Raw genomic sequence first — 144,179 nt, 5'->3', positions numbered from 1 at the left:
CTGTGCGAAGTTGAAAGAACCAGTCCCAGGAAACAAAAGGCAAGAAATGACTAAAGGATGCACACTGAAAAGAGGAAGCCAACAGGAATGGGGCTCACAGGGAAGGGCTCTGAGGCACGAGCCTGAAGTATGTTGTATGTGTTGCTACCGCAGCACCTTGCCCTTTATTCATAGCCCTGTAGATTTAGCACCCCCCTGGAGGATACAGTATTTTTCCGTACAACTCATTTGTTTTAAGACTTCATACTCCCCCCATTAGTGTGGGATGCAATGGGTGGAACTATTGTATAGGATTACTGTGCCCAGTAAAACAGTTCTTGGTTTTCAGCTTACTGAGTGTTCTTCAGAGAGGGGTAAAGAGGTACCTCTGTATTAGATTCTGCAAAGCCCTTTGGTTGATATTATATAAACGCAAAATATCATATCATTTTAAAGCATGCTAACACTGGAACCCAGAGGGATGAATACATTTTTGTTTTTTATTTTCAGTGGAAAAGAAACTGAAGCTGAAAATAAAATATGGTTCCTGGATAGTCAGCCTACTGTATACAGAGGATGGGGAAACTAAATGAAACCCTTTCACAGTAGGTTAAAGTTGGCCACAGGAGCAGCTGACATTGGAACATTACTAGAGAGACCATGTTGTTGCGAGTTTATTGACAGCTTCATGAACAGCAGAAATAAACAGAGCACTGGGTTTTAATTTTAGGGTATATTTGTACCCTACTAAACTAAAGACCCCAATGACGTCTGTGTCAAGTAACTGGCACCACCTCTGTTTTTTTAACAGATGCTGATAAAAGATGATTCAGCACGGCAGAGGTGCACTGTACAGCATGTGTGTTGTCTTCATCTGAGTTATCAATAAGCACTTCTTTCAAGGGCAGATATAATCTTATTTTTACCTACTTTCATTGCATGTAAAATAATTAGGCTTTTAAAAGTGAGAGGTACTCTGCTGCGATGACATTCTGAAGAAACTGCCTGCATTCCTCAGCTCCCTCAGCATCGTACCCCTCCCAGCGAAGGGATAGCACAGCTCTGGTGAGAACTAGCTGCACCGTAAAAGAATTTTGTGCCAATAAAAAAGCAGAGGGTGAGTGTGGAGGGCATACAACCTGTGTCGGATGGATACCTGTAATCAAGCAATGGCAATTTTCTTTTTTTTTTTCTTTTTTGATTTTCGGAAAGTGCTGCCTTTCCTGGGATACTCCAAGGAGGCAGGATCAGGACTTGAGAAGCAAACGCCTAGCAGCATTCAAGACACTCAAGAAAATCTCCTTTGCAGGTGTTTGCACACTCCAAATGTATTTAAACCTTTCTTTGGAAAAGTATTTCTTAAGCAGTCACTCGCATGTAGTTTCTCTTATGTTATTTAACTCCAAACTTGACGCTTTTGGGCAGCTAAGTAAGTCTAAGTGATCTGCCTGATCCAGATACATCTAACAGGAGTCTGTCTCATGCAAATTCTTTGTGGATTTGTTTTCTTCTACAGACTAAATCGCAAGACACAAATGTTTCATGGTGTGGTCTTAACCCTGCCCTGGTCATATAACCTGGAATACAGATCATTCAAGCAGTGCTTGGATGCCTGGTAAACATATACGCTAGTAACGACGCTTCCATGAGGGCAACAGCTGATGATCCCTCCCACTCATTCAACATCACTGTTTTTCTTCAGCCACAAACATAGTCCTAGAAAGCAGATTTCCATGCCTCAAAGAAAATATATGTCTGCCTAAACCCACAATGACTGACCTTGTCTTGACTCATACAGTACAACTGCACGAGTGGTAAGGCATTTTATTGCTTGAGAAGAGCTGAATCTTACTTTTAAGTAAAACTTCTGGGTAGCAGATTCAGGCTACTTGGTTTAATTGTTTTTTGTAACTCAAAAGAGTGCTGAAAATACTTATAAGCTGTTTATAACTGTAAATAAGCAGTGCATAGTTAGCAGGAGTCAGTACCAATTATGTTCACAAACTGGTGCTAATAACATGAGCAAAAATTCTCTTCCATTATGAATTCTTAGTGCTACAAACTCCTAAGTAAAATAAGCAATTGCTGGCCAGAGGAATGACCTAAAGCCCAAGTGGCCTATTTTTGAATGTGGGAACCACATGAACTTCTCAGAGAAGTGGAGGTTCACTTTTTTTGTTGCGATCTTGATAGGAGAACATTTAGACAAACAGAAATGTAAGGAACTCAATATATGCAAAACGACAAAGTATTATTGCTGTATGCGGTTTCTTTTCTGCCACAGACTGTCTGAAAATACTAGCTTGCTATTCCACAGTTGCCACCTTCTCCAAGCACAAGAGAATATCTTGTATCTATCGTACCAGATCTTCTAACAGGAAAAGAGTATTTTAGTCTCAAATTGCCAAAATTACAGTTGTTCGCATAACAGATCTCCTCTCCATAACTCATTCAAAGATTTGCCATTAAAAGAATACGGTCAGACTAAATATAGATAATAAACCTTATTAGATAGAAGAGAGGATAAATGTCTTGAAAATTATTTTAAAGAAGGGATGAGATAAATTACTGCTTTAGAGAGGAGGTCTCTAACAAGGCCCAGGCGGGATAGTGTTTGTGTTTAGAAATATTCAGACACCCTTAGACATCCATTTTGCCAAATGAATTATTTTCTGTCTCACATACTGAACATATTTTTCTGTTCAGCTAGTGTTCATTAGTTAAGTGTAATTTCCTTGACTTATTCATTGTTCAACTATACTTCACACTTATTTGATGAGAATTTCCCCACCAGGGATTGATCATTCATTCAGTATTTCGGTTTTAGATAATCCAAATTAAATCTGTGTTGGTTAATTGCAATTATTGTTGTATGTCACATGCTATTTTTCCTGAATGAATGAATTTAGTGATTATAATCTGAACAAAGGCTTAAGGAGGTCAGTAGTGTTTAAGTTTCCCAGGAACAGGCATTCATTTAATGAGCAGTTAAAGATAAAAACTGTGTCCTGAGGATGCTGACAGCACTGACTTAAAAGTCCATGTGGGCGAAGACAGGTCTGTTTCATTCTGGCACCTTGAAGGAAAAGAATAACTTATACACTAGTCACATTATGGTGTCTATGGGCCTCAAAACAGATAGGCTAAAGAACACAATTTTTTTTCCCAAAACAAGGACAAATTTCTCACTGAAGCGAAGCAAATAACTGTATAAGGCTGTTTTGAAACATTATATCACAGAGTCAACATTACAAAACAATTGAGTTTCCTAATTTTATGTCTTTTAATTGTTTAACTTAAAGCTTAACTTCTGAATTGCATGTGATAACTTTTATATAACTTGATTACAGTTATATGGTAAAAAAATTTTACTTGTAGCCATATCTGAGGTGGTTTTTTTTCCGACAGGTTATCTCTTTTTCTGAATGCGAAACAAGATGTTCAGAGCCTTGTGAAAGCAACCACAATTATCATATGGTAGCTGCTACTGTACCAGTTATAACACTTTTAGTAGCCTATAAATTGCAGGACTGAAAAAACATGCAAAAGTGACCACATACTCAACACCATCCTTTTCTAGGCACTTTTAGAATCTTAGTCATATTGGCAGGTGATCTTTTTTAAATGTTTAGCAGAGAAAAGAATATTTCAATTTCTTCTCTCTTTCATTACTAATAAAAAAGTGCAGACCTCTGAACAGTTTGCACAGTTGTTTTTAAGCTTATGGCTGAAGTCCCCTTTACATCCGCAACAACCCAGTCTTAACTTTCCCCACACACATAATTTTAATTAATAAAAAATTAGAAAAGTAGTCGACATGCTGGAGAGGAGGGATTGCCATCCAGAGGGACTTGGACAGGCTTTAGAGGTGTGGCTGTGCGAACCTCATGAGGTTCAACAAGGCCAAGTGCAAGGTCCTGCACGTTGGTTGGGGCAATCCCAAACACAAATACAGGTTAGAGGGAGAATGGATGGATAGCAGCTCTGAGGAGAAGGACCTGGGAGTCTTGGTTGATGAGAAGCTCAACATGACTCAGCATTAGCCTGGAGAAGAAAACACTGAGAGGGGATCCCAGCAATGCTGATAAATATCTAAAGGGTGGGTGTCAAGAGGATGGGGCCAGACTCTTCTCACAGGTGCCCAGTGACAGGACAAGGGGCAACAAGCACAAACTAGAACACAGGAAATTCCATCTCAATATGAGGAAAAACTTCTTTACTTTGAGGGTGACAGAGGACTGGAACAGGCTGCCCAGAGAGATTGGGTGTCTCCTTCTCTGCAGATGTTCAAAACCTGCCTGGATGCATTCCTGTCCAGCCTGTTCTAGGTGAACCTGCTTTAGCAGGTGGGTTCAACTAAATGATCTCTGAAGGTCCCTTCCAACCCCTACAATTTTGTGATTCTGTGAATGTGCACTTGCAGCCCAGAAAATCAACCATGTCCTGGGCTCCATCAAAAGAAGCATGGCCAGCAGGTCAAGGGAGGTGATTCTTCCCCTGTACTCTGCTCTTGTGAGACCCCACCTGGAGTACTGCATCCAACTCTGGAGCCCTTAACACAAGAAGGATATGGACCTGTTGGAGCAAGTCCAGAGGAGGGCCACAAAGATGACTGGAGGGCTGGAGCACCTCTCCTAAGAGGACAGGCTGAGAGAGTTGGGGTTGTTCAGCCTGGAGAAGAGAAGGCTCGGGAGACCTTGTAGTAGCCTTCCAGTACCTGAAGGGGACCTACAGTAAAGATGGGGAGGAACTCTTTATCAGGGAGTGTAGTGATAGGACAAGGGGTACGGTTTTAAACTGAAAGGGGGTAGATTTAGATCAGATATTAGGAAGGAATTTTTTCCTGTGAGGGTGGTGAGACACTGGAACAGGTTGCCCAGAGAGGCGGTAAATGCCCTGACCCTGGAAACATTCAAGGCCAGGTTGGATGAGGCTTTGAGCAACCTGCTCTAGCGGGAGGTGTCCCTGCCCGTGGAAGGTGTCCCTGACCATGGCAGGGGGGTTGGAACTAGATGATCTTTAAGAATCCTACCAATTCTAACCATTCTATGGTTCTATGATTCTATGATAAAAATTCTTTAATTAAACTGTATGCTGTCTTCCCCAAAACCAACACTTAACCTCTCCAGGAGTGAGAATGAACTCCTGGAAGTAGAGATCCTCCTAGTTATGCTGGATTTGTTTCTTTCTTTAGCTGTGTTTCAACACAGAAAGAAGGATTATTTGAGCATATAACTTACTTATTTTTTTACAGATCTTCCAGGATACTTTCTCAAAGTACAGTCTGTGAACAATTTCTGGTTATCTATATGACAGAAGGTTGTCTGGGAAATGACAAAGAAATCACATGTTTACGTTCAGGGGGCAAGCAATTAAACGAATAGAATCATGTAAAGAAATAAATAAACACTCAAAATTTAACTTAATTTTTAGCTGTAAAAGGAAAAGCCTCATCTCTGCAGAAGTTGATACATGGAGTTTTATGGAAAAGTTAGATAATCGTTCAAACAAAAAAATTTAAAAAACTCAGCTCTGGGCTGTACTGAGCATTAGAAGAAATCTGCTAGTCACTCATACTTTTCTCTAGACCAACTGACTGAATCTGCTGAAGACATTCAGTTACCTTCCAAAAGTCTCTTTTTCCTTTGCAAAGCTCTCATCTCTGAATTTTCCCACAGAGAACTCATTCATCCACAGGGTTCACAAAATTTTGCTGTTTCCAAAATCTCTGTGAGTTATCTATTTTAGAGCTAGTAACATTTTGTAATTCTATTTCCAGAAAACTTTGATGAATTTTTTTTACTAATTAAAGAAAGAACAGAACTCATCTTTTCTGTTCTATGTTGTTGTCTATTCCAAGACCTATAATGATTATACACAGTAAAAGCTGGATGAACAGTGAAAATGAGATGTTAAATTATTGGCCTGAAGTCTAGATGTGTGATTTTTTTTCCCATTTGTATGTGTTTTTTTTCCTGGAACTTCAGTTGTTTTCTACTTTTCAGATTCCAAAATTTAACACATTTTCCATGTTCTTCTGTCTTTCAAGTTACATTTTCTTTTTGTCTGGTCAAAGAAGGCAGAATTATTCTACAGTTTAAGAAATAAAACAACTAATAATATTTCTAAAGATAAATCGTCAGCGCTCAATCCCAGTCACATAATAAAAGTTTAATGGTGATGTGGTGTTACATATTTTTGTGCACAACAGACAATATTTCCAGACAGTGCTGTCCTTCCTCCTCTTTCTTGCTAAGGAAAGGTAAGATGCTCTTTCACCAGAAAACTAATACCATCCTCTCAAAGCCTTCTTTTAAAGTTCTTGAGGGGCACAACCTCTCAGCTTCTAAAAGCAGCGGTTTTCAAACTGTAGCCTAGGGTCCCTGGGGAAATCCCCTAGATCACAAGTGGCTCACAAAAGGTAACTGAGAAAACTATGCCTACTGAAAGCTTACATTCACTATGCCCAGACCTGCTCCCTCAGTGGAAAAAAAGGGTGTGCTTCTTGGAAAAGTCAAAATCCACATCTAGTCAATCTAAATTGCTTGTAAACAAACTCTTATGACACAAACGATTTATGTTTGTTGTATATTTTACAAAGTATTCATGTAACAATCATTATTTAAAGTACATGATTAGCAAGAAAAACACACGTATTAGAACAAACTGAACAGACTGTGAAGAAACAATACATTAAATTTTTGGTTAAAAGTGGAATGAGCCTCACAGGTCAATGCTTATAATGCTGATCTATGGAGATAACGAATTGTAAAACCATCCTTGGAGAATACCTTGTCTGACTAAGTGCAAAGCTTAAGGTCATTTGATGACTATCTGGCTATGCATAAATGAAAGTTTCAATCTGTGAGAAAGAGTCCATATCCAGGAATTAAAATGCATATGGTTTCATAAATTAAAGCTACATGACAGAATTCTAAATTACAGGAAAAAAAAATCAATCACATTTTATAGCCAGTACTATTAAGAAGTCCACTGCCTACCCTCTGTGTTTCAGTAGTTATGATTCCTCCAGAAGTTCATCTGAGTGCCTCCAGAAACTCAGTGTTCAAAACTAGCTGAATCTTAATCATAGATGACTTAACTTTTCTCATCCCTTGGCATGGATCTGTTACCACAGAGACAATCAATTCATCTGAATCAATGCAGTCTGAACAATGGAGTAACTGGAAACTCCTCACAGCAAGAAACACTCAATTTCATTCCTGAGCGAAGACAACTCAGATTGTCTATTCTGCCTGCCAAGCAAGACAATTCCATTGTTCAGGACTTAACAGGCATTGTAGCAAAGGACGTGAAAACTCTTTTTGTTTCCAGCAATGTTAGGCCACAGGACTCTGAATCATAAATCTTGATAACTATTTTACATTAGATTTTGTCAAACTTGGGGCATAATATTTGCCATCATGACCTGGTCACATCTCTTCACTCCTATTGTCACAAACCATGTATCCGTATTTTTGGTATTTCTGTGCCAAACAGCAAAGTGAACAGAGGTAAGGTATTAATGACCTTGAATAAAAAAACAATAATAATTTTCTTTATAATCACTAGTGGAACTTAGAGCCTGCTCAATATTCTTCCTCCAATAGATATGAAATCTCTGTTTTTTCAGTGTCTTTCCCCTTCTAATTTCGTCCTTTCATCTGCTTCCAGAAGTAACCATAGTTAGATAAGCCACTATTTGCTCCATCGTTGTCGGGGTTTTGGCCGGATTGCCCAAGCAGAACGACAGGTGGCCCTTCTCCCCGTCTCTCCTCAGAGGGGAGAGGAAGAGATAAGGAGATTTACGAGTTCAGAAAAAGAACTAAACTACTTTAATGAAAATAATAAGAAGTAAGAAAATACTAAATAATAATAGAATAATAAAAATTAAAGGGGAAAAAAAAGTATACAATATATACAAAACCATATCCAGCTCCCAGGATGGCTATCGCGTCACAAGCAGACACAGAAGAAGTCTCAGACTGGAGTCAGCGACGGACAGGAGCTGAATTCCGAAACTAGAGTCAGGAGTGCTTGGATCGGGATCAAAGGCAGATGAACAGACAGGGTCCTCCTCAGACGTTGGCCATTGAAGAAAAAGCGAGCCAGAGCCCCCTTTGCCCCTTTGATCCCTCAGCTTTTATACAGAGCATGATGCATATGGGATGGAATACCCTGTTGGTCAGTTTTGGGTCACCTGCCCCATCTGCTTCTCCTTGCAGGTGGGACGCCTCTTCGCTTTTCTGCTTCCGACCCTCTAACGGGGCAAATAATGAAATTAGCTGACCTTGGTTGTTATAGCAATAAGTATAAGCAAGAGCCTTTGCGCATACCATTCCTTGGTATAAGCAGGTCTTATCACTCTGAGAGCAAACAGTGTCTGAAAAAATATGCTGTTAATTTCAGACTTTAGTCAGTTAGAAGAGGCCCAGCTAAAAAGTAAAATTACAGATCAGAAAATTGTTTCTGTTTTACCTCAAACCAAGACAATGATTAACCGCATTTAAGTAACAATTTTACTTAATAAAGAAAATACACATCGATAAGCAAAGATTGCAATTTTTTCTCAATAAGCATGAGTTTATAAAACACATGACAGTCGTCCATTTATCATCAATAACTCAAAGGCTTAGACTCTATCACTTAAATTTTACTAGCCTGGCTTCTCTTCAACAGTGAATTTTTTTTCAATTTCATAGTCAATAGATGAAATAAAATGACTTCGGAGTATTAAAGATAATCACTGTGAAAGCCCCTTTGTTTTATGGTGTTTAGGTCTTGAAAAAAGATCCTGCTGAAAACATACAGCAGTTTATTCTTTTTCTTTTTTGAAAGCAATGGACTGTAGTTTCTGTAGAAATCTAAGTCTACCAGTTAAACTCCATTCCGCAGTTTTTGCTCAAAGTTTTGAAGGAAGATTTTCATAAGGAAAGGCTGCTACTAGGCTTGTGTGATTACACAGGTGTCTGAAACATATTTTGGTGGCTTTAATTTTTTGAAAGACACTCGCATGATTCCAATACATTTTAACCAGGGGGAGCTTCATGGTACAATATTCACCATAGTTATTAAAAGCATAAAGTACTGAAAGATGTGAACTTTACCAGAGTGACATTTTTGTGGGGAGTAAATCTTTTACTTCTGAAAAATAAATATTTCTTTAATCACATATTACAGACGTTTTAACCACGGATTTCTGAAGAGCACATCTGTTCCTATGTCCACAGTGACGCATCGTGTGGTGACATGTCCCATCTATTTATGTCAAGTAGGCCACGTTACATCAGTAGGACACCATGTTTAAGAGAATAGGGAATTCTTATACATATAATACAGGGGGAATATACACATAACTGGGAATACGCATGTTAGTACGTGTGTGCCAAAAAGACACTAATGCCTTCGTATTAAAAAGAATGGTCTTGGATACAGTTTTGATTTCAGTAGTGGCTTTGGCCTGTTAAGCTCAGGATGTGGACTCGTGGAGGAAAAAATGTGTGTATGTGGTATGAATCCAGGGGCTTACTCTATTTTTTTAATGGAAATACAGCAAGTAAAATATCTAAATATGGAAGGGTATTGATGTCTTCCTGTCTACATTTAATACTACTGCCCCATTATATATTTGATTCTGATATCCAAATCCTTGTAGTTTTTCCAAGGGAACAGCAGTTTCTGAGATGTTTTTAAATGTGATCTACTGTTACTTGTTTCCTATTTGACATACTAGAATTTTAAGTGTCTGGTATTTCTGATTTCTTGGAATGTTTCCAAAATCTTTTCTGGCTCAAAACCAAATAACTCAGACTAAAAATATCACATTCTTTTGAGTTCAGTCAACAGTATTGCCTGTTAGTATCATCGGTTTTTAGCAATGTGCTGGTTTGTTCACTGAAAGCTAGATAGCGAAATATTCAAAATTCGGACTAAAATCACAGAAGCAGACAGAAACTTTAACAATACAGAAGAGAGAAATTAGTTAGCTATGCAGCTAATCCTATAATATTAACTATGCACTGCTCAAAATGAAAAATGAATTATACAAATCTAAAGTAAGCCAGAAATTTCTCAACCTATAAATGAATGATCAAGAAAAGAGAAAAAGCTTTATAATCTCTTAAAAATTCACCATTCAGTGTTTTGTACATGGCTTAAATGACTGCTTGAAATAATGCTGTGAATGTTTTCAGACAGACATGGCAGAGGTAGCCCGAAAGTGAAGTAATACAAGGCTTTGTTATGTGCCACTCTCCAATCTTCCTTCCAAACCGGAGGCTTGAAACACTGTTTACAGCTCTATATTATAAAGAGATCAGACATGGAAGACAATCCATGAGCCAGCAATGTGCCCTTGTGGCCAAGAAGGCCAATGTTATCCTGGCATACATTAAAAAGACCGTGTCCAGCAGGTGGAGGGAGGTCATCCTCCCTCCCTACTCTGCCCTGGTGAGGCCGCACCTGGAGTACCGTGTCCAGTTCTGGGCTCCCCGGTTCAAGAAGGACGGGGAACTGCTGGAGAGAGTTCAGCAGAGGGCTACAAACATGATCAAGGGACTGGAGCACCTCTCTTATGAGGAAAGGCTGAGGCATCTGTCTCTGTTTAGCCTGGAGGAGAGAAGACTCAGAGGGGATCCCATCAATGCTTATAAATATCGAAAGGGCGGGTGTCAAAAGGATGGGCCAGACTCCTCTCAGGGCTGCCCAGTGACAGAACAAGGGGTAATAGGCGCAAGCTGGAATACAGGAAATTCCATCTCAATATGAGGAAAAACTTCTTACTTTGAGGGTGGCAGAGCCCTGGAACAGGCTGCCCAGAGAGGTGGTGGAGTCTCCTTCTCTGGAGATATTCAAAACCCGCCTGGATGCATTCCTGTGCAACCTGCTCTAGGTGAAACTGGTTTGGCAGTGGGGTTGGACTAGATGATCTCCAAAGGTCCCTTCCAACCCCTACCATTCTGTGATTCTTTGATTCTGTGAAACTAGGTATAGAAAAGGTAACAGAACAAATTTTTGGCACACTTGAGATTAAGATCAGGACATCTACTTACTATTCTACTTGCTATGTTTATGCATGTTTACCTACAAAATGACTTGACTGTAAACACACCTATCCCTTCCAGAGTTCATAAGCAGATTTTGCAAGTATGCATAAAGTAATTTAAGAACATAAAATTTGCCCTGTTTAAGACCCTAAAAATAAACAAAAATATTTTGAGTTTATATGCAAGCTTGCCAGCATAAACAAAATAGGCTAGGCTTAGCAAATTCCCTCTCTTCTTTTCCATAAACTTCATTCCCTGCAGCATACTGCCTTTTGACACTCATTTACTTCATTGCAAAATGATGATAAAATGCTACTTTTCTGATAGTAATATAAATGTACTTTGTGTAAAGCAGATACAAGGCTACTTGGATTACTTTAAGATTGTATTTCTGGATTTGCAACCTTTTTCTTCCCAAAGTACAAATTCATTTGTTAAAGTAAGATACAATGCTCTATTATAGCACTTTCTTGAGAGGTACTGACGTGTTAAGTTCAAATTCCAACTTCACTAAATCTTTTATTTTATAACTTACCTGGAAGTCGGCAAGTAGTGCTATATTTGGAGTGTTTCATTTTGTCATAAACAGCTTGACAGATCTCAAAAGAAAATCTTCTACTCTCTCATTTCCTAACTTCTCAAGCTGTCTTTTGAATGCTCTATTATTTTCAAAATTTTAAACAGGTGTAAAGCTGGCCTTTGTGATTATGCAGCCAGCAAGAAAGGATGCATTTCCAGCCATAATCACAAGGATCTGTAGTATACCACAAAAGACTGAAAGTTAAATATTTGCTTCAAAATTTTAAGACTTGGCATCTATTCCACAACAGGGACCCAGTTATTTCTGCTTTTACCAAATAATCCTCAAGCTTTATTTAAATATTCTTCAGCATTTGCTTCTTTCCTCCATCAACTAATGTTAATGTTAAATGAAACCAGCTGAGTTAGCAGTGGCCTGTCTGAATATATTGTCAATGAACTATGAAAAATCTGTTTTCTAAGGAAAATACCAACCCATATGAAAATTTGCCACATGTATTCAAAAGGTATATCAGAATTATTTTCTTATGTGATACAATGGCACGGAGGAAAAACCAAAGGAACTTGAGAGATGACAGTCCGCTGCTGTTCATTAAATCAGAAAATAAAATAAGCAGGACTCATTTATATAGCAGAGTCATCCAAAGCACAGGCCTTTGTGGCAATGAGGAATGCAGCTAAGTTCACATCTACTGGGCAGAGGCTGTCCCATTTGGGGACATTCTGAACAATATCTAGAATAGCAAGTAAAGAAAGGAATTATTGGATAGAAAGAAGCATTATTTCAGGAAATGAAACTCAATAAAAGCCCTACAAACTGTAAATTGGGACTAACAGCTGAGAATGAATATTACATGAGTACAACATGAGCAGTAATGTAAACAACTAATTGGAATAAGTTTGTTGGTAGTTTATTATCAAACTAGATGGATACATTCAGTATCATTCCATAGCTGCCTGTCCTGGGTGCGGTCTGTTTTTCATTAGGGAAATAGATGATGAAATAGAGACCATATTTGCTCAATTTACAAAAAATGCCATGCAGTGACAACCCACAAATATTTGGCAAGGCAGGGTCAGAATTCGAAGTTGCCTCAACAGAACTGGCTTGACAAAACCAGGATTCAGTTCAGTGAGAGAACCAAATGCTACCTCTATGTCGGAATAATCAGCTGAATAAACATACAATGAGAAACAAGTAGGTAAACAGTGATCAGGAGGAGTTTTAGAGGATTACACACTGAATTTGAGACATTCCTACTGTATCTATTGTGAAAAAAAAATCTAAATTCTATAACAAATAACGTATTTTAGACATTAAATCTACACCACTAAATTTAAGAAGTTGTCACCAGAGATAAGAGCCTCAAAGTGGAGTCATGTTTGGAGCACCAGTAGAAAAGCTCTAGAAGAATGTTCAATTGCCTAGAAAATATGTTAAATCAGCAAAGACAGAGCTAAAGAGCAAAAGGCATAGGATAGAGATGAGAAATATCTTCATATAAAAATGTGGTCATCACAGAACAGAAAGAGATTAATTGTTTTCCATGTTAATCGGAAACAAAAGGTAATAGATTTAAACTAACAGGGGAGATTGCACAATGCAAACATAACCCTTAAATTTATGGGAAAGCTGAGCACAGGCAGAGACAGTTACAATGTGTACTTATGGTTTAGATATAATCTATCCTGCCTTAGGGAAGGAATATGGACTAGACAGGGACTCACGCTACGGTTGGGGGTTTGTGCTTGTTTTCAAAATACTTGCCCCAGAGTTGGTGGAAACTTGTGAATAATATTACGAGTATCACATTCATAGAATCATAGAATCATAGAATTGTTCGGGTTGGAAGGGACCTTAAAGACCATCTAATTCCAATCCCCCTGCCATGGGCAGGGACACCTCCCACTAGACCAGGTTGCTCAAAGCCCCATCCAGCCTGGCCTTGAATGCTTCCAGGGATGGGGCATCCACAACTTCTCTGGGAAACCTGTTCCAGTGTTTTGCCACCCTCACAGGAAATAATTCCTTCCTAATATCTAATCTAAATCTATCCTCTTTCAGTTTAAAACCATTACCCCTTGTCCTATCGCTGATAGGACTGATAAAGAGTCCCTCCCCATCTTTCCTGTAGGTCCCCTTTATGTACTGAAAGGCTGCTATAAGGTCTCCCCAGAGCCTTCTCTTCTCCAGGCTGAGAAGAATGGTAGAAATAAGAACAGTAATAATACGGTAGAAATAAGACATAATAACAATGGTAGAGATAAGACACTACAAGCAATCTTAAAACAACTGCTGCACTGTGGTCAAAAATCTAGCAAAAGTATCTTTCAAGCTTTTTTCAGATAAAAAAAATCAGAGTCTGGATTTTAGTCTAACCAACAGTGCTGGCGCATTTGTTGTACAAGGGAAAGATGGTTAGGGGATCAATAGCAAAACCCTATCATAAGCACAATACAGTTTTGGAAAAAACAACCAAGTGCACGGTGTAGAATTCATGTTTTTCAAGTCTTTGATGGTTGCATCTGAGCCTGACTATGCAACAGGCAGCATCTAAATTCCATATTCTACTTAGATCAGCTATGTTTAAAACAGGGGTTACATTGCAATTCTTTAAGGATCCTGAAAGGTCTAACTAAAATAATTAACTATCTATTGGAGTGGGTCCAGAGGAGGGCCACAAAAATGATCAGAGGGCTGGAATACCTATCCTATGAGGACAGGTTGAGAGACTTGGGGTTATTCAGCCTGGAGAAGTGAAGACTCCAGGAAGAACTTGTGACCTTTCAATACTTGAAGGGGGCTTATAAGAAAGATGGGGACAAACTTTTTAGTAGGGCCTATTGTGAAAGGACAAGGGGTAATGGTTTTAAACTGAAAGAGGGTGGCTCCAGATTAGGTATAAGGAATAAATTTTTTATAATGAGGGTGATGCAACACTGGCACAGGTTGCCCAGAGAAGTGGTAGATGCCCCATCCCTGGAAACATTCAAGGTCAGATTGGACAGGTCTCTGAGCAACCTGATCTGGTTAAAGATGTCCCTGCTCACTGCAGGGGGGTTTGGGCTAGATGACCTTTAAAGGTTCCTTCCAACACAAACTACTATATGATGCTATGATTCTATGATGATTCTACGATTCTATGATGATTCTATGATTCTATGAATCTATGAAACAGGATAATATAGTTCAAAACTGGAAAAAAAGAAAGTCATACTACAGATTGGAAACATGTCCTGTGAACAAGAACAAATGGATATGTCATAGGTAGAGATACATAAATACTTTTATCAAAATGTGGCAGTATTTACACGATTTCAGACAGAAGAAATACATCCTTGATACTGCTTTCTTTTTGAAATGTCTTTTCCATTTTTGTTCACTAACACTAGCTGTAAGCATGTTTTCACTTTCTCTTCAAAATTTTGTGTCACCAAAATTGTAAATCCATAGCTAACATATTTTTATCCCCATCTAAAATTTAATAAATCTTCTCATGCACACAATAGTTGAAAAAACTGGGAAGAGAAACATACACTCAAAATATCCTGTAACTGTGTTCTCAACAACTATTTATTTATTTGTGCTAAACCATACCAGTGTTTACTTTAATATAAATGAACATAAAAACTTCTAACTTTAAGTATTTTTTTCCATTATAATTTGATATTTTAAAGCTTTTATAATCAGAGTCCCACTTAACTTTTTGTATGGAAATTACATTCAAAATAGTCCACAGTCACACAATTAAAGTGTTTTATCTAACCATGGTAGCTAAGCAGTCAAACACAGATTTAGTTAGTAAACGGATCAAAAGCTTCAGGGGATGCTGAGCGCTATTCGAGCAACCCAAGAAGTGTTGGTCGGACACTTGGTAAATATTTAAGCCACAGAAACTGGATGGGTTAAATGATTTTTCCTTCAGGCCTGTTTTTACTGCTAAACTGAAAGATGAAAACAAAAAACAGCAATAGCAACAGGCAGGAATCCTATTCAGTGCCATTCAAATAATCCCCCTAAGGAAGAAATAACAAAAAGTTATCATCTTTAACATGTTATTACTGCATTGTCCTAAGCAAGTAAGTACCGCTTAGATAAATAGAACTTCCCTATTATTCCCCCCAAATCATTGCGTTTATAGACCTTTTTTAAGCAAACAAGTTACTGCCAATTTTTGGCACAAATTATTCTCTACATTATGGTTCTCATCTCTTTCCATTTCTTTGATTAGGAATTGTTTACACAAGAAATAAAGAATCAAGAACCAAGGTTATGAAACAGATTAATCCACAATATTTCAAAAGTAAGACAATAGATAAAGAAGCAACATCAAAAGTCTCTGCCTATCTTTTTAGCTTTTTTGGTTGTTTTCATTAATTGCACACAATATGAAAATATTTGGAGGATCTGTACTTTTAACCTTTACTACTTAAAATTTGTTTAGTACTTAATTCCTGTCACCATTATAGCAATGTGGCCCTTACTGAGGTAGAAACTGACAATGCACTTAGGGAAAGATAGTTCCTAAATGAAGACCACTCTACCTAAGAGTTAATCATAGGCTCATTTGAATGATATATAGAGCCCAAAATGCATTAGAATCTCAGAAAACTTGTCAGTTTACTTTTTCTTTTCGCTGTTCATTTCTTCCCAACTAGCAACTGCTGTTTCCATGCTTTTGGCCAAAGCCGGTGAGCAAGCATATGTGCTAACAGAGATTCTAGGAATAAAGTGTGGCTTACTCTAAAACATTAACTTAAATACTCTCAATTTTCTCTAATGGGGCTTTTAAATCTTGCTTCATTTTAGGTGCCATTTTGCATGATGAATAACTGGAGGTTTAAGTTTCTTTTCTGAATTTTGGAGAATTTATAATTATTGTAAAATGCCCATAACAATTAAGCAGATGATTTTCCAGAGTAAATTATTATTTATCATCCATCAGTTGATGAACCCATCAAAAAAGTATTTTCAGAGAAGTTTCCAGTATATAATAACTTTGGGAAAGTCTGCATTATGTGTGCTATCATGAGAAAGTAATCAGACAGAAATCACAAATTTCCGTGTTACGGTTCCCAAAGCAGCTGTAACTAATCCAAGATGTTCTTCAGGACCTCTTCAGGACATGCTTCAGGACTTCTAATTTTAAATAAGTCATCATCTTGTTTATACATAGCACTTTATATCTCTGTAAACTGTACCTTCTTTTATTTATCTCCCACATATATCATAATATGCTAACTTAATGTTCCTGTGGGAATCATAATTTGGTTGATAAATTTCTGACTTGTGCTGTTTAAGTTCTTAACACATCTCATGACTAATGTTGCATTAACATATTATTTGCACAAAATTCTCTCTTAAAAACTGCGGTGAGTAATTGCACATAAAATGGAAAAGCATTCTACGTCTCTTTTGAGTGTGTGCAATATTATAATGTTAAAATAGAGGTAAAGCCAACAAGATAAAAAAAAGAAAAAGCTTGATTGATTGCAAATTGATATAAATGCATGGAGTCATTTGTTTCAATGTGCAATGTGAGATTCAAATGTAATAATATGCATACCTCTGACATTCTGCAGAATGCTTTCTGAAACGGCAACACACAAAAATAAACATGATGAATTTCAGCCCAAAGAATAACATTTCCAAAAAGTTATGAGAGCTTGAAAATTGCTGTTTAGAAAGAATATACCTCCTGAACCATAACAATAGACTAGTTCATCTAAAGCTTCTGAGTTTTTTTCAGATCAGTCAAGGGCTACAAAGGAAAATCAGGTTTTAAGGGATTTTTAAACAATAAATTATTTAAGTTTTTTATAGTTTGAGCCATATATATATAGTTGATCTATATATAGATATAGATATATAGTTTGTATATTCTATAATATAGAAGGAAAGAAGCAAACAAAAATTCTGAAATTCTAAAACAGGTCTTGGGAAGTTATTTGAAATACCTCGGGATTTCAAGTAATTAAGTTGCAAATTTCTTCCAAAAATATTTCAGAATTGATAGCAAATGTTATTTTCCAACCGCCAAGATCTTTTCTTCACTGCAGTGATCTTGCCAGAGCTGTCAGTCCAGAGTAAAAAAGTCCAAAATTGGGTCCTAAAAGAAAATTACAAGATTGTCTTCGAGTTTTTGTAACATGTATGTAGTTGTCTTTACAGGTCTGATCTTGCCTTTAAATCTCTGTCATTGTAGATCTCCTACTTCAAACCTCTTTTATCACAAGGAAGCCCAACACTGAAACATTCATGATTTGAAACTAGAGTCAGTTTGAATCTCTTTGCAGAGTTACATTTTACTTGTTAACTGGGTACAAACACAGACAGGAATTCTGAACACTGATGTTCTTTACTTAAGAAAGAAAGCATAAGCAGGCCCATAGCGTACTCACATCACCATCCACCTTATGCTATAGACTTTGCAGAATTCCAGAAAATAACTTCCCCTTGCAGAATCCTGGGTGACTCCATCATAGCACTTTTCACTCCACTGGCATCAGGTGTGGTGCTTTTCTCTCACGGTCTTTTGAAGTAGTATTTTCCAAAGGAAGTCCTCCTAGTTGCTTCACTCTTAAATGCTAGATAAGCCTTCTCTATTTCCCAGTACAACGTTGCAAACTTCTCTATCGATAGAACAAATGCAAGGATAGTTTCATATGGGAGAAAAAAAAAAAAAGAAGGAAAGGGAAAAAAAGAGAGACTATATCTCACTAAGATCAGCTTCCTATCAAACCTAGTAGATCATATGCATGCCACGAACACACTAACTGAGTGAACAAAGCTATTCTAAAGGCTTTATGTTTACATTTTTGTTTCAATAGATCTTCTCTGAAGCAGAATGTCTTTATTGAAATTCAGCAGAAGAAAACCTCATTAACGTTCTTTGTGGCACCTGCTCAGCAAAGTACCTTTGAGCCTAAAGTCCGGTGTCATAAAAGTAAAGTACATGCTTAAATGGATTACGAAATGAAATGTATTTATGCCCTTGCTTGAAGGCAAGTATGTGCATAAACACTGCTGAACTGATAATTTTATGATTGCTCATTGTCTAGAATAATTGCTCTCTCAGAGTGTAAGATTCTTATGTAACTCCCATTTACTTCAGTGAGAGCCTTTTATTAGCTTCAAGGAAAATGGGAAAGAATTTGGTATTTGTATGCCGAGTTAGTTGCCGCCACTTCCCTCATCACCTGACACTCAATGTATGCTGGAACAGTGTTCTTAATGAGGAGAGGAGGTAGGATGGAGGGGGAGAAGGGGCTAAAGCCCATTAGCTTCCCTGTTAAATCCATGCCTGGGACTTTATGAAAGGACTCAAAGAAATTGTAATGCAATAGTATCCGGTCCTCACAGCTATTTGCTCAACAACCAGTGACAAGTTCAGATGATGTAATGCTTCTAGCATGTACATTGTTACTTAAGTGAGTTGCTAATTAACACCATGCTGAAAGAGCTTTGGTTGGGTGTCAAGCTACGCAGAGTTGCTCTCTGCAGCTTAGGGAATGTTTCTGCTTCAGCTCCCTCTTTTCTTACTGTGTGCACAAAGTCCTTCTAAGCAAGTCTTTTTTTTTGCTTTTCAGGGTTGTGTTGGGTTTTTTTTTCCCCCTCAGTTGCCTCTGGGCTCTTAATTGCTACATACACAGCACATTACAAATGCTGCTCCTAAATGATTCTCGCAAAATGAAATTTCTCATGTGTCCTGGCAAATTATCATTAAATTTTTGACACCAGAAAATCATTCTGGCAGTACTTTTCTGGGACAGGACCTGGGCTGCAAGAATATTTTTGAAATGGAATGGAAAACCTATTTGAGAATGATCCTCTCAAAATATCCGTGAGAAAGCGTGGTGTACACATCACATGCTTTAGGGATACACATGATTTATTTTTTTTTCATGCAGCTGTTTTTCAATATTTGGTGTGTAAAGCAGTTCTACTGTTTGATTCATGTGCTAGAAATAAAATACATGTCCGGGGTCTGCAACGAGTCTGCTAGAGAAATTGGAAAGGGCCTTCATCCTCAGTAACATTTAGAGGTCTAATACCTGCACACAGTGCCTATTTCCAACTGAAGCAATAAAAGTTAACCACTTACCTAAGAACTAGTCATACAAATACTTACAAAAAACTAGTCCTTAGCAGCTCCTTCAAGTAGTAAAACGTAATTTCTTAGTGATGTTTCCTGATATGTAATGAATATTAATTAATATTTAGAGTAAATGAACCGGAAATAGAATATGTAATGCATATTAATAGAATCTGATAATTAATAGAAATTAATTAGATTCTAGAATCTGATAATTAATAGAAAGACAATGATTATTCTCCGAAGGGATATAAACCAAAATGTGACACTCAGCCTTAGATCGTTCATGTGTTTCTCTCATATAGTTTACCTTTTTATTTACAAACCAGAGCAAACTATATTTATATCTGCCTGCTTTAGGTAGAAGATTTATAAACTTCAGCAAACTTTGGTTTTGGGTTTTTTAATTGAAATAAAGACAAAGCAATCAAGAATGAACACTCATACTTCTCATCTCTGAAGTCACTGACCAGAGTTAATATGAAACAAACCCCTATTAAAATGTATTCACAGAGTTAGAGCTGTGTCTGTCTGGGACTATCTGCTCTCATAGGTATATAAACACATCAGCATGCCTGCATCAGGATCACACTTCCGTGCCAAGGCCTGGCATTACATCACAGGTTATCAAACAAAGCTTCCATCAAACAGACAAACTTTTTTCACAGATCAGCTCCGGACAGTAATACACCTAATTCAGCCGTCGAATTAATAACTAGATGTGATCTATTTGTAACACTGGAATTTCATTCAGGATGTCTACTTTTTTTTTTGGACAGTTCAGAAGAACTGGCTAAAACTGTATCTCTTGCAGCTGAATTCCCATTGTCTTGCAAAATTACCTAGACCCGGGACACTTTTCAATTAATTACTAGGAAGTGTAATATTTCATTATAGCTACTTATATGTGATTGGCAAATATACCATTCCATTTATTGGGAGAGAGTATTATCTTTTCAAAAAGAGTTTATTATAGGTTTGCTGAACAACAGCTTCTCTGAAAAAACTATGCAATATTCCGAATTGCCCACTGGATTTTCTCCTGGAAGTACAGCAGACCACCCTGAATGCCATGCCTACAAAATGGTAACAGAAAAGCTGCTTCATATGGTTAATCTATATGGTTAATCTATGAAAGCTCTGAACGTTAATCCAAGGCAATATGACACAAGTCAACTACTAAAGGACTGATACACAATACATTTATATTATTTTTAGTTAAAATTTTCATTGTATGAAAACTCATGAGAAACAGAGTGTGAAGGGTGGAGCAAGGATTGGTAGAAGTCCTTGGTCAAAATGCCTGAACGTCTTAGCTGTTTACAAACAGTAAGACTAAAGTGATTTCAGGGAAAAAGTACGCTAGTGCTCCTAGCCAGATTTCTTGTTTAGAAAAATTATAATCCAGTGTTTGTTTATTGTTAATATTAATCCTAGACCGTCTTCAGAGGGCCCTGGATGCATTAGCAGCAGGGGTCAGTCCTCAGAGCCCAGTAGCCCAGCCTTCAGAGAAATAGCTAAGTGGCAGAATATCTGAAATAAAACACACATGTCATTGCATCATGTCTTGACCAGGTTAACGTCAGGATGATTTGTTAAATTCAGATTCAACAGGGACTGTGTACAGTTATATGTTGGCAAAAGCTCTAGGTAAATTCTTTGTGTTATATATAGTAATGACTCAATCAGTGAAAAAAAGCATAAGGAAGGATTAGATGAAATTTTCTTACATTCAAGGTTTCAAAACTGGTAGACAGCAAACTGCGATATCAACATACTATTTTTCTGATATCTAAAAAAAAAAAATATCTTCAGGTACATAAGCTAGAAACTTACCCTATTATCTTTGTTTAGGCCAGTTCTGAAAGCCTAAAGCACTTAAAAGCTCCAGGCAGGTTTTCCTATGGAAGCTGACAATAGCACAGAATAGTATAGAATCTTCTTTAAGGACATTAATGGTTTTCAATACATTATGGCTAGATTTTTATTCCAAAATCCTCTAGTAGGTGACTGGCCCTTCCTCTGGGCAGCGATATAGATACGCTGAGACATTACAAGTAACCTGCCCTTACAAACATGTTTTTCCTCCATGTCAATTCAACGTTTTTCATTTAATAACCTGAAACAGCTAGAAGATGACATGGTAAGGTTAGATCACCCTCAAAGAACATCTAAATCTGACTTCAAAGAGATGAGACACAAATGCAACATTTTTATTAGTAAACTAAACATGGACCCAGGGTGAAGTCTCTAGCACTGAGGGCGTGTTGTGTAAAACAGCCTGAGTACAAATAGCTTCATATGTTTTCTAAATCTATACGTCTTTCCTCTCAAAAGATTGGGTATACTTATTCTCAATGCTTGTTGGGAACAACCTCTGGCCAATGTTATTCCCAAAATTCTGTCAAGGTAGTATCTAGAAAAGTCCTACCAACTGTTAGGAACAGCAGTGCCAGAGCCCATGACTTGGCCCCACAGTAGCTCCACTAGTAAAAATAGTATAGACTTTTAGTAGTGTATAATATAGACTTTTAGTAGTGTATACCATTTGGTACATAATAGCATATTTTATAGTTTACATAGTATGAAATAATAGGATAGTGGTCATAGTGGTAGATTAGACACAGGAGTTATAGGAAACCCTCTACCTCCTCAGCAGGATGCCCAGGAAGCCCAAGGCACCATAAGTGTCACAAAAAGTGAATTATTAGACTCCTTGGGAACAGGCCAGGAGGTGCGCACTTGCCGTGAACTAAATTGCTCTTTTGTTGGTTCATTAAGCTTATTGATGAGTTCTGTGTTGACTGTAATGGGACTTGGCATGTATATAGAAGCCTACATATAGACAGCTAAGTTTGGGTCAGTTTAATTTCATCCGATACATAATTATTATTAGGATTATCTGGTTTGTGTCTAAGACATCAGACATGAAGTAGTTCTTCACGACGTAAGGACAAACAGAATGATAGAGACTCCAATTGCTGTTTCATGGTTTTCTTAATGAAGATAGTGAATGCTCTGCTTCTTCCAGCTCCTCAAATCCAGCTGGAAAGGTCTGGGTATGAAATGAATCTGCTGTCATCAGACACAACAAATATTTTTCTCAAGAAAGCATCTGTACTTTTTTCAACAACTGTCATTCAGTTCCTAACTTTGGCTTAATTAGTTCCTAACTCTGGGATTTTTTTGATTAATATTTACTTGAAAGTTATTTGAAACCTGAGTCCAGCACCTTGTATAATATTTTGATCCCAGGTTAGTAAAACTAGGGGCTCGATATTGTAGGAAGCAACACTGATTTCTAGACACGTCCTGATCCTTCTAATGAGACAAATTAGGCAACATATTCAGAGAGTGTAAACTATCATAACTATTCACTTTTGAAATTTCTTTAAATTGTACATGTGGTGTGTTTGACTCTGTTCTCCTAAATTGGAGGTGCTAAACACTAAGCGTAACTGCAAAATCCTTGGTGGTGCAATGCATCATTCCTACCTAAACCTGATGCAGTACGCTGTTTTAATCCAGCATTTTGTGTACTGTTAAACACTTTCAGGTGTATGGCTGGATAAAGTGATCAAGACATTAAGCAGTTAAAGCCTTTGTTAGTCTTCTGGTCTAAAAAGCAAGTTTTTACTATTGATGATTATTCCCTGAATGGTAATAGAATGACTAATGGAAGGCATCTAGTTGTGTAGAGATAACAGCACACAGATTGCATAAGACCTTGTGTACAGTTGGCAGCACACAATAAGATTATTGTTCATAATAGAGACTGATTATTAAATGGTGTCATTATTTAGAGGAGATCCTGAATGGAAAAACACAGACAATGGGATAGACTGAAGCCACCGTATCGACTCAGTTCAGAAGGAGATTTGCCAGATAACTGAAGACAAACAGCAGCTTCAAATGGCACATCCACTTATTGTCCCTGCATATACAGATGTGAAAAGCAGAGGAAGATTGCAGGTGTATTAAGTTGGCTAATCACCAAACCCAATCAGCTGAGAGTAAAGCCCTTCTGAAAATAGTAAAAGTTCTAATTATTTTAAATATCATTCAGCCTAACTCTCCTTCTATCAGTGAAGACCTTATTGAATAGAAGGTCAAAGGACAGTTTTTAAATGCTCCACTGGATGACAAAGGTCCTTGATTTACTGATGAAGCCCTTTTCCATTTTACTGGCTTTTGATTCTGCTGTTGCTTATGAAAAGGCTGTCATTACAATGAGTAAAAATATATAAGAAAGAACTAACAGATACACCTATTTTGGTTTTGAAATTCAGGAAATAATACTGAGTGTTCTAATCCTGAAAGGTACTGAATTCTCATACAGAGTACTTCTTATCATGGCCTAGTAACTGAGACCTCTGTTAGTGTGAGAATCAATGTACGAGGTTAAGGCTTATACCTGAACATTCCTGAGTAATTCTAGGTGGAATTACAGTCTGTCTTTGACAGTGATGTGTCAGCGTTGGGAAGTTTTTGTCCCTGTCCTATCTGCCTCTCAAATCTGTTTGATTCCAGTTCCTGCCACCAGAATTAAATGCAACCCTCCTTTCCACCAGAAAAACCTGTTCGTGGGACTGGGGCATAAGTAGAATCTCTCTAATGAGCTAGATTTTAAAAAGACAGTATTCTGGAGGAAGGGAGCTGGAAGGCAGACTGAGGAAAATGTAGTATATAACTATTCTCTGAAAGCATAGTAAAATCCAGAAAGAAATCTTCTCAGTCACAAACTGGGTAGAGTGTAGAGCACTGTTTTAGAGGACACGCCAATTCCCTTTTCATGAAAAATGGGAGATATTTCCATGAAGTAAAAAAAAGCAGGAACGTATTTGTATAGAGTAAGCCAAGACTTGCCAACACATTCTTCTGAAGAGGGGAAATATTTGGCAGATCACCCATCCAGGAAAATTGCTGCCTGAACTATTCTGCTGCTGGATCAAGCAAGGAAGTGGGAGGAATTTGTACCTCTTTCTATCATGTACCTTTGCCACACCTTCTTGGGGGGATTAAATAGGCATATCCATATGAAAATGATCAGCTATGTTCCTTTAACTTGACAGCAACAAAGGCATCCAAGGGTCTGGAGACCAGGTCATATGAGGAGAGGCTGAGGGAGCTGGGCATGTTTAGCTTGGAGAAGAGGAGGCTGAGGGGAGACCTCATTGCCCTCTACAACTACCTGAAAGGAGGCTGGAGAGAGGTGAGTGTTGGCCTCTTCTCCCAGGTGAATAATGACAGGACCAGAGGAAATGGTCTGAAGTTGCAGCAGGGGAGGTTTAGATTAGATATTAGGAAGAATGACTTTACAGAAAGAGTGGTCATAGAATCATAGAATCATAGAATTGTTGAGGTTGGAAGGGACCTTTAAGATCATCGAGTCCAACCTTTAGCCTACCCTGACAAGAGCCACTTCTAAACCATGTCCCTCAGTGCCCCATCTACCCTTTTTTTAAACACCTCCAGAGATGGTGAATCCACCACCTCCCTGGGCAGCCTATTCCAATGTTTAATAACCCTTTCAGTGTAAAAATGTCTCCTAATATCTAATCTAAACCTCCCCTGACGTAACTTGAACCCGTTTCCCCTCGTCCTATCACTTGTCACCAGGGAGAAGAGGTCAGCCCCCATCTCTCTACAACCTCCTTTCAGGTAGTTGTAGAGGGTGATAAGGTCTCCCCTCAGCCTCCTCTTCTCCAGGCTAAACAACCCCAGCTCCCTCAGTCGTTCCTCATAAGGTTTGTCCTCCAGGCCCCTCACCAGCTTTGTAGCCCTTCTCTGGACACGCTCCAACACCTCAATGTCCCTCCTGTAGCGAGGGGCCCAAAACTGAACGCAGTACTCGAGGTGGGGCCTCACCAGTGCCGAGTACAGGGGGATGATCACTTCCCTAGTCCGGCTCACCACACTATTCCTGATACAGGCTAGGATGCTGTTGGCCTTCTTGGCCACCTGGGCACACTGCTGGCTCATATTCAGCCGGCTGTCAACCAACACTCCCAAGTCCTTTTCTGTCGAGCTGCTTTCAAGCCACTCTGCCCCAATCCTGTAGCACTGCATGGGGTTGTTGTGACCCAAGTGCAGGACCCGGCACTTGGCCTTGTTGAACCTCATACCATTGGTCACAGCCCATCGGTCCAGCCTGTCCAGATCCCTCTGCAGAGCTAACCTACCCTCAAGCAGATCAACACGCCCGCCCAGTTTAGTGTCATCTGCGAACTTACTGAGGGTGCATTCAATCCCTTCATCCAGATCATTGATAAAGATATTAAAGAGAACCGGCCCCAGCACCGAACCCTGGGGGACACCACTTGTGACTGGACACCAACTGGATTTAACTCCATTTACCACCACTCTCTGGGCACGGCCATCCAGCCAGTTTTTTACCCAGCGCAGAGTACAGGCACTCTACAGGTCAGGCACTGGAACAGCCTGCCCAGGGAGGTGGTTGAGTCACCATCCCTAGAGGTGTTTAAGAAACGTCTAGATTTGGCACTTCAGGGCATGCTCTAGTGGCAGAGATTGTAGGTTGTTTGTTTATGGGTTTTTTTGTGGTTTTTTGGGTTTTTTTGGTGTGTGTATGGTTGGACTCTATGATCTCAAAGATCCTTTCCAACCATGAAGATTCTATGATTCTATGATTCTATGATTAAAAAAGTGAAAGAAGGTAATTTATGCTTGAAAATATAAACAGTTTTTAAAATAATAAATTGGAAAAAAATCTTTTAAAAATGTTAACAAAATGCTTTGGCATTATTAGCTAAAAAGAAAGAATTAGACAGAATTTCATATATATTCAGAATATTGAAAAAGGATGGGTTGAAAGGAAACCTTTCACTACCGTGCCACTTTTCTGGTCCTTGAAATTGCTAAATGGGCAATATGACAATCAAATGTGACTAGCAAGAGGTATCAAGTCTCACACTAGCGTGTAAAACTAGCCAAACTTTGGAGAATAGCATAATAGACTGGGACTCAGGAAAGGTGGTTCTAGTCCAAATTGCAGTACTTTCTTCCTGTGCCACATTTTAATATGGACACTTTGCTAATAATCTAATTTGCGGAACATTTTGAGGTCTCTTAATCTCAGAGTTGTCACAGAAAAAGATAGGTAGCATTACTAATATTCTCAGGTATGATTATTAAAATACTTAAGTGAAGTATGCTTGTTAAATATTTTTAAAAGTATTACATACAAAGCAATATGTGGGACATTTTGAGGAAATTCAGATTTGGGAACATCAAGTAATTTTTCATGTGTGAAGTTACTAATCAGTTCCTCCTTTTTTGCTGCCTGTTGTGTCTTTCCACACTAAGGACAAACATACAGCTGCATCAACTCCTAAAGCTAAGTCTCATTTAATAAAAAAAAAAAAAAAGGAAATTATTGGGTTTTTTTGAATTTTTGAAGTTATTGATTCTATGAGATATGTTTCCTATATATACAATGAGCAGTACATGGACATTGTGTTCTGCCAAGTGAAGAAAAGAAGAAAAGAAAGAAAAAGAGGAAAAATATCCAAAAAACCAGTTCTCCTTCTAAAGGAGACTGTTCAAGGTATGGGCTAAGTATACTGGAAAACATATACAAATGACTGAGACTGATCTCTGCTTTAGTCTCAGCTGTGTGTCCAAATTGTATTGTGTCTGGAGTCAGTTCAGATAACAGATGATATTTTGTAACAATTAATTATGAATTAAGTGTATTTTAATTTATACAAAGGTATTTTGAAATATGCAGTGTTAGGTTATATGAGTAAAGGCCCACCTCTGCACACACAGAGGAGCCCAGAGGCACGTTGGCAGGCAGAGAAGCCCCAGGAACCAGCTCAGAGAAAGTGTCCCCCCACCTGATCCCCCTCAGGGCTGTCCCAGGGGACCCTCAGCCCCACAAGCCGGGGGGACACCCAGCAGCAGCTGTCAAATGAAAGGTCTCCAAAGCACCTTATGACTGCAAGGGGTTCTGAGATGCCTAGGGAGTGTGGGACACCTTATGAGATGCCCAGAAGCAAATTTTGGGGTTGCACAAGGCTTATTATGGAAAGGTTAAAGGAGGAACCAAAGGTGGGGAAAGAGAGAGACCAAGGTGTTTTGGGCCCATGTGTCTGGGGTGCCAGTAACCAGAGAGCAGTGCGTGCATTGTGGGGTACATATGCCAGTGTATGGTCACTAGCGAGACACGCTGGACTAGCTGGTGAGTAGGAAAGGAGGCTGGGAGCCAGGTTGAAACACTACTGGAGGGACCAGGAGGCCCAAGGCAGCTGCTGGGGAGACTGTGGGTCTGGGACTCAGCTGAGAGACCCGTGTGTGCATGTGGACGAGGCAACTGAAGACCAGAGGATCTAAGGCTGGCTACTGGGTAGACTGGGTGTCTAAGGCCAGTTAAATGGAGAAATCCATGGCATGCATGAGGGGGTGTGTGTGTTTAAGCATGAGGAGTTCTGAGTACCAGCAACTGGAGATGGACTGCAGCCTTAGGGACTTGTATCACCAGGTGCTAGCAACTGGGGCATCCAGTTGCTGGTATCCAGGGGCAGCTACTAGGTTTCTACATAACTTCTAGAAAATTAAATTTAGAGTAGCAGATACACTATGAACAATGCATAAATCTGTTACTTGACTATCAAAACCAGGAAAGACAGCCTCTCCGCCTGTGAACTCTGGAGATTCATATTCTTCTGCCCTCCCTCAAGGAATTTTTCTCCTGAATTTGCCAATAGCAGTTAGGGACACTGGAGATACCCATCTTCCTATTCTAGAGAAAATTAATTGGATAGTTGATTAATCATTAATTAATAATTTGGATTGTCTTCTGTGGGTGGAAAATTAGTGGAGCTGTTTCAGGACTTTGATACTCATCTATGTTACTATGAGTTATATTATATTAATCTTATTTTGATGTCTTAAATATAACTGCTTAGAAAGGTAAAATCCAAATCTCATATTTGCTTCTACTTGAACAAATAGATCTTTTGGATCTATTTCAGTATTTCTCCGCTCTTTCGTGCTCTGGCTCATCACAACTTTAATATAGATGTCCCAAAGCATTCATCTGCCACAGATTGGCTCAGTGCACAAGGAAGGAGAGGATTTGCTTGGCATAATGATTGCCTTGCCCTGGCAGCCAGACAACAAGGTCTGAGTTTGGAAACAAATGTGTGGGAAAAGGTGCAGGGGAAATTGTCTGTATTTTGTCAGGGGAAATTGGTAATAGGCAATTTTAAAGGAGACTTTGAACAGCAGATAAACCTGTTAAACCTTTTTGCTTACATGTCTATTGCATTTCAGATGTAGTTCTGCATCTTAACTACACGTAACTGAGCTAGCTCTATCTATCTTGTTCGGATACTGAGAGAAAAGGAGCCTCAGACCCTGGGTATTTTGACCGAAACAACCTTCCAATAAAGTCACAAACTATATGAGTAGTATATATACGTAAGACAGACTTTCAAAGGGAGCATCTCACATTGCTCTTGTAAAGTTTCATACTGATATGTTGGTACAGGCATTCCAAGAAAGTGCATGTGTAGTTGGTACTGCTTTGCCTGTTTGGTGGGTTACATGGATGTACAGCGTTCTTGAATGCACCTAGATTTTGCCACACGAAGTTTTTTTCACGTTCTTGTTCTGAGTATCTAAAGAAATAAAATGGTACATTCCAATACATCTTTTTAGACAATGGAAATTGCATACTTTTGGAATTGTAATGCTAAATCAAATGAATACAACTAGATAAGGATGAATAAATTGCCATTTGTCTAACTGACTGCAGAAGTCTTAACAGACAAAAGTATTTCTCTTACTGGGGTTACTGAGCATGTTTTCAAACATGAAATGTATGGCTTGGTATGTGTTAGGTTTTGAAATTATTTTATGCCCAAAATTATCAAAAACTATTTTGAGGAAATTAAAAGAGAAACCAGAACTTGTACAAAAATTTCAGAATGAACTGCAGTTCTCTAAATGATTTCTCCATTACGTGTATGTGGAGACTGTTCTAATATGCAAATAACAACATCTACATTATACATCAGATTTTTAAACACATTCTTTTTAATTGCAGTACATAGTATAATACTTTTCTTACATGATCAAAACTGTGAACAGTTTGTAATATAAATATTCCTCACATAAAATTAGTTAACAATGAAATTTAAGTCAATGTTATTTTCTATCTATTTAGAGAATTTGTATGAGGGTGTAGATATACAAAAGGAATTGGTTGTTCAGAATTACGTCAACATTCATCACTGTGCCAAATTAGTCTAAGACGAAAGAAATATTTAAGCCCCACCTAAGAACAGATAATACAATGTAAGTGGCCTTGGACACTCACACCCATGTAGATAAGGGTGAATTTCATGCAAAAATATAAAGATAAATTGATTTTGCAACACACACATTTGAAATATACAATAATTCTTCCTAAGAGAGTACAGAAAAAAAAACAACTGCTGTGGTATAAGAACAGAACTTATCAGTCTTTACCAGCAGTACAAAATAAGATGCAAAGGCACTCTCTCAAGGAACAGATGGTATAAAAATGTCAGAAACAGGGAGAGGAAATAGTGACAGAAGCCGAAGGATTCCTTCCCCTGTCTCCCACCCACAAATAAGAAAAAATGTTTTGAAATAAATACCTGGTTTAGCTTTTGTTGTTGTTATTCTTGTTGTTGTTTATATAAAAGCATATAAACAGGCATGCAAGAAGTCACTAGGTAAGGATTTATGCTGAGACAGATGGAGAGTAGTATAAGTAAGTCTCACAGATGGCACTTAAATAAATAGGGGTTTAAAAATATATTTCTCATAACTTTTCTCTCCTATCCTAGAATCTGTTAGCTCACAGTCAAAGAAATGCATAAAATGATGTGGAAGATTGCTTTTATAAAATTGTCAGTGTTGGGCATTGAATCATAATATTTGTTATATCTTTTAACCTCAGCCGCAGCATGTGAAGGGGCAAAGTAGTTTCATGAGGGGAGTTTTGTGTAAGAGTCCTTTCATTCCTCTTATGGAATGAATAAGATTCCAATGATGTTTTAGTATATATTTCACTATTATAAAAAGGGCAAGAGGCAAAGGCAAAGTTTTACAATTTGATTGTCCTCTCCAATCAAAATGTTCAATAACTGCAATGAAGTGAATTCTGCTAACGCTGCTCACCTTTGTTCAATGGACAATAAAAGGACTGCAGATGATCGTATTGCTATTGCTTATTAAGCCCAGTAGTGCAAGCAATACAGTCTTTACGCTTGGTGTCTAAACAGGGATGAATTTCACCTGGAGGCATCTTTGGCCTTTTGTACTAGCAATTATATTGTTATAAAATATGAGTTTCACAGATGAACTAATTCCCATCTAGAATCTTCTCCCAGAAAAAAACGGCACTGCTGTGCCTTGTTCAGAATTTTTCTATTCCAGAGCTGGCATCCAGGTGTGTACTTGAAAAACATCTTTGATTTTACATCTACAATAAGCATAACACAATTTGAAAGCATAGATGCCACGGAGCTTAATTTAGAAACCGCTGCTTTTATTAAATTTAGCTACTTTTCCCCTGCAGCTTTACATCAATATTGACTTCAAAGTGCTAGTAGCTTTCATTAAATTGAATTACTTTCTCCTGTAATTTGAAAAGTAATGAGGCAGCTACTAAATGAAGCTGTTGACAAAACAAGAGCAGAGGCTATTAAAAATTACATGGCAAAGTGTGAGTCATAAACAACGATGGTTAGTGTTCAAGGCTGCATTCTGAACAAAATTGCACAAAACCCACAAAATAATTCTCCTCAGTCCTCTCCTGTGTGCATCTAAGAAATGTGAATTCTACCTGATTAATTCTTTTATTTCTGTTCTGTTTCAAACAGATTCTATAATGATGCCCTGCCCACTGTACCTGAACATCTTCCAGTTGTGTATGAAGTGATACAATCAGCATCTGCTATGATTAACATCTGGTTTGTGTCTTTTGTTCTCTCGTTTTCCCCAGAGAGAAGTGGAGCTTCTTGTTACAGCAGCATTTTTGCTTTGGTGTGCTTTGAAAGTGCCTTTCCAGGGGAAAGTTGTCTTGGATTTATAGATAAACATATACACATGAGGCTCTATAAACCTGCAACCAGTATTGGAAGCAGAGGATGAGTACGGTGTGCTTTCTGTATTCTTCATTACTTCACATGTAGCGGCATTCACGATAGCTGGAGTTTTCCAAATTCTAAAGCCTTTATAACTGGATTTCTGTAATCCTTTGCAAAGACGCACAGCTTTTGCTTTACCTATTAAACTGTCTTTATCTCAACCCACAAGTTTCCTCACTTTTAACCTTCCGATTCTCTCCCCCGTCCCACTGGAGGGGAGCAAGCAAGGGGCTGGGTGGTGCTCAGCTGCCTACTGAAGTTAAACCGCAGCAAATATAAAACAAAAATAAATTGCAAAAATCAAAGAAAAATTAAAGTTTATTTAGAGTGACTTACTCTTTGTTCATGTTCTCATCAACATTAAAACTCACAAAGAACCCCCAGTGCTCAAAAGCTGTGCCTGTTGAGTTAATCATTCAGTTGCCCGATTATGGATGCAAGTACCTCATTTTAGACATTTCCTTCAGAAAATGTAAGATTTTATATCTTTTCTTAGGACTTTAAATTGATGTCAGTGTCTGGATCAAAAGCAAGGATCAGTTTCTCAGCTGGTGTATTTCCGTTAACTGGTGCTAATTCACTACTAAAATCTTCAGGGGAATCAACTCCCCACAACTGCCCCCACCCCAAGTATTCACATCAGTATTTAAAGGGCCAATTTAGTAATATGACAGTCACCCTGGACCACTCAAAAATATTTGAACTAAATGCAGTAACGGTTGTACTATTAACTAACTCCCAAAGACCTTGTACATTAAATAAGAAGCCGGTTCATGACTTCCAAATAAACTTGTATCACAAACAGGTCTTACTAACATGTATTGCATACTTGGAATTTGTCTCTAAAAGTTCTCTGAAACAGGCACCAAACACCCTAATCAGTAAGTATGCTTCTTATGTGCTAGACTGCAATGAGTTTTACTCATGAGAAATCGTTCTTAATTCCGTGTTTCATGGGTGATAGCCAACCCTACTATAATAAAATGAATGTATGTGACAATATTATTGACTCTTCTTTCCAGAAGACTGTGTTAAATGCTTAGTGCACAGCCCCATGTCTGTAGAGGCCTATGGATTTGACAGGAAATTCAATGATTTTTCCGTAGCTGGCTTGTTAGGAAGTGCAGAGCAATAAAGCTGAACACAACTGCATGCCTGCTTAATGCACGCTCTCCAACCTTAGATCTATATAGGGTATGTTATAGATAAAGTACCAAAGAGAGGAAAAGAAAAACTATCAGTTAAGTGTCTAATTTGTCTCCCATTTGTCTCACTGTCATTTGATAGCTCCTTCTATGTAAGTTTCATCAGGATTAGAGGGGTTTGTTTTATTTTCTTTTAAAGACCAAAACATAAAGGATAAAATAATTTTTTGAGTACCTTTACCAAGAAGAAAAACTTTACATTGAGGGAGGAATCAATGAGCACTTTAAAAAAAAAAGAACCACTGCTGCCAGCTGAACATGACATTGGCAGTAATTGGTTCTCCTGAAGAACAACCCGGTGTAATACTTAATATTTTTATATTAAATTAAGCAATTGCATCTCTCACGGCATAATGCATTCTGCAAAACAGGACTACCAAATTTTTGCCATGATATGTATCCTCCTTGTTTTTACTGTCATAAGTCATATGAGGCTAGAGTGTAGATAGAAGAGACAAAGGAAGGAAAGAACTGGAACTATGGATATATGGAACTATTTTCTTAGTCTTATGTGAAGAATATATAAGTTTTAATAACATAATTGGTTCTGTTTAAGAACAAAAAGACTTTTCAAGGGACTTTGTTGTAAAATGACATTCTGTAGAAGCCATAGCAGGCGGAATGGGAAAAGTCAGTCTCCAAAGGCACAGACTTCTTTTTCACTGAGTAACCTTTATTAGAAACTTTCTTGTGGCAGAAAAAAAATTAATTCAGATTTAAAAGTGATGCATTTTGAAACTTTTGCTGCTACCTATCAGCTTGTTCCTTTTTCTTAGTCCTCCATCTTATGATAGCCTTTAGGCCACCATCGCGTAGCTGTGATGTTTTTTGTAGACAGCTTGGAGATTGTTGCACCTGTGCTCTGATCAGGTAGGATAAAAGCTGGCATGGGGCAATAAGCTTTGTAACTACACCATCGCTATGTCCAACCTGATAACGCCTCATGAGAAGTCACATAGTGGGGCCAATCTCCAGGTCCACACAGCCCTGACCTGCCTGTTCGTGAGCCCACCTACAGGACCATGTCCCAGCCTGGCGTCAGGGAAGTGTCCTGTCCTGTCCTTTCCCTGTGCCCGCCAGCTGCTCTGCTCCTGGCTGGGTTTCCAGGCCCCAACCTGCCACCCCAGGGAGCCCCCGCTGCCCCCAGTCCCCTGGCCCAAGAGTGGAACATGACCTGCAGGGTGCCCAACAGTCTGAAAGACAAGATGTTGATAAACACCAACTGAAGACCTTAAAGCAGCCTTCCAGTACTTAAAGGGGGCCTGCAGGAAAGATGGGAAGGGACTCTTTATCAGGGAGTGTAGTGATAGGATGAGAGGTAATGGTTTTAAACTGAAAAAGGATAAATTTAGATAAGAAATTAGGAAGGAATTATTTCCTGTGAGGGTGGTGAGACACTGGAACTGGCTTCCCAGAGAAGCTGTGGATGCCCCATCCCTGGAAGTGTTTAAGGCCAGGTTGGATGGGGCTTTGAGCAACCTGGTCTAGTGGAAGCTGTCCCTGGCCATGGCAGGGGGGTTGGACCTAGATGATTCTTAAGGTGCCTTCCAACCCGAACCGTTCTATGATTCTATGATTCATTCTATGATACTATAAGTGATCAAAGGGACCAGTGAATACCTGTGACAGCCTTTTTATCCACCACCAATGTAGGATGTGTTTTCTAACTGAATGCTAATACAAGAGAAGATGTGTCTTCAAATGGCACACCTGATGGGAACACTTATTCCCGTCCAAACATCTTTAAAAGTATTGCTTTTAAAATTATTGAAGGTAATTTGAATTAAGGTAAAAACATGAACCTCTCGGGTAGGAGTGGGAGAATTATATTGAGATCGTAGTCATTCAAATACATCAATATAATAATATTGTTGTAGCCCATAAAACTTTGCTCAGTCAAGTTCCAATCAAACTGCTATTTTGATTTCAATAACTTTTTTTTTTTTCAATAGCAACTGGTAGTTCATACAGCAACTGCAGATTTCTTTTCATTCTCTATAAAATTTAAGATTTTTATAGAGTTTATTATAAGGCAACCATACTTTTTTATTTCCTCAAACATTATTAGAGATTCATCTTGCTGCATTGACAAACGATTTTGCCTACATTCAAATATGCTTATTTGCTTTTACCTCTCAAATTAATAAGGCTAGTTTTGCTGTGTATACAAACTTTGTAATTTTGATTCTATTTTCACTGAGCCTGATAACAACAAAATCAAAATTAAATTGGATTGCTTATACATCCGAATAAAAAGGTAACACAGCCTACAGGGATAGAAATAATCATATGGAATTTAAACTACCCCTTCAGGAGCCTCCAAATATCAAGGGTATAAACTCTAAGATGTGGACAAAAGACTCTGTAGTGATGGTGTTTTAGAAAAAGCAAATGTTGGCATGGGAATACAGTCAGTAATGAAAGGGAAAAGAAGTAAATTCTATTTCAAAATTGATCATGAGCTCCTACTTGTTTCTGAAACAGGACAATTTTTGTCTCTAAGGGAAGAACGATTATTCAAATGTATACTTGCATAAAAATGTTACAAATGTTCACATAGCTCTACATTAAAAGCAAATTGAAAGTGATTCTTAAAAGGGACCCTAAGAGCTATTAGAAAGCTCCATACCTATTTGTTGGGGGGTTTTTTTATATGTTTACTTTATTTTTAAATCCTAGATTTTGAGCTTTCTGTGGGTTGTCCAGTTGCTCAAAATGTGTGGAGTGCACTACAGCTTTGCTCCATCTAAGGTTCCATAAGGCTTCTCTCACTAATGGGAAATGTAGGGTTTTCTCCTATACTTATTTTCATCACCAATATGAAGAAGACAAGGCAACCCAATAAACCATAATAGTCATATTCTGAGTAATGAATACAAACATTTGTGGTAAAGGAGGAATCTCTAGTTGAATTTCTAGGACCTAATTTACCCTGCTCACTCCTGTGAAAATTAGTTCTCTGTGGAAACTGTGTAAGAAAAGTGTAAGAAAAGAAAAATTAGATCCTCAGTGGGCATCTGTTAGATTTTTTTCCTTTATACATATCCAAAAGGGCAGGTCTTTATTGCAATGTCTTCTTGTCACATTTTTTTTCATTAAATGAACTCTGAATTTTTTCAAATTCACATGACTCCAGGAAGCAAAATTTTAAGGCAATTGCCAGATGTCAGAAATCAAAGGATAAAATTTGCAAGAAGCAACAAATGAAAACTACCAGTTTCAAGTATTGCTTGTAAGAATAGGATCAGCATCATGATCCAAACTAAACTTCCAATCTGAAGTAATGTTGGGCAAGAGTATGGACAACCGGCAAATTTCATCACAAGCCTTCTCTGACTCAGCCACAAGAAATTCAGTGTAAATATAGCATAAGATTTTCTGCTTTAAATTCCTAGCATGTTGGAGGAGACTTCTAACTCACTGAGTCCATCATTTGACTTAAAACACTGCAACCCTTTCAAGAAAACTGTTTCAATTAGTTCATTCCTCCAAGTTCCTCCTGCTAAAAAAAGAAAAAAAAGAAAAAAACCTAAACAAACAAACAAAGCTAAGCAAAAGAAAGGCACAAAAAGATAGACATTTTGGATATTTTGCAGTCTTTCCACTGATTTCTATTTTTCTTTTCAGTAGTCAGTAAAAAAGGTAACTATTTCACCACTTTTCACATCCAGTAAGGGAAAGGCAGTCAGAAAAAGAAAACATGATATCCTGCTCCATATGTCCACTGAGAGACTTCAGCAGCAGCAAATCAATTCATGGGAAATTGAAACTATACAGTTTACTAAATTTTGGAAGGAAGAATCCTGAGAATTATTTAAAAGGATGTGCTGGAAAGCATCTGAGGGAAAACCAAGACAAAACAAACAAAGAAAACAAAATCAAAACCAACAAAGGAAACAATAACGGAAATCCAAATCAGTTTAATTACATTTTTTTAAGGGTGTGGAGGCCATAGCTAGGGAACATGAGACAATTTCCTGGAGAATTTACCACTGGTAGAGTCAGGAAAGTTCAGTGGGTTAATGTATATGTATATTTTTGGTATTAAATAAGGTCTTTCATATCATTATGGCAGCATTGGGAAAGTTTGAAGAATAAACGAAGCAAGAAATAAAATATTAGGCAAAGTGGGGGAGGAAACAATGTTAAAAGCAAAGGACAATATGAAAAAATACAGGATTATTTTTCAAGATAAAAAATATATGAGTTAAATTTTTGGTCATACCCCAAATACAGAGAAAGTGAGTTATAAATTGGGTAACAGTAACATAAATGTCATCTTTGTTTTGCCTTCAGATTTGAAAGTTTTGTTTTCACCTTGCTTTATGTCAACTGCATGGCATCCTTGGATTGGTGCAGCCTACTTTGGTACAGTTAGGAAAAAAAGAAAGATTTTGTAACTGGGGTGGTTCAGAAGAAACCAACCAGCACCTCAGAATGTTTTGTAATGTTTTTTTCCTCTTGATAGTGGTGGTGTCCTGTGTACATTAGTTTCCATTGTTTCCCATAATATGTTTGCATTAAATGATTAAAGCACTGGCACAGGTTGCCCACCGAGGTTGTGGAGTCTCCATCCTCGGAGATATTCAAAAGTCATCTCAGCGTGGTCCTGTTTGAGCATCTAGAGGTCCATCTCTAGATGGCCCTGTTTGAGCACTGGGGGTAGACCACATTGCCTCCAGGTGGCCCTTCCCACCTTGACCATTCTGTGATTCTGTGAAATGTGATGGCTAATAGTGCTTACCTGAATTATAGTATTCCGTGTACAAAGTTATTCCTGAGATTTGAAAACCACCTCGGCAGATGACCGTATTTTTTTTTACAGTGGTCAAATGCTTTGATTCCAAAGAAGTAAATGCCAGGCCAATTCTTAGCATATTTTATTTATTGTCCAATTAGAAAATGGTTCTGCTCATCCGTTCCCAAGCATCAGCAGTATTTCTGAAGTTACATGAGGAAAATCAATAATCCTTAAGAAAAGTGTTAAGCTGCTTCAAGTATTAGGCTCCATGAATCTCTGTGAGAGAAGGAAAGGAATAAGAAAAAATCAAAAGACAATGAGAAAGGGGAGGCAGGTTCCCAGCTGCAGGCTGCACTCAGGAAAAGCAATGCTCAGAGGTAAAATTTTGCATAAAAACCATCTGTGAGAGCCACAGGAAAAGGATGAGAGTCTTTTAGCTTCATGAAATTAACAGACAGCCTCCTGGAACTGATCAAAAGTATAGAGAACTATATATTTTTTTTTCTATTTTTGCATATTTTTTTCTCAATACGTCAACTACTTTGTTCATCTTTGGATTGTAGCATTCATATTTCCTTGTACCATCGTTTCTGCCTGGGGTTAAGGGTGACTGGCATAACCATAGACATTCCTGGCTGAGAAGGGTCCTATGAAGTTGGCCTACTGGCTACGTGGCCCTGTCCCACATACGAGTTCTTGGGGAGATGTGAAATGCTCTTTTTTCCTAAGCCACACATGTAAGGTGTTACAATGCAGTGTGAGATAACTCCTGATGACAAGTGTTAGCCTAAGTTTCGCTGGCATGCTGCATTTTCCTGACTTTTGTAATCTTAATAAATAAAAATTCACCAAAAGTATCAATCAGATCAATCTTCTGTGAAGTTTATTCACGTATGTACAGCGATATTCAGGACTGCTCACTATTCTCCTTTGTCATCTCTTTGAAAGGTAGTTGCAGAGTAAAAGTACAGTAAAGGGTTGGAAAAACCAAAGTTTGTTCACAAACTATTGGGAGAATTCTTGAGAGTAACTTGAGAGTAACAGTTACAGAAAACAATCAACAGTTTTGGGGCAATTCCCAAGCATATAAAGTGCAACAATTGTGACACATCTTTTAATATACAAATAATGCTGCCAGTATATCAAAGATATATTCCCTTTTTTTCCCCCTTTTTCTCTTATCCTCCCCATTTTCCCCTCCCCTAAATATTTTCTGCCTATATGTATTTATATACACACACTCTGGTTGACTCTTACCAATAAAAATTGTACAATCAAGAAAGACTGATGGACATGAATGGGAAAACATGAGACTAACACATTATTTTCATTACTGCTGTTTAAATGTGTTCACAATTTGGTGTGGCTATTTTTTCCCAGAAGGATGTGTTATAATGACTAGGTTTTCAAAAGACCTCTGATCTCGTTTAGTGCCTGCTACAAGAGAGAGATTTTCCGAAGGACTAAGTGCATTAGGCATTGTTTTTTTCTGATATTATGTCCTCACCTATAGTTTCTAAACCTGTAGTCCAGAAATCATACTTTTTAGAAAATTTGTCCCTAAATGTGCAGGTTGCGATAGACAAACAAACACACCTATTTAATAAAAAAACACTATTAATGTTCCATTAACTTTGGAACCTTTGCATCATTGGGCTTTTGTCCCGATTAAGAGAAAACAAGAGGTGTATATTTTGCCCTCGAAGTGCTTCTGAAGCAGTGCTAAAGGTGAGGGGTTTAGATTTTGCACTTCCATGCATAATCATAAAATGTAATCTATATTCCACATAATAATAGCAGAAAGTAAATCCACACAACTAATTTAAAGAAGGCCTTGTTCAGTGCCCATAAATATTCACTAGATGCAGAGGAAAAATCAGAGCCTTCCCATTGGATTAGGGATGCTTTTGGGGCCAGGCAAAATATTATCTAGAACTGACTCAACATGAGTCCCCTATGTCCATAAAAACAAGTACCTATTAGTTTGTAGGAGACTGCTCTAAACAGCTGGCTTTTTACATTATCCATTGTTTTTACCGTGCTTAGGTTAAATTCTGTTTCTGCGTTCAGCCTGCATAAATAGGCTGTGTCCTGGGGGCTCTGCAGGGGTTGCCAAAAGAGCTCCTCTCTCACAGTTAAAGAAAATTAATGACAGTTAAATTGCTTTGTGGTGCAGTTTCTGTCCCATCCATGCAGCAAATCCAATTCTCTCCTGCTTTGTTTCCTGAAATCTTCATGCTGGAAGAGATATGCTCCATTGTATAACCAGGTATTTATGAAATGTTTATTTCAACAGTAATAAATTTTTAAAAATATCATCAATTTAAAGAGACTCTAGTTTGCTTCCTGCATTACCATTTTGTGTTGTTGACCAGGAAATGAGCCTGGGAACGGGAAATCACGCATACTCTGTTTTGTAAGTTTATGGAGGTGACAGACTAAGAATCCAAATTAGATGTCCTTTTAAGAAGTTTTGCCAATGTTTATTTTCTGGGGCTTTTTTTGAAGAACGTATAGACCATAACATCAGCTTGTGTAAATTAGCAAATTTCCCTTGAAGTCAGGAAAGCTGGCCTGATCAACACCAGCTGAAGGTCTGGCTTGAGCTTTTAAGAATTACTGTGATTAAATGTTGGTGTTATTTTTCTTGAGTAATACTGTTTGCCAAAGTGGAAAATGAAGCAAAAAGCTTCAGGGATAGAAAAGTTTCAGCTATGCATCTCAAAGGCAGCTGGGACAATGGACCATTACAGGGAGTTGCTTCTTCCGCATGACAGTAAATTTAACAGATTTTGTTTTACTAAAGCTGTGTCCCTTAAACCAAGAAAGCCTGTTAATTATGCCAGGGCATAAATGCCCTGGCAGAAAGAGGTCAAGGAAGCTGTCAGCTGTGACAAACAGAGAGATCATCTGAAATCCAAAGAAACTGTAACTTCATCCCCAAAAGATTCAGGCATGCCAAGTTTGAGAGCAGCCCGCATAAGAAAAGGCAGGGAATGCCAAGCTCAAGGCACATCTTGGGCAGAGAGATCTCTTTCAATGACACCATTCCCATGTCTGCTCCATTCCTTTGGGTAAAGTCTACCTTGCTTGGAAGAAGACATTCCAGTGTCTTGGTGTACTAATGTTATTCACAGAAGTAGAAGGTACTAAGATTAGTTGGCTTGCTGCGTAAAAAAACACTGGCATCCAGAGGGATACACAGAACTGGATAATAGCATAGCAACCCAAAAAGATAAAAAGATGTATGGAGATAAGACTGTTAAAAAAAAGTGTGTAGTGGAGGCAATGGAGAAAGATCTAAGACTGAGCCTACTCATGGAATTATAAACAGTCCTGCTCAGGCTGTTTGAAGTAAAATGAGAGCCAGTCATTCTTATGTGATGGAGAGCAAATGATCTGCCTCCAAGAGAAGTATTTTGAATAATCTGTATACCTCTTTGTTATTTTTTTTCCCTCAGAAATAATCTCCCATTGTTTTGAATGGTCTATAATTCATGCCACTTCCTCAAACATTTCTAACCCTGAATGCCTCACTTCCTCTCTTCCACACAGAGCTGTTCCAGTGAAATCAAACAAAGACCATTTTCTTACATCAGTTCATTCATCATGCTCAAATTTCTCTGTCTTGTTTATGGAGCTAATGTAGAAAAGATTTGCTTTTTGCAGAGTATTATCTCATCTCATGGTATTGCAAGGTTTCCCACTTTTACATTAAATCTTCTGAGTTGAGCCATCAGCAGACGCAAAGAGGCATGAGTAGACTGGCACAATACTTCAGGTCTGAAGAGGTCTGCCAGTAATTGCAAGACTGAATAACACCCATCTGAAATAGCAAAACTGGTCCCCACTTTCAGCGGACATGTAAAGGACATGATCTCATGTAGGCTTCTTGGGCTCCTGGCAGTGGAAATTCGGGACATTGTCAAGAATATGATGAGACTGAAAGTTTTCAATAATATGAAAATATGACTGTAGTATAACATCAAGAATAGTATTTGTCAGTGTCTATAGACTGCCCCCACCTAAAGAATGAGAAACATCAAGTAATCCCTACTAATCCCCGCATTAAACTTCCTGATCCTGCAGCCACCATTTGAGCAGATTATTTGCATACTAGTAGGAAGCACTAAAGGCAGGGCACAAAGAGGATATGTTCTCTCAATAGATCAACACTGTCTCCCTTAAGACCATCACAGAGAAGGTAATGAAGTATGGCCTTGATGACCAGACAATGAGGTAGATTAAAAACTGGCTGAATGTCCGCATCCAGAGAGTAACAATCAGTGGCACAGTCTAGTTGGATACTAGTAACCAGCAGTGTACCCCAGGGGTCTATACTGGGTGCAAGCTTGTTTAACTTCTTCATTAATGATCTGGGTGAAGGGGAAGAGCGTACCCTCAGCAAGTTTGCTAATGACGCAAAACTCGGACGACTGGCTGATACACCCGAGGGTTGTGCTGCCATCCAGAGGGACCTCGACAGGCTGGAGAAATGGGCTGACAGGAATCCCATGAAGTTCAACAAGGAGAAGTGCAAGGTCCTGCAACTGAAGAGGAATGACTCCATGCACCAACATATACTGAGAACCGCCCAGCTGGAAAGCAGCTTTGAAGAAAGTAGCCGGTGGAAACAAAGTTGAACATGATCCATCAATGTGCCCTTGCGGCAAAGATTTGTAACAGTATCCTGGGCTGCATTAGGAAAAATATTGCCAGCAGGTCAAGAGAGATGATCCTGCCCCTCTAGTCAGCACTGGTGCGGCCACATCTCGAGTGCTGGGTCCAGTTCTGGGCTCCCCAATATAAGAGAGACATGGACGTACTGGAGACAGTCCAATGAAGGGCCACAAAGATAATTAACACACGGAGAATGTCTCCTATGAGGAAAGGCTGAGAGAGCTGTGACTGCTCAGAAGAGAAAGTGCAGGGGGTTCTTCTCAATGTCTAAAAATACCTGAAGGGAGGGTGCAAGAGGAGGGGCCAGGCTCTTTTCAGTGGTGCACAGTGATAGGAGCAGAGGCAATGGGCACAGACCGAAACACAAGAGGATCTGCCTGAACACCAGGAAACACATTTTTACTGTGGGGGTGACTGTGCACCAGCACGGGTTGCTGAGAGATGTGTATTCTCCATCCTTGGAGATACTAAAAAACTGTCTGGACATGGTCCTGTAGGTGGCCCTGTTGGAGCAGGGGGGTTGGACCAGGGGACCTTCAGAGGTCCCTTCCAACCTCAGCCGTTCTGTGATTCTGTGATCACCCTCGATTTGAATGTCCCATTGAAATGGATTAGCTACCTTTTTATAAAGGTCTCTTTTTATTAAAGCACATAGCACCAGGGTAACACATTATTCGGAGAAGCAATGCTGATCCTTCTTCCACTAAAAACTTTCAAAACACTGGTATAGCTAAAGTTTTATGGTGATGTCATAATTTGGTGAACAACTTGCTTCTTTCAGAAGTATTCTTAGAATTAGGGAAAGCAAAGCTATCCTTACCCCAGGTTTTGAGGAGTGCCACATATATTAGTGGGATTATTCTGTTAAATGATTTACATCAGTTTAACCGAAAGATAACCCAAACTTTCATTTTTCAAATTTGCAGCATTATAACTGACAATAAACAGCTTGACTGCTTCAATTGCTAAATTTCCTAGTGCACAAAACCTGCCTGTTGTCAGTGTTGTTACTATGCTGAAGATGCCTTTGTTACCAGGCTTCCTTGTACATGCTCATGGTACGGCAGGACTCCCTCCCTCCCTCTCTCCCTCCTTCTCCTTTCTGTGATTTCACAGGAACATTGCCAGTGACAGAGCCCTGCGAGGAGCCTGCCATCCCTCCAGCCCCGCTGTGCAGTGCAGTATCGCCACAGACATCCTCTCAAGATTTTCTCTTTCTTTGTAACTCCCACCTTTGACTAGGAAGGAAAAGAGGCGTTTATGCTCTTGCTGAGACTCAAAGCAGCTGGGTTAGGTGGGAGGAGAGACACTACCTCTATTTCACAGTCACTTCTGTCACCAGGCAAGAGTTAGGATAGTGGGAGTTGGGTAGTAACTTCAACTGTGCAGATACTTTTAGTAACTCCAGGGTCAAACCCAGAAGTTGTACTAAATAACAAGTCTTTCAGCTAACACAGACCATTTAGTCAGTAGGTTGAAAGAAGTGATTTCCTTTACATTGGCTTTCTGGGGACATGAACTGCATTCCTCATGAGCAGCTTATCTTCCTTGCACTGTGAGGATAACCCACATATTATCACATCTTTTATACCTTTTAACCAATGAATATTCTCTGGAATTTCACTCCTAACATTGTTGTCTAGGAATCTGTATGTCTGGAGAGTATTGCTGGCCCATCAACTGGTAGAGATACACAGTGAACTACAGATTGGAAGGAACAAGCAAAGAGAAGAGTTTTGAGTTGAAGACTACATGAATTTAAGTTAATTTTTAAGTTCTTGATAATTCATTCAAAATAAAATTATGGGTTGTCACCTTTATATCTATAAACTTAAATATTGCAACATTTAGCTCAAGAAATTAAAAGAAACTTGATGATTGTTCAGTTTAGAAGACCTCATAAGATGTATTTCCTAACTAATCTAAGCAATTTGGGAAACTATTTATGGCCATATTACAAAACCACCTACCCTCCATCCTGTCTTCTGCTTACTGGATACTTTGTCCTGTTTTCTAAAGAATTTGACTTTTGTGAGTCATCACCTCCAGACTTTTAAGGCAGTTCTAAAAGGTACCAGTTCCCCAACAGTTTTGATTTCATTACAGGTGTCGCTCTATCATAAGCAGTTTCCAGCCATAAAGATGAATTTCTTAAGTACTATGAGGAATATTTCTTATTTCACCTTACAGTAATCACTAAATAACTTTGGAGCCATATTTACGAAAACTCCTTGCAGGTAAGTTTCCTCTGCCAGTCCCACAAAACAGGTATACGTAACTCATTTAAAGTGATTTGTTTGCACAAAGACCAAAGCTTACTGGAAAAGTGTTTACAGAGAGTTTGAGTGCTTGTGAATGAGCCTTACAATTTGCATCAGATTTAGCATTCATGCATCAGTATACCTCAGCAAGCTCTTATCCACCTACCCGTCAAACTACAGACGAATTCTCCTTCTCAGCCCCGCTGACCTTGGTATTTGCCTATTTTTACACACCAATGAAAAACAATGAGCTTGAAAATGTTATTTGAAGGTTATTTAGTTTGGGATAGTAACCAGACAGCTTTAAAGTACTGAGATCAGTCTTTATTAAGGTTGATTCTTGTTCCTGTAGCAGCATCCACCAGTTCCATTCATGGCTCATGTGACACAGGCACGTAAGTTTGTCTCCTAATACATCAAAGTGCCCTGCTTTCCTGAAAGAGGCATTTCTCATATTGTCTGAGACCGCAGCTGCCAATTAGTCTCACCTTTCTCGTTAACGTCTGGTTCTTTGACAGAATATGGATGTTAAGTTACTCAGTATATTAAAAGAGACATTAAGTCCTTTGCCTATGCTTTTGGCTAGTGCTAAATAAGAAGTTGGGTTGGAAACTCAGCCTTCTGGGGAGTCATAGACTGCAATTTTTATAGGAGTGGTTCTGAGTTGTTTTTTACGTGCCGTGCTGATATGAGATAAATAAGAGCTGAATGTCTTCTGGGAGACCACACTAGAGATGGTGGTTTTCCTTAAGTAAGTTTTATCTGTTTTGTTTGGATTGTGCTTCTCCAGGGATTTTAATGAAAACTACAAATTGAAATGAAGTATTAGCAGAAAATAAGTCCTAAATCAAAGAATGGTATTCTTATTGCGTAGTAGATGCAACAACACATCTTATTCAAGGTGTGACTTCCTAATTCCTAGGACAAATCTTTAAATATTACAAAATAATAAAAAATTGCCTTGTAACTTCTAGAAAGCTGCTTTAAAATTATGTGGGTTTTGAAGCTGCTGGAGCAGAAGCTTCACAATATAAATGGTTTTAACATTAGTGCCAAGCAAAAAATCACTGCATCTGCATGATTTGCATATCACTGAACATGTTTGATATAATATGCTTAAATCCTCAATCAGTGGCAGAAGGGCAAGTCTTTATCAGCAATCCACCAAACCCTAGTTATTCCTTCTATTTAAAAATGCACACTGATCTAATTTACCCCGTAATTCTGCCTGGTTAAGAGAGAGGGGCTCAGAGCATTTCACAAAACTATTCCTTGGCTCAGTTATAGCTGTGCTGGAGTAGGACTATCACCTCCAGTACAGCAAGCACTAAATCAATTCATACAATGTACTTCTTTGTGTACCGAACTGGGCTAAATCCAAAATCTGAGACTAAGTCCTTTTGCATAAAACGATTGCTCTGTTTCTGTGCTTAGTGCAGCCTGCAGCCCCAAAGGTCTTGGAGTCGTTCTGACACAATAAAAGAAACGCTTATTCAGAAGACATGATCTTTCAGTAGGAAAAAAAATGACCCACCCCCAACAAGAAACAGATGGTTTTCAACAGATAAATAAGGAATGAAGATTGAACTGACTACAGGGAGATTTATTTAGCAACTGTTTCCAATTTATCTTTGGGATGTACAGTAGCAGCAATTTATGAGAAGTCAAAGCCAGCTTGCTATTTACGTTGCATATAAATAAGCCTAAGTGAATAACTGAGCAACTGAAGTACTTGTTTTTCAAACTGTAGGTTAAGTTTGGAAGTCTTACTACCTCCTAGCATTTTTTGTTTTCCTGAGCATCCTAGAAATAGTGAGTACTACTACAAATTCTTAGGAGTTTCTCAGACTTTGGAATTAACTCCAAAAAGATATGGAAGCAAATTTAATGCAAGTTCTTTTGTTTATTCTAAGATGATACTCCTAATAAGGATACTGTCTTCATAAACAACATTCATTCAGAAATAACTGCAAACACACCAAATAAAGCCTGTTAAACTGCATAAGCAGTCTTTATATTAAATAAAATTTCAAGGAGATTATTGCTAATATTGCTGGTGTTAGCTGCGTCAATTTCTGCTCAGATGAAATAAATGGCAATTCTTTGAGCAACTGAATTTCTTACTAAACAGTTAGCATGTGCTGACATTTTTATTATAACACTTATGCTTTAAATGAAATTAGTGAATTTAAAAGCCCAAGAGTTATTGCCACTGGCAACTGAAGTCTTTTGTGTGCCTATTAAAAGATACAGCATTGCAAACTTATTCATGTTGTTTGGCCAGTGTATCTCAGTTCTTAACCAACAGCTTTGCTGCTAGCCTTCAGACACTCACCCCATTGTTAGAAAAGACAAAAACAATATTGGGTACAGCACTGGGGGCAGATAGTGAATTGAATAACTTGTGTAATTATTCCAGAAATCGCTATGAATAGTAAGACATGGAGCATCATGACTGGCTGTTTTGGTTGCATGTTCTTTACTTTCCTCCTTCGATCTCTCATATTCTCCTGTGCCTTATCATATTGAGCTGGTCTGACTGGGGGGCTTTTGCTAGCTTCTGAAAATTTAAGACTTGTTATTAGTACTTTTTGCAAAGTGCTATGATGATTTAATGGTGTAGGCCTCTGTCTCCTAGCAAACAGGCTAAGATGAACAAGACATTTGGCACAGACCATTGACCAGCTGATGGCAAATTTTAGGTATCGCAGTATCATCCTATGCTAACATGGAGCAGGAATCACGTTTTATTGTATTTTCACAGCCCCCTAGTACATGACAAAGACTTCTCATTTAATAACAATAATATCAATAATATCAATAGTAGCCATATATAAAATACTGCTTCCATCATTTATTCCTGACAGCAAAGACAGGCTAAAGCTAAGGCTGACAGCAGGGCTGCTTTTCCCATATGCACAATGTATGTCTTAATAAAATCATATGCAATTTTCTGAATACTAAAGTATGCTATCATTTGTATATCTAAAGCTCTGTAATATGCATATGATACACTGAATGAGACAAAAATCTTCAGGCTTTTCATTCCTTGTATAATTCCCTGGAGTTCCACAGATGCTATAAAAAGCCTCAAGACATAGAAGTGTGACAGTACAGTATTTCATAGAGTATTTATATAAATTTCCGAACAGAATATTGCACTGTATGAATAATCTTTGTAACTTCCAAATATTTACATTTCTAAACCTGACCCTTTGTATGACTACAGAAATTGCAGGAAATAAACCTTCCCTTGTGTATTCACAGGAAGCTGGGTTATCTGAGTTTTAAGCCAAATTCAAAACACACTTCAAAAGCAATTGCCACACAGAAGACACTGTTTATGTGAGTAACATGGTTACATCTCTGCCATATGAAGTAAAGTGCCGTGCATTTTCCTCAGCGTATGTATCAACGCACATCAAAAAGCGGATGTTACTTTTCTTCTTTTAAATCCACTAAGAATCCATAGACAGCTGACAGTCTGACATTTACATAAAACTTGAAACTGAGCACTTCATTCATTAAAAACCTGCAAACTTACACACACGTTATCCCAACCTGTGTTTCAGGCTTGGTTCCAAAAATACTTTATGTATAATTTCTAGATCAGACTGTCCCCTATGCAGAAATCAGACACAAGGAAGTCTGCAAACTCTCTAAAATTCCTCAGTATCCACAAAGTTTAGGGAATGTTTCTTAGTTTCCTTAGTTTATGTCCAGCTAGTACTATGGGCTGCCTGCTGACATTAGTATGGGTCCAAGTTCCCTAAAAAAAGGTATCCTCATAGAATCATAGAATGTGTTGGGTTGGAAGGGACCTCTAAAGGTCATCTAGTCCAACCCCCCTGCAGAAAGCAGGGTCATCTTTAACTGGATCAGGTTGCTCAGAGTCCCATCCAGCCTGGCCTTGAATGTCTCCAGGGATGGGGCCTCCACCACCTCTCTGGGCAACCTGTGCCAGTGTTTCACCACCCTCATTGTAAAGAACTTCCTCCTAACATCGAATCTAAACCTACCCTGCTCTAGTTTAAAACCATTGTCACTCGTCCTATCGCTACATGCCCGTACATCCTCAGGTAGCTATCAAAACAGTGAGAGACTGTTAAAGAATTATCTGTTTGGGTCTGACCACTTTCTTTCATACTAACTCTTGTTTAGTTATGAAATAAACTATTCCAGCTGGATGGGATGCAGCACAGCAGAGAAATGCCTCCATTGATCCTAACTGAAAAGCTCAGCAGGCAAGTGAATTATGCTTGACAAAAACGATGTCGACTGCTTGGCCCTACACTTGCAATGTTTAGGTCAGAAAAAAAAAAAAATAGTAAATTTTGGGTGGCTGTTATTTTTTTCTTCATGAAGCAGGACAAACAATTCAAAAATAAAGGCCACCAAAAGTACTCTTACTATGTAAATTAATTTTATTCAAAACAGATTAAAAAACTAACAAAGCTTGCCTAACTACATGAGGTAGTACATGTAGCAAAACAGAAGGCAGAATATAGTATTCTGAAATATGAAGAATACAAATAAGTTTACAAGTTGGAAGGAAATAAATTCAACAACAGAAACAAAAAATACCAAAAATAAAGTTTAACAGCTTTTCAGTCTTAAAGCACCAATACACTTTTCATAGAAAGAAACATAGTATCACCACTACATGTTCTTCATATACCATCGTATGGTAAAATTAATGCACAAGGCTGTTCACCATAAATGCATTTTTGAAAATAGTGAAGCAACAAATGACGTAATTGTCACTGGGCTCCGTACCACTATACTTCCTGGCCTGCAGGAGTATTTGCCAGGTCATGAGGAGCAAGGCTAGCCTTTGTTACCATTTTCTTTAAGGTTTTTTTGAACATTTACCCTCATATTAATGTATAGTATACGGATACCATGTACAGCTTAAGGCCTCAAGCTTGCAAATTTTTATGTATGTGTACAATTCCATATTTTTGCTGAAACCAAATTTAGGTAAATTGAAGGAGTCACATGGCAAAAATGAAGCATGTATGTTTGCAGAAATGCATTGCAGAACCGATGGCTTAATCCTTAATTTCGGGTTACTCCATCTCTCAATACGAAAATTCTCTCAGGTCCTTCAAGGTTATATATGTCTGTCTTTCATTCACCCATCCCAAGACAGCTGAATATCTGTGAAGGACTGGGCCATCATGAATTGGTTATTCGAACTAAAGAGCTTAGCAGCATTCAATAAACATTTAATTAACATATGTAGGAAATAATAAACATGAATGACCCAGTCTCTTAAAAATACTTCTTTAAAGGAAAACATGCTAATGTGACCCAGGACTTCCCTATATTTTATATTTTCCATTTTATTTCAAAATAGGTATTTGTATTTATTATAATTAGTGTGAAAACAGTCTAGCTCTTCATTTATGCTTGCACAGCTAATGCTACTGTAAATCATCAAAAAGTTATATATATATTTATTTTACTTTAAGGCATGATTTATTATATTGAATTATTGGGATGGCTTCTTTTATGTACATTGGAAATAAAAACTCAGGCCTCCCTATGGTATAGTTTTAAGGTTACTGTTAGTGGCATATATAAAGCACCATACAATAATATATTCAGATGAAGAAAACAAAGAACATTTATGAGCTTTGAATTAACTGTATAGGAGTAACTGCTAAGAAAATATAGCAATATTTAACACAGGATTCAAAATACTGTTATATATCATTATAGATTTTCAAATGAATTTTTCTCCCATGTTTACTTTTACAGATATTTTCATTAAGACATATATGTAATTTAAACTTTTTGGTGGAAAGCAGTATACATCTTCTGTACAATAATGTTACAGCTTTATACAAATTTTAGGAATTATAAGAAATGGCCTTTATTATTCTCTTCCAAGTGCTCTGGTTTCACTTGCCTGTTTTACGTTTTACTTGCTAGACTCAAACAACAGCAAATACTCTGAACGCCTTGCTTCCTGGAGGATTCTGTAAACTGAAACATAAAAACATTCCTGATGTTATTTTTAAGACTGCAACACTCCAATGACAACTTTGAATCGTTACATACAATTCTAGCATTTTGCGACTTTTCTTGTGACTGCTCATAATTTTAGCTAAGATTTTTTTTTTTAAACCATTACAAATAAAAATTACATAAATCTCAGATTAATTTCTCTTCCAGGCAGATTCTTAGGAAAAAATCATAACATAAAAAGAATTAAGTAATCCTTTGTGATGAGGGATTCTGGTTTAAAGAATAAAGTTCTATTGAAGCAAAACACTAAAAAAAGGTTTTTAGGCAAAAGAGAAAGTATGCATCTTATGCTCACAACTGCATTAACTATATTTGGAGAGAACTAGGAGACCTGGGAGACCACTTGCTTGTTAGTTGCTTATATGCTGAAGGATAGGTTTCTAAAGAGAATATTTGACAAAAGCAAAGGAAATGCCTTCTGAATGGATAAATATCTGCCTTCAAAGTAAGTGAAACAAAAGTCACCAACTGCAATGAAATTTTGTTAGAATAAGTATTTTTTGTCTTATAAAGTGAACTAGCATGTCATACTTAATGGTCTTATTGTTTTCTCTTCTGCAAACCCTGTCTGGGGTGTATCTGGGAAAGAAAGGGAAATGGAGGTGAAAGTAAGGAAGGGCATGATGAAACAGGTTGCCTGCGAAGGGATTACAATCCATCGTCTTCTGCTTCACAGAAAACTTGCACGGGACTGTTTTCCAAACCGCTGACCTTCCAAACTTTACCAAGACAGTAAAAATAATGATTAAATTTGCGACACTTTTCCTGGCTACATCTCTACTCAATGAGGAGAATTATATGGAGAACAAAAGTATCAGTAAGGAAGCATTCTTTCTGAGGGAACTGGATGGTCATGGGGAAAGGCCAAAGACTATGTAAATTAAGTCATCCACTAAGCAAAGGAAATCTGTATGTTTCCAGGTTTGTTGAAAGATTTGAGGGAAAGAGGCAAGACATCCCCACACCTCCAATTAAAAATAACAAAAAAATACTCTATCTTTTCCAACTTCCAAGTTATCTACAGAAACTTTTGGAGTTTTTTTCCCACAAAAATTTCTTGGAATGCCTATAGTTTTAGAGGTAACAGTCATTCTTAGCTTTACGGGACTAAAAGACTGGTACAAGATTCTTTTTTAATGTAATTTCTCTTTCTTCCTTTAGAACCTGGAGACCTCTTTCAGGGATTAAATTTAAACTGCAACACACAGCCATGCGTTATCATCACAGAATGCAGGAATACACTGAATATAACCAAAAGAACTTTCGCAGCATCTCCAAGTCTTTCATAAAAATGCTGTTAAAAACAGTCAAACCATTAAAAAAAAAGAAATTAAGAAATGGGTTTTAATGATTGTGAATTTTAATGTTTTTGAATATTACTTATGATACAGGCTCACTGATTCAATACCATGAAAAGCAGTAATGAACATTTCATCATGAACCAATGAGCCTGCATGAGCTACTGGTACACATCTATGCAGATCCTCTAACTTGGACAGAATAAATCACTCGTTAATTTTTAAAAAAATCCCAAAGAAAGCAAAGGCAATTTTCTTATCAAATATTGTGTTAGTTGCAAACAGAACCAGCAAAGTAAACAAGAGGGTTATTTTATTTCATAAGCAGCTTTTTAGAGTAATGATTTATGAGCTTAGAGGAGGCAGGCAGCTCTGGTACCACAGCTTCTCCAAAGTCACCACAGCTGTTACACAAGCTCTGTAAATCACCCATGTTGGCTTATTTGTTTGGTTTCTAGCACTGCCCCAGGTACAAACAGACACAATGCAAGACTTTGTAAATCATATCGAGGTGAAGGGTAAAGTGTAATCTTTGAAACTGGGCTCTGTACCTTTCTGAATATATCCCATTTTGAAAGGAAGCAACGTACACCTTCCTTTTGTCTACTGGCATAACATCAACATAACCGCCCTGGTTGCGGACTACACCAGCATGTACTGCTGCCCGGCAGATACTGGATATCTAAGAAGGAATGAGGAGAAGATTAGTTTTCATTCATCCTTTTATTTATAAAGACATTTAAACCAAGTTCTAGGAAACATAAAATAATTTATTGCATGACTCATTTTACTAATCTTACAGTATTTAAATCAGTTTCATAGGAATTAGTTCAGTTTATAGGAATACAGACACTCCTTCTTCAAAGATCTCCTGCAGCATGGCCCCAAAATAATTTATTTCAGGCTATTTCAGTTCAAAGATCAGGAACACATTTGAATTCTTGAGCCTTTCAGAAGGCCCTATCAGCCTTCACTTCAACAGCAGAGAGGTAGTAAAACCCAAACCTTAGTCAATTATTATAGATCAGGAGATTTAGTTTAATCTCCAGCTAGAGACAAACAGAGAAAATGTAGAACAGCAAAGGCACGCTGCAGTCATATGTTTCTAGGAGAATGTCCCACCCTAAAGGAGAGGGAGAGACTGCAATAATTACACCTCTAAGGGCTAAACCTCAAACAGCAGTGAAGTGATCCATATTCAAAGGGAACATCACAATTTCCTATCCAGGCATGGATAAATACTAAAAGCTAATTAGATTAAAGGTAGAATGTGAACATCAAACAGAAGGATAAAGTGTACCCTGATGAAGCTTGCCGATGATAACAGAGTGGGGAAGTCGACACTTTGTAAGGGAGAGCCATCCTACAGGAAGACCTGGATAGGTTGGAAGAGTGGGCTAACAAGAACCTGATGAAGTTCAACAAGCACCAGTGTAAGGTCTTGTACCTGGGAAAACGTAATCCAGGAGTGCAGCACAGGCTGGGATCTACCTGGCTGGAGAGCAGCTCGTTGGAAGGAGACCTGGGGTCCTGGTGGACATCAAGCTCAATATGAGCGAACAGTGAGCTGCTGTGGCAAAGAAAGCCAACAGGATGCTGGGTTGCATCAACAAGGGCATCACCAGCAGGGATGAAGAAGACATTATCCCACTCTACTCAGCACTTGTCAGGCCAGACCTGGAACACTGTGTTCAGTTTTGGTCCCCACTATACAGAAAAGCTGCAGACACACTACAGAGGGTCCAGAGAACAGCCACCAAGATGATCGAAGGACTGGGAAGCCTGCCGTATGGGGAAAGGCTGAGAGAACTGGGTTTGTTCAGCCTTGAGAAAAGAAGTTTTAGGAGAGATCTTATCACCATGTTCCAGTATTTAAAGGGTGGCTACAAAGAAGATGGAGACTCCCTTTTTACAAGGAGTCACATGGAAAACACAAGGGGTAATGGGTACAAGTTACTGCTGGGGACATTCCCATTGGACACAGGAGGAAAATTTTCCATAATGAGAACAATCATCCATTGGAATAATCTCCCCAGGGAGGAGGCAGATTCCACAACATTGGGCACTTCTAAGATTCGGCTGGACAGGGTGCTGGGCCATCTTGTTTAGACCGTGCTTTTACCAAGAAAGGTTGGACCAGATGATCCTTGAGGTCCCTTCCAACCTGGTATTCTGTGATTCTATGAAAATTTTCTGTGAAGGTAATAGCAGTTTTATCTGAGTGCAATCTACTTTCTCTGGCCATTAATTCCTCTCATGAACCTACGTAGCATAAATAATATCTACGGAAGGATTGCTCAGTGAAAATCTTGAAAATGTTCATTTAAATAACTGATTTAAACTTGCAGTCCTCTGCTACTCTTTCAGCATTTTAAAAATTAATTGTCATAAGAATAAAACTTCTTATATCGTCCAGAATGTAGGTTCCAATCTTCAACACACAGCACAGCAAAGTGTAGTTCCAGCTACAGTGAATCTCCACTTAAAGCCAAGTAGTTTTTTCAGAAAAAGTCTTCACTGCAATAGGTCTCTCCACAACCTTAAAAACTTAGCCAATATAAATATCAATAGCTGGTCACACAGACCACTATTTAAACAAGAATTGCATTTCTTCCAGTTATTATTGGAATAACTCGTGTCTGTTACCGTAGCTATTTTGTAATCGCAATGCTATATAAAATCAGGAATTTTAAATAGAAATTTAAATGATTTTCCTACTCTCATTCTAAGCACAGAACTTGCCGGTTTCACTGTTAAATAGTTTGTATTTTAATGTTACAATATTTCTAGGAGTAAAGATTTGAAATTGTTTACGCAAAGAATCTTTTGCAAAGATGCTTTAGAGTTTTTCTCTTCACGCAGCTGGCTGCAGTTTCTGAACATGCCAGAAGGGAGGCCACTGATGCTCCTCTGTACTTTCTCTCCTCCTCACCAGGCTGCGAGAATTTTGTTATATCCTGAACACCAGTAGCTGCCTAATTTTTAGGATTACAGCATCCTATATGTACTCATACTATGGGAGTAACATAAGATCAGACCATGCAATTTCAAATACACAGGGGGAAAAGGGCCTCTGCAATACAGGATTACAGTCTAAAGAAACAAAAGATGAGGTTTACAAGCAATTAACTACAGTGAAGAAGTAGAACACTATTAATTACTACTACTATAATGTAGCAGCAACCTTGTTTTCAGTTCACATTGGAGATATCAAAAAAAAGCTAGAGGTACAATTGGGGAAAAAAAGATCAAAGTTTGTCATCTCTGTAATACTAATCAAAAGGCTACATTTCGTGTACATCATTAGATAGGTAGACACCCTCATAATTACATTTGAAGGTAGCTAGGATACTGGCTGTTCCAATGTTATTTGGAAGTTTCTAGTCAAGTAAAAAAGAAAGGAACGGTCAAGGGATCAGGATTTTGACAGAATGGGTTGACTACTTGTTGGAAACTATTTCCAGTAAAGGATGGGGTCATTGTTAGGGTCGGTAGCGCAATTGGTTACTGGATCAATGAAGTACAGCTAGGCTAATGCACAACTTTTTAAAGCTAAAGGCATAAGCTTATATGAGATATGTGAAAAAGGAGAGGTCAGAAGAATGGGGTTGATGAGGCCAACTCAGAGGCTATTTTCATATTAAAAATAAACTGATATTCTGATGCTGCATCCACATGAGACTGGAGAAAAAAATGTGCATACTTTTTGAATATATGAACAACTCAATGAGTATAAATTCATAATTATGAACTAGCTTGTAAGAACAGAGATGAATAAATGCATATAATTTTATTAATATAGAGAGAATATAATTTTTTTGGGAAAGCATTTTCTGCTTTGAGCTTTCAAGATCTTCTCATTGGCTTGGCAATCTTCATCGAAATGAAATCAGATTCTTGTACAGATACCATATTATTTCCTACACTTAATAATATTATGTCATCCTGATCACACTTCCTTGAACTGTTAAGGTGAACCTCCTGTTAATTTAAGCAGAACATGATTTCACACAGGTCTATCACAAATTTCAGCATATTATTGGTATTTTACATTAGCAGCCTTATACAGCTTTCTGGAAGTCTTCATCAGAGATTTGGGTTTGTTTCTTTAGTTTTGATGAACTCTTTCCAAAGGATATATAAGGCAGTATTTTTAAGTTAACATAAGCATTTCATACAGCATTATATGACCCTGCTTTAGTGCTGTATTGTGAACCCTCTGAAATTTGTTAGTATTTAACAGGTCATAGAATCTGAATACCAAGCTACAAAATTTTTTTCCTTCTTCAGCTACTCAGCAAAATACCAAATAGCTACCACAGCATAGCAGTACTCCGCAAAGGCATTTTAACCACAAGCATCTCTCCCTAACCATCGCAGGACTCTAGTACTATTTAATAGGTTTTTTACATCATATTGTTTATATTTTACCACAGCAGAGAATTATGAACGCTTTTGCACAAGTATTAGGGAAATATTTCCATATATGGTTACTGAAACAAAAACTAATATGGCCAAAGTCCTCAGATGGTATGAAATTACACAACTCCATCAAATTCTTTAGATAAAAGACCTTTGTTGAACTTTAGCCCCCAAAAGGAGGCTCAATTTTTTTCTATAATTGCTCAATCAACATCCATAATGTGGAGTCACTATTGGTAAGAGATTGTCTTTGGGCAAATGTCACCTACTGTGAAAACAACAGGATAAATATAAACCTTCATCTCTTTAGAAAGTCTTATAAGGCAATTGGAATACAGTTGAGAACTTCTACCATATACACATCTAAGATGTGTCCATTAAAATAAAATTTTACCAAAAAAATCTGCAAGTGGAAGAATTTTCAACTGAACTGTTGTAGCCTCTCCTTCTCTCTATGAAAAAGTTTGTTATTTTGATATCTTTATAATCCAGGACTAATAACAACAACAAAGGACCATCCCTGTACAGGCAGGTGCTGCAAGAGCATCTCCGACAGAGTTCAGACAATCCCATCATGCCTGACATGATTCAGTTCTTGGGAAGGTTTTTATTTTATTTCACAAATGAGATCATATTGAAAAGTGCTTTAAAAATACAGGTATTGTTAAAATGCTTGTCAACATGACATGATTCTGAAATTCCAGAAATAAGACTCAAAAAGTTTTAGACAAAATGGATTAACCAAAGTTGTAAGGTGGAACCAACTCTTCAGCACAAGATAGGGGGAAACTTTCTTTTTTTCCTGGTCTCCCAGCAAGACAAAGCATTGCCATGTGAAAACTCTTAGCAGTGGGGCCAGCAGGGACACAAAGTCCAAAAGGTGGTGATGTGTTTGGGCCATAGGAAGAATGAGTAATTTTTAGTTGTGCCTGCTGAGAACGACACCTACTACAATTCTTATTCATACCGTAACAGCTCTATTCAGAAAATGAACTAATTGTACCAAAAACTCAGAATAAGAGATACTTTTGCTTTAAAAAGCTTGCAATCTCCTTCAAGACAAGTGAAACAAAAGGAGATCAACTGAAAAATAGAAGGTATAGAGCAGAGAGGGCTGGGTATTACGTGAAAACTCCACACACACATAAGTTTATAGATGCTGTCTATATGAAACATGGCTGTGATTTATCTGCCACTGACAAAGAGACAACAGGTAGCTGACTGGAAGAATGGAGGATGAAATAATGGGGGGTTTTATTTCAATCTAGTTAGGGACAGTCATTGCAATGTCAAAGAAAAGAAAGAACGGGAGAAAAAAGGGTAAAAATTCTGTAGGGCGCTACTGATAAACCAGAGAAAAACCATTCTCAGGAGCAGGGAGGAAAAGTAGTCACCATAAAATATGAAATGATTTTAAGAATCAATGTCTCTGATCAGACCTAAGTCAGAAAAGGAAAGGTTTAACTAGGTTCTCATGAATACTGCAAAAATGGTTTTGTAAACATATCTTTTTGCATTAGTGACATCTATTAATCTTATTTGCTTTTTTTCTTAATATCTCTGCAAAATCTTAATTCATGAATACAAGTCGACTAAGCAGTAGTGCAAATAAATAGTCATGTGCATATATGCATACATCCACGTATATACATATGTACTTTTGAAATAAAAGAATGTGCAGGAACGTCACAAAAACCCCATCTGTTTTGTGTAATCAACCAAGTAGATCACGGACTGCAATTTCAAATACACTTGCTATGACAAGTGAACAAATGAATTCTCTGTATCTATGAACAAATCTGTTTGTGAATACATGAAAAACTGCAAGAGAGGACACGCTTATTAAATAGACTATTCTCTATAAATACTTCACCTGAAACTAGTTCGGTAATATATTATAATGCACAAAATAGTCATATTATTTAGTGAAAATTACAATAAAAAGTATCTTTAAAATAATTTAAATATTCGCAATAAAGCAACATTGTAGAAAATCACAGAATGCTGATACCATTGATGGAAACATCTGCACAAATATAGGTAGGACACACCTGTCTAAACCTGAGCTAGATGCCCAAGGACCCTTCTGTCCGAAATGGGGAGGAATAGACATCTCTATTAGGCAATTCTTCTCATACTGTGGTAGACACTCTGAAGAAGTCATGAATTCTGCTCTGCAGATGCCTATTTATCTCCTTTACCACTAAATTGTATGTACTACGAATCACTATAAACATAACCTAGAACACCATCTGAAGTTGATAAGAAGACTCCCATCCCTGGTTTCTTACCTGTATTTATGTCCATTTTTTCGTAAAAGCAGTATGGCTGCACACATTTCTATATAATAATGAGATAGTACATCTAAAATAATTTTAAAGCATAACTCTATAATACTAACTAAAGTCATCCGGGACTTCTCCAACCAAAGTAAATACATATTCTGAGACATTATCCTGTGTATGTTAAACAGAAATGGGTCGTCTTGCTCCTGCAACAAAGTCTTTTCTAACTCACGGAAAACTTTGGCTGTAGCCTTTGATTGGAAGCACAGAACTGAAAGAAAATCGTCTTCCACAAAATGGACTTTCTTTGAATCTATTTTCACTGCTCCCCTTATACACATTAAGGACCCAGTTCCACATGCGCAAATCAATTTAATTCCTGAACTGGAAGTACTTCTCGCACATGTAACACGCACAAGAGTGTTTTCAGGACAAGTTACTCAGGTACTCTAATGGACACTAGTTAGTTTCAAAGTAATGATGAATACATATTTGCATATTATTTTCACACATTTCAGAGTGCTGGAAAGAAGTGAAAATCATCATCTGACCCAGCTGGTTGCCATACTATTCCTTATGACAGACAAAAGACAATAAAACACAGATTTAACTGGCAAAAATGTGAACTGCTCTCTCTGCTGCTACATCCTGGCTTCTCCATAGAGAGATCACAAAAGAGGGGCATAAAAAAAAGAACTTTCTTTTAATTGTTTCTACCTACTTCAGAACTAAACATGATGTAGAAATGACAGAAAAAACCTAGTTTACTAGGAAACAGAATGACAAAAAAAAATACAATATCAGTCTGTTAAAATAATACAACAATGTGAGATGCTTTATATAGACATATCAAAATCCTGCTGCAAATATTTAGCTATCTACACAGATAAGAAATATCTAAAATAATGAGACTGCGGACATTTAAATTCAGAATAATTTTTTTTTTGTTAGTTTAATCTGACGGAAGTTATGGTTGCATCAAGTCTAGAGAGCAAGAGTTTAAATGAGTACACAGTGGCAATACCAGACAAATCAGTGGGAATTTTGATAAAAAATTGAAAATATGGGTCCAGAGACTACTGAAGTCTACACTGAATTTTCAAATAACTTTCCATATCTGAGTGCTACTAACTTAAATGGGAGCCTCTGAAAAAGAGCTTTTGAAAAGACTGTAAAAAAACAGCATATGGAGAAAAAATGGATATCTATATTATATCTCATTATCTTTACATTATAGCTTTTGATAAGATTTTATATTTCATCATATAATGCAATGTAAATCACTATACTTACGTCAGAATAAATTCCTGTTCCAATTACACGAGCATAGTGTGGATTTGCCTGCATACAGTTGCGAGGACAATACACCCTGAAATACCAAAAATAAACCACACGCAGTTAGGAAGAATGATATCAGAGTATTACTCTATCATATTCAACGTTAACATTATTGAGTATAAATCAATAATTTGATGATGCATACATATGGGTTCATACTGATAGCAAAAGGCTGTCAGTTTTTGAGGTTTTGACAATATAAGTGAAAGCATTGCTGATGTAAGTTGCAGTTCATAATACAGTGCTTGAAAAAGTATTTCAACAGGTCTGGTCTTCTTCCCTTCAGATAAGCGGATAGTGTTCTAGTTCAATATATGTGAGGCCAGCAGAAAAGCCAGCGAGAAGACAGACTGTTCACTCTCACATTATTATCTGTTTCCACGGCACCCTCTACGAACTGTACAGTTGAATACCTTCTCAGAAGAGGCAGATCTGAATGAGGACCTGCTGCGATGCTGATGACCTGGTGATACAAGCCAATTTAGCAATGTATAATGAGGGTGAGCACTTGGCATCTGCAGCTAAAATGAAAAACTTTGGAAAGTAGTGGGATTCCTAGCTGATTCTAGGAGATCAGAAAGCTACTGAAACAAAGACTGTCTTTATTCAACCACATTTTGTTAACCTTGGAGGAAAACTCTCTCCATGATTCGTGCCTGCTATAGGACAGGAAAATCATGTGGGAAAATCATGTGGGAAGCCAACAGTAGTATAGGAGGTGTCAAGCATCTTGCTTGTTAATTGTGACATGCTACAACGAAGATGTGCCAGGCAGCTCCAGGTCTACACCGAGCTGTTTCACTTAAAAAATGGGTCATCCCCTAATAGCTTTGGAGCCCTACATGAGGCAGCCCTGGGCAAGTGTTCTTCTCTGGGATGCTATCCATGCCCTAATCGATATTTGGGATGTCATACCACTTGGGCACGCTACAGTCTCACCAGACGGGTAATCACAACAGGCTGATGCAGCTAGGAGTGAGACTTTTGTCTGAAGGAAGCAAGATGTCAAAGAGGCCTTTTGAAGACCTGCTGATTTATGATTAGGGCATGAGAGGGAAAAATGAGGGTATGAAATCAATGCCATAGCTGATTACTGCTTGTAACTCCGGAGACTACATTGTCAGAATTAAGTTAAGAGCATGCACAGAATCTTGAATGTATCACTGCTGTTGTGAAGTTCCTGAAGTTGATGCATCAGAATTAATCAGTCATTTTAAACTTTATTTTTATTTGTAATTTTTCTTAGACAGACCTATTTTTCTCTTAATGAAGCTATGTTTAGGCTTTAATAATGAAAAAAAAAAAAAAGAAACAGATAGAAGCATGAGATTGCACCCATCCATTCCTGCATTCTGCTCCGCTTACTTCTCCACATCTTCCAGCTAGAAAGCCAGGATTCATAGCCAAACACCAAACAAGTCCACGGACCCAAGTGCTACAGGAAGGGATGTTTTCCTAGCAGTTCTGGCTTTGTACTTGCTTCCTGTATTGGCTGTAGGATTGCTATGAAAGTAATCCTGTGGATCTCTCCAGCTTAGCTTGCAGTAAATCATGCTACAGTGTATTTGCCTTTGACTCATCTATGGTTTTAAGAACTGTTACCGATTTCCTTCCTCAAAATATTGTGGCACAGGCTCCTTTCGAAGAGTTAAAACGTAGGCTTCAAAGAAATGGCACATGTATTTAAAGCTATTAACTGACCTGCAGACCACACCTTTACTTACCTTTACTTACCTTTACTTACCACCTTACCTTAACCTTTAGGTTTTTTGCAAACATATTTGCTCACTCTATCCTCAAAAACTCCCAAAAAAGTTTATAACTTCTATGATAAATATCTATTGCATCCTTTTATTGTATGTGTTTTACAGGCAAACGAACTGAAATAAAGTGTATTTTGCACATGTCTTTCTCCATAGTCTTTAGTCTAACCAATGACAATTTCATTAAGATTTCCCAAGGAATCAAAGAAACCATCTTTATGGGCAAAAGAAAGCGAGATTCTCCTAATGAAAAAGTCTTTACCTCCCTGGCCTTCCGCTTAGACCAGAGACTAAAATACCACTACAACATTTCTGGCTTCGCTTTTACAGCTACTGTTCTCACCTTTATCAATGACAACTACAGATAATTAGTAACTGACAGAAAATATGGCAGAACTTTGAACTAGTAAGACTGAAATAAGTTTACCTTGGACAGTGTGAGGCCGGTTTTTGAAATGGGCATAATTGTTCCACTGTTGTTTCACAGGTGATAGCTTGAACTGAATGAAGTAAAGCAAAACACAATAAATGTGTGTCATATAGAAAAAAAAAATTCAAAGCAGTACTGAGGTTATAGGAAATAAATGCTAACCTGTTACTTTAGAGACTGTGAAGGAATTAGCAGATTGGTATTTTCTGAAAAAGAAATAATAATAATAGTCAGTAAATAACATCTGTCAACAATTTCTTTTTAGCTAGGAGAATTTTTGTTAGAGAATCTAGAAATATACTGAAGACACTGTCCCCAGTCAATTTTTACTCACTGCACCCCCTATCCCCAGGTGTGAATCTATTTGTTTCAATGACACATTTACTTTGTACTCCCAGTGAACCTGTTTGAGAACCAGGAATGCATGTTAAACTCTTTCAGTAATTTAATTTGCTAAGAGAATAAATGTGCTAGGAACAAATTATGCAACCTATCTGTTCCTCAAAATGTAGCAACCAAAATCTGCGGTTGAGAATTGTCAGAAGCTTCCATCTACCAGAAGAGATTATTCACTTCCCCCCAAAGGTTCATTCCTACAAACAGCTCCAAAACAGAAACGAGTTGCTCCTGACAGCCTTTTGAAAAAAAACCAAAACATTAAATTTTACTTTTGGATCTTTTCTCTGTCTTAAATTATCACCACTATCAGTATAAACCCAGCACAACAAGTAACAGTCTGTTTTTCTCAGTAATTATATGGTGCGCGGGTGCATCCCTTTCCGGCTGTTTTATAGAGTGAGGTATACACATTCTGTTGTTACATTACAATTGATAAGCACTTCCGTTTTACTCCTCTTTATCTCCTATTTTATTCTTCTTTTACTCCTGTTTCGACTCATTGGATATGCCTCTGATTTTAATATTTCTCATCTGTAACATTGAAGCTGATTACGTTTTTTGGCACCCATAAGTTTATTTACTATTTTTTAAAAAAAAAAAGAAGAAAATTATTGGAAATAATTGGAACTTTGGATCAAATTACTCCTGTGAGCTCCACAGCACTGCAATTTGTATTCGGAAACTGTTTGCTTGCATTTGTTTATTTAGTTGTATGGCCCACCAATTTCACATTTCCTCATTTATTGGATTCCAATTTGCTTTCACTGAGTTAGCTCATCCTTCTGTTGCCCTAGCATTGTCAAACACTGATGTGGGAATAGTTCATTCTATCGTATTGTTGATTAGCTTGTTGAGATATTGTTAAAAATGGTATCTTACACTATGAAAATGCAACAATTGATACAACATCTGTATTAGCAATCCTGATTATAAATCAAAGAAGCCAGATAGGAAGTTTGCTGTATGTTGCACTGATGTTCCCTTTTCTGTCTTTCTGTTTTGCAATACACACTAGAGGTGACTTCATTTCATCTATTCATTGAAAAGACATGGAGTTTATGCAAGGCTCCATCCAGAGACACTAGTGAGAGTCAGGTAGCTGCAAGGAATCCCTGGTCCTATTGATGGGTCTTTTGAAGGTTGAAACTTTGGTAAATCAACTTTATTTATCCCAAAGCTTTGACTTATAGACTGACTTATGAAGCTGATGCCTGATCACAATATTTTGTAAATTCACTGTAAAAGGTGATGTCCTAAATACTACAGGACATTAATGAAGACTTATGTCATCTGTGCCCACACATAGCAGCAGGAGTTTCCTGAAATATACTTCATATAGAAATATACGAAGGTATAGATTCGGTCCTTTAACAGTCTTTTATCTATAAAGCATCTAAATTTTTTGTACAACATCAACAAAACCAAAACTGAAATGGCCAGTAATGTTCAGCGATGATACGATTATCCACGCCTATAGCAAAGAAAACCAAGTGTTAATACCTCACTCCGAGTTCCAATTCTCAGAGGATAGGTGCTAAATGCACTTGTACAGTTTTGTCTCAGATGCCACAGAAGCACAGAGATTTCAAGTGATGGGAAATCAATTCCTTCAATTTTGAAGATTTTTCTACAGTTTAACTACACCCACATTTTTACAAAAGCTGTCTCCTAATATGTTAGCATTGATATAACCAAGATTTACTTCCCACTTTGTCTCAAAGCATTTAAAAAATATATTTTTATCTTCATTTTTAGGGGTGGTAACTGAAACCACAGTCATATCATTGGATAACCCAAAGAAACAGATTGCTATCAATGCCTGAAGTGCTACCCAGGTAGCCCAAATTATAGGCCACTGAATTTAGTCTACCTGATCAGTGTTTCTCTCTATCCTGGATTAGGTAAATCTGTTGAAAAGAGAAACTATGACAGGTGTCACAGCACGTGCCATTTCTTTGCACAGCTCGGAGTGAGAGCACAGCCTCTAACAATTACCTACCTCCTTACCCTTGGGTTCACGCCTGAGCCAAATATATCGCCCAGCAAAATTCTGTTTTCTTTCAGTTTGATATTATGCATGCATTACTATTACTACACATGTACTAACTATAGAGAGAAATTAGGACAGCAAAGTAAAGTTCTGCAGAATACATTTGGAAGTACTAATAATATCTTAGATTCAAACATACTATTGATATTGTCCTATCACTGGATAAATACGTGTGGAAACAGACAAATATTCTCCACTTTTATGCACTATTTTCCTGTTTTCTCTTTTAGTATGTCAACAAGTATTTGGATCTGTTTTTTTAAGGCAAGCACCTGCACAGTGTAGTACACTTCCAAATGAAGCTTCCACAGTATGCAACATTATTCCACCACTGGCCAATGCAGAAATTGTGCAAAATGCTGGCACAAAATATCGTATGTAAATTTTGGAACTGTGATGTAACTACAAAACTTAGAGAAAGAGGTATATTTTCTTCTCGGTTCTCATAGTTCAAGAGGGTCCCTTCCAAACATGAACTTGTAAGATTATTTCCTTGTTAGTTGTCACAGATTGCTGTGTCCATGGTCCAACTCTGGAAATATTACCAGCTTTGTCCAAAACATGTAAAACGATCTATTTCAGTGCCAGTATGTATTAGTTTTCTACAACAAACATATACATATACAAACATACACAAATTAATTAATTGAATACTCCAAATACTGACATTATTTAACTGCAAATACTAATTTACTCCCCAAGTGATTTTGGAAATTATTTCACCTTCTTTCACATCATTATTGTGTCACTTTTCTGTCCACCATTAAACACCGGCTAAAGTTTCAGAATGGGAATAATACTTGTATATCCATATGACTTTTGATAGTATTTTCATATTCGTTATGACAAAAAGTATGAACAAAATGTTATTACTGTGATATATTTTGTATGAAATACAAAGAAACAGGTGAAAAAATTTCCATACATTTTGATTTTAAGAAAACTTACCCAATTGACTGAATGCCATTTCTATAAGACTTGATAAAGTAATTTTTCCTTCCTTGCCTTGTGACATCAACCCAACCACCTTCATTGTCTAGGATGCCATAATGTATGGCAGCTTTACAAATACTGGATTGCTGAAAAACAGAGCAGAAAAAGCAGTTCCATGTCAGACAAAGCCGGTACTTTACATTGCAATTTATTTGTGAAAAAAAAAACCAAGCAGGTTTTAATTACAATATGTCATTAAAAACTTGGTAGATAAAGTTTTATGTGGTCTATGTAGGCATTATTTCAAATGAAAAAAACACCACTTTGCTTTACTCAGAGAGAAACCGTACTCATTTACAGTATGCTTGTTCACAGTAGCTGTTATTTCCTATACTGTTTTTCAGTTCTACAGAGTACGTTATATATTTTCAGCTAGCATTAAGCTTACACAAGTAGGCCTATCTTACTGAAACAGTTTATGAGTGTACCCACAAATTGCTGTATTTCTCCTCAGGTCACACCTTCACATATTTACACAGACATATGTGGACACAAAAATTCTACTTCTGTGCATGTATAAGAAGTATGAAGTACATTTGGACAGTACATGCCGAATGGCAGATGCAAACAGATCATCTGATGCTATCTTAAACATTTGGAGCAGGCTTTTATTTTTGGTGAATGTTGATTTCTTCAAAATCCATACTTAATATGACTTTAACTAGTATTCCAACAGAAAATACATTTTATTAAACATTCTACTGGTACAAAATCTAATTTTAAAATATTTACCATTTCATAATGTACACTTCCAATAACTTTGGCTTTGCTATCCAAACAGCCAGCAGGACATTCATACCTGAGAAAATAAAATACAACTTGGTCTTAAATCCTAGGATTACAAAAAGGGAAAACATTCCAGCTCGCACACAAATACAGCCCTTTAGAATAATCTCAGAATGACAACTGTAAAATTTACCATACCTATTGCAAGTTGTTCCTTTGCACTGATCTCTTAGCCTTACTTCACATGAAACAATCTGAGCTAAAACAAGCAAAAAGCAATTTCATTGCAATGAATTTGATACTATGTAATTCAAATTTGTTGATCATTTGCAAGTCAGGTAAATTCCTTACACATTTGCTGTGTGCTTATTACTTCATTTTTCTCACTGTCGTCAGTGCCTGTGGAGTCTGAAGGGGAATGAGTTCTTGGCCGGCTTTGCACTGTTGCATCCTGGGCTTTGGATCGCTGTCGTTCAATCTCATTGGTTTCCTCTTCTGGTTCATGGGGAGAATAAGGCCTTTCTGAATCCTCTGTTTCAGAAAATGGGGGGGAAAAACTTCTCAGGAAAAAAAAGTGTTTGTGGAATATAAATCCCTTTGTCCTCATAAAATGGTGGATGAATCCAAGCAAGAAAGCCAGGAAAACTTTCCACTGCTTCATAAGATGAAGACCTCAAGATTAATAATACATATCAAGTGTGTTTCTGATTCTGACAAAAGGTAGATTTTTTTCTAGCACAAGCAGCAGAACTGAGGTATGAAAATATTCTTAACACTCCTGTTTTAATATCTTATTGCCATCAGAAAACCAACAGAACAAAGATGGTATTTCTATTATACATTGGAAGAGTTTTACCAAGTTCACAGAAAACTTGTAATTAAAGAAGCTGATATCATAAAAACATACACCTGAAAATGAGGCCCTTCTGTACACGCATAATGAAAATAATTTTGAAATACTCATCACTGAATCTATACTTCTTACTTAAGCAAGATCCATACGGAAGGTATTTGGGCACACTCGTGCAGCTTTTATGGTCCATATGAACTTTCAAAAGTTATTAACAAAAATTGCTAAATTACTTGTACACAGAGTAAAACAAAAAGAAATAGCAGCTTCTTAATATGCTGTGTTTCAACGCTATAAAAAATGAATAGCATTAAGAAAATTGTAAAAGTTAACAATCATCCCAGCTGACTGGGATGTTTAGTTACTAAAGTCTTCTAGTCTTGTTCTTGATTTTTTTTTATAGTAATGCACTTGGCTTTGTGACTGAGATAACGTTTCCCTGTAAACAAATGACTGCATAGCCTTCCACTATAATTACAGAAAGGCATACAAATAGCAAACAGCGACAGCCTACATCTTTGTGTACTAAAAGCCCTCAATCAGCACTTAAACCAGCAGGAGTTCAGTGCACTCCACTCCATCTGGTGAGGCTCAGCCTCACGTGTCCTAAGTACCTGATCTCATTCATCACAGTAAAGTAGGCCCCTACCTATGTGGTTTTGGGCACATGCGTAATATATTCTATTCCACTATGTTAAAGCACAATGAGGAAAGAAAGCAAAAGAAAGGTTACATTTCTCTGCCTATTTACAGTCGTACTGTTGAAATAGTACATACCTCTGTAACAAAGATTTTCTCTGCAACCTCCTCCAAAACTAGGGGGGCATGCGGAACAAGGGCGGCCAGGTTTATAAGGAGCATGACCCCACCAGTTACCCCTTTACACCAAAAAAAAAAAGTTATCAAAACATGCTTTAATAAACAAACGTTACCATGTTTGGTAACATTTAATACATTTAACATTTAATATGTGGACAAATAAATGATAAAAACCAGCAGATACTTAAACCATAACATTGCTTTGATATTCCCAAGTAACAGGCAGTAGGACAAGAGGAAACGGCCTCAAGTTGTGCCAGGGGAGGTTTAGATCGGATATTAGGAAAAATTTCTTCATTGAAAGGGTTATCAAGTATCGGAACAGGCTGCCCAGGGAAGTGGTTGAGTCACCATCCCTGGAGGTATTTAAAAGACGTGTAGATGTGGTGCTGAGGGACATGGTTTAGTGGTGGAGTTGGCAGTGCTATGTTAACGGTTGGACTCGACAGTCTTAAAGGTCTTTTCCAACCTAAATGATTCTATGATTCTATACCAAATGCACAGGAAGCAATTGAAAAGTCCATGAAGAAAAAAATGAAGTACTGCCATAAGCTGATGTAAGATCTTTCTAGATTGGCACAGCACTGTAAGACTAAATTCCTCAATTACAGGAGAACAGGCTCCACTCTCCTAAATAGAATATCCTATAGAATTTGATCTTAACCGTGGGCTTCGTGTTACACGTTCCTTAAAGTCACAATGGAGAGATACATTTATTTTTCAGACAAATATCACTACAACAAAGATCTCTGATGTTGTATGTTAAAACACAGGCAAGAGAACTGAAGCTCCAGAAAATCACAAGAGTATTCTTGCAGACAAAGGCTGCCTTGGGAACAATGTTCTACTTTGTAACAGTACAAAAAATAGAAACCCCAGACTGACTTCCTTTCAGATTATTTCCTGGAATATTATAAAGTACCTTGCCCCCTCAAGATATTTTTGGGTGTCAGCCCAAAAATACTTACTTAGGAGAATAATTGCATACAAGATAGACTGCTTTTGGCCAAATCTGCCCCCAGATGTTCATGTTATGACACAAATTAATTGCACAACCGATTCTGCTACTTGTAGCCCAAACAACCTATGGAAAAGGAAAGAGAAAGACATGAGAAAATCAAAGCTGATTAACATAAAGTCAAAACCGTCTCCAAACTTCAACACGTAAAACTCAAATCACAAAAGTGGTGTTATATTCCCCTCTGTTATAAATGGGTTGAAGTGACATAATTACAACTGTCGACAGGCCGTTTGGTCATATCCTTACTAGAAAGAAAAGCTTTACCTTGATACAAAAGGTATGGGTCTCATTTTATATAAATGGTCTAAATATGTATTTGAAAGTGTAGCAAAATATTTACACAACATGATCCGAAGAACTGATTCTTGAAATTACAGTTAATAGATAACCATGAGTTAGAACAAGTCAGGTTCCCGTGCCCTGGATTTCTCAGCACAACCTAAGGACCCAGAGGGGTTTAGATTGATTAGACTAAGAGAACTAAGAGATATTTGTCAGTAGTGAAAGGAGGAAACATAAACTACAAAACTATTCTCAAAAAACTCCTAGACCGAAAAGATTCAAGTCATAGATTTTAGATGAATATGCTTTCATGTTACTGCAATTTAAGGTGGCTGTGCTCCTTTATTTGTCTGTTGAAACAATTTTCATCGCAGATCTCAAAATAATCTGAACAACAAAGGCTGGAACATTCAAATTAGATAAATATGACATGTGCTAAACATGTATTAATTCAAGATAAGCCAACTGTGTATTTCCAGCAGGGTTTTGGAGTTGAAAGAGATAGGTACTGTGAAGAATTAGTACCACAAAATACTACATATATCTATCGTAGATCTTGCATGCAATGGGTAAATGTATTTATAGGTATTTTTACAGAAATGGTAAATAAGAATATGGAGGTAATTCTGTCTTAAAATTAGATACGATTGTAAATTGTGCTAGTAAACAAACAAAATAAATGTTTAAAAATTAGTCATTTTGATGTTTTCTAATATATTGAATATTGTACGTGGATTTCAGTATAATCTGAGGATCACATATTTCTAACTCACTGAAAACATGACTGGTTCCCCTCTGGAAAAATTCTGGCTAGATACACTAAATAAATTAGTTCTTGCGCAATTTCAAAATCTTGCTGAAGTTAAAGCAACATGTTAAAAACCGTTGTTTGATCTGAGGAATTCTCAGAAGAAAACCTCTTTCTAAAAAAAGTGCTGTTTCTTCAGCATATTACAGAAAGAACTACCAGCATAGACACTAGATTATTCGAAGTGTGCTGAGCAGTAACACTCAGCAAGTGATATTTATGGGGATGAAATATAAAGATTTGTATGACAACCCTACTCTATGTCACCGATACCGATGTTTATAACTGTGGAGTCTAGTAACAAGCCCCTTTTGTCCTTTAGTGCTATGGTACATAGTACAAGATTAATAAATTCTATGTGTCATACAGCAACCTAACTGGAGGTCTTGACCACTCTTTTGCATAGCAGATAAAAAACAAACCCACCTACGTACCTGCGTGTAATGTGTACAAACAGGACCAGAGCATTTGTAAGGACAATATGGATTGCATTCATGAGGATGGGGATACGTGAAATCTCTCACTTCATCATACCATGCTTGGACATGAAATGTTGGAGGCCTGTACCTATGAAAGCCAGTAGCAGCCTATTAGATCATTCAGAAGTTGTAGCTTCTATCATTTTTCCTTTAAGTAATAAGCAAATTTTGTTAGATTTTTTTAAAAAATCAGATATAGTATAAAACATCTTAAACTACCTTCCCCAGTGTGCCCCCAAATTCTGCCCAATTGATGGAAGAAGGCTTGCAGGCCCATGCTCCCACAGGCAGGTTTCAGCCCACGCCTCTGCAGATCTCTCCAGTTCTGTGTCCCACGTCTGAAATTTGAAAGAAAAGAAAGGAACATCTTCTTAGATATACTCGGTGGGTACCTCATACTTTAAAAGAAAAAAAAAAAAAGAGGATTGTCCATTTTTAAAGCTTCTGTTACTGGGTCAGAAGACTGAAGAAAAATGTGAGACTTGACAATTGTATGCCCCACTTGTGTTACATAAGAAAAAAACCCAATGTTTTCACCAAGAGCAAAAAAAAAAAGAGTTTTAATCCCGGCACAGCAGTCCCTTTAGAAAGCATGTGCAGCCATGCTACAGTGAATAAAAGACAAATATGAAACTGAAAGGCTTAGTTTGACTTTCCAAGCTAAATTAAGTGCATTTTCTGTCTTGTGAGATTTCTTTTTAGTAATAGGCACTTTTCTTAGCCAAAAGGGTATTATCCAACCCACTTTCAACATAAGGCTTTACTTCCTCTAAACCAACAGTTTATTTGAAATGAAAGTGATTTTCTCTTCCTTTTCTATAATCAGCTTTTGTAGAAATAATACACAATGCAAACACAAAATATGAAAACTAGAGTAAGGTCATCATTCGTTGGTTTTATGGCTAGGTTGGTAAAAAAGGAGGCAGTCATGTTAGTAAGAGGAATGCCCAGGACAAGTTAAAGAAAAAGCTTATGAATTATTGTTTGTCACAATTTTCTATCCTTAGGTTTTATTTTTTAAGGGACACATAAGAATAGGCTTGTAGCTGAAAGGCAAATGCAAGTTTCATTCTTTCAAAAGCTTACTAAAACTTACTCTTCTTGAAATTAATCGTATCATACTGTGTATGTGTAGTTTTTACTGCTTTAAGCTGGGGTTTGCTCAAAGTGGTCCCTCTTGTGCAAAGTATCCATACCATTGCTTGACCTTTTAAATCTGATAGTTGCAGAAATAGGTTCCAGATACCTGACTTTCTGACACCAACGCTCAGGTTAGGAATTAAAATATTTCCAGAAAGGAAACAGATTTCTTCATAGATGCTCAATTATTTCATCACAAATTCAGACTAAAATTCTTAGAGTGAGACTGTGTTACCTAAATAACAGTAATTCAGCATTTCCAAACACAAATTCCCATGCAGACACTGGAGATCATGTCTACAATTTTTTGGCACAAATTAAAGGTAAAAAACTCCTTAACATAGCCAAAGAATACAGAAATATAACAGACAAATTCCATGTGCTAGAATTTATTTTTCTATTGATTTTGACATGCAGTTTTCACCTTATTAATCAGATTATTCATTAAAAACAAATATGTCCTCGGTTATGCAAGACCATGATTATATAAAGACTTTAATATCACATAGTTTAATCCTAGACCATGATTATATAAAGACTTTAATATCACATAGTTTAATCCTAGAATATCCGGTCTTGGTTGCCTTCTGCAGAAGTCTCTAATGCATTGAATTCCATTTCGTCTGTTATTAATATTATCAGCAAATAAGAAATTTAAAGGGAATACCTTGACTTCCAAAATGCAACATTTATTTTGACAGAATGACCCTAACAGTATAATAATGACAGAATAAAGCTTTCAACCCACATATGGATACAAAAACACTGACTTCAGGAAATAGTAGGAATTTTCTGTTCAGCTTACTGGGCCTGTATTTCGATGTCATAAGTCATAACATTATTTAATCTTCTTAAGAAAATATTCTAATCTTAAATAAGAAGGTTTTATATGGTAGTCTGTATAAATCTTTTCCTCTTCCCTTTCCATGTCACACAATCATAAGTAGTTCTTCTTCCTATTGTATCCATTGTAAAATACATACATTTTAACACACTTCTTCCAAATACATATTATTTTCTTATAAGTTGCAGTACAATTGCTTCATCATTTTACAATGGAATCATGAGACTGTAACATTTCAAAACAAATGCCACAATATATTCTCTTGTAAAGCATCCCTCCCCATTTTCAACTCTGAAAACCGCAGTCACGGGTAAAGGAATTGTATTGTTGTGGGGTTTTTTTTCCACGCAAGTTTCAAAATCTTTTGTGCAGCTATTTTAACTGAAATAATGATTTTTTTGGAAGATCAGAGCTAGGCAGTCAATAGTAACTGCTTGAATCGATTCCTCAAGCTTGTGAAGTAGTGATCTTTAAGAAAATTTTCTTCTAAAGAGTGATGACAGCTATGCATGACACATCCATCCAGAACTCTGCAAGAATAGCCTTTTGATGAAAAACTTACATTCATCGTTAATCCTCCTGACAGATGAACACCCACACTCCAAGGTATATATATCAGTAATGAGGAGCTTGGGGTGCTTGGATATTTTTGCTCATTACACAGTCATTCCTGACTCCAGAAAAGGTTTGTGTATGAGCTAGAGAGCCAGCTCCACTCTCCCCAAGAATGGGTTTCTGTGTGTGAGATTATCTGAGAGGAATCTGAGATTAATTAAGGGCAAGAGGTCATAGTTTAAGGCTCATCATGAGGTAATCACCCTATTTCTTTTTATGTTAGAGTTTAAATCTGTCCCATTGGTGCTTTCCAGGGTTTTATTTACTACTGTTTATGGTGAAGTGAGACTCATCATAGTGCACTTTCCTTGAAGCAGCTTCATTTATGATTCTGTTCTGGAGGCCTCTACGACAGTGATAACATCAGCCTTCCTTGGTCACTGCCCTTCCATGTCAATCATAATGACAGGTCTAATAACAGAAACTCCACAGAGTCATCAGTTCATCACATATATTAGAGGGACTGAAGGAAATGAAGTAATAGGGAAGTTAAAATTGAGCTAATCACAATTTTTGGCAGTTTCCATAGAAAACAAATAAACAGAAGATTAAAACCAAATTTTGTTTCAATTGAAATTTTTCACTTTTCCTCTCTCTAATCAAAAATTAAAAATATTCTAACTACCATTAATAGGCTAGACAACTGTCGTTTATTAGTGTGACAAAAAAAATAAGAAATCTTTAAAATGTACTCAGAAAGCCGTTATTTAGTCTGAGATACATTGTTTTCATTAGCATGGTAAATTTCTATACAAAAATATCTTTGCATCATTTATTCAGTTATCAACTTTCCTCTAAAAACAGCTTTAGCAATCTAATCTTTATAATGCTGGAGAAAGAATATGATTTTTAAAACTTGAGTAATTTATATTTCAGTACCCTTGTAAAATGTCTGTGATGCTATCCCATGGCAACTGTCTCACAAATCAGAATTTAAATACAAGCATATAAAGACAGGTTATACATTTCGTTCACCCATTAATTTTGACTTAAGTTTAATCACTAAAATTTTGATTAAAAGTAGTGAATAAAAATTTTTATGATAAAAATAATGAGAAATCCGACGGTAAATTGTTGCTGCTGTGTAAGGATTGAATTCACCCAATTATTCTGCCTATCCCAAATGCATAGTAGGCTGATCAGTCAACAGATAACTCCAACTTCAAAATGTTATGAGATATCTGGAATGAATCAGATGTGAAAAAACCTGCATATGTATTTTGGGTTTGAAGCAAATTACGCCACATGTCTTACTTTTCTCCCCAGTGCATGTACCATGCAATAAAGTCACTTCAGAACAGTCAGCTGGCCAGGAAATTCTCTGTGTGTGCCACAGAAGAAAGGAATCATTCATTTGTTTCTCAGTCTTTAACACCTAAATCCCTTCTTTTGAAAACCAGATATAAATACTACCTGGCATGTATATCATACACATATAGCTAGCACACTTTATTGTCAGAAAACACTGCCTATTATCCTGCCAGCCAATGTTTAGTTTGATCCAGGGTTTTTTTGGATGAGAAGAAGGTCACGGAGAAATACTGACCTACAGTACCACTTAATATTGCTTCTTCTCCATCAAGACTATCGAGAGTTCAAATGTGTTTAAATATACAATGACTAGTGTTGTTAGTGGTGCCAGTTATTTCTAAGCTATTTCAGGTATCTGAGTGCCAATTTGCAGTCCACAGTATGGAAGTACACCAAATAGATTACCAAGATATAGCTTAATTTCTTCCTCATTTTAATTTTTTAAGTATTGTTTTGGGGTGTGATGGAGTAAATCTTAAAACCTTTACATATTCAGATGTAAAAAATCTGTCAAGTGTAAATTGCATGTAGCAAACAATCTTTTTAATTGCAGTATTCATTATTCAACTGTCTCATTTTTTCATCAAAGCCACCGCTTCCTGAGATGTCTCTAGTAGAAGTTAGAATCAAAATAAAACCTATCCGAAATTACATCAAATTTATGAAATACTCTGGAAGAAATGACCCAATATCGCAGTTCCAAATAACTTCCTAGACATCCAAGTCACTTTCTTGATTGACAGAGACTTTCAAAGCAAAAAAGGGAATAAAACACCAATAACCTCCTAAAGTCAGTAAAAAAAATATAGAAAGGATTAGAAGTCACAGTTACTCGGGTCTCCAATCCCTACCAAGACATAAGCAATATAACACAACTCCAAATCAAAGTAGAAATGAAAAAGTTTTTCTCAATCCTCAGGATCACTCTAATGATTTTTAATAAAAAAGGGGAAACTGATACCCTAACCTCTGATGCAATTTATACCTGACTAATCCAGTGATGCAAAAATTTTACACAGCTGTTATTAATGAACAGGTATAGAACTTCTGAAAACAAATGAAAAACTTGTAAAAGAAATCCACAGCTAACACAGAATAAATGAGCTTAAAGGTACTTTTAAAGTTCATTTCTACAGTTACATGTAGTCAGAACTTAAACAATTCAAAAGGTTTTCTACTGTTTTGCCAACATGCCTAATCATTGCGTCAGAGACTGGATCAAGAACAGGAAGAAGCTGCTTTACGTTAGTGATGCCATCTTGAGTTTTGTCTTTCTCTTCCAGTAGTTAAAATAGAAGATCCAAATTTCCTTCCTAAATTAATTATTCTGATTGAAGTTATATGAAGAAAAACTGTGTATGTTAACTCTAAGGCTTAAAAACCTGTTAATTTTAAAGTATTTCCATACCAATCCAGTTATATTCACTCCAAATAGAATGCATTTTATCATATTTGTCCTGTGTTTACTCACATAGCAGGCTAAACGAAACAAACACATAAAATAATCTGTATAAGCATATAAAATCTGCTTCCTTACTGGAATTATTCTTGTGCTCTTAATAACATTCCCTTGTTTCACTTACATGACGGCAAGCTTTTGGCTTCAAACAGTGACAGCATCTCCATATACAAAGATATATATACACATATGTTTTCATGTTTTGTTTCATAAAAATCAAAAGGCTTTGGTTCTCCTAGAGTTCCCTTCCTCCTTAAAGAAGTGGGAAAAAAGAAAGATAAAGGTAGGAAAGCAAATGTATAAGGAAAGGTTTCCAAAAATACATAAAAATGTCCATTCAGAGCAAGTCCCACAATGAAGAATTTCAAACAAATATAGAACTAATTAGTGCATCTTTAAAATGCCAAGGTGCTTGGCATTTAAAAAAAAAAGCTAGAATAAAAATGGAAGAATATGAAGAGTCACAGCAACATAGGTATTTTACATCCTACCACAAGTAGGCTTTAACGACAATGTCATTAGTGATATTAAAATCTTGGCTACTGAAATATATACTGAACGGACATAGTTCTAATGCTTTAAACTTAGTTCAAAAAATACTTCCACAACATTCACCATCATCAGCTGGTATTTTACAGATTTAAACTAAGGACACAACTAAACCAATTTAACTCTTTGAAACAATTGGAACAGAAAAAGTTTAACAGAAATCCCTCCATAACTATAGGCAAGGGTTCTTTCGCTTGATGAAGGATGAATAAACCCTTCAAACATCCTTACTTAAAAAACAGGAAGTTGTTTCTTTTCATAAAAAGGGTGATCATGGCATTTTGAAATGTGTGTGCAGCACCTGATTCCTCATCCATTAGTTCCTCATTCATGCTTTGACATGACCAGGTTTCAATGAATTTGCACTGTCATATTCCTTTAGTAAATACTGGGTACTGAGGGGACCACAAGGAGATGGAAGTGCCACTAGGCAGCTGATTCCCAGATCTGACAAGCATTTTGACAGGCAATTGTTTCATACTATGTGCAAGGTAATTCAACCTGTTTATCAAGAAAAAGTATTGCCCACATTGTTGGAAAACTACATGTGGTTGACCTTTTGGATAAGGGATCATCGTCAGGATTGGCTTTCTGCACTGAGATAGAGCTAGACACTGAACACATAACTAAAGGAAATAATGAGTGATCACCATTTGAAATGTAAAATTTCCGCCTGTGAAAAATTGATCCCATTATCTTACCTGTTTTCTATATTATACCTATGCATAGAATCCTTCCTAATTTCAGCTTTCACAGATAACTCTCTGTATCCAAGAAATGAACTTCCTTACAACAGCAGTTCTGAAGACTTTGACTTTATCTTACAATTCACGAAGTATGTTCCTCCTGTGGTATAATTCATCCACACATAACACCCCTTAATTCAAGGCTCAGTGCTGCTCTAGACTTGATTTCATCATCTACTCTGAATAGTCTCCCACTGACAAGATGGCATGGCCTGTAACTCAGATGCTTCTGCTATGCAAACCAGTATACCCACACAATAAAACTCCAAGTTCAAACTTATATTTGAGCCACTAGGTACAGCAGGAGCATTGGCTAAACTTTCAGCCCCTGCAAGTATCTATTTCACAGTAAAAGGAGAAAACATCTAGTTCTACATCTAGCTTTACAGTCTCAGTAGGGTTGTCTAGTGTCTTCCTGTTTCAGCTTTGGAAAACAACTTGCAAATCATCGGAATATCATGCTTATTCATGTTATTTCTGCCGTATTTCTTAGAGTTCGCACAGATATACTATCTAAAACACTCCCTTTCATGAACCCAGCAGTCAGGAACTGATGCTGATCTTTTAGACTGGGTTGCAATACCACCATGACTGAACTCAAAGTGGATTAGGTTGGGGTTTTTTTTAATTTAGATCAGGAATGTGCTTTTGAAATGAAACTCCTGATCACTCCCACTTACTGTGCATCACAGAGCACTCTTGGAATACAAACTGGATCCTCTGCAGATAAAATGCCAGGAGCTGTGCTCCAGGAGTGCATCTAACACTTTGCACTTATTCATGGGTATTCAGTCAACACAGTGCAACACAGTGCACAACACAGTGCACAACACTACAACACAGTGCACATTTTGACTTAGTGCACAATAAAAATCCCTGAAATTTCAAGTCCTCAGCTCCAATTCTTTTGCTTTACAAATCCGCTCCTATTGCACCACAGCACTTGCCAACATAGGCATTGCCTTCATCAGTATCTTGTTAAAACCTAGTGCACCATCAAAGGCATTCACACAGAAATGGCACTATCAGCGTTTCACAAATGTTCCATGTATGCTAGACTAGCTGAGCCTAAAACCCAGGTGGCAGATTAAACTGAATAGTAGTAGCAGTTCCTGGCTCCAGCTGCCGACTCTTCTACCCCAGAAGGTTACAAGCTTTGCAGCAGGGATGGTGCATGCAACGTGGGTCTTCTGAATGCCTCTGGTTTACAACATATCGCATTTAAAATAAACCACAACTAACATCAGTTTAACTTTACAGACTGGACTACAAATTGTGGTATTTAACCTCTGTCAACATGGGGTTCAAGTAGCGTGTAGACTGAAACCAATGTTCTGCTTATGGAGGAGCTGATGTTTCAGTGAGGATACCGCAGCTTAAATCACAATTCATCAACAGCCAAACTAATCACATAGGGTGGGATTAACCTCCCCTGAATTTAAACAGCCTCAAAGCAGATACCTACATCTAAGCTAATTATCTAAATTACCTTTGCAGTTACATAGACAAATAAGCATCTATTGAAGGAGATAATTTTAGCTGCCCACTTTAATTGAGATCAACTACGTGTTGGAAATTCTCATTTTTCTCTACTAATTATAAAGGAGACTGGCTCAAACACAGACATCTACACCACAGACATCAAAAGCTTAGTGAGATGAATCCCACCATTTGTGTTGTACGAGCGTTAAATCAAAAGAGTACGCTGTCACCCAAGGCAGACCAGCATAAGTGAGTCCACCAATTATACCAACTGGTATTACAACAGAACTGGCAAGTCCCACAGCTCAAAAAATGTTTTCCAGTAAAATACAAAAAAAAATGTGATAATATTTTAATGGAGATATTTTCATATATGTAGGAAGGCGGAAAAAAATCACATGGGATGGGACTATATGGAAAATAAAAACAAGCAAAAATTTAAGCTCAGTAAAGATGGAAAAGTAAGTACAGTGGGCACCATTGAAAGTAAACATTTACCATGGCATAGTATAAATACCTCATTGCTGTATACATTCTAAATATAGGGAGAGAGTGGTAAAGTAAATACCACAGTACACTATGGGTATTTATTTACTTTTTAATAGAATCCACTGTATTCTTTAAGACTAATGACACTGAGAAGGAAAAAAAAGGAAAGATGAAACATAGAATGAGAAATGCCACGAACAAATAAGACAGAAATACAGTTAAGACTCAGAAAACTGCTGCATGGTACCAACACTAATAACAGCTGAAAATTATTTTAAGACACTGATCTTAACTGTAGCCTGTCTAGCCTCTTCCACTGAGCCAGAATCAAATATATGTGTATTATCCATGTATTTTTAATTAAAACTAATAACAGTAGTTTCAGAATAATATTTACTGTAATCTTCTTCTACAGTTTTATGACTGTAAAAGTAAAGAGGATTTCCTTAGTATGCAACCTAAAGCTCCTGCCCTGCAATGCTAGCTGATGTTTCATTGCCAAGAAAAAAGAAATCACTCTTTCCTGTAACAACTTTTATTTATTTCCCAGGTTAAACAAATTCAGCTGCTTCATTCCTTCAATCTTTCTCATAAATCACATACTCTGTGTTTATAATCAATCCCATTAATCTTATTCATTCTCTCTAGAATGACTAGACCATTCTTAAAAAATGACCAAACGTGGACATTGCATTTCAGACAAGGTCTCACCAGATTCAAACAGCCAAGTCTACTTTCAAAGATTGCTGCCTCATTATTTTTTAACTCAGTGCAGCTCCTGCATCTTCTTATTGCAGTGGTAGCTCTACACTTCATTCCCTGTATTCGACCTGTTTGATGTCTTCCTTACTCCACACCTTGCAGTTTAATTTCATCATGTTGATTCCAGGCCGTTACTTCCACTTGTCAAGTTCTTCTACTTTTGATTGTGTTCTCTAAAACAACCCCATGTGTCCATGTTAATGTATTTTGCAGTTTTCAAGTGTATTCTTTGCTCACACGAGTCATAATCTATGTGCTTAACCAAAAAGGGATGGACTCCAACAGCATCAACTCCTTCAATCTTCTGCCAGTTTGATAGGGAGCTTCTGTCAATTTTCACTTGCAAAAATGTCAGTGTGGAGACTCTCAAAAACTCTCCAGAGTCAAAAATATGGCACTTACCACTTCCCTCTGATACATTATGCTGGTTAAGTACTGAGTGAAAAAAAAGTAAAATAGATCGTTTTGACATGATCTCTTCTTGATGAACAGACGTTGGTGGTTTTCATCAGCTTGGCTTTCAGTTACCCTTAGGTGAAGCATTTTGATCCATACCAAGGCTGCTGAAGGAAGTCCATGGAAACTAATGATAATTAGCTCATCTGAAAAGTCACTAACTTGCACAAAACTCAGATCCTTACCTTCAGTAATTTGAGTTTGACAAAAATGTGGCCTCCATACTTGCCCGAGGTCCCTTACACCAGAGTGACTGCAAAAACTCAGGAGTTCTGAAACACGAGACAACTCTCCTTGAAAATACAAAACCAACCAAACTAACTAGTACTGATATATCCTTTAAGCACAAGGGAAGAGGATACCTGTAATTGCTGAACTTTCCACTACCAAGAAAGTTAGGCATCCATTTTCCACTGGAGGACCACTGCCTGTCTAGAAATGAAATGCTAAGGACCTTACATGTTACCATGTGGTAGACAAGAGTTTATAGAGCTTTAAACTGGGCAGAGATCCCTGAATAGACCTTGAGGTTTCAGCGACTCTTTTGGAAAAGAGTAAAAAGCCGGAAAACTGTGGCTTTTACCTGGAAACAGGAAAGCAGTATGAGGCCAAAAATATTGTTCCCGAACAGTGAATAAATTGCACCAATATTTAGAAGTATCTCCCTATTACAGTTTCATATGTTTGAGCTTTTTGTGTTCAAAAAGTAAAACCAGGAATAGGAACCAGCAGACATGACTAATCACATTTAATTCTGTGTGTACTCTAAGCGTGTTAAAAAAACCTTGCTGGAATATTCAGCTTTCCAAGGTGTCCTGAAACAGTACATTTACTTTGCTACTTTTTAAAAGCAGTGTATAAAGACTTTCTATTAGAACATGACTAAAAATCACCCATTCACTTCTATATTCTGACACGAATGGAAGAGAAGCAACAGCGACGTGAAAGCTGATCTTGATTTCTGCATTTTGTCCATTGTCAAAGCATGAATTACACACATTCATTACAAATAGTGTTCATAAATATTTATTGCTAATTACAAATTGACCAGAGCACGGGTCCTAACCTCATATCCTAGTAGTGATTACCACGATAAACTAGCTGTAACTGATTGCTTTCATACAGCAGTTTTAGAGATGCTACAGAATTTCCTGGACTTTGAACACGAATTAGCCGCAATATCTCAAATATGTGTCACAGTGAATGCTTGCTTTTAAAAGATGACCACTGTGATTTGACATAAGTGAACTGAACTTACTGCCAGAGAGCACCCACTGATCATACGTGACTTGGCACTACTGTTAGAAATATGTTCAAATAAAATCTAAAAAAAGAGAGTTGGAAAATGTATTAAAGAAGTTCCTGACCATCTGGAAATCCAACAGGGATTTCAGGACAAATATATTGTGATATGCATCAGGCAGCCAAAATTCTGGTTTTAATGAGTTAATAGCCTCATTTTATGAAACTGTTATCCTCCTTCATAATAAAGTAAAAATTGTCCTTCTCTATATGGACAGAAGTTAGTCTTCTTAATGAGTCATGTTTTTCTAACTATGATAGTCACTCTACTTACGTCAAATCTAAGGTTGAGGACTATATTTACAGATAACAGGATAAATTCATATCTAGCACTTCAATGAAATTATGTTAATAAATAACTTTTTTCTCAATTAAAAAAAATCTTAAGTTAAAGAAGTTTCCCAGGCAGATATCATGAAGATGGCAGGCTACATGGAGTTACAGTTATAAATCTCATTGATTCTTTCTGTGTTCAATTCGCATTGTGTATTTAAGCTCTGATTCTGCTACTACTGATTATTTTTTAATAATCTTTTTGATATGGGGGATGAAGAAGTTCTCTGACAGCAAAAATAAAAGATGAACAGTGTCCGTCCTGTGTTGTTAATTATTTTATTTTGGGAAGGCTCCCTTAAACTTTGAGACAGTGAGCCTTTCTGCTACTTTCCACTTTCAGTTTCTTTACTTGGAGTTGCTTAGTTGTTGTTGGCATTACATCAATAAAAGTCATAACACGGACTTATCCACTTGCTTTCTTGTCCACTTCACATTGCACAATCCTTTGCTAAAACTGCCAGAGAGAATAAGAGGATAAGTCAACGTCACTGTTCTTTGATGCAGTGTCAGTAGCCTTTGAGCACAGGCAAGGGAGCTGAAGCACTTCCACCAACCTTTGAAGTGGAGCAGAAAAGTGGAAAACCAGAGGGAAAGCAGGCAGGTTCACTTTGAAAAGAGCTGCTCTGTTCTTGGCACCCGAAGTGCTCTCCAGCCACTTAAGGGATTCCACAAACCAAAGTCCTCTGCTCGAAAGGAATGGGAATTGTTTTTAACCATGTGTCCCTGAAGAGTTTAGGCAAAATGGACAAGACACAATAAACAGAGACATGAAAAGGTTTTGTCAGAAAGGTCTAGGCAATTTAACAGGGCACTTCTACGCAGCACAGAAAAATTCACCAAAATGTCTACGTCCACTAGAAGGCCTTCCTTTATGTTTCCTAATGCTGTTTCAAAAAATCTCAGTTGGGAGCCGACAGATACATATATAGAGAAACTGCTACATCCAGGCTTATGCAAATCATAGGATCTAAAAGCATTACAAAATAGCTAAAAATGTATTACATTCCCCATTCTGTCACTACGATGACATGAACAATGTTTTACTATTATCCATGCAAGAGGTCTATCCCCCAGTGGGTTCATATTATCCAAAGTCCAATGATCTGTACTTAAATACAGCATGAATTTGTCAAAGGAAAAAATAAGAAAACTCTAAATATTTACAGTCATTCTTAATTTTCTTCTTCATGAAGTTACAGAAATAGAGGGACAAACCTCTAAGCCTCCCAAAATATATGGCCCCACGAAAGTCATGAGTCAGTCATGGTTTTGAAATTAATTATATAATATCAGCACCTTCAACACATCACTACTAAGGTTTTCAAACTAAGACCTTCAGAGGCATTATATCAACACAAAGTAAGATTAAATATAAATATATTTCTTTTTTTTTTCCCCCTTGTGAACAAAGTATGGATTGAATCCTGCTGCCAAGTACACATCTGTAATTGTGTCCCTAAGAACCATGCAGCTATACCAAATAAATTATTTCAAAAAGCACCTCTAGAAGACTGTATTTGCTTCACAAAGTCTGCAAAATAAAACTTCATAGAAGCAAGGCCCGGGCTTTGCAATGACATCCCTAGCATATGTCAGCAGGATCTTGCCAAAAGACGACTAAAAATAATTAAATAAGTAAAGACTTCCTTGCCCTAGAGGACACTGATGCTCAATTACAGTAATTACACAATGTAGCGTGTGGCCAGGTGCCAAGAAATATCAGGTTGAAATGCACTGCTGTCTATCAAGCTGTGAACCTAAACACTTCTCAGTACAGCAAATTCAGTCCATGACACACAAAGAAAAAGTATTTTAAAAAATATAGAGGTTAGCAAGTTGTTGGGTTAATGTACCTAAAACAAGTATTTCAAGCTTTATTAACACTTTACAATCTAGTAAGAATTTATTAATAACGCAATAAAAACCTTTCTAACTCTATAAGGTAGAAAAAGGCTTTCCGCATCAACCCGGTCTGAAAAACAAACAAACGTACTGGTTTCCTGATTTGGTCACAGTCCCTTGTATGATGCTTATTTCCGGGTGGGATTGATGGCAGTAGAGTGCAAAAGGCTATCTAAAGTCAGTCTCCCAAACTAATGATTTTAACTGCAGAAAGAATGTATCGCCTTGTAGATTCCAAGATTATTACATATATTGACAAGCGTATGACAAAGCACGATGGTTCCCATTTTTGTCTTAAAGGCTATTACTTTGCCCAGGGAGGCTGGGCAGGCACAGGCAGCTCCAGGACAGCAGGGGAATAGGCAGGGACACCTGAGCAGCCACCAAGCAGCAGAGCCCCAACATCACACTGCTTGGGTCACACTGACTCCTGCCAGCAGCGGTTGGCTTCAGTTTTCGGTACTAGCTCAGGTATCTCTTCCACACAGACATACCCCAAGCGTGTCCATGGTGTGAAGGCCATGCTGGTGTCAATGGCCCAGGATGGGAAATGTCGAAAGCATGACACTTTATACAACGCTCAGATAAGCTTTATGTGGGTGCTTTGGAAGGGCAGCAGGGAAATGTCATCCCTCTCTGTTCTCTTTCCAATTATATCAAATTCTTGTGCACACCAAAAAGAAAACGTTCCTCACTCCTTTCTTTACTAGGAAACAATTCTGTACAGCACCTGGCAGGATAAACATACATACAGTATGCATCTGCCATACATTTTGATAACAAATTGTTCACCATAACCTCAAGAAAGATATTTTTTTTTTCCCCATTGAAGTCATAATGTTGACAGTTCAAAAACTCTCTCAGCATTGAAGGAAGAGGTCTAGGAAAGAATGATCTAACATGTAGTCATAAGGTCATATAAGGCCACGGCAGAGGAGTTTCCTGAATTTGTTGGACTGCTGTTCCCTACAGAGGAGCTTATGCAGGTTCTCATGCCAGAATCATCTGTACAGAGAAAGAGACACAAGGCAAGTTGGAAGATCCATATAAGACTTAAGAAACATTAGATGAAACTGAAAATATTAACAGTATCAAATTGCCAGGACCAGAAAATATCCTTCAAGAATTTGGTTGATTATGAAACGGTTGAATTACTGTGTGGTACACAGCCTCTTAAAATGGCCTCATTACCGCAGTAACCAAAAACAGCGCATGGGTGTTAATGTTTTAAAAAGCTTCCAGTAGAATCTGAGAAACTGCAGACTAAAAACTGACTTCCATTGGGATGATTTCATAGGACAAGTTAAAAAACACACTAAATACATGGATAATCTGAATCCCTCCCTAATATATTATGCTTTGAATGTGTCAACAACATGTGGAAAAGGTTTAAGTGCAGTTAAGCTTTCTACAAAGTTCCTAAGTTATTTAAAAATAAATAAATGAATAAAATTAAGCTATCATGAGATAAAGAAGAAAGTGACAAAAGACAGAAACCAGATTTAAGAATAAGAAATATTTTTTTAACTCCCTGAATGATGTGTCTGCGGTCCTCTGCTATATACCTTCTTCGCAACAGCCCAAGAAAGGGAATGCAAGACACTATTAACTACTTAAAGTAATTAAAAATAAGATAGGAAAATAAAAGGTAGAGATAGAAGACTCACTAATACTAATTGTTTGGAAAACAAAATGGTAGATAACATTCAATATCAACACGTGCAAAATAATGAGGACATTAGTGGAGACTGCAGCCAACTATATACATACACTGCAGTGTAGTAAATGACCTATTAGCACATTGGAAAGATCTTGGAGCCATTGTGAACCGCTCTATGAAAGTGCTAGCTCTAGTTTAGCCACAGTTAAAAAGCAAAAGAATGTAAGAAATTATCAGGAAGCAAAAAAAAAAAAAAAAAAGAAAGAAAGAAAAAAAAATACAACTGTATCAACTCGCAGTATGCCATAACTATCAATAGTTTGGCTTGTTCACTTTGAATTAAAAGGAAAATAGTAGAACCACAGCAGGTAGAGAAGGAAAACAAAATGGAACAGTTTTTCAGATAGAATAATTTCCTCAGTGGTAACATTTTTCAGCTGAAGAGTCCTACTTACTTGAAAACTGTTCTTTCTCATAATAAAGAAAAACAAGGCATCAAATAAAAGAACAGGTTTAAAGCAAAAGAAGTGCTTTTTCACGCAGTGCATAATTAAATTTATAGGGCTCTGCAACTTAATGCCATGGATTCAAAGAATACAAAATGGACTCAAAAGCTTTCGGATTCATAAAAGAAAACTCCACCTAAGACTATCAGACCCAAAAAGTACAACAGCAGATTTAGGAAGTCCCTAAGCTGCCGTTTGCTGGAAGCTGGGAGGTTTCATTGCAGAAGTTTCTCTGTTCACATGCTCTGTTCTTATCCTCTTACCCTAGGAATCCATTACTGCTCAGCACCAGAGTCACAGTATTTGGGAAGATGAACTTTTCATCCAGTAAGTTCAGCCAGATAACCATAAGAACATTCTGTTCATTAAGTCATACCTACTGTGAGTAGTAACTTCAGGTCTCTGAACTATGATAGCCTGGTATCCTTCTTATTTTTCAAGGCATAAGGGGGGAGTGTACAGCTGTACAGAAAATCTGTAATTCAATCTTCTTGTTTTCCCTTTTTTTTTAATAAATAAAACCAAGATCTTATAAGCTGGAGACCATCCTCAAAAGCTTTTCTCCTCTGCACAACTTAAACTAAAACATGGCTTTAAGACTGCAGTTCTCTCAAAGGTAAGGCTGAACTTTGCAAGTAAGGCATATAACCAATAGCTCCTACCCAAAGTGTGGCTCTTCATCCCTCCCATTCCTTAGCTATGCATTCCTGCCCTCTTTTATCTCCACTGGTACTCATCTGATTCAGTCATGTAGGAAGCCAGTTCCATGACTCAGACTGGAAAAAAAAATATATTAAATTTAAAAACTAAAGTCTGATTCTTTAAGTACTTGGATCAGTCTCGTCATCAACTCAGATGCATGCCAGTGGCAAGAGTGGGAAGAAGCATTTTCAGCCCAAGCTACCTGTTAGGTTAGCTTAGCTGTTACACACAAACAGTGGAATGAGATCTTGCAGCCTCCACAACCCTTCTTTCAGCTCCAAGCACTCTTGGAGGTTTTAAACTTCTCAACCACACCACAGACTTCTAGAGAGTGAGCTTTATCAGTGAGGCACCCGGACCTTGAACACCTTTATTTGGATTCAGTAAGACATAAAACTTCACTTCCGCAAGCAGAGCTAGCTCTGTTTACGAGGAAAGGTTTTACTAGAACAAGGGGCAGCTTATAGTGACATGAATGTGCCCAGAGCAGATTTTTTTGCCAGCCTGTCTATACTAATAAAGGACTACAAAAGTAGACAGAAGTATTTCAACTGTACTTATCTAGTTTGCTAACCACTAGGCAAACATTTAGAGGGATTGTTTCCCTATTCTGGAGAACTGGAACTCACCTTTGGTAAGACTTGATGTATCACATTGCAAGAATACTATTTTTAGTGGCATGTGTCTATCTGATGAAACTTTTTTTTTAATAATTAAACAGGCTCATTTATCCCCATCCTTTATTTCACGAAAAAAATAGCCAAGTACAGTTTTAGTACTTGGGTGTTTGAATTTTCTGTCAGTCACAAAATTGATCCAGAGGTCTCAGACCCTTGGAAAACCAGATCTAAGAGTGCTTATTTCTTTGTCTGGAAAAGTGGAATTTGTCCATCCTATTATTAAAATGCATCTAGAAAAATAAAGTGACTATTAAGTGCCAAAACAGGCATTTGTTTTAGTTATGGACAAAAAGCTAGCACTAATAGTTATACAGCTCTAATGTCTGTCATAAGTTATGAAATGATAGAATGGAGTTTGCCTCTGTAATTTATTTCTTGCATATATGCACTATGGTAATGACCAGATATTAGTTTTTCCAAGGGAATCTCTTTGCACAAAAGAAATCATGCTTCCTTAATGAACTATATAGAATTTATTGCCTGTTCTTTGCTGTTCAGTCTGTGACTCCGCACCTCATTTACAATTTGTACTCAGATTTTGCTCTTATTATGCAATAGAACAGCCCTGATTCCTTTATGACACCTCATGCAGAAAAGAAGGTGGACAATCACACAATCACAAATTGTATCATAAAAATACATGTGCAAACAAGCAGAAAATCCACCATTTCCTCCTTCTTTTCAAGCAGCAGAGGGCTCTCACTGTCTCCTAAATCACCCTCTTTTGACTCCCAAAACTGACTCCCACCTGCTTCCTCCAGGTACAATATCCCCTCCCACTCACTCCCAGGCTTAGTCTTTTAAAATAGCCTTTTAGCAAATTTCTGTGCTCTTAATCTCCCTCCATAAACTCTTGCTCACAGTTTTTCTCTGCCCAGAGAGTCACAGTTTTTCCCATAACCACATCTACTCATCAAATGCTCTTTCCCTCCACACCACCTATTCCCCAACATCTCGAGCAGAATCCCCAGACTCTCAGCCCTTCTTATGGGTCCCTGTCCGTAAACATATATCCATCCCTCTGACCAGACCCTTTACACAGACCCTTTACATTCACAAATCCCAAACTTTTTTCTATGCCAATCCCCAATTCCCTTGGATATTATGCCAAAATTGAGCCCCACTCTCTTGAAAGCTCCTGTTCTGAATAACAGGACATATTTCCTCTACATTAAAATTGGATAATCTCTTTTCCATGCTGTGTGTACTCTGTGTGTCAGGGGTCATTGGGGAGCACAGAAAAAACAACAACAACAACAAAATTTGTTCCAGTTGTAGACCTAACACAAAATCTAGGCCAAAGGGCGGGCAGTGCAGGAGGAATCTTTGAAGAATACAGCTGCTAAAAATCTAGCTCCAATGAGTACATCCAAATTCTTCTTTCCAAGATATATAACACAAGCAAATGCAGAATGGCATTAGGAATGGAAAAAGGCACATAACTGAAAATCGAAGCTACCCTTTTGTAGAATCTCGGCAAAAAGTTTTGCGGTATTTTAACATGGAAAAACAATACAGTCTTCCCTATTTGCATTTTAACAAAAAAAAAGCTGGACACTTTTTTCTTAAGTATTCCAGAAATAAATCAACTTGAGATCTCGGGAACAAAAATGTAACGTCTATTACAACAAGGTCTAAAGAAGTCACAACAGAAAACAAAGTTTAAGGATATGTACAGACAATCCTAACTGAAAGGGTTAAAAGAGTTTCAGATATTATCATCCCTTTGTTTGGAGGTGGAACGTGGTAACTCATTCTCTGATGGCTCTTAGTCTAATATAGTAACACTCATATAGGTAAACTTAAGTTAAACTACTTTTATTGATGATTTAAGTTTCTCAAGGACACACAATATGCTCAGTTTCATCACATCTCCAAGCTGAGAGAGACATCACTCCAAGCCGGGAGAGACTATCTATATCTTGGAATTTGTTAATATGATCCTCTGTCATAACCTTACAATGGAAAGTGTCGGGGTATCTGGTATAAACAACCCAACCTATAGTAATGGTATTTCTCTGGTACCTGGACAGATAAATAAATAATACACAGTGTGGACACAGGAAAGAGATTTGAGCTTTTCTGCAGAAACAAGAATACAGAAGAAAACTTGTCCATTCTTGTTAGATCTCTGGACTTCTTAAAAGCTCTAATGACTTGCTTTGATCTAATTAGCATGGAGAGATAGAGTTAGCCTTGAACTAATGGCACAAAATCAAAGTTCAAAAACATGGGAGATTTAAGTCTACTAATAACAAATCAAACATAGAGGCTTCTTAAGGGAAAAACACAAACAGAAATTATGTATTACATTATTTGTTAAACACAGGAACATACAGGACTCCAGTCCAGTAACACATGCCAACTTAAATAGAAAGCTTTCTTGCTATAGGGGCATCTTTTTGCTCAGAAATTCCATCCAACCTACAAGCATGGGAGAGAATCCATGTTATTTTGAAATTTCAGCACTCTTCTTAGATGGTAACTTCATAGGCCACAATCAACAATTGTGAGTAGCGCAATTTTGGAAACTGGCCTCTTACACTGAGGAATTACCACTTAAATTCAGGAGAGCTGTGAGAGATTAAACCCATTAACATCAGTAGAACATGACACTTGATTCACAAACAGGCATTATTATCTCACAGTTCACCCCTGCACAAAAGAAAGACAAACAAGTATCAAGTGCTTATATGAGAAAACAAGCAAGTTAAGACTAAAAGTATGCTGTTTTATAAAGTCACAGTAACTATTCTAAGAACATTTCTTTCTGCATGTCGCTATCAGTTTTTCCTTACCATATATTCCATATTGGAAGCTGGTGGATACACCTGACCCCGTAATTTATTATGAAGATCCAAGATACTTTGCATATCACTGTCTGTGATAGCCCTTTTCCCTCTCTGCTTGGCGATCCACCACTCACCATCTTCATCCATGTACTTTTCCAAAAGTTCCTCTAAGAGCGTGGCATTGGGAAGAACCATTGCAGAAACTGCTTGAGCTATGAATAGCAAGGTAGTTACTCTGAGCCATTCCTGTACTACATACTTCATGATGAATGATCTCAAAATGCTCAGCGGTTAGCTCCAAGACAAAGTCTTTCTTCCAGGTCTGTTGGCTGTAAATGCATAAGAGAGAGTAATGAAATTTGGAGGTTGAAGCACTGGCCTGTATGAACTTAGTAAGCAACGAAAGTCAAACTGTAGTTTGTACGGAGTTTGCCACTGTTGTTTTAGGGAGAGAAACCAGGATGCTACTTTTTCTCTACTCTAATAAGTATACACTGTTGCTTTGGGAAGACAGCTTATCTTCAACCTTATGAACTTCAGTTTGTTCAAGTAGTTTTATACAGGACACTGGTATGCACATTTCACTGCCTGCATGCAAGAAAGCATGCTTTTCATAGCTCCTTAAAAGAAGCCAGACATCAAGGAAGATTAGGCTGCAGATAAGGTCTTCCAGCGTTGGAATTTAAGAACAAGAAAAGTTAAAAGGCTTGCATTCATTGCCAAACTGAAAAACACAATAGTCGATATGAAATATCTCCTCTTGATGCATTTCAAAATATGACTTCGATTAAAGCTTTTGGTTTATGGTTTCCCCAAAACCTAATAAAACTTAAGGTATTCAACTCTGCCAAGAAAATGGGGGGGGGTGGGGGGGAAGAGGAGAGACTTGTGTGTATGTGTGTATTCTATTCACGAAACAAAGGAAAGCACAGATAACTCTCAGAAAAAGAAGTACCACTTCCAAGAACACAGTATTCCAATACAGCCTATTACACGACTGAGTGCTTTAGGTAGGAAAGCCACAGTCACTCCCTCACCCTGGGTGGAAAAACCGGGAATCCCGCCACACCGACCGCGCCGGAGGGAAACAAAAAAAGGCGAAGGGGGCAGAACCGGGCTCTCCCCGCCGCCGTCGGCCCCGGCCCCGCTTTCCGTGGGGCAGCCGGCCCCGAGGAGCCGCTCCCCGACCGGTCCCCGTCCCCCCCCCCCCGCCACCGTCGCGGGGCGGATGCTGCGGGGAGCCTCCGGGCGGCCCCCACAAACGCCCTTACCCCTCTGGCGGCGGCGGCTGCCTCCTCCCTCCGCAGCCAGCTTCGCTCCGCCGCCCACCTCCTCGCCGGGGCCGGGGGGGGTGTGCTCAGGCACGGCCTGGCCCCGCTCGCTGGGGTGGGAGCGGCGCGGCGGGTGGGGACGTGTCCAGCAGCGGAGCCGCGGCGAGGGGCTGCCGCCGCCGCCACCGCCTCCTCCCCCGCCGGCCTCCGGGTCGCCGCCGCCACCCCGAGGAGCTCCGCGTTTTCTCCTCCTGGCTCCCGCCCCGCCGGGCATTTATCGCGGGCGGCGCTGACGTGCGGCGGACACCCCTCCCCGGCACCCCGCGGGGCGGGACGCGCCGCGCTCCGGGCACCGCGCCCGCCTCCGGCCCCGCCACCCGCACCCCGCAACCCGCACCCGAACCGGGAAGGGCCGGGGGCGGCGGAGCCGGCAGCAGCTCCCCCGGCGGTGCCTCGAGTCCGGCGGGCAGCAAGGGTGGGCTGGCACCGCTGCCTCCTGCCAGAGGCTGGCCTCGGCCCTGCAAAAGCTGTCGCCCCGCAAAGGTCGGGGACTGCGGGAGTGGGGGGGGGGGTGTCCCCTGCCGCCTCCATCTGTTGGTAGCTGGCCAGAGGATGCTGAACCTGCCTGCTCCTGCTGAGGCACAGCAAGGGGAAAAACATGGGGGGTCGCACATGAGCTCCACAAAAGTCCAGAACGTGTGAATGTGGCAGGAGGTATCGGGACAGAAATTTTATTGTGGGTTCAGACCAGCCGCATGAGTTGAATTCTACGAAGTAGAATTCAAAAGCTTGTAACCACTCGTTTCTGTTTCCGGCAAGACTAGGCACCAAATATGTACTTCTTTGTTGTATACATCAAATATGTTGTTGTATACAAATATGATGTTGTATGCATCAAATAGGTACTTCTTTGTCAGCAATCTGATCTAGTTGAAGATGATCCTGCTCATTGCCAGGGAGGATGGACTAGATGATCTTTAAAGGTCCCTTTCAACCCAAACTATTCTCTGATTCTCTGATTCTATTTGTATCAAAATCTTCTAGCCTGAATTTTTATGCAAGCTGATTGGGACAATGTTTCATTTATTTAGTATACTTTGGTACACTGAGCTAACGGCAGGGTTGATCAGCTTCCAGTCTTCACAGGACTGCTGTACCAGCTTCCAAAGGTTTTCTGTATTTTCATTTTCAGAAACTGGGAGGCTGAGGTTAAAATTCATCAGAATCCAGCTGGCTTCAGACCGGCTCTATAAACGCTTCCAAATTTCATGGGCCCAAGAGAAACAATGCCGTGCAAGTAACACACTGCTTCTTATTGTACTCTCTCAGTTTTAGTTATAATTTCCCTAAAGACCTTGAACCTAACCTGTCTTGCAGGATGCTATGGGTACTCTGTTGCTTACAAACCATAATACGCAAAAATTGTTATGTTCCATATTGGTTGATCTTTATGATTTTCTCTTTGCCATGCTGAGATGTGGACTTCTGCACTCAAGTATCAGGCACTAAACTTCTTTCCTAGCAAAACTGTGTGAGGTAAAATGCCACTGTGCAGCTGGATACACAGACTAGATGCAAGTTTTTTCAGGGTTTATGTATCAGGATGCCTTAACATTTGTCATTTTTGGTATGGAAGAATGAGCCTTACTTATAGTCTCATCATCCAAAAGAGTTTGAAGAAAGGGGAAGGAATCCAAAAATTAGAACTCACTGAAGTCTACATGTCAGATCTGTATTTTTATAATACTCGCATCCCATTTGCTAGATGGACTTATATCCTCCTTAGACCTCTGGAGGCCAAGACGTAGACTCTATACCATCAAGGCACAGCTTCTCCATCACCACCTAACAAAGAATATGTGTCATACCGAGCCATTTATTCTGTATACAAGCACAAGTGCTATTTCGTTATGAGGCAGCAGAAAAGGTTTACTGTTAAAGCCATTAATGGTTGCACACAGAAACTGAAAAATTCTAAAGGATTTATGGGGTTCCCGTCAATCACTGAAAAGCGCAGTAGCTGCCCCTTTCCATCGGCATTGGACATCTGCTGGGCATCAAATAGAATATACATCAAACATCACCTTCCATCTTTTATTTTGAGTATACATCATACTTTTTAGAAAGCACTTGATCATACTTGGTCTTTGTCAGATTGAAGACCTTAATATATTTTAGATTCAATAAAATAAATATTAACACAAAAAGAGATAGGTCTCATTTAAATTGAATTTTTTTGGTTGTTTATCAATTAATTTGTCAGAAAGTGAATAAACTCTGTGACTGTGCCCTTTGTGTTTCTTTCATGACTATGTGATTTGTGACCACATAAAAGTATCGTGACTTTGACAAATGATAATTTTGACCTATCCACTAATTTTTTTTGTATATAATTAAATGAAATTGCTTGGATCTGTTGTCTTCATCAGCTTGGGGGAGACCCTCTTCTCCTTTTTTGTTGTTCTGGATTGGTTTAAACCTCTGATACTGAGGATATAACTGCCATCCATAATTTAAAACAATTATGATAAACAGTTAAGCACCATTACATCCCCTGAAACTAAAACTATCCTCCCTTCCCAAAGGCACAGGCAGACAGAGCACATGCAGACAGACAGATTCAGTAATTGTTTTCTGAATAGCTGTAGCAGCAGTAACATTTGCAGCAACAACAACAAAAAAAAACACTTGAAAGAATTTTATAAGGGGCCACCAGGTACATGCTGTACAAGCACTGAAAATATGGCACTGAGAAAATCCTAGAAAGGAAGATTTTTAACCTAAACTTTGCCTAAAAATCGATTCAAAGTTTGAAGGAAAGAGTGTCTTCTGCTGCTTGAATCTTCCTGGGTTCGAGAAGACAGAATTCCATCAGTCTTGTAAATAAACAAGGTCCTGAATGAAAGACATTTTACTTCATCATCAATTTGTTTTCCTAATAGAAATAATACACAGGGCCCCCAAGTGTGGCTAATTGGGTTAAGAAAGAGTGACACCACCAAGGAAGAAAGACAGAGGGAAAGAGTCTAATACATATAAACTAAATATCTGCTAAATTATAAGAGCTGGGCTTTTAATTGAAAACACAAGGAATCAAAAAAAAAAATCCAGGCCATCTTTCTGTTGATTTTAAACATCTTTAGTTAATAAATTTTCTGATTTGCTACTTGACATTACAGGATTGCAGCACTGCATTAGCCAAAAAGTACTATTAAAAAGTCTGATCCATTAGAGGACTTCGGTGCCATTTTTTTTCCCAAAAATTAGACCTACAAAAACAGTATTTAAGTTGCTGTTGCTTCTTGACTGAGACCTAGTATGCCCACCATGTTGCTGAGCAGTCTGATTTGCTTTTGCTTTTGGTGTCTTTTGTTTAATCTGTTCCATTTTATAATTAAATACACATAGAGCTAGAAAAGATAAATATATTAACCTGCAAGTTGGTGGTTGAAATGGAGGAACTGTGTTCAAAGCCTTGCTTTAAGCTTTTGCCCAAACTACCTCTGCAGGGCTTTTTTTATTTTTTGGATGGTCAGGTTTAAAAAACTGTCACAAAAGGCTTCCGGCAAGGACAACAAATGAAGCAGAGATGATGGGTGTTGGTATTTGTGCTATTCTGGGTGTGGTGGGAAACCTTTATCCAAAACAAAATTATTCCAGTGTTGCAAGATCTTTTGATAGATGGATTCCTTCAGCTGAAAATCTCTTGCCCACATCCATTGTTAAGGACTTTGTGAGCTGTTTTATTCTCAAGGAGCACGGCGATATTGGTAATTCAGAGACAGAAGTCAACAAAAAAGCAATGGGACATAGCTTTCCTATGGCTAGATTTACCAGGGTAAGAAGATACACAAAAATCCCATATCATCTATCAGAAGCCGTTCAAGTGCCTGGACACTTTGCATGTACCAAGCAGCATTTACACGGATATCCTTTATCAACAGGCATCACCATACATTCTTGAGCACAGTTTGTGCAACATGCTGTTCATGGAAGAGCTGGTCATCTTTAGACATTGTAGCATCATGGAGAAAATTTTATGTCCATTGTTTTTGTTACTTCACCAGCAGAGTTCACAAAGATCATGGTTCCCATTGTCTCTCTAAGATGCTTGAAAAATATTTAAAAGAACTGGACTCAATAAAGATACTTGTAACACTCCACAGTTCCTGGCCTTTGGGAAAAGGAGCCATACCTGTCATCATGCATTATGCATGAGTATGATGAAGAGCAAAATTGGCAGAAATGTTTTTCTGCACCATCCTCACCAGCTATTTCACACAAGTCACTGAGAAAGTAATCACAAAAGTCTGTAAAAGTAAATAGTAAAATATAAATTGGGTTGTAAAGATACATGAAATACATGAAATAAAGTCATGCTATGATTTCTAGAACAATTATTTGAACATAACTTTTTTTAATTATGTTATGAATAGATGGCCTAAAGATCTTACTTGTATGTTACTAGTTTTAAAAGTTTCATTTTAAACTTTGAATACAATGATTACATGACGACAGAATGTTAGGCCCACTGATGAATGAGACAGGTGCCCTAGTGGTGGAAGATACAGAGAAGGCAGAATTACTGAATGCCTTCTTTTCTTCAGTCTTCACTGCTAAAGCTGTCCCTCATGAATCCCATACCCTGGAGGCAAGGGGGAAGGTCTGGAGAGAAGAAGATTTTCCCTCAGTTGAGGAGGACTGGGTCAGAGACCACTTGGCCAATCTGGACATTCATAAGTCCATGGACCCTGACAGGATACACCCGTGAGTGCTGAGAGAGCTGGCAGATGCTATTGCTAGATCACTCTCCATCGTCTTTGAAAGGTCATGGGGAACGGCAGAGGTGCCTGAGGACTGGAGGAAGGCTGACATCACTCCAAGCTTCAAAAAAGGCAAGAAGGAGGATCCAGGGAACTACAGACCGGTTGGTCTCACCTCCGTCCCTGGGAAGGTAATGGAACAACTCATTCTGGATGTCATCTCCAAACACGTTGAGGAACAGGAAGTTATTGGAAGTGGTCAACATGGATTTACCAAAGGTAAATCATGCTTGACCAATCTGATAGCTTTCTATGATGTTATAACTGGTTGGCTGGATGAGAGGAGAGCCATAGATGTCATCTACCTTGACTTTAGCAAGGCTTTTGACACTGTCTCCCATAACATCCTCATTAGGAAGCTGAGGAAGTATGGGCTAGATGAGGTGACAGTGAGGTGGATTGAGAGCTGGCTGTGTGACAGAACTCAGAGGGTTGTGATCAGTGGCACAGAGTCTAGTTGGAGGCCTGTAACCAGTGGTGTCCCCCAGGGGCCAATACTCGGTCCAATTTTGTTCAGTATATTCATTAATGACCTGGATGATGGGACAGAGTGTATCCTCAGCAAGTTCGCTGATGATACCAAGCTGGGAGAGGTGGCTGACACTCCAGAGGGCCGTGCTGCCATCCAGCGTGACCTGGACAGGCTGGAGGGCTGGGCAGAGAAGAACCTAATGAGGTTCAACAAAAGCAAGTGCAAGGTCCTCCACCTGGGGAGGAAGAATGCTAATCACCAGTATATGTTAGGGGCGGACATGCTGGGAAGCAGCTCTGAGGAGAAGGATCTGGGGGTCCTGGTAGACAGCAAATTATCCATGAGCCAACAATATGCCCTTGTTGCCAAAAAGGCCAATGGAATCCTGGGCTGCATAGGGAAGAGTGTGGCCAGTAGGTCGAAGGAGGTCATCCTCCCCCTCTACTCTGCACTGGTGAGGCCACAACTGGAATACTGCGTCCAGTTTTGGGCTCCCCAGTTCAAGAGGGACAGGGAACTACTGGAGCGAGTCCAGCAAAGGGCAACTAAAATGATTGAGGGACTGGAGCATCTCCCTTATGAGGAAAGGCTGAGAGAGCTGGGACTCTTTAGCCTGGAGAAGAGAAGGCTGAGGGGAGACCTTATTATGGCATACAAGTATCTAAAGGGTGGGTTGAAGGAGGATAGTACCAGACTCTTTTCAGTGGTTCCCAGTGACAGGAGGAGGGGTAACGGGCACAAGTTGGAACATAGGAATTTCCATTCAAATACACGGAAAAACTTCTTTACGGTGAGGGTGAGAGAGCAGTGGAACAGGCTGCCCAGGGAGGTTTGTGGAGTCCCCTTCTCTGGAGATTTTCAAGACTCTCCTGGATGCAGTCCTGAGTGATGTGCTCTGGGCAATCCTGCTTTAGCAGGGGAGTTGGACTAGATGATCTCTAGAGGTCCCTTCCAACTCTGAAGATTCTGTGATTCTGCGATTCTGTGAAGTGTAATTTTATTATCATTGTATTGCTTTGAAAAAGTCATTCTTGTGTATTCACAGTGATTGGAAGCAATTATTTCTAAGGGGAGCTTCTACTTTTCTTCGAATTGAGATTAAGAACAGTTTATTTTTTTAGTGTGATTTTGTCCAAGATCAACAATGAACAAAAGTTATCAGCGTTTAACATTCTGCAACTAATATGAAATCCAAGAAAGATTTAAACCAGTGTCAGAGCTGCCGGTCATTGGGAAGCTGAGGTGAATGGAAGGCAGGTTATCATTACGAAGAAAAATGTCACGACTGAAATTGCTTTGAAGATATGTTTTAAAGGAAAGATATAAGAAATTGTTCTGATTTCTGAACTGTTGTTTATTATAAAACTAGTTAATTTGCTCCCCTTGCCTCTTAAGCATATAAAGATCGAAAAGTATTTTGTTTACCAAATAAAAAAAACTCCTGAAATGAAGAACAATTGGATTCTCACAGAAACCATCTCTGACATTTAGATATTAGCACGTATACTCACTGTTTCAATATGGCTGTTCATAAAATGTAACGGAAGACAGATACACACTCCCTTTTCTTTTACCCAGCACCACAAGAGATAATCAGTCAGCATCTGAAGGAGTAGGTTTCCATTTCCACCCCTCTCTAAAAGGAATTGAGCCTGATTGTCCTTGATTAATTCCCCCAACCTGTACATTACAGTGAGTCAGGATGGCACTCTCTCTGTCACTTCTATTTCACAAAATAATCAAGTACACTGTGAGCCAGGAAGATGTGTAGTAACGCTTTTGTAACCCAACGAGGAGGGCATTTCTGGTAAAATGAAATCACACCGAAAAATGTTATTTACATTTAATGTATTTCAAGTAAAGAACTAATTGGGGAAGGTATATGGTACCATATATATTCTTGTCAATTTAGTCTCCTGTTTCTGCTCTCTCTCAAGCTCACAACCATACGCTTCTCTCGTTTTTTTTGTTTTGGGGGGATAGGGGACTTATGAGCATGCTATTTTTTTCTGCCTGAACAGATATACGCTGACAGCTCCAACAAATTCAAGCCTTAAGCGCAGAAACACTTTTGTTCTAAGTCCCTTTGCTGCTGATTGATTTGGAATAGGACTGAGAACTTTGCTGGTGGTTTTTATTGTCTCCAGCTATCTGCCCCATAAAATAATTTAACTGAATTAAATGTTGCTTTTGTGCTCAGTGTTGCTGCAGAGACGGGATTGGAGCATTTTGCCCCAAACCAACTTTTACTCCAAAATAGGTGGATTTTGTCATAAGTTTTGAACAAAACATGGTACTGAACTGCCTGTATTTTTCTTATGTTCTTTTTATATTAAATGTGGCTGACGATTTATTTATAAGTTTATATGTATGAATCACTTGAGCTGCATGTGTGAGGGAGCAAACCCAAGTTTGAATCCCTTCCTGCCAGTTAGAGCATTTAACATTGCAGTGGCTTAACAGTTTAACAGTTTGATTGTAACGGTGCAGTCCCATCCAGTTAAACCCTGTGAGAGTCATTAATTCCCTGTTTACTCTCTGGAAAAGGAATGGCTTGACTTAGCCATTTCAGCCTTTCTAAAGTTAGACGGTAATATCAGTATTTTTTCAGTACCCCTGTTAAAAGTAGCGTCTTTACCGACATAGAAATCACAGCAAAGAGTCAAAATAAAAAGGGAGAAAAATATTTGAAAATGAGAATTTACAGAGAAGTATGTCCCTGGACCAAGACCCTTCCAATGAAAATTCTCAAGAATTTTTTTGTTTGTTGGGTTTTGGGGTTTTTTTTGGGTTTTTTTGTTTTGATTTGTTTTGTTTTGTTTTTTTACCCCAGGGCGTAAACTCGCTCTGCCCAAGCATCCTAATTGCTTGTCTAAGTTGGCTGGCACAGAAACAGCATCACAGAGATGCTATGAATTTTAGGCAGTTAGACGCTTTTTTTCTCTTCTGAACATCTAAATCTAAGCACAGGAAATCTTTGAATAGTAAGAATAACTGAAGGACATAAGGAGTACCCTGCTGGGTCAGACCAATGGTCCACCTAGCCCAGTGTCCTATCTCCACTGCCAGCCCTAGATGAGGCTGGGCAGGGAGCATAGGTGGCCTGGCTACTTTCTGCTGTCTTTTCCCCTTGTAGGCTGAGCTGCAGCCCAGCAGAGGCCATCCAGGACAGAAGGACAAGCCCTGCCCCACTGCATGTGTTCATGGCAGGGCCTACTGGCCACAGCAGCACCAAAATGGAAATCCCTACTGCCTCACTGAGGGCTGAAAGGAAGAATCAAGCATTTACTGTTTGAACTGCTGCGACCACTGTCGCTGTGGCCAGGAATGATATCTCCTGCTACACTTAGATTCCTCAGTTTATCCCCCCTTGAAAGGGAAGGGACAGAAAAAAGTCCTTCCTGTTGGCTTCCGTCCTTTCTCCATTGCTTCTCCTGAGTATTTAGGTATTTTTTGTTTGTTTTTGTTTGTGGGGAGTTTTTAAGGCAAATTTTTACTCTCATTGATCATGTTGTCTTGCCCCAACCTGAGACCCACACAGACATTGCAGAGAGAACGGGGGTCTCAGCTGTGGTGATAATTCTCTAAGATGTATAAGAAGATGGTTTTCTTTGCATTGGGGAATAACACCTTGATAGCAGTGGAGAAGGAAATCTCAGTTTATAGTATCACCATCACCTTTGAGTCTCTATGGTTATAAGTAGTCTTCACCCCCCACTTCTGTCTTTCTTCTTCTCCCTCCCCCGTGCTGCCCTTCTCCCTCCCTTTTCTAGCCTCACTAGGGCAGTTCCCCACCCAGCCCTCTCCACTGGGCTGTAAGTACATTGCCATCTGCCACATGCTTTCCTTTTGCCAGCAAAGCATCATCCAAATGCCAGTGGCAGCACACAGTGTGACAGAGGTGAATAGAAATGTTCTTTGTCACCCTTCTTTGTCAAGGAGAGATTCCTCTACCCAATGAACTGTTCTGCAAGAGCAACTTGGTGCTTTTCCTGCTGGCTGTGGGAGTTACCTCAGGAGGGACAGACCTTTGGTGCAGCAAGGAGGAGCTCCCATGACCCAGACAGTGTATAGCACTGACTACATCATTGCTGTTGACTCACTTCAGCTGAATGTCACCCTTCCTTTGTAATAATAACTAAAGAGGCCATCCAGGTGCAGAATCAACCACCTACACCATTCCCATTACACCCAGTAAAGCACACTGGAGATGACAAAGCTGTACAGCTGAACAGCAAACTAGAGGACACTGTGTGTCTGGCATGGAAGGGGATCATTTCCAGGGGGTACACCATTTCCCTCCTTCCCCTGCCTTCTGATCCTTTCTCTTTATACATTGCTGCGTCCCCTCAGTCCAAATCCCCCAGCCAGTTATCCTGGGGAGAGGGACAAAACCAACAAGTTTAAATCGTGGACCTAGCACATTCCTTACTAAGGTAGGAAAAGTCTCGAAACACCTGTGGGCCTGTGGCTATGGCCCAGAGATGGCCCAGGAGGGAGAGCCGGCTATGGAGGCAGAGTGCTGCAGGAAGCAACTCCTCTGCTGTTCCTCCTGTTGTGGAACTCTTAGCTAGGGAGGCCTCAGAGGAGGTTCTCTCACTGTCGTGTCATCAGCACCTCCATTCACCACTGAGGCACTGACCCACTGGCTACCAAACATTTCTCTTGTCTGCCAGGGAGAAACTTGGCCTCTTTGGGGAGGCTAGGGCTCTGTAAAAGACACAGAGAGATGACAACTCTTTGCAATGGGCCTCTATATTTGCACTGTCCCATCTTCCCCTAGAACATCAAGGTCATGACAGTACCCGGGTGTGATGCCAGCATGGGGCCCCACCAGTCCTACCGCTAATGCTCCGGCCCCCGTGCTATTTTAGCAACATAGGTACCAAGGTTTCCATGCCCCTAACCTACAGACAAACTTAGACACAGTGGGGGAGCAGAAGCTACTTCTGCCTCTTGAAGATAGCTCTGGCAGATTGGCAATCCTCTTCCCTCCAGACCTACATGCTTACATGCTGCAGGTTACCCAGGCTGTGCTGGGTCACCTGCTATATCACCAGACCCACAGGGATAAATCAATCATTAATTTGGTGGTGAGAGTTTTGTAGACTTTGTAGGTTTCCAGCATGAACTTCACAGTTCAAAGTGTGCACAATTGTGGAGCATGCAAGTATCAGCATCATGCATTTTACCAGTGATGATTTCTGCAGGGTCTCATCTCTACTGTGTTTGGATACATAAGAAGAGCAATGACTGGTGACAGTACATCACTCTACAAAGGTGAAGAAATCGTTACTGGGTGGAAAAAACAATAGAGGCATCTGTGCTGAACTACTTTGGACACTGAACAAACTAGGAGTCCCACGATGAAGAAGATACTGTGGGTATCAAGAAGCCACCAACTTTGGATTCCAGATATTATATTGCCAGTAAATACCAGACTGGCCTTTATTGTATGACTGTATGTGAAATATGCATTTTTCTTACTGGAAGACAGAGAAGCATCGGTATCAGACTTGATGTCCTATTAATCCTATTATGTTTGCCTGCTTTATCCTTTACAGTTGCAGTAAGGCAGATGGTGACAAACCGTAACTTCAAGTGAAATCATGATTTCAGCAGCATTATCACCCTGCAAAACTAGGAGGTCCCGTCTCTGAGAAAAGCAGCAGCTGAGAACCGCTGTGCGTTACATAGCACTGGTGTGACCAGTGCTGGGAGGTACCTTGAACTAATAGCAATGCAGGGCTCCAAAACCCTGCAGGTTCAGAGCTCTTGTAAGTGAGCTGGGAGAGATGCGTGGCTGGTTATGGGGATGAGAAGTATAGGAAGTAGCACTGCCCTAACCCCAGGGTTAGAAAAGGTGCAAGGCATAAATGTTTGACTTTCCTGCAGACAGTGGTGCCTGGGTCTGGTTTGTCCCCATCATGTATGTATTTGTTTGGGTTTTTTTAAATCAAACACATATGAGAAAGGACCTATCATACTGCTTCTACACAGGCTGCTCTTCTTCTTTACTCACAGTTCCCAGCAGCATAATCAGAGGCTGTCACATGTCTTGACTGGCCTGGAGCAATCTAGCTATAAAAAATCCATTTTCACCCTGGGACAGCCTCTGCCATGATCGTGCCCTATCTTGGACTCAGCTTCTGCTTCCCATATCATCCTGGGTCTTAAAAGTTGTGTGCCATGCTGAGGATGAGTGGTGGAGGAGAAGAAAAGGCCCACACACTTACACCAAGCTTCTTATGACTGGAAGAGAACAACAAACAAGGCTGACAGTGACACCGGTAGAGCATCTTCATCTGAGAAACATGTTCATGTGCCAATACAGAATCATCTGCATTAGCATCTGTAACATCTCAGACCATCCATGCCACACTAGTAAGTGGCTCCTTCGCAGCAACCTTTCTCCTAGAGATCTGGTACATCCAGCACTTCTGCCTAGGTACAGATGATCAATATCAGGTCCCACAGAGTGATTTACAAGTCTTGGGCCTTGCTTCAGCTGAATCACACATCTTTTTAATGTGGGCAAAATCAGACAGAGGCATCATAAGTCTACTGATCATAGGTAGCATTCCCCTAGAGAAAGGATTTTAAGGGATTTGGGGATGGAAGTCCCCCAGGGGCACCAGAAGCCAAAGGAATGGAAGAGGTACTGGGGATCATGCCTGTAGTATATCTAGAGCAGAGTACATCTAGAGCACATCTAGTACATCTAGAGCACAGGACAGCTTTAGATAACACAGAATAACTTCTTGCACAGTTAACCCACTTCCCCCCCCCCCAAACCAATCTGAACTAGTACAGGCATATAGATCATAAAGGAAAGTTGTATTATTTAACTGTTACAATTCTGAGTTGGTGTTGGGAGTCTTTTAGTGTCTCATGATACCACAGCCTAAAGGTCAGGTGAAATGACTTTTACCCACATCCCGCTAGTACAACTGGAATATTCTCAAACAACACTGTTCAAGGATCATCAAGAATATTTAATTCTGATTTTATGTTGGCATGACTAAGCATGCTAATTCTTCTACTACATGTTGTTAGTAATTCTTTTTTCTTCTATATAAATTACTCACACCCTGCTGTGCAAAACAGGGTCTTCATAAATTATACCAGCATGGACAGTTATGATCCATTTATTAAGAATTAATTTATGTCATCCTACATAACACCTTCCTTTTCAATAGCAACTCGTTCTAGTTGTCAAAAATCAACACAATGTTTAAAACAAAGATCTAAAGATTATTAATTTTTATTATTATTATATTTCCTGTAAATTTACAGATAAATATAATTAGATATATGATTCCACAAGCACATGAAAGGAAGGAATGGTTTAAAAATTGATTCATAAAGAAAGATTTAATTAAAATTACAAAGGGCAACGAAAGCAATGAACTTTGTCAGTTAGAATATGGCTCTTTCATAAGTAGATCTTTGAAGAAGGTGCTCATTAGCATATTTCTATATTTTGCCTGGGAGCACTTCAGCCAGACTTATTCAAGTTTCATTAATATTTTAAAATTTGTGGCAAAAATGTAACTTTAATTATAGGGTTGGATTATTTGAAAATTAAAATACTGCCTTTAGCTGTACTAAAAGAGCACTCAGAAGAGACCTTGTGAGAATCTTATTTCTCCTTAAATCCCACAAGATGGAATCAATTTCTATTCTAATTAATAGCTTATTTGCCAGTCATTTGCAATTCAGTGCGTAGCCTTGACTGTTAGCACCTCTAAATACTCATTCCTCACACTGGGTAATTATTTTCCAGTATCAGGAAAAGGTCTGTGACGCAGTGTCTTTTTTTGAGGCAATGATGGCTTTGGGAACCGATCCATGTGGCGCATTTTGTTGTATCAAGGAGAGACGGACATGATCGTAGAAGAGTAAGACCGTCACAAGGATACCGTGATGTGGATGGGCTGCCACCCGCACCACCAGCAGCAGCTTCCAGCTCTGTGCCTGCAGCGCAGGCAGTGCAGGAAGAACCGTTCTTCCCTCATGTATTCTTTAAATTTAACAGTGTCAAACGTTGATTGATTGAGATCAGTCAAGCACCAAATTCTCCTCTCTGCTTCCTTCTCTCCCAGTCCCACACTTCCTTTTGCTGGGTCCTTCCACCAACAAGAAACCAGACCCCATACTCCCTCTGTCTCACAGCAAGACCCAGCCCTTTATTTTCTGCCTCTTCAACTTTATTATTGCATTTACTTACCTGCCTCATATCAGGACCTCTAACTCTTCCTCAGAAGCAATGTCTTCACAGTTCCCTAACTTCCTACCTCACCTCTCAGAACAACGGGGCACATATTCCTAAGTAGCTATACCATTGATTTACCACCTTTTTCCTTCTGCAGCATGGGTTATGCATTAAAAAATACTACATTTGGCAGCAGTACAGGCATGGGTATACAGGTGGCTGAAAAATATAAAAGGATGTTTATTAGAGAACTCCTTCTTCCTCCCATTTCATCCGTCTTCCATACTCTGCTGTTTTGCATCCAGTAATCCCAACTCTCTCTTTCCTCTGACCCACAGTTTAAAAAAAAAAGCCTTGCGGCCAAGGACTGGGGAATAGGCTGCATCCACAGCTGCTGCAGCGGATGGCAAACCCACACAGCTACAGCTACAGCTAAAGGAGGGTATGTGAGGATTTCAGTCACTGCTTGGAAGGAATAGCACTTTTAAAGGAGTGCAGGTTATACACATCAAAACACTGACCTGTTCTCTGAATGCTTATGTTATAAAACATAATTAATTGCTTACAGAATGTGGGGCCCCAGAAAAGGAAGTTCAAGCAAGCCGTATAGTAAACGCTTTGCAAAGAAGCTTTCAGATTTGTAAAGTCTATTGGCGCTTTCCGAAACGGCGTCGCCAACGTCAGCCAGGTAGGTGCCATTGAAAACACCAGCAGGGTAAATACTGAAAGGTCAGCTCCCCTTTTGTGCCAGTTGTGTGTGCCTGTTCTTCAGCCTTCTCGCTCTAAACAGACTGATATCTGTATGTGCGCAAATATTAAAACATACATTCTTACACTGGTGCCAGTGTCTGTTTTTCTTAAAGAAGCAATATTTATATATGCAAACAAGACAGTTACAGAGCGTATGGACTGCAATATTTTCACACCACAGTTCCTTCTTGCCTTGGAAAAAAAGGGGAAAAGGGACAGGTCTTTCTTCATGTGGCTTTGAGCAACCTGGTCTAGTAGAAGGTGTCCCTGCCCATGGCAGAGGGGATGGAACTAGATGACCTTTAAGGCCCCTTCCCACTCTAACCATTCAATGAGTCTATGTGGATGAGAACTTTGAGATCTTGGTGTCTTTGCAGCAGTATGGTACCTGACCAATCTGAGGATAAACTTTGTGAGCCGTAGGGACTTTTGTGACTGATCCTCCTGAGGATGCTATAAAATTTAGTGCAGCCAAGTGGAAGTAACGAAGTTTACTCAAAGTTTGCTTCCTTTGGAAAAGAAATTTGATGTGGCTTCATTTTAATTAGTTTGCACCATGTGAGAAATACACTGACTACAGAGGAGGTGTGAAATGTTCAAAATGCAGTAGGGCTGCTGGAATCACAGTCTGGATCTTGTAGGGGACAGGGAGTTGGAATGCTTCCTCAGTTTTTTTGGCATGCATCAAAGAGGGTGCCAAGGAGTCTGTGCCTGGCATGGTATGATTGTGCAATTAAGATGTATATCTGGTGGGGTCAGTGAGCTGGACACTTATGCTACATGGGAAAGGTATCACAGTCTGCCTCCATTATCACTAATGAACTAGGCCTGTAACTTCCCCACATGCGAGTCCATGGCTAGAAAGGGGAGATTTTGATTCCTTCATTTCCTCTGTGCAAATCATATTGATTCAGGAATGCAGGAAAAGAGGACTTATCCCTCAAATATTGCTTATCATCTGCATGTCCTTTGCAGTTAGCGAATCAAAATACTGCTATATTTGTGTTCTCTGCTATTGCTTGTCAGTGTTGTAGTGGAATAGCACATAATTTCTGGCCTCCGGTCTAGCACTAGGAAAGTAAAGTTTTAATATTTGAAAATTCGGGGTGTTGTAATACATTCTGCAATAGATCTGAGAAGGGTAGAGAAGGTTTTTTTTAAAAAGTCACCATAGCACTTTGAAAAACAGTAAAATGATAAAATACTGTGCAGAGTTGCCAGGGTGCACAGTATGGAGGTTTTATTAAAAGGTGCTTGTGCCTGGGGTAAATACTTCTCAGAAAATTTTCAGAGGTTGGAAGTTTTTTTAGGAAGATTGTGAAACCTGATCATTGTGGTTTCAGTGAAAACTTGTGGATGACATTTTTTATGTATTGTGGCATTTTTCTCCTAAATATTTCATATCACACGAATTTACAACTGAATTACTATATATGAATGATAGCATATCACATACTCAAAATAATATTATCATAATAAAAAGCCACAGGGCATTAATGTGGTGACCCACCTGGCACTGGGCACACTTTAACTCTACTTGCTTTCTCCCCTCAGCCAGGTTTTGCCTTCACAATCACTTCCTGGCATCAGGACAACCCTTTCACTGACATATGATAAGGTTTTGAAAAATGATCTGTCAGCAAGGCTCACATCTATACTTAACTAATCATGATAAAAATAACTGAAATTTCTAAGCTTCCCAAAATATACATTAGAAAAAAATTCTCTGAGGGAGTTGTACAATGCATTATTTCCAGATGTATAATAAATAGCATGCTTCTTTAAAAAATGCTAGGAAAGCAGTTTCTTCCAACTTTTCAGACAGTTTAAGGGACACAGGCACATAAAGGAAACAGTGTTAAGTGCAGGAAAGATGGTTTGGCATTGGTAAAGTCTATAGAGATTGCTGTAAGTAAACTAAAGGTCAAAGTCCTAATTTTAAAGCTTTTTTAATAAGAATCTTTAATTATAACGTATATATTTCCATCCGCAGAAGAGTGATTTAAAACATCCAAGTGAAAATATTACTGTTGTATTTCACAATCCCTATATCCAACTGCTTATTCAACTTCCATATATCACTGGGCTGCTGCTCTCAGCACAATGTCTTCATCAGTTCCTAGAGGCGTCTCCATGCCTACTCCTAGCCTTCTCTTCCATATGAGATGCTACTCCCAAATCTGTTTGGAAAGTCTTTATTCTTTCTTGGCCTGTAGATATTCTTCAAACCAGGCTTTGGACCTCTGGTGATTCAACATTTCCCTAATCTCACGGTACATTTGGTAGTACAAGCCAAAGCAAACTGCACACGTCTCCTGTCTAAGTGGAAAGTATCCAGTTGTCCTGGGGAACCCTCAAGAAAGCCAGCTGGCAGTTCAGATCTCATGAACAACCACCTATTCTTGATAGAGCCTAAAAAAATGCCTAACCAGGACTGACACATTTTGAAGCATTTCCAGAAGACTTGTATAAATAACCCATAAACAGTTACATACCATCTACTGAATATAAGGAATCCACTAAGTTTAACTGGAATGTATTGAAATTTTTTTGTGCAATATTCAGTACTATACCCTATGCTTTGTGTACTTACAACCATCTTTTATCAAATTCAGGATTTTTCTCCAGTTATCCCTTTAAAAATATTTTCCGCAATTTGCTCCCCACAATATTGTTTCAGCCATTTGTTTCCTGCCAAAATTAATTTTCTCGGTCTCTTTTATTTCACAGTTTTTCTTTCCTTTTTTTTAATCTGAACTCCTCTTCCCTGCTGCCTTTCTTATGTTCACTGTCCTTACCCTTTCATTCTTGGAACAAGGCAGGCATATGTTTCACTGTCTGCTCCTTCCTTCAACTCCCCACCAATTGTTTTCACTTTCCTTGCCTTTCTTTTATCATTTTCTCTCCACTATCTCTCCCTCCTATTCCACCAGCCTGACATGGTAGTTCAGGCTAATACCATTGCATTACACACAGGAAAACATTCTGTCCAGCTATAAATGCCAAATATAACAAAGGCAGAAGATGGCCAGGTCATGTTAAACATCGGATTTTTACTAAGAGTTTGGTGGTTAAACGGCAAGTGCCTGCAGTTTCTTTCTTTGATGTCTACTTTTATCTTTACCCTTCAAGATGCAATGCAATACAATATCAATTAAATATCACTGCTACAAAATAGTTAATAAAACAGAAGTAGAAGCTGCATGGCATGTAGGGAGGGTATGGAACTTGTAACGCAATACCGTGTCTCAAGTACAATCACTTTCTGATGTCATGTCAATTCTTTTTGCCTCCTTTGCCTCCATCTCTTCAGTCCCTCACATGGGTACAGAATATAATCTGGATCCTGGCTTTGATGTTCTAGATTTTTGGATTTGGTTACTAGATATACTGTGCAATATCAGTGAGTAAAGAGCAACAGCAAACGCCATTTCAGACTTCTGTAAGAAACCAAAAAATGTAGGCTGCCTTGTTTTTTACAGATGTTTTCTGTTCATTCCCTGAAAGCATCTTCAGTGATCTTACACAGAGTAACAAACTGGTATGCTTGTTATAATATTTCTACTGCTTGAGTTCCAGGTGTGCCATTTAATTGTAACCATTTCACAGATGATTTGTTTTTGAAGAAAATCCATAGATCTGTTACTAAGCTCTGAAAACAAGACGGATAATTCTTTGATTGATTTGGCACACGTAAATTGATGAGCTGATAAGAAAAAGCTGATGAAAACAACCCATAATGAATTAAATGACATTATTTGTAAGCCAAGATCTTCTGGTGAGGAAACTCTGATTTCAGTGCACCTTACTTTTTTCCCCATTAAAAGAAAACCTGTAATAGTATTTCATTAATGAGATAATCCTCCTTACTTAAAAGACCATCTTAGATCTATGCAGATATAGTTTCAGACAGATACTTGCTTTTTGAGAATTAGTTGTACTTATCAGAAAACTATTAACAGAATCTGGATTTATAATTTGGCATTTTTTAAGCAATCTAACCTAGAACTGATTTTGCATCGTCATCTTCCCTTCATACCTACAAGAAGAATATTGTCCTCCAGGTCAGGGCTGTACTAAAGTTGGTAATTCTTTGTAGTTTAAAGTAACAGAAACACTCTTTTCTCTGTCTGTCACTGTTCCTTCCTGGAGTGCTCAATAAGACACCTCATTTGCATTTATTAGTTAATGCTACCTCTCTGCCTTTTTATTCTGCCTTTCTGTCTTCTTTTATATGACTTTTTAATTAAATCTTATTCTGTCCTTTCATTACTTATTAATGCTTTCAGTGGGGAAGCATGGTTTTCAATCTCCTCACCAGAAGCAGAGTCAATTTATTTCAATAACCTCATTTAGACTTAGTTATCAGTAATAAAACAAATAATCCATTTGTTAATTATGTGAATTGAAATGACAATTTCAGAACACACATTCCTAACATAATGTTAAATGGTCACACCTGGAATGTGGCTTTTGCTTCATGAACAAATGTGCTGAGTATTAATGTGACAGCATCTGATAGAGGTTATTCACAACTTCTAACTGGTAATAGTTAAGATAGGTAGCTAAGTGAGGATGACCTCATTATTTCATCAGTTATGACAAATATGTCTGTTATGAAGATGACTTTGAATATCAGAGTTAGACTGCTCATCTTGGCCAGCCCTCTAAAGAAGCCTACATTGACTACACAGGAGCTCAGACTCCTAGTTTAGGTGCCTGAAGTTAGGCAGTGCAAATAACCTCTTTTCTATGTCTCTGCAAACAGCCAGATCTCATTAAATGAAGTATCCACAAAGATGGTTTAACTGTAGCCCTTCTTTTAGCCACAGTCCCATGGAGTAGTTTCCTGGTGATACCTCTAAACTTCTGTTACCTGCAAGCCTCCATCCCCATTTTGTCCTGACTGCTACATTTCTTGTAAATTTGCCTTCATCGAGTAATGATTTAAAGAGAACAACAGCATTTCTTGAACTTTGCCTCAGTTCCTCATCTTCTTTACATTGCCTGGGGACTAATTTCTAGCACTTTCAGCCCTAGCATTCTGATCATCAATGGATTGTAACATCTACAATTTCCTTCAGAAAATATTTAATGAATAAAATGTGAAAGCACCTCATTCTGCGTACTTCCTTTGGTTTTCTGATAGCTTCTTGTATGCAGTGAGCAATTGAAGCAACATAATTTCTTCCAGTATCGACAAAGACTTAGCTTACTTCTTATACTTCATAACACCATAATGCAGAAGAGTACAGGTGAAGGATTGCTACTTTTTTGTTGGCTTGAATCGTATGGCCTAGTGTCGTGGTGGGCTAGGCTGGGCTGGCCACTGAATGAATGACAGATGCTCTCTTGACCTCTCTCCTCTCCCCCTTCCCGTCTCTCTCCCCTCCACTTCCAAGAAGAGAAGGGAGGGAAAAATAAGGGAGAGGCTTGCGGGTTGAAAAGAAAACTAAAACTACTTTAATGAAATATTAAGAAAAAAATAATAATTTTTTATTATTATATATAAATAAATATATATAATATAAATATAATATTTATATAAATATATATTATATAAATATATAAATATATATATATAAATTAAAAAAAATAATAAAAAGAAAAGATAATAATACCAACAAAAAATTAAATATATACAATATATACAAAACCAATATCAGGTTGTAATATGTTCCTGTAATATGTTCCTGAACTCAGGAACTGGATTCAGGAACACACGGTTTGCGGTCAAAGGCAGATGAACAGACAGGGTCTTCCTCAGACATTGGCAATTGAAGAAAAGAGAAACTGACCCTTTGATCCTTCAGCTTTTATACTGAGCATGGCACAGGTGGGATGGAATACCCCATTGGTCAGTTTTGGTTCATGTCTCCTGTTCACCCCTCCCCACAGGTGTGACCCCTCTATGGTCTTCTGCTTCCAACCCTCCAACGCGGCATATAACGAAGTTAGCTGACCTTGGTTGTTATAGCAATAAGTATAAGCGACAGCCTCTCTGCATACCATTCCTTGGTATTCACCATAAACATCGGGCATTATCACTCTAGTAGCAGACACTGTCTGAAGAATATGCCATTAATTTCACAGAGTTCGAAGAGACCTAACTGAGAAGTAAAATTACCGAAAAGAAAATTGGTTCTGTTTTACCTCAAACCAGGACACATAGATCAAGGTCATAGGAAAGTTTAGCAGTCTGACATCTGTCACATAGCTACTTATAAGCTATGATTCCAATGCCTGCCAGGTTCACCGTGGCTTGCTGACTCATCAGTCTGAAAGGAAGGAGAACACACAAGATAATTTGCAAGTAAGAACCCCTTGTTTTCAGAGAGGCCTCAACATTGCCCTGAGGGGCTATGTGTGGAAGGGTTGTACACACGTTTGCGACCCAGAGACTGAGCTCAAGTACCACCAGCAGCTTTGCAGTTGTAATCCAAACCAAAAAAGTCTGTAGTGTGAAGTATAAAAGTAGCTCACACCAGTAAACAGTTGCCAAGTATTGTTGAGGTATACAAGTGGATAGGTATACAAGAGGAAATGATTTACAAAACAAAAGATTTCAGTGCTTGCATAAAGGGAAAGGTGAACTTTTCCAGAGAGGTTATTGGAGCGGTGAACTATCCTTTCCATCTGACTCAATGCTCCGTTTCAAGCTTCTCCTGTTCCGTAGCTTACTGGCTCTTGACTAATTATAGGTTAATATGTTAAGAAGCAGTTGCACAGAATTGCCTTCTGTATATGGGATTTTACATGCTAGCCTTTGGCTGCTATCCCCACCACAACATCAGGCTGCTTGTATAAGTGGTAAAAAAGACACACTGGGCAGTGAAGACAAACACTAATCACCACTGCAGCCACAGCCCCACAGTGGCGCAACCACAAAACTAGCATTCATAAAATAAGGAACTACATACAAGAAGCTGCCTACGCAGAAAAAATAGACTTTTCAGATGCTAGAGGTGTTAAATATAAGTGTGAGCACATTTTCACCAGGGCTCCACAGGAGGTAGCAGTGATATCTCTGTGGCTAAAATACCGTGGTGATATGACATTTTATGGCATATGGCATTTTAAGACAACCCTTTTAATTTATTGGCTTTAGCTCAAAAAAACAATGTAGGAAAGTGAATATTGAGAAGGCATGCTGCATTTAATTGCTGTATCTGAGAAAAACAAAGTTTCCCAAAGAAGCAGCTGCACTTTACTTATTGATGCTGTAGTGCTCTCATTTTCCCAGAGGCCCTATGTATAAGACTGCACACGCTGGGTCGTGCATCAGTACAATCAGGTGAACACAGGGTCCCCCAAGTCCTTTGGCTTGTATAGTGCCACGCATGGTGTAGCATCACATCATCTCTTGTACTGAGGCACTGTCTCTCAGGTGGGATTAGTGGTAGATGACAGAGCCAGCCAGGCAGCCATGCTGGGATGTGGTATTGAGGAGCACGAGAGGAATTCGCGATTCCTTACTGACACGGTACAGAGTCCGATGTGGCACTGACATTGCAGAAGACAAGCGTAAGAAAATCCGATAAGTGTTTCTCACATAGAAAATCTTGCAGTTGCTTAAGATCCTTTCCTCAGCCTCTCTTTTTGTCTAATGCAGCATTTGTGAATTTCCTAGTTTTACTCAAAGTTTCCTAATGTTTTCAAATCTGTGTCAGTATATGTTGGTACTCGTAAATAGTAGCAATTTGCCTATGACTGCCCTTTTTTCACTTTTTTCTCCTTTCTACCTTGCAGTAGGTAACTGTACGCTGCACGAACAGATGTTGTTCAGTGTTATTCATGATTTTGTCCATTAACACAGTGTTTTCAGGAGGTGATATAAGCAACATTTTTAAGCACAACCACTGATTTTCAACGCAAGTCTTTTCTCATGCCCAAAACTTGTATAGTCATCTTGAATACTGGTAAGCAAACAAGAGATTTCTTACTGACTTCTTTCCTTCTTTAGTACATATATCCATGTAGAGAACTGCTGAGCAGGGGAAAAGAGCAAAGAGACTTTGACAAATAGCCTACTGGCTTGGTAACGGTTTTGATACTTATTTCTGTTCTGTTGCTTTAATTTGTGGTATCTCTTGCTAAGAACAGTTTCCTATATTTTGGTGTTTTGTTACCTAATTTGCTAATTTACAAGGCATTTAACCTGCATTTTAAGAGCTGCCTATTGTGTGGCTATAATGGGAATATGGATTTTACCGCAGTAAAAATATTGTCGTGGTTTTGGCCGGATTGCCCAAGCAGAATGACAGATGGCCCCTCCCCCGACTCTCTCTCCAAAGAGAGGAGAGGAAGAGATAAGGAGACTTATGAGTTTAGAAAAAGAACTAAACTACTTTAATGAAAATATTAATAAATAATGAAATAATAAATAATATTAAATATATATATATACACAATATATACAAAACTGTATCCAGCTCCCAGGATGACAATTGCGTTACCAGCAGGCACAGGGAAAGTCCCAGACTGGAGTCAGCAGCGGACAGGAGCTGGATTCCACATCTGGAGTCAGGAATTCTTGGATCAGGATCAAAAGCAGACGAACAGACAGGGTCCTCCTCGGACGTCTGCCATTGAAGAAAGAAAAGTTGACCCTTTGATCCCTCAGCTTTTATACTGAGCGTGATGCAGATGGGATGGAATACCCTGTTGGCCAATTTTGGGTCACCTGTCCTGTCCACTCCTCCCTGCAGGTGGGACCCCTCTACGCTTTTCTGCTTCCGACCCTCTAACAGGGCAAATAATGAAGTTAGCTGACCTTGGTTGTTATAGCAATAAGTATAAGCAAGAGCCTCTCTGCGCACCATTCCTTGGTATAATCAGGTCTCATCACTCTGAGAGTGAACAGTTTCTGAACTGTTAATTTCAGAGCTTCAGTCAGTTAGAAGAGGCCCAGTTAAAAGTAGAATTACAAAACAGAAAATTGGTTCGGTTTTATCTTAAACCAGGACAAATATGTATACAGCTGTTGCATTTTAGTTGTTCATATCAGCGTCTGTCGCTGATAAAATATGAAGCACAGTTTTAATCTTCCATGATTTTGCAAGGGGGAAATGCATTGCACCAAAATAATACTCCTATTTATTAATTTCTTAATAAAACCACAAGTACAAATACAAAATTACATCAGTTTTGAAAATACTTTCAACTTTCCTTTAGCAGAACTATCAAACAATAGATTCACTGGTATTCCTTAAGCAAATTTCTTCATTTGCTGATGCAGATAGGATTTTTTAAGCTTAGTACAAACTAATTACTTTTTAATATTTTCTTGCATTCATAAAAACCATATCCCTCTCTGATTTTATATAGATTTTTTTTCCTCAACCTTTAAAGTGTCCACTCAGCCTAAATTTGTGTACATATACATAGCTTCTTTATAGTCAGAAGAGAATGGCTGACTCCATTCAAGAAATGAGAATAAAAACAACAAACAACAAAAAAACCCTCAGCCCTTTATAGCCAGCAGCAGTTACACTATCTGGGCAAATAGTCAGATATCTTTCTAATTCCCACAAAAAACTAAGGATCTGTAACATGCGTTTAACATGGATGTTGTGTGAAGCCTTCACAGTTGTATACCTCCCTTAATTGTATACTGGTCATCTACTAAACGAATAGAGTTTTTTCCATTTTCTTTTTCCTTTGAGCTCTGAGTCATCTGTCACATGGCAAAAATGTGGAGCCCGCAAGCCTAAAAAGAAATCTTCCACAGAGCCTCAGAAAATATACTATGTCTTGCAAGTCCAAACATCATTTCTACATGATCCTGGAATTTCTACCCGACTCCATTGTTTTTCATGATTTCTTAGGCCTTCCAAAAAATGCAAGCGTACACTTTTACTTCTGCAAATAAACTCAGTGATACCTGTGAGCACTCAGCAGTTCTTCCAAAGCACTATGACAAGTTCAAAAAAACCCCAAACCAGACCAAATGGAGATATTTCTTAACATAGGCCATACTTAAACTATGAAACTCACCATCGCGTGGCAGCTTAGATGACAAGGGTTGTTATGGGCTCAAAAAGTGAATTGGCAAATTCACAGAGGAAAAAATATCAAAAGATATCAAACACAAATATATCTCTCATGCTCAAGGAAGTCCATGAGCCAGAGATTGCTAAAACCTGGGGAATTATACCTAGAAGTATATATGGTTGCTTTGCTCTTATGTTCCTCCTGAAGCATCCTGGCTGTAAATAGCTCGCTGGCTATTTACAGAGATGCAGGAATGAACTAGATGTATCTCTCTGTTCTTTATGTTATACATATGAGGCAGTAAAGATTAGATACCCAAAATGTAGAAGAAAAAATAGAGAAATAATTGTATCATAAAAAAATTACGTAATGCTAATTTCTGGAAAGCACCCCAGGAGTCATACAACAAGGCAATGAGGCATATGGTACGCACTGTTTGAGATCAAAACCCACTCCCTGAAATGCTAAAAGCTAATCATGTAGATTATTTACTGTTGGCTCTTGATGGTGATTTGGCATTTGACCAGTGAGTAATTCACGGATCAGGAGGGAGTTTTGCTTCCTGATTAAATGGATAACAAACATTTTAAGCAGATGCTCAACATGAATACAAACCAACAATAATGCACTTCCACTGTGAACTTTTGAAATTTATGGATAATTTCACAGATAGAGCATAGCAGCCCAAATACTTACTGGTAATAGCTGATTAGATCTCATAGATGAAGTGAACTAACCATTATATTTTTATGTTAAAGGGTATACATATATCCGTTTCATTGTTGGGGTCCTCACTGGATGCTTCCAGCTCTGGAGTAGCCTGATAACATGCAGCAAAAACCATCAGTATAAATTTAGCACCTGAGTTATTCTCACTGTTTTCCCTGAGAAAAGATACTAGTTTTATAGACAATGTTTCCAACTTGTCTTCCACCGAGGACCATTTGGTATCTGAAAAAGTTCTTAAAGAAATTATGCCTGAATGTTAATGTATCTCTTACAGCACCAGCATTTTAGGACTAGTCTTGCATTGGGAAAGATTGTCCCCAAGCTTTCAGTGTGACTTATGAACTTGTAGCAAAGAATCCAAACTATATAATCTATGAACTCTTTTTTTATTATTATTTTATTTTTCTGTATTAAATCTCATAATTTCTCACATACTTAATATTTCTCTTCTACCTAATTGGACCCAACTACAGAATTTCTAAAATTCAGTGAAAACTTTATTAAGCAAAAGTGGGAATGACACAGATTATATCGGTTAATATGAGCATTGTTACAGAAACTAAACTACACTCAGCATCTCAGTGATAGTTTAATCTCAGAATGGAAAATTCAGGATCAGTAATAGTGGAAGGGATGATTTCAAGTAATCAGAGCTGCTGAGGGCTTCTACACTGAGTACAGCCACTCAAATAAAGTTCTAAGAATTTTTCCTTCACCGACACTGAAAATAACTGCTCATTTCGCAGTAGTGTTCAGAATAATAAACAAGATACATTGCATCAGGTGCATACATTAAAGGTGCATCAACAGGTAATGCTGCAATTAAATATTATAACTTTACTATTTATTTATAATATTGTGTTACTTTTGGTCGCTTGTATTGAAAAGATCCAGCAGAAGGTAATTTGAAGGATTAGGATCTTGGAATGATTTTTATGGAATGAAAGAACAAGATCTGACAAAACAAGCATTTAGAATAATATTTTAGAAGGACATTACTCAAGTGTGTATGAACGATTTCACAATGAAAGGACATAAGAGCATCTAAAAGATTTTTTTTTTTAAATGTTACGTTTACAAAAAAACAAGGCGAAGGATGTGTTTACAAGCATGGTTTGGAACCACTGACAAAAGCCAAGCATGTAGAATTTCTCCTGGCTCACCAGAGCCCTACATAACCACTTGTCAGAGAGCACAGGCTGGCTCCAAACGTGCTGCAGGAGCCAGGACCTTTCCTCGCAGACCCCAGTGGTATATGGACAATACTTTGGGAACCATCCGCCTGCACCCCGAGCTGTGGAGCTCCCTGGCACAAGATGTTACAGAGCAGAGCTTTAAGGAGGATTCAGCATTTTTACACCTGTTAAGAATGTCTGCAATTCCACTCAATAAAATACAATATTTGTACTACAAAAAGATGCATACCTTCACGCTTCAAGACATTATCCACCCCTAACTTCCTGCACTGGAAAAACTATTCAATAACATGTTATTGCAAGCCACTGTGGGGATTTTTTTACTGTTTAGTTTTGGGGTTTTGTTTTTCTGAAAAGTTTGGCATTCTCTCAGGTCAAAGAAAAGACATTAGAAGAAATAGACTATTGGTTTGATCTGCTGTGACAATTCATACATTACTTGATTGGTGCCTTGTCATATGAAAGAAAGACTAGCGTTTTGGATGCTGAAGGCTTAACAGTTATGATTAAGGTAAAAAAGGGGACACATAGTGTTGGAAAAACATAAAATAAAGACTGGGAGAAAGCAAAGGATGTATCATATGAGATTATAATGACGAACACCATCTGGGAAACAATAGTTGGCAAGGAAAATATTCAGGAAGTAAAGATAATGTTGCTTCCTTTTAGCATAGTCAAATCAATTCATAAGGTAGTCTAGACATAATAGCTTGTCTGAGTCAGTCATTGAAAAGAAATTTGGATGATGCTGGACTCTTAGTCATTCTAGTAAATTTAAAATGCTGATTTTAAAAAGCGTGGGAAGAGCATTAATGCAGAACTACTGAAGTTTCAAAAAGGAAGAATTCACTTTTTTTTTTTTAATTTAACCAAGATTGGCTGCAACTAAAAAAATAGTGGGACATACACCAAGAAGAATGAAGTTACTCAGCAAGAAAAAACATCCATTGGGGAAAAGAAAAGAAGAAACAATGGACAGAAATATAGTTATTACACAGACACTGAGGAGATAATTTAAATTATAAAAAAAATATAAAGAATGGGAATGTTATGAAAGCAATAATGAATGCAACTGAGAAAATTCAGAAAGTATTCCAAGTAATTTATAGGAATGCGTCAGTAATGAGAGATAGTTTTAGGGACAAGTACATGATACGACAAATACACAAGCCAGCAATGTGCCCTTGTGGCAAAGAATAGTAACGGTGTCCTGGGCTGCATTAGGCGAAGTATTGCCAGCAAGTTGAGGGAGATGATCCTGCCCCTCTACTCAGCACTGGTGAGGCCACATCTGGAGTGCTGGGTCCAGTTCTGAGCTCCCCAGTACAAGAGACACATGGACATACTGGAGGGAGTCCAACAAAGAGCCGCTAAGATCATCAAGGGACTCGAGCACCTTTCCTATAAGGAAAGGCTGAGAGAGCTGGGACTGTACAGCCTGGAGAAGAGAAGGCTCAGGGACAATCTTATTAATGTCCATAAATACCTGAAGGGAGGATGCAAAGAGGACAGAGGTAGGCCCTTTTCAGTGGTGCCCATGACAGGACAAGAGGCAATGGGCATACACTGAAAAACAGGAGGCTCTGTCTGAACATCAGGAAAAACTTTTTCACTGGGATGGAGACCAAGCGCTGGCACAGGTTGCCCGGGGAGGTTGTGGAGTCTTCCTTCTTGAAGATATTCAAAAGTCTTCTGGATATGGCTGTGGGCAACTGCCTCTAGGTAGCCCTGCTTAAGCAGACGTGTTGGATCAGATGACCTCCATAGGTCTTGTCCAACCTCAGCCATTCTGTTATTCTGAGTAAGGAAAGGTATTGGAATGGTGATGAAATGGGAGGTATTCATTGAGCAGGAAATCTTGTCTACCTGAGCACTTGGAGAATGAGCCTTCTATTACCAAGAATGGAACAACTGATAAAAAGATCTTTAAAAGAGGTAGGACATATTTGGAAGAAACTTCTGTAAATTCACACATAGGTTTAGTGCACAGCTGGAGGAAAATCAGATGAATGGATATGTAGCAATAGAAAAAGAAGTACTGAAGAGTAAGAGAAGAGACAGCATGTGTCCTAATATTAATGACAACAAAAGTAATGCATTTACTGAGAGTTTTGTATCTTACCCAGCAAGAAACAGATGAGGTCAGGGGAAAAAACCCCACTGAAATATTCATATAACAATCAGTTTTAGCAATAAAATAAGTACTCTCAAAGTACTCACACAGCAGATGAAACTGGATACAATAGGAACACAAATCTGTGTTGCACACTGCATTAAAGGCCTTACCCTGTCCAATGCAAAGGACTTTCTGTTTGCAATTCAGTAGCCTGCTTTTCACTTGCAGCTCTGCAATATCACTGAAGTTGACCTAGACAGTGTTTTCCAGAGCTTCTCAGGCAGTCTTTTTCCCTTGCTCTCATTCTTTTGTTCCTGCAATCTTAGAACCTGCAAGTCCCAAAGCTATTGTTAGGGCACGGTCTCATGGGAAGTCACCCTGCAAGTGCATCTCAACATCCTTTCTGCATCACACGGACTCTCATGACTCTCAGGAAGGTCTGTCTAAACACAACAGCCATGAAGGCTGCCTATGACTTGTGTCAGTGTAGAACTCTGCTGAACTAAGAAACAAAGGAAACCGGTGAGAAGCACTCTAAGTCCTGTGTTTGCCTGTGTGAAAGCTGTCTGGAGCTTGCAGGTAAGGAAAAAAATTGAAGAAGCCTCTTGAAGCCGGAGAGGTGCATACTAGGATTAATCATACAGCAGAGAGGTCGGTAAAGACAGCTCTGCCTAGAAAGCTAAGATATACAGAGATAAATCGAGGATTTCTGAAAGCTAAACTAAGCTCTATCTTTAAAGAAAAAAACAGTTAAAACCAATAGCAGATTTCCCAGACATGTATCTGTGTGGGAAACGAGGTCAAGGAATAAAGAATCACTATGCCATGCTGTGATGACTAGGTACAGTTTAAAGATAATCAAAATATAGTCCCAGACCAGATTAATATTTTGCTTTCCTTCTCAGTAAGAGTAATTATCTTGAACATAGGGCAAAGACAGGATATTTAATGGGAAATGAGAGCACAGAAACAAATAGGACTTCAACCAAAGTATAATCAAATTTCAGGACAGCCTGCTGTGTTATAGTGTATTTTATGGGAAACTAGTATTTGAGCTGGATAAGGAAGGGATTAGCACAAAAGTTGAATGACCTTGAGGACCCAAGTAATAGAAATGGGAAAGAATTCAAGAGTGCAAAGTGAAAGGTCATGCACTTAGGGACTAATAACAAGAATCTCTGCTATAAACTTGGGAGTTCATCCGTTGAGAATGACAGAGGAGGAGGAAAACTTGTGTATGCTGGTCAGTCACAGGAAACCTGGATGATGTGATATGTCTGTGAAACAGGCAAGGAAGGATATAGCCGCTAAGAGGGAATCAAATAATAGTGCCTTTATATGAATCATTGGTAGGGCTCCATGTATAACAGTAGCTGTCCATGTCCAGGGAAGAAGGATTCAGAATGGGACAGAGGCACAGAAAGTCTGCTAGGAAGATCACAAGAATAAAAGACTTCTATATAACAAGTGACAGCAACTGTATTTTTTTAACAAATCAAAGGTTGAGATATTCTCTATAAAAATGTCTTGAGGGTGTTTTTTCATTCAACACCAGGAAGATAATACAGCTGTTTAAACTAAAGGACAGCAGTGAAACAAGACAGTCATAAATTAGCTGTGACAGCATCGAGGCTGGAAATTAGAAGGTTTTTAACCACAAACATGAGACTATCAAGTAGGCTTTTAGTAAAAGATCTGGGGGCAAAGCTTAAATATTTTAAGTCAAAGTTTCAGCAATTTATAAAAGGAATTTTATGTACTTGCATTATTCTGTGTTCTTGTAGTATATCAGCCTCGGGGTACCTTTCAGGATTTTTTTCGGTAATATCAACTTTACTGTATTGGGTTTGCATGGCAAGGTTTGGGTAGCAGGGGGCTACAGGGGTGGCTTCTGTGAGAAGCTGCTAGAAGCTTCCCCCATGTCCAATAGAGACAATGCCAGCTGGCTCCAAGATGAACCTGCCACTGGCCAAGGCTGAGCCCATCAGTGATGGTGGTAGCACCTCTGGAATAACATATTTAAGAAGGGGGAAAAAAAAACCCAACCGCACAATTGCAGGGGGAGAGAGGAGTGAGAATATGTCAGAGAAACAACTCTGCAGACATCAAGGTCAGCAAAGAAGGAGGAGGAGAAGGTGCTCCAGGATCCGAAGCAGATTCCCCTGCAGTCTGTGATGAAGACCATGGTGAGGCAAGCTGTCCGTGCAGCCCGTGGAGGTCCACGGTGGAGCAGATATCCACCTGCAGCCCGTGGAGGACCCTACACTGTAGCAAGTGGATGTGCCTGAAGGAGTTTGTGACCCTGTGGGAAACCCTCCCTGGAGCAGGCTCCTGGCAGGGCCTGTGAACCCACAGAGAGAGGAGCCAACGCTGGAGCAGGTTTGCTGGCAGGACTTGTGACCCTGTAGGGGACCCACACTGGAGCAGTCTGTTCCTGGCAGTCTGCACACCATGGAAGGGACCGTGGCTGGAGCAGTTTGTGAAGAACTCACATTGGAGAGTTTATGGAGAAGTGTCTCCAGTGGGAGCGACCGCACGCTGGAGCAGGGGAAGAGTGTGAGGGGTCCTCCCCCTGAGGAGGAAGGAGCAGCAGAAACAACTGACTACAACCCCCATTCCCTGTCCTCCTGCACCACTGGAGAGGAGAGGGGCCAGAGAAATCGGGAGTGAAGTTAAGCCTGTTTTAAGATTTAGTTTTTATTTCTCATCCTCCTTCTCTGATTTGATCAGTAATAAATTAATTTAATTTTCCCCAAGTCGAGTCTGTTTTGCCCATGACAGTAATTGCTGAGTGATCTCTCCCTGTCCTTATCTCACCCATGAGCCTTTTGTTGTATTTTCTGTCCCCTGCCCAGTTGAGGAGGGGGAGTGATAGCGCAGCTTTGGTGGGCACCTGGTGTCCAGCCAGTGTCAACCACAATTACCTAATCAAAGGGCAAAACTATCACCGGCTCTCATTGCCTTCTGTGAAAGCTACCAGCCAATCCTGTCATCAGCGAAATTCTGTCAGAACAGAAGATCTGTGTGTACACATATTCTTCAAATTCCGCTGATTAGTTATTTCTCAAATGACTGCTGTGTGGCTGAGGACAATAGCACTGATTTGAAGAGAAAGATTAATTATAGGAAGTGCCTCAAAGTATAGCTATGGACAATACCTGGGCATCTTTCCTTCAAAGCAGCAAGCTTTTTCTCTCCTTTTAGAAAAGGAAGTGTATTAGGCACAGAAATAGTTCAGTTAGCATGTTGCTGTGCAGATTTCCCAGGTGCTGCCACAGGGTTGGGTTTTTTTAATCCAAAATTGTAGTAAGGATGACTTTATCTGTGTGCCTGTGTATCTACTGAGAGGATATTTCACTGTTCTGGTTGCTACGTTCCAAAGATATGGTAAACGCTAAGCGGCATCCTAAAGAATTTGTTCTTCTTGACTACGGGTACATAACAGCGGAGAGAGCATGGAGGACTTTGCACAATCACATGCACGTACATGCACAAACATTTCCATACACCCTGAACAGTACACATAACATTAGTTTGAACATTTCGAGTATTTAAAACATGTACTCAGTCCCCAGGTAGCAATGGCATGTTCTGCCTGTTGGCCATTGTCATATTACTCACAGGACCAAGAAGAAAACATGTCAAAGCGTGTTTACTTGTTTTCTCGTCTCGACAGATGACAGATCCCCTCATCTATGTATACCTTTAATATATATAACAGTTGTACATTATTTGAGCCTTTCATGATTTTTACTTGTATAGGAAATCTCTCTTTTGCTTTTCATTCTGGCAAAATGCAACACCCAGCCCATTCACTTGCTAGATCTGATTCCCGTGGCAGTCTTTGTCCGAGCTGCCTGCGTTGTGATGGGAAAGGATAGCAGCAGACTTTCACTTGGGTTGGGCTGACAAAGAGGCATCTTATCTACACGAGAGCAGTTACAGCTTCATTTTAACTTGCCTTCTGATCCCATGTCTGAATGCTGTTGTAATTGGCCTGGTTATACAGACTTTTAATGCAAATGCCAGCACTCAAAGCGCCGTCTTGTCAAAGAATTTAGGCATTTTCCTAATTTTAGAAAGTTACTTCAGTGGGGCATTTCTAGTCAGACATGTGTGTAACTACCTGGCTGAATGAGAGCCAAGGCGCTCGTGAGTGTAATTCTTTCCAGAGAAGGGCCTCTTTCCCGTGTCTGCCCAAACCTGTCCCACTGAGTTCAAAGAGAGATTACAGCTTCCTTATCTTTTGTTAATTCCTTTGGGTCACCTTATTCCTCCAATTCCATGACAAGTTCTTTCTGATCTTTAAGGCAGCTGGCAAAGAGATACTTCCTGAAAAGGTTTGCCTAGCCCAGCCAGGAGCGTGCCTTTCTAAAATGATGGTTGAATTTAATAAATAAATAATATAATATATTTATATAATATATATTTTAAATATTTTATAAAATTTTTAATATAAGTAAATAAATAATACAGTACAATAAAATGGTTGGTAGCCTGGCATCCAAATTATGTGGAAGGGCTGCAGGCAGCAGTCAGCTCTCCCAGGTCACACCTCCTTGATTACATTTTTAAGTTTATAAAATGGGTAGATGCCGAAAGTAATTCCTGGGGATAACAGATGTTCTGAGAGTAAGCAGCAAAGGACACCCTCTCTTTTTAATACTTGTCAGTTCAAAGTGCTCCGAAGGGGAATAGGTTACTTATCCTTTTGTAGTGTCTTTTTCCAAATTTCAGTCACTGTCCTGCAGAACATATAACACATGTCCAAATTAATTCATTAACTAACACTATTTGCTTTGTATCCCCCTTTTTTGCCTCAGCATTCTTTGCCTTTTATTCACCCACCATTATCTGGCTTGGCACTCCACTTCCTGGTTCCTGACTTCGCTTTCTCCATATTCCAGAGTTACTGCGTCTGGGAAAAGCACAGGGAGAGGTTGTGAAGGTTGTGCACCCAGTGCTATATTTCTACTTGGCAGAAGCTACAACTCCTCCCGTCTCGGGTTCCTCTGACGGCTGGAGGCAACAGTGCATGCTGAGCACTTAGCACAGCCTTGACCCTTCTAGCAAGGTGTAAATCAATTAGCCGTTGAAGTACCAGCCTGAGATAAGACTGTAGAATGAGGGAAAAGAAAATTACGGCTATCCTGATTTGGATCTTAGGATGTCTTTTTTTTTTTTTCCCCCTTTTTTTTTTCCCCATGGGGACAGCTCTTCAGTGCAGCTATTTTCAGTTCTGGTTAATGGATTCGATGCATCTGATATGTAAATGTTTCCAAATGTGAGGCTAATTCTGAACAGAACTGAATTCCTTCAGCCCCCAGTGACTACAAGGGATAGTTCAACACCTCCGAGGTCTTATATTTGAAAGTATCAGCTATCTCATCTGCACTGATTAAGATTAATTAAGATCCACTGAGGATAAAATGCTGAACACTTTCACTTTTCAAAGTACTCCCTATGCTGAGTAATGACTATTTTCCTGGGTAAACTTTGCCAAGACTGGGACCTTAGTAAAGCATTTAGGACTCTAAAAGGCAGCATTTACTCATATGAATTGTGCCATTTTACAGCAAAAGTTCCAAAGTGCTACTCACACGAGTAAGAATTGCAGTTCGTCCATCATTAGGAAAGCCATCAATAAATAAACGTTAAAATATAAATACATGGACATATTTTTAATGCTGCAAAGCTGACTTTTTTAAAGTGTACTAATAATTTAACCTGCCAATAAATGTTCTTAATGAAACCCTTCAGACCAGTGTTGGAAGATTTTTGCTTGATAGAAGTGGAAAAATTGTGCATATTAACCTGATGGGAGGGTCACCCAAGGCAATGTGCTTGCATGTGTGTTTGAGAGGCTCTTCGTATAAAGGAGAAACATTCAATAACAGTAAAATACAACTGCCTCTTACAACATTAAGAAAATAAAATAAGGAAAGATATTTCGAGGATTTCAGATTATGTTTACGTTATTTTTACGCATTTCTTCTTTTCAGTGAAGAGTGCTGTTAGTTTAAGAACACAAAGTCTTTATGACACAGTGAATAAATTTAAAATGCTTTTGTATTTAAAGCCCAAATATATTGTGAAACACATTCAAATGCAGAGTAAAATGCCCATTATTTTCCTCCTGCCCTTCAATTTTAAAATGATGATGCCTTAATTCTTATGAGGACAATTTTTCTACTCCGCGTAAGAAGTTTGTGCAATAAACTTGCCCAAACAAGACATCTTTTTGTTATGTTTAGCATAGTCTTACAAAATGGATTGTAAAACAGTTCGAGAATTGCCTGCAGAGAACCATGAAGGCTCTGCTCCCACTAATTTCAGCTTTCCCTACCAGGCCTCCCACCCTTCCGGACTACAGCTGCAGCAAACTTTTCTTCTTCGGGATTTAATTGAAGATTACTCCACAAACTGTTTTCTTCACCTGCATAAAAATTTCCTGGTTCTCTTCTTTCTGTGTTCCTGCTCTTAGACACACAGGAAACTGGGACGAATGCCAGATTTCTAAAAGAAAGAGAAGTCCCGTTCCTTCTTCTGTTGTTTAAATGGGAAGGTTTTTAAACCGTACGCGAGGCTGCCAAAACGCTGCGAGTCCATAGGTAAATTGCTCCCTCTTCTGCCAAACCTGCATATTGCAGGACTGGTTTTCAAATCGACTAAAAGTGAGGCCTGTTAACACACCTGTTTTATTGTCGGCTATTATTTTTGATCACTTATTATGAATAGTCACACAATACATGAACTATTTCATAATAAGATCTGTTCTGTATTACTACACTATACTGGCTACAGTAAGGAAAAGAGCATTGCTAAACAAGTCTAATAAACAGATCCATTGATATTTCTCAAGGCCCAGCTTTAACTGAACGTGCCATTTTTTGTGAAGGTTTTGAAACAGGTACACAAGAATTTTAACCTACCTCTGAATAAGAGAAGTTAGGAAGCTTATCTGGGCTCTTCCTATACTGGAGCATCACTTTACCAGGACATCTATATCTATGTGCTCCATTTTATAGTTTCAACAAACTTGAGGTCGTATTTGATTCTCAGAGTTTGCTAGTCCCTGTTTATAATCAATCCTGAGGTTTTCCTTAGCTTTAGAAATGACCTAAAACCAGTTAGAAGCCTGTATTTCTGCAGCTCTCCAGGACAATAACGCCTTGACACACCAGTTGTAAAAAAACCCACTAATTTCAGTGTTTCTGGTGCTCCAAGATTTTATTTTGAAGCAGACAGACACATGCTGAAAAGCATATTCTACTGCCAGAACCTGATGGTGGTAACTGGATGAGCACAATGCTGACCCCTAAGGTCAACAGCAGATGCCTGCTAATGTTAATGGCAGAATTGTCTTGTACAAGACAATTGTACAACATCATGGGATCATAGCATCATAGAACCATAGAATGTGTTGGGTTGGAAGGGGCCTTTAAAGGTCATCTAGTCCAACCCCCCTGCAGTAAGCAGGGACATCTTTAACTAGATATGTTTCTTAACAGGTGAATAGATCGTGAGGAGACCATTTATGTCCCTATTTCAAGTCTGGTAATCACAATTTCTGTGGAAATTCAGTTCTTCTGTTTGTATAAGAATGGGTGACTTAGGCATCCTCTGTCTGGTTAAACTCCTTTCAAAACCCAGCACTTGGTCTCCTTTTCCAGAGCAGACAAGCAATATCCATAGTAATGTTTTTAGTGTTGATTTCACAAAGGAACTTCATGGTTTGTTAGAAACTACGGCTGTGTTTTCTCCAGGAATTGCATGACTCACTATCACCAAATTAGACGTTCTCCAACACAGCTTCCAAAGGCTAATCAGCCTCCATCAATAGACATTTCCTTTGAATAATGGAATAATGGAAAAGATTTTCACAACTGGTAGTAAAGCTGTGTAAAAAAAAGAAAGTGTCCTTTCTTGCAAAGCTTGGAAGCAAGAAGCAGTCTCGGCGGGTCTGAGACAGAGAGACATTAAGCCAGGAAAGCTGGTTCTAGCTCATGGTCTCCAGCCTTCTCCCACCCTCCAAATATGTAGTTAACGTCAATCTTTTCTGGTACAGAAGTAAACACCCCTCTAGTGCCATCAGTTAGATTTAGAGAAGAGTAAGTTCAGAAGACAGGAGAGAGAATTTAGAGAGTGTGAAACACAACAAGAAGATAAACGAAGGAAACAAAAATTCCTAGGTAACTAATATCCATTGTGATCTTATCTTGGAAATTCATATTCAGATAAGAATTTGGTTTTCACATCCATATGCAAGCCTCGGGGCTTAGGAAATATCTCACCCAAATAAAGCAGAAATCTGCCTTTAGAAGTATACAACCAAAACATGTTAAGAAAACAAGTTGTATAGTTATCATTCAGAAGTCTGATGAATATTTCACTCCAAAGCAAATAAAGCACCTGTATGGTGTAGATTTCATGACACTTATGAGAGTTGGGAGAAACTGAGGAATTTTTTTTGTAATGCTCTTAAACAAACAAGTAACCCTTCATTGCAGATCAGACACTGGCCAGTTTCATTGGATGAGATCAGAAGGCGACTGCAGCCAGGGATTCAAAGATAAGCAAAAACCTGTTGGAAGATGCAAATTTGGCTTTGGGGAAGGATCTGTCAAGCTGCATATATGTCTCTAAACAGAATGAAAGAAATCAAGGCAGAAAGAAAGCAAGAAGGAAAGAAACCATGAGGCAGTCACACCAAACAGGCTAACATGAAAGGTAAAAGCTACAGTGGAACACTCAGAAGAGTCTCAAGAAAGACATTGTAAAGCACTGATTTGCATGAGATAAGAGCAGTACAAGCAAACACTATGTCCGGCAGCTTACAAACACCATAACATCTGAGAAATGATTCTCAGACCATAAAGTTTCTGAATGCTTTACTGAAAAATGCCATTTAGCTACCCATGATTTCCATAAATACATAAAACTTCCAGTATTTAATAATTTTTTGGTTTAAAAATTTAAAAAAAAAAAAAAGAAAGACAAGGAGTTGCACGCATCTTTAAAAACCTGACAAGTAGAATCACTCTACTATCGTGATCTAATATACACCTTGTTGAAGGTCTTCTCACAAAAACTAAACATCACAAGATGGAAGAATCAAAATGAAACAGATTCTTATTGTGAGGAAAACTGCCTTTTTATACGGCAACTGCTACTTCAAGGGTATCATGGGGAAAGTTGGTATTGGGGGTTTTTGTTGTTTCTGTTTTGTTTTATTTTGTTTTAAAACAGTCAAGTGAGCAACATTTTAGAGCTGGAACTTACGTCCACACAGTAGTGGCACTTCTTGCCAGGAGCTAAGAGCATTTAAATCTCATGGGCTCCTACGGAAACTCTGAGCATCTTAAAAAAAAATAAGTTAATCTCAAATGCCCTTCTGCTCTGCAGGGAAAAGCTTTACTCAAGGGAAAGATTTCCATTTGATATATGATGTCTAAAGAGTGCATTAAATGTCTAAATATATAATGTCTAACTTTTAAAACTAGATGAAACGGTAAAAGCAAAAGTACTTCAGATAAACATGCTTTTTTTAGTAACTAAATCTATTTTCTGTGAGGCAGTTGGGCCCACGTTTATTTTATTTTTGTGGTTTTAAAGATTTTTGCTTTCATTCTCAAGGGTACTCTGAGTCAAAACAAAAAAGTAGAACTTGCTGTCTTTTATAATTAAATTTAAACAGATTAAGCTGGGTATTTTGTGCAGGTTGCTTAAAATAATTAGTATCAAAATGATCAGAAGTAGTCTTTGAAGTTCATACCATTTAAGAAGAAGTGATGGAATTTCACACTGGTATTGGTACTACTGATTCTCTGAGCAGACTGGCAATAGCTTAATACCATTAAGACAATGAGCACTACAAAGTAAGAGGATCAAGACACATTATATGAAAATTTAACACCTATCAGACACAGTGAAATGTATGCTACTGGTGCTTTTGATGTACTAGTACATTTAGGGTCTCTCTCTTACAAGTGTTCAAAAAAAAATTCATGGCTTTCCTCTTCTGTCTCTCTCTCTCCTTCCTTCCTTCCTTCCTTCCTTCCTTCCTTCCTTCCTTCCTTCCTTCCTTCCTTCCTTCCTTCCTTCCTTCCTTCCTTCCTTCCTTCCTTCCTTCCTTCCTTCCTTCCTTCCTTCCTTCCTTCCTTCCTTCCTTCCTCAGTGCCAGTTATCTTCAAGAAAAAATGTATTTAGAAAGAGAAACACATACATCAGACACCAAACACTGTTGCAAATGTCCTGAAATTTGCAGAGGATGCCAAATTCGTTGTGAAAGACATTCCAGTTTATGAATAACATTAGATTATGCCGGGTTTTTTTAACAGGTATATTTAGAAGACTATTTAGATGATAGGCTGATACTGTCACTTTATTCTGCCTTTAGTTTTCTTAGGTAAATAGCCCATCCATTACTGTTGAAGTAGGGAAGAATGAGAGGAATTCTTGCCCTCTCATTACCTATGGAAAAGAACTATGCACAACTACAGAGGTATGGTCCTAATTTTTCAAGCTTCTTAATGTTTCTTGGCATGGGCTCCATGACCACAGTTCCTCTTGGCTTTAGGGATGGAATATCTATGGAGTTGTTCTGAGGTACCACAGCACGTGACAGAGTACCATAGTTGCATCTACATTGCTAATACAAGAAGGAGGATCATTTTTAAAATTTATAAAATGCAGTCAGTTCCTGTAAAGAAGGAACAGAAAAAGACAAGGACACAAAAGGCTGTTTCCTATAAAAAGGGCATGACTCACTATCAGCAATTTTGGATGTCCCCTCCCAGTAGAGCTCAGATTCTCCTTCAGCCTAGTTTAAGCAGAATCCAATTAATAGGCACTTCCTTTGAATAATGGAAAAGATTGCTACACATATTATCACAACTGTTAGTAATGCTGTATAAAAATAGACAGTTTCCTTTTTAAGGACCTGATTTGTTCTATGTGCACAGCCATTTCAACATCTGCATGAAATACAGTAGAAAATTTATCAAAGTTGTCTCAACTATTTGTTTATAACAAACATGGACTATTCATGAAAAGTAACTGAAATCAGTGAATGTTCAGCATGAAAAATAACCAAATTGTTTCTCAGCTTTATTTGTTTAATGAACACTTAGTTGCTGTCATGGATTACATAAACAGCAATTTGAGTTTTGTGTGGTTTATTTGTGTTCCTGTACCATGTTGAATTTCCCACTCTTGATTTCTGGATTTTTCTTCAAAGTTTTTTCCTGATACCGTTCCCCCTGTTTCAGTGTCAAATCACTTTTATTTCTGAGTATATATTGCATGTCATTGAAGTCAGATCCTCAGCAGAGCACCTGCCTCCAACTACTATGAGTGAGCCAGATTTGTCCCATGCTGCTGTCAGCTATCCAGCTGTTGGTGTTGACCACTCTTGCTCCTAGTCCTCAGCACATAAGCACCATTCATCAAGATGAAGAAGTAGTTGGTGTGTTAGGAAATCTTCACGGTCACCGTCCTAATTCCACTCAGTAGTGTTTTTCCACAATTCTTTTTCTTTTTTCTTTCTTCCCAATAGCAAACTAGCTGTGACATTTCTTCACATGCTCAAAACCAAACAACTCTTCTCCACCTTGTCTAACACCCGAAACAGGTGTGGCTGGAATTCACTCTCACCCTTACACTCAAAGAAACTTCAATACTTCTCAATTAAATTTTGTTGCATGGCCATGTAAGATACCTGCAATTACTGAAAATAAACAGCAGCACTTTAAGTAATTCCTCATCCGTCTCATGGGGACAGAGATTCTAGACCTCTGAAAAACAAGAAAAATACATTTTGAAGATAATTCTGTATTCTCTGCTGGGTTTTTTTTTCCTGCTTATTCTGTTTTCACTAGGCACATGCTGTCATAGACAGGATCCTGGAGTAGACATACATTGTTATATTTGTTCTCATGCTATTTTTACGTATATTTCCTTGAACAGATGACCATAATATAACTGAGGCTGCCTATTTGTTGTGTGTCCACCAGTATTTTACTGTTTATTTTATTGCTCAACTTTATGTCACGAAATTTTTCTTTGCTTTGTTTCTATCTTGGGTTATTCTAAGTTATTGTGAAGGGAGAACTATTTTCAGCAAAATATGTAACTATTTTGACACCAGCAGTGTAGACATTGCTGCACGAATGATAAGGAAGTTGTTCACCCTATAAAAAAACTCTGATCCCTTGAAAACTCAGTTTACCCTTTAGGCTCAGACTAAAAAGTGTTTAGATTTCACTCTGATAAGACACAGAAACTGCTGTATGTAAAGGGTAGGAAAGTTACGGGCCTTCAGCATAATTATTTGCACAATCCTTTTGCTTTCCCTGTTAAAGGAGTTGTTCATTCTTCCCTGCTCCATTAAAGTAGATGACTGAAGTGTGAATGCAGCAGAATCCTGCAAAATCACAGAAGTCATAGCAAGGATAGATATAGACCAGCTGTTCACTCTCTCTTCCAGTACAAGACTTGAGGAAAGGAGGAGCATCAGAGCCAGGAGGAACCACGAGTGAAACAACAAAAGAAACAGCAGCTTTCTGGTTCTTCATCACAGTTGGTAGTTGTCCTATAGGCTCTTCTATAGAAGCAATTCTGGATACTGGAGGCTGGATGGGCTCAAGAGGAAAATGGACAAGGTCATTAAAAAAATACAGTTAGAATGTTAATAAAAACACAGCAGTACTAAAAAACATCTCCTGAGGCTAAAAATAATGGGAAAGTGATGTAGTAATAGGAAGAAGCATTATATAGGCTTGTCCTGTTTTTATCCTTCTCTGGGTCTACGTTTAGAGAAAGGACAGCAGGTTAGATAGACCTGTCATCTGCCAGTCTTGTGTTCTCACCTAGTAGTTAAACAGGACAGAAAATACAAACCACATTGTCTTATTGCAACAGGCCCTGCTAAAAAGTTTGTTCCCATCTTTCTTATAAGTCCCCTTCAGGTACTGGTGGGATGCTATAAGGTCTCCCCAGAGCCTTCTCTTCTCCAGGCTGAACAACCCCAACTCTCTCAGCCTGTCTTCACAGGAGAGGTGCTCCAGCCCTCTGATCGTCTTTGTGGCCCTCCTCTGGACCTGCTCCAACAGGTCCATGTCGTTCCTGTGCTGAGAACTCCAGAGCTGGACACTGCTCCAGGTGGGGTCTCACGAAAGCAGAGTAGAGGGGCAGAATCAGCTTCCGCGACCTGCTCACCACACTTCTTTTGATGCAACCCAGGATATGGTTGGCCTTCTGGACTGTGATTGTACATTGCTAGCACATGTCCAGCTAATGCTTACACTGAAAAGCAACCAGTTCAAATCAAATGGCTCACTTGTTAGTAACCCAAAGCATTCAGAGTTTCACTTGTGTTCATATAAAATTACAGCTGAAAGAGTTACCTGAACATATACAAATAATCTGAACCTTGTGACCTGTAAACCCATGCTGAAATTTTTGCAAGGACAGATGTCTTGAACCTTGCATTGTTTTTCTGAGGCTGAAAATAACATGGCAGCGGTGTTTATGAAGTATTTTAGCAATTTTGCATTTCTTAGCAAGTGAAGAGCCATATGACATATAATCTTGTCACTTTTTTTTTTTTTAATCTGAACAACAGCTTGGTTTACCTTTGTTTCAACTTCAGACTGTGACTCACCTCACTGTTTATTTTAATTAGACTTGTTTAACCCTTCGAATTTTCTGAGTTCTGTGGAAAGACACAGCTTGCTTTACACCACTGACATTCAGTCTTTTATAAACTGCTTACTTGCAAAATTAATTAACCAAATAGCCCATTTATCTAGAGCTGTTTGTATGGAGAAATGTATGCTCGTTAACTTTACTGATCTCTTACTTAGTTTTGCGACTTGTGTGCTTCAACTTCCTTGTCATCTGTATTTAAAGCAGGATCAGGTCTGATAACATAGTCTACATCTGTTGTATTGTAGATATAGCTCAAGAATCTATTTTTCTTTCCCTGAACCAGTTAAAAAGGAGTTAGGCATATCAAAAAAACAACAGAATATACATATCTGTTAAACTAGATACTACCTTTCTTTATAGAGGGGGTTTTTCCACATCCGCATCAGTCCTCATTTCCTCATGTGGGCACTAGACTTTATTTCATAAGGCATATATGCTGCCAGCCTTGTCTACTCCATCAATATGCTATTCATCATGACCTGGGACATCCAGATGCAATCCTAAATTTGGATGTAGAGGCTTAAATTGACTGTGTGAGGCTAACAAAGAAGAGGACTAAGCACATCTGTCAATCCTGTGCTTTCCTTCAGAAAAGACAGAGAGTATAAAACATCATAAAACTTTGAGCCATGGACTCAATCCAGCAGAAGTTTTGCAGGAAGCAAAAGGAAGGTTACCTTTGAGAGAACTGCGCTGGTCATGTTCCAGTCTCCAACACATGTAAATAGACATAACCTCACTGTCAGGAGAACACAGGCAATAAGGCTGTAATGTTTAATCTTTTTGAATAAGCTATTTAAAGAGGGCCAAAGTATAGTAAAAACAATTAGAGGCTGTTTACTCCTTGGCTAGTGAAATCTTTGGATATGTGGTGTGTGCTGTGATGGGCAAGGAGGAAGCAGCCATCTCCACCATCAACGACTGCTAGCTTCTGTGCTGGATGTAAAGAATCCTTTTTAAGAATTTATTTTCCAAATCTGAACATTGTCAGAGCAAAATGTTTTCAAAAGTTTTCTTTGGATATTTTGAAAATGCATGATCCAAAAGAAACAGTTATTTTGAAATTATGTTCTCTGCTCAATGGCATAGATGCATCTATGAATATGACACTTCTGAAGGCTTGTATTTCTGCTGGGAGTGAATCTGTTTGCTCCAGATTGATGTGTGGGGGTGAGGTGTTTGGTTCCCACAAGTACACCATGAGAAAGCAGTCTTTTACTTTTTTTTTTTGCATGAAAGACAGCCTGAATCTATGAGTTTATTATTCAGCGCATGGGACTCGATACCTCTTATTTCTGTCTAGGCTTTAAGAGTTTCTAGTTTGATCACTATAAGTGCTCCATCCCAGTATAGGGCTGATGCATTTTTTTCTGCAAGTACCATGGTCACTGTATAATTCAACCTAGTAGATATAAGGGCAGTGGGATGTTTTCTGTCTCTTAACAGAGAGTGAGCTGTCCCCAAACCCCTCCTTGCCGTCACACCATGGGGATTTACCCACTGTTCAGGACGGGTGCTGACTTGGTGGCCGATACCAGTGAGACCCTGAGTACCAGTGCAGGAGCCAACAACTAACGAGAAAGGAGTCTGCCTCCTCTACACTGTCTGTGTTTCAGTGCTACTGTAGAGCTGATTGTAAAGGTGGTTTCTGGAAGTCCCATTTTTATGCTTTTCTGCAGGGCTCTGTCTCATTTTTTCTGATACTCTCATTGCCCTGGCTTCTTGCTCCTGTGTCAAGGACACAGTAAACCTTCAGACTGCCCAGTGAATGTTGTGGGCAGACTTGGAAACCAAGGGATAATTTTGTGCCCTATATGTACATTGCATTTTCCACTCTTATGAGGCTGGTTTCTGGTTTGCTAGTGTGTAGGGAGGAAAGGGAACTGCATGAGAAATTCCCAAGGTGTCAAGGTCTTTCTTCCTTCAAAGTGGAACAAACCTAGAAATGTTGCAATTATCCACCACACAAAATGTAAAAAAATAAAAAGTAAATTATAAGGGGTGATCAAAATGTCTTATTTCAATAAAAAATTCAAACATCTCATATATAGGTACTTTTTATTTACAGGTTGTTTTGAAAAGCAAGCAGAAATTTCTGAATGGATAGCAATATCAACTTTGCAATATTAGAACACGTCCTCTTAGGTTTTTCTTCCCTGAGTTGAAATACCAGTCACTTTGACTACTTCTATTAACTATTTGATTGTGACTAGTTTTAATTTTTGAATTCGAAAGAGTTGAATGTACAACTCTGAAGAATGTACAACTAGTTCTTCCAAATGGCAAAAGAAGAAAACGCATTTCTTGTGTCTGGAAGAGCATGATGTACCTGTTGAACATCCTTACCCTCAGAGTTGCCTCAACATTCAGGAAACTGTGCAGCAAGAGGCAGACCTAATGGCTATCCTAATATCCATTCTCCAGTATTTTTTCCATAGCATGAGCTACACAGAGATGCTCTGATTGGCAGAGAATATTAGATAAAACTGATAATCATTTCCAGTGTGTTTCTTAGTATTTCATTCTTCTCTATACTACCATTGTTCTAAGTAGATGGGTTTCTTATATACGCAAATACAATGGAAAGAAAGTTGTGTAGGATACATTGGAAGCATTTTTTTTAGGAAGAAGAGTAAATTTAATTTCCTTTCTACACCAGCCTGTTCTGGATTACAATTCCTAATCCAGTTTCTATTACAATAGGATTAGCATTATTTTCTTCTAGTTTACTGTCTGATTTTACAGCATCGTCTGTGTGCCTCTGTTGAACCAAACCTCAGTAACCTGAAGTGTCTTTTATGTACTTATGTAAATACAACTTAAACGGATTATCTCACTTGTCATCCAGTCCTACTCAGCTCTACTTCCTATTCCTTTATAAATCTGAAAATTAACAAAATTATTTGAAATTTTGAAAAATTTGAAAAATTATTTAAATTCTTAAGCCAGGAAAATGTTGAAAATATACATTTAAAAATCTGAAAAAGAATTTGAGGCTCCTCTTGCCTTTTGGTTTGCTTCCAAAACAGAAGAAAGCACCTCACTATTTTCTTACTTTGCCTGTGACGTATTTGAGTGGCTCAGTGACTCCTCTTGTTCTTCCCAGGAAAGTTCAGATATCCATCAATCAGATGAGTTCACTAAAACTGATGTTCAGAAATTCTTTGAGATAATTTTCCCTTAGAATATGTGTAAAGGCATCTTTAGGACAAGTAAAATAATCCTCTAAACTAAAAATTCAGCAAAACTCAGTAATTGACTCTATTCTTTTCTACTCTGAATTATCTCCTGCAACTGGGCCACTAACTCGATGTGGAAGAGCTATAACCTGGAGCCCAGTGTAGAGTTCTCACAGTAAATGTGGGAATACTGAATAGGATGTTCTTCTTTCCTAAGTCTTTCTATTTGTCTCGTTTCACCACATCATTTCTCTGTCCTCTACTGATGCCAATTGGAGCCTTAAAAGGCAGGCTTAATTATCGTTTAACTGCAAACAAATATCATAGCAGGGACGTTTTAAGATTGCTTGCAATGTTTTAGCATTTGGGGGTATTTTTCTGTAATTCTTATAGCTCCATCATTAGTCGGGAAATTAATTTTATAGCAGATACCCTCTTTAATGAATGCATCAGGGTAATGGTTGCACATAGATTCTTATGATGTACTAGGGATAAACTTAAGCTCTGTTGCTGAGCTATTCTGTAGGAATAAAGCGAGTTTCTTTACAGCTTTAGGCATAATACTCAAAACAAAGGTAGCGTCATTACAAACCCCACAAAACATTACCAGATTAAACATTTGAAACCGAGATCAAAATGCAGCAGAATACAAGGGAAAGAAAATATAGGTATTTCTGTACTTTACATCTCCCACCTACATCTAGTGGTTTAGTGACAACTCGAGTCTCGGGAAACCTAGAGTTGGAGCAAATGCTACAATAAAATGTAACTCTTTGCTGAGAAAAATTTAGGAGGCACTCAGTGTCCATTAATTTGAGAGTCATGACTTCAAGTAACAGATGTCATTACTGTTCCCAATTGATATTTATTGGTGAAGAATATCTAATTCTAGTATGCCTAGATAGGAAGAGAAACATTTAGGTAGAATGCTCACAAAATTAGAGTTGCAAGGTAGAATAAAAGAAAAGTTCTGAAAAGGAACTTAGGAATTTCTTACTGTTATCTTGAGGGAAGAATGACCATGACTTCTGCAAGACTCAAGGATCCCTAACCTAATTGAAGAGCAAGTCTAAATATGTCTATAAATATTTTCATAATTCTATACCTCAGAAAGAAAAAAGTGATGACATGAACTGTGTCTGCCCTGAAGGAAGTCTGTGAAAAACAGGAAGTCTGGGTTTGTTTTTTTACAAAATTTTCTTTTCCTATACACAGTGCAATAAAAACAAACAAAAACAAAACAAACAAGCAAATAAATAAACCCCACTGCTATTATTGGTTTGTCTTGCTTTTGGTCTCTTAGCAAGTGAGAAAGCCCTGTGTTGCTTGCCTTTACTATTCAAGGATGCCCCACTTTCCTGTTCTCCTGGGGTTCCATGAGCTCCCCCCAAACAGCAGAACTGCCTGATCTCTTTTCTTGACTTGCCAACATACCAGTTTCATGTGTAAAGGTTTTCACTTGCATTCCTACAAGATAATCACAGTTTTGGGGGGTTTTTCCCCACTTTGTGGAGACCTCAGCTTCTTTCGTGTATTAAGTTAGGACAGAAACACTGATTTGATGTCGCTGTGCTCATTTCTTTAATTAGCTTTTAGTCTTTAAATTACAAAAACACTCAATACACTTTATGCCCAATAGATGGCAGTGAAACATTGAAAATCCACCAACTTTGTTTATGTTTTTATTTTTAAATGTCTTCCGCAGTAAAATAACCAGCTATCACCCAATGCCCCTCCTTAACAGCAGGCAAATTCACGCTTCCCTCCAGATTCTGAGCTGCTGTTTGATAGGAATCTGGCATTTTCACACGTATCATAATCTAGTCTTTGATCTCTGATATTTTTGTGTGTTTGTGCCCCCTTTCTTAAATCTTGCAATTCACAAAAGTCTGTGCCTCTTTTTTGTTTAGATATTGATCACAGTTGACAAGGCGACAATAAATTCCTTCCATTTCTTATGTCTTCATCAAAATAGCATAATTCTTTAGTGTCTTCAAGATGGTGACAAACTGACCTGCTCAGTATATACAAAAGATCTTTCTGTGTTTGCTCTTCTGAGAAATATAGAAGTTTGTACAGCATTACCTGAAGGTTTTGTATCAATTGCACAAAAAGCATAGGTTCTGCAGCAATCAAGGGAAGGAGCTGAGTTTGGAGGTTAGAGGAGGAAGGTTGTCTTCCACTGTGTGTAATATTCCAAGTTCCATTTGATAGCGGTAGGAGTTTTCAGAAATCTTAGAGCAAGTATTTTGCATGTTGTTGACTGATTGTCCCCAAGGATCTTGTTGTTGCCTTTTCACCACGAGGTTTCATACTATAACTGATTTATTTGGACTTCAGAAAAGTGTGAGCTACAAAAACTGGTGATGTCCTATTTTTATGATTGTGCTTTCAGTCTAGAAAGATCTTCAAAGGAAAGGACCATCAAAGCAATATGTGCTATTTGAGAACTATCTGAAAGGGCAGAAGGTGTGAAATATTTCCAGAAAGATGCACATGATGTCTGATAGACAGAAAATTTATACACCCACTTTATAAACATGCTTATAATTTGTGCTGCACAACACAAATCTTTTTCGCACCCTGTGGAACATGTGCGTCTTTAATAAAAAATTTCTATTTATGGTTCCCTTTACTAAGAGAAAAACATGAAGTTTTGGTTTGATTTTTAAAAACAAGAGAGTTGTTTTATGGCTCCTTGCAGGAGTATGCAACTTCTCTAAAGATTTGAGACTTTGTCCTCACTTTCTTCAGATGGCTGGCTAACTTTATAAAATGATGTTCATACACAGAAGAGCCTTTGACAAGAACACCAGTATGAGAGAGGAGGAGAAGCAAAGAGAAGATAGTCTGAAAATTTAAGTCAGGAAGGTTTCTAAGTAATGATTTTACATGTCACGTGCTGAAATTCTCTGCAAGGCAGTATTTCTACTTCTTGATTTCATTGGTTGACCTCAGCTGTTTCCATGAGGACTAAACTTAACATCTGTCTTGTGCTATGGAATACCTAAGGGACAAGCTGTAGGCAAAGGTGGCGGGCACTTGCCACCGGTGGTATGCCCCACTGCTGCCTTTCTAGCAGCAAAAGCCCAAAATAAAGGCCTGCCGTTTTGTTATCCCTGCAGCGCAGCAGCTATTCAACCCAGTCCCCGAAGACTGCAGTGCACAATAGAGATTCAGCTTTTTTTTTTTTGCTTTGGTAGTAAAAAAATTAATAAAATTGACCACGGGGGATTTTTTTAACATCAGCTACCATGCAGTAATTTTTTCCTAACTTCAATACTCATATCTTTTTGGCTGACACCTTGTTCCTGTAACAACATTATAATAGCTCAGTGGTTTGGATGGAGATGACACGTGTCTGAATATCATGTCAAAGATCAGCATAAATTGTTCAAAGAACTGTTCTGGCATTGGATCAAAATTCACTTGAAAAAATCTAAGCTTGTATTTATACAATAAACTGTGCTAAACAATGTAATTATGGTTCATCATGTCAACTTGAATAAAGTTGAAAGGTTTCACTATTTTTAATGCCATTGTAAAAATGTACCAAAAATGAAAAACTGAATACTGTGTATTTTCTATTGAACCACAAAAAAAGTCTTAGTCCAGATAATACTGAGGGTCTCATTTAAAAACCACAAACTCCTGAGAATTTAGAGTTAAGGCTAAAAATACAGTCTTAACTTATTTTGTTGCATTTAGGTATTGAAGAGGTGGAACTGCAATACCTACACAGAATGGGGTTAGTTAAGGATCCTAAACAGAGTTTGAAAATATCCACAGACACAGCATTATATGTCGCCAGTCCCATTTATGGATACTGCTATATTAATGACACAATATTTGTTTTAGAGGCCACCAAATATCTTTGCCAGATTAAACATTTGTAATCTGGATCCAACTTTAATATACTCTTTCAAATGGGAAAGCCACAAACAGCTATAGGCAACATCAACACAGTCTCCCTCAATCTGTTAGTTTGTCAGAATTACAGACAAGGTAAAGCCAATAATAATAAGCACCTTCCATGAGGACATTAATTAGAATGTTAAAATAATGAGACTCCCTGCTATAAACAAACCTGAGTTTAGTGTGCTGCAGCAAAATCCTATGCTATTTCTACAAAAGACTAGCAGTAAGTTGAGATCAGTCCAGTGAAATGAGAGCAGAGTATAAACTTGCTTCCTTCTTTCTATCCAAAGATGCCCATGACCCATAACTTTTCAATACACTTGATCGTCTTCTCTTTTTATCCTCCAGTCCTTGCTTATTTTAGTCATCTACACAGTGGATCAGTCCACTTCAGTGTAGAATATGACTCTCTTAGAAATGTCCACTTGACTTCCTTAGGTGGAGCTAAGGTGAGTATATTGTATTTATTCTATAGCCACTGGATTTGCCTTTGCAGTTCCATGGGCTTTCCATGCCATGGCAAAAAGGTAAATGGAGAAGGAAGAGGAGCAGCAGTATGAAATAGAGCATTAATCTGAAGCAACTTCACAAGTGGAGATATTTTTCTGGACATGGGCTGCTAGCAGTGAACTGTGGGCTAGGTTAGTGATACAAATGTGGGACAACCGGCCATGACACCGATCTCAGTGGTAGCATAGCTCATTTTCTGTGAAACTCTTCCTTATTCCTTTCCCTCCAGTTTTGACATTTCTGTCTTCTACTCTCACAGAAGGTTTCTTCTGCAAAGGCAAAATATTTCCCCTGAAAAATAGCCTTTGTAACAAAATGTTAGTAGTTGTGAGGTTGTGATTGATTTTGAGGTTACAAAATGGATGTACTTTTGGGCTTTATGCATGTGACGGCTTAAGTGGCTATGTGGCAATACAGTAATTCTATGTGCGTCTTAGCAGACTGTACTTTACAGGCAACCACATCACCTGACATAAATATTCAAGAGACACAGGAAGGAACCTTTTAGAAAAGACAATGAGCAAACTAAGAGAAGATATTATCCTGCTGTTTCCCATAAAGATTTGCTCTGAGACAGTATAGAAATAAAAGAGAAACATAACCTGTACGGACTATTTCTCTTGCAGTCTGCTTACCAATATACTATAGCTCAAAACTATGCCAGTATACACTTTTGATTGTTATTCGGTCCTTTTTGTTTATCACCACGTTGCCTCACAATGCAGTTGTTAGTATTTTTAGACAGATACATATTGGCACTTAGGGACATGGTTTAGGATTGGACTTGGTAATGTTAATAGTTAGACTCAATGATTTCAAGGGTCTTCTCCAACTGAAATGATTCTATGATTCTATGATCTTCATAATCCTATCAGTCAATGATGGCTAGAGAGAATAAGCGGGGAGCAGGATGTAATGGGTTAAGATGGTTGAAAGGAAGCGACAGTAAGCAGAAAATGGGTTGGGGAAGGGGCTGTTGGGACCAAATACTGGGAGAAGTGTTTATGCAGGGAAATAAAGACTGAAGTTTGACAATTGCGGCATTTTTTAACATGCTGAGAAAGAGCGAGGAAAAGAAGAATGGGGAGAGGAGAGAAGAAAAGCTACTTGTAGAGTACCACCAGACAAGCATTAATTCTGCCTTATTTAGCCCATATCCATAAATATGTGAAAACTCTTGCGTTTGTGTGATGGCACACAAAATACCTGCAATCATACTGAAACATTTTCAGGCTTGTCCAGGAAAAAAACTATATGGTCATAGTGGAAGTTCGCCTGTCTCCATGATTAAGCAAACCAATGCCTGTATCCGCAAAGTCACTGAGTTTTGGGCTGCTCTGATTAAATGCTTTGTGGTTGGGGCCCGTGTCTTACAGAAAGAGTTCTTGTGGGTTTGGGAAAAGGGCACTTGTTATGTTAAGCTAAGGGCGCCCCGTATTGCTTGGGGTTTTTTTATCAAATTTTACAGTAATGAATTTTTTTCATGATTTGATGGTAGAACAAACTTGCAGTCCACTTCTTTATCATTTGGACAGCATAAGATCCATAAATCCTTTCTTTTCTGTCTCACTCTGTAATATCTGTATAAGGATGCCTGCATCCTGTCAGTGCTCCAGACAGTACTGAACATGCTCCAACACTGAACGTGCTCCAATCAGGGCAATTGAGTCCAGCAACTTGGAGCTGGCATACCCAGGTGCAGGGACACTCTGTGAGTGATGTTATAATTATCTGCCTCTGGTTTTAGACTACAGCTTCCTTGAGCCGCTCCGGGCTGCGTGATGAAGGGGAGCATCTGGAAGAGCTCAGGGTAGGCAGGTGCCTGAACAAGACCAATCAAAACACTAAGAAATGGGGGATAACAGTTAAGAGCATTCAGAAGTAAGAGTGGATTTAGACAGAACCAGATGGAGAGACACAGGTTCTTGTAATACTGAAGAGGTTTATTTCCTTCTGAGCCTTGCCCAGGAATTGTGTACATTGGGTCAGGTAGGAAATGATCCGCACAGCGGGCAGCAATCAAATGACTGGGTTAATAACCTGTGTTCAAATATAAAAAGATGCAAATCCTAACAAGGCTCTTTTCAGCATGGGACTCAGTGTTGCTAAACTGATGGCTCCTGCCTAAAAGGCCAGCTGTTGTAAACAGAGTTACAAACACAACTTCCTAACAAAACTTCTTAACTTTAAAATGAATAAACTTACAGCAAAATGGAGTTTCTTCTATTCCAGACAAGGTTAGAGTTCTTATCTATCTGCTTTGTTTATTAGAAAGCAGTTAAGTTTGAAAAAAACCTTATGTGTGGAACAAAGCCACTTCATAGTGAACTAATTAAAATTGTTCAGATTTGGCTTTCCGGGCTTGAGACATGTTTTTACAGTGTATAATAGTCTGCAAGCACTACAGTATCACACAGTCCAAAGTAGGTTGCCACTAAAGTGACTGTTTTTTTGGTTGGTTGCTTGGGTTTTTTGCTGTGGTTACTTTATTAATAGATCCATACCATGTACAACATATGCCCCTTGAAAGATCATAGCTGGAGGGAATGGCATTGATTTATAAAATCAGTTTTGAGTGCTGTTATTAATTTCTCTTCCTGAAAATATGTTTAAAGAATGGGACTCTTGAGAATCCCGATAGATCAGGAAATAAATCAAGTACTTTATAACTTTGCATCACATTTTTTCTACTTTTTGAGGAACTCGGATAAGCAAAAGATTAGGAAAATCAAACTCTGATTTAAGTACTTTGAGCTCCAACAGACATATTTGCATCCAGTTTTTAAAATTGCATATTGAAAAGTGATCTGTATTTTTAGAAGCACCTGTATGAAAAATAAAAAAAAAAAAAATTGTCTCACTATTCTGTTTTATT

The 144,179-nt window shown here is 38.5% G+C and overlaps 1 protein-coding gene across 3 annotated transcripts; it reads right to left on the bottom strand.

Moving 5' to 3' along the window:
• Positions 1-49,150: 49,150 nt before the first annotated feature.
• On the bottom strand, positions 49,151-92,073 carry CRISPLD1 (cysteine rich secretory protein LCCL domain containing 1). Of its 3 annotated transcripts, XM_063327072.1 has the most exons (15): positions 91,694-92,073; positions 90,429-90,751; positions 70,909-71,027; positions 70,645-70,777; positions 69,068-69,183; positions 68,058-68,158; positions 66,782-66,961; positions 66,629-66,689; positions 66,437-66,503; positions 65,660-65,790; positions 62,425-62,468; positions 62,260-62,332; positions 60,025-60,100; positions 52,576-52,706; positions 49,151-50,684 (listed from the first exon to the last, which is right to left on the bottom strand). In XM_063327072.1, the coding sequence occupies exons 2-15, from the start codon at positions 90,684-90,686 to the stop codon at positions 50,633-50,635; spliced, it is 1,542 nt and encodes a 513-aa protein (XP_063183142.1). In that variant the 5' UTR covers positions 90,687-90,751; positions 91,694-92,073; the 3' UTR covers positions 49,151-50,632. The 3 variants fall into 3 exon arrangements, with proteins under 3 accessions (XP_063183142.1, XP_063183143.1, XP_063183141.1); XM_063327073.1 differs by lacking the exon at positions 91,694-92,073 and having other exon boundaries at positions 90,557-90,687; XM_063327071.1 differs by lacking the exon at positions 49,151-50,684 and having other exon boundaries at positions 51,693-52,706.
• Positions 92,074-144,179: the final 52,106 nt, after the last annotated feature.

Source organism: Chroicocephalus ridibundus, chromosome 2 (assembly GCF_963924245.1).
Source record: "Chroicocephalus ridibundus chromosome 2, bChrRid1.1, whole genome shotgun sequence".
Lineage (NCBI taxonomy): Eukaryota > Metazoa > Chordata > Aves > Charadriiformes > Laridae > Chroicocephalus > Chroicocephalus ridibundus.
This window is presented reverse-complemented; position numbering and strand designations above follow the sequence as displayed.

Coding starts and splice junctions, on each gene's coding strand:
- CRISPLD1 (XM_063327071.1), bottom strand. CDS start 90,686: ATGAAGTATGTAGTACAGGAATGGCTCAGAGTAACTACCTTGCTATTC. Junction 65,791..66,436: donor GAAGTGTACATTATGAAATG/GTAAATATTTTA, acceptor TCTGTTTTTCAG/CAATCCAGTATTTGTAAAGC. Junction 52,707..60,024: donor GAACAGGAATTTATTCTGAC/GTAAGTATAGTG, acceptor ATTCCTTCTTAG/ATATCCAGTATCTGCCGGGC.